The 136,663-nt window shown below is 47.4% G+C and overlaps 31 protein-coding genes across 31 annotated transcripts; 17 read left to right on the top strand and 14 right to left on the bottom strand.

Moving 5' to 3' along the window:
* Positions 1-950: 950 nt before the first annotated feature.
* MYCFIDRAFT_157934 (uncharacterized protein) lies at positions 951-2,519 on the top strand (the record flags this gene model as incomplete). The annotated part of the gene is made up of 3 exons (XM_007933505.1): positions 951-1,958; positions 2,010-2,216; positions 2,266-2,519. 3 exons carry the CDS (start codon positions 951-953, stop codon positions 2,443-2,445), a joined length of 1,395 nt encoding a protein of 464 aa, XP_007931696.1. The 3' UTR covers positions 2,446-2,519.
* A 1,461-nt stretch (positions 2,520-3,980) lies between these two features.
* MYCFIDRAFT_50625 (uncharacterized protein) lies at positions 3,981-5,689 on the top strand. Its single transcript, XM_007933111.1, has 2 exons — positions 3,981-5,233; positions 5,289-5,689. The coding sequence occupies exons 1-2, from the start codon at positions 3,988-3,990 to the stop codon at positions 5,615-5,617; spliced, it is 1,575 nt and encodes a 524-aa protein (XP_007931302.1). The 5' UTR covers positions 3,981-3,987; the 3' UTR covers positions 5,618-5,689.
* Positions 5,690-5,963: 274 nt separating this feature from the next.
* On the bottom strand, positions 5,964-10,857 carry MYCFIDRAFT_216933 (uncharacterized protein; the record flags this gene model as incomplete). The annotated part of the gene is made up of 1 exon (XM_007933504.1): positions 5,964-10,857. The coding sequence occupies one exon, from the start codon at positions 10,855-10,857 to the stop codon at positions 6,034-6,036; it is 4,824 nt and encodes a 1,607-aa protein (XP_007931695.1). The 3' UTR covers positions 5,964-6,033.
* A 239-nt stretch (positions 10,858-11,096) lies between these two features.
* On the top strand, positions 11,097-12,362 carry MYCFIDRAFT_145683 (uncharacterized protein; the record flags this gene model as incomplete). Its single annotated transcript, XM_007933503.1, has 2 exons — positions 11,097-11,144; positions 11,265-12,362. The coding sequence occupies 2 exons, from the start codon at positions 11,097-11,099 to the stop codon at positions 12,360-12,362; spliced, it is 1,146 nt and encodes a 381-aa protein (XP_007931694.1).
* Positions 12,363-12,797: 435 nt separating this feature from the next.
* MYCFIDRAFT_144983 (uncharacterized protein) lies at positions 12,798-13,685 on the top strand (the record flags this gene model as incomplete). The annotated part of the gene is made up of 1 exon (XM_007933502.1): positions 12,798-13,685. One exon carries the CDS (start codon positions 12,798-12,800, stop codon positions 13,683-13,685), a length of 888 nt encoding a protein of 295 aa, XP_007931693.1.
* Positions 13,686-13,839: 154 nt separating this feature from the next.
* MYCFIDRAFT_57446 (uncharacterized protein) lies at positions 13,840-15,509 on the bottom strand. The gene is made up of 2 exons (XM_007933128.1): positions 14,650-15,509; positions 13,840-14,589 (listed from the first exon to the last, which is right to left on the bottom strand). The coding sequence occupies exons 1-2, from the start codon at positions 15,430-15,432 to the stop codon at positions 13,930-13,932; spliced, it is 1,443 nt and encodes a 480-aa protein (XP_007931319.1). The 5' UTR covers positions 15,433-15,509; the 3' UTR covers positions 13,840-13,929.
* Positions 15,510-19,909: 4,400 nt separating this feature from the next.
* MYCFIDRAFT_212599 (uncharacterized protein) lies at positions 19,910-21,021 on the bottom strand. Its single transcript, XM_007933501.1, has one exon. It carries the CDS (start codon positions 20,941-20,943, stop codon positions 20,107-20,109), a length of 837 nt encoding a protein of 278 aa, XP_007931692.1. The 5' UTR covers positions 20,944-21,021; the 3' UTR covers positions 19,910-20,106.
* A 60-nt stretch (positions 21,022-21,081) lies between these two features.
* Positions 21,082-21,920, top strand: MYCFIDRAFT_179410 (uncharacterized protein; the record flags this gene model as incomplete). Its single annotated transcript, XM_007933500.1, has 9 exons — positions 21,082-21,110; positions 21,139-21,166; positions 21,208-21,231; positions 21,266-21,339; positions 21,379-21,444; positions 21,472-21,518; positions 21,559-21,695; positions 21,722-21,870; positions 21,896-21,920. The coding sequence occupies 9 exons, from the start codon at positions 21,082-21,084 to the stop codon at positions 21,918-21,920; spliced, it is 579 nt and encodes a 192-aa protein (XP_007931691.1).
* A 251-nt stretch (positions 21,921-22,171) lies between these two features.
* Positions 22,172-24,022, top strand: MYCFIDRAFT_200325 (uncharacterized protein; the record flags this gene model as incomplete). Its single annotated transcript, XM_007933499.1, has 9 exons — positions 22,172-22,232; positions 22,407-22,419; positions 22,868-22,927; positions 23,196-23,252; positions 23,339-23,352; positions 23,572-23,631; positions 23,710-23,737; positions 23,825-23,891; positions 23,954-24,022. 9 exons carry the CDS (start codon positions 22,172-22,174, stop codon positions 24,020-24,022), a joined length of 429 nt encoding a protein of 142 aa, XP_007931690.1.
* A 48,251-nt stretch (positions 24,023-72,273) lies between these two features.
* On the top strand, positions 72,274-72,837 carry MYCFIDRAFT_168518 (uncharacterized protein). The gene is made up of 2 exons (XM_007933498.1): positions 72,274-72,681; positions 72,736-72,837. Exon 1 carries the CDS (start codon positions 72,362-72,364, stop codon positions 72,626-72,628), a length of 267 nt encoding a protein of 88 aa, XP_007931689.1. The 5' UTR covers positions 72,274-72,361; the 3' UTR covers positions 72,629-72,681; positions 72,736-72,837.
* A 314-nt stretch (positions 72,838-73,151) lies between these two features.
* Positions 73,152-74,830, bottom strand: MYCFIDRAFT_217191 (putative ABC transporter; the record flags this gene model as incomplete). The annotated part of the gene is made up of 3 exons (XM_007933705.1): positions 73,152-73,360; positions 73,443-74,432; positions 74,506-74,830. 3 exons carry the CDS (start codon positions 74,828-74,830, stop codon positions 73,152-73,154), a joined length of 1,524 nt encoding a protein of 507 aa, XP_007931896.1.
* A 2,827-nt stretch (positions 74,831-77,657) lies between these two features.
* On the bottom strand, positions 77,658-79,529 carry MYCFIDRAFT_33434 (uncharacterized protein; the record flags this gene model as incomplete). The annotated part of the gene is made up of 2 exons (XM_007933036.1): positions 77,658-77,829; positions 77,908-79,529. 2 exons carry the CDS (start codon positions 79,527-79,529, stop codon positions 77,658-77,660), a joined length of 1,794 nt encoding a protein of 597 aa, XP_007931227.1.
* A 1,299-nt stretch (positions 79,530-80,828) lies between these two features.
* Positions 80,829-81,600, top strand: MYCFIDRAFT_79195 (uncharacterized protein; the record flags this gene model as incomplete). Its single annotated transcript, XM_007933497.1, has 2 exons — positions 80,829-81,498; positions 81,554-81,600. The coding sequence occupies 2 exons, from the start codon at positions 80,829-80,831 to the stop codon at positions 81,598-81,600; spliced, it is 717 nt and encodes a 238-aa protein (XP_007931688.1).
* A 1,432-nt stretch (positions 81,601-83,032) lies between these two features.
* On the top strand, positions 83,033-87,866 carry MYCFIDRAFT_79194 (uncharacterized protein; the record flags this gene model as incomplete). The annotated part of the gene is made up of 7 exons (XM_007933496.1): positions 83,033-83,315; positions 83,367-83,805; positions 83,858-86,170; positions 86,381-86,544; positions 86,919-86,939; positions 87,576-87,703; positions 87,849-87,866. 7 exons carry the CDS (start codon positions 83,033-83,035, stop codon positions 87,864-87,866), a joined length of 3,366 nt encoding a protein of 1,121 aa, XP_007931687.1.
* Positions 87,867-88,532: 666 nt separating this feature from the next.
* On the top strand, positions 88,533-91,965 carry MYCFIDRAFT_79193 (uncharacterized protein; the record flags this gene model as incomplete). Its single annotated transcript, XM_007933495.1, has 4 exons — positions 88,533-90,189; positions 90,239-90,908; positions 90,960-91,133; positions 91,494-91,965. The coding sequence occupies 4 exons, from the start codon at positions 88,533-88,535 to the stop codon at positions 91,963-91,965; spliced, it is 2,973 nt and encodes a 990-aa protein (XP_007931686.1).
* A 985-nt stretch (positions 91,966-92,950) lies between these two features.
* MYCFIDRAFT_33805 (uncharacterized protein) lies at positions 92,951-94,597 on the top strand (the record flags this gene model as incomplete). Its single annotated transcript, XM_007933059.1, has 2 exons — positions 92,951-93,062; positions 93,120-94,597. 2 exons carry the CDS (start codon positions 92,951-92,953, stop codon positions 94,595-94,597), a joined length of 1,590 nt encoding a protein of 529 aa, XP_007931250.1.
* Positions 94,598-95,087: 490 nt separating this feature from the next.
* Positions 95,088-95,786, bottom strand: MYCFIDRAFT_79191 (uncharacterized protein; the record flags this gene model as incomplete). The annotated part of the gene is made up of 1 exon (XM_007933494.1): positions 95,088-95,786. One exon carries the CDS (start codon positions 95,784-95,786, stop codon positions 95,088-95,090), a length of 699 nt encoding a protein of 232 aa, XP_007931685.1.
* Positions 95,787-96,247: 461 nt separating this feature from the next.
* On the bottom strand, positions 96,248-99,012 carry MYCFIDRAFT_179402 (uncharacterized protein; the record flags this gene model as incomplete). Its single annotated transcript, XM_007933493.1, has 23 exons — positions 96,248-96,276; positions 96,302-96,421; positions 96,448-96,796; positions 96,825-96,898; positions 96,933-97,009; positions 97,038-97,054; positions 97,084-97,175; positions 97,331-97,378; positions 97,422-97,432; positions 97,460-97,467; positions 97,511-97,528; positions 97,597-97,614; positions 97,638-97,738; positions 97,780-97,944; positions 97,976-98,046; positions 98,070-98,152; positions 98,182-98,237; positions 98,263-98,292; positions 98,322-98,404; positions 98,446-98,577; positions 98,615-98,736; positions 98,763-98,844; positions 98,867-99,012. 23 exons carry the CDS (start codon positions 99,010-99,012, stop codon positions 96,248-96,250), a joined length of 1,932 nt encoding a protein of 643 aa, XP_007931684.1.
* Positions 99,013-99,356: 344 nt separating this feature from the next.
* Positions 99,357-99,599, bottom strand: MYCFIDRAFT_124968 (uncharacterized protein; the record flags this gene model as incomplete). The annotated part of the gene is made up of 1 exon (XM_007933492.1): positions 99,357-99,599. A coding segment is annotated over one exon (243 nt), but the record flags the coding sequence as incomplete, so codon positions are not given.
* A 636-nt stretch (positions 99,600-100,235) lies between these two features.
* On the top strand, positions 100,236-101,918 carry MYCFIDRAFT_71872 (uncharacterized protein). Its single transcript, XM_007933163.1, has one exon. The coding sequence runs from the start codon at positions 100,251-100,253 to the stop codon at positions 101,580-101,582; it is 1,332 nt and encodes a 443-aa protein (XP_007931354.1). The 5' UTR covers positions 100,236-100,250; the 3' UTR covers positions 101,583-101,918.
* Positions 101,905-102,546, top strand: MYCFIDRAFT_179400 (uncharacterized protein; the record flags this gene model as incomplete). The annotated part of the gene is made up of 6 exons (XM_007933491.1): positions 101,905-102,028; positions 102,060-102,088; positions 102,116-102,212; positions 102,262-102,293; positions 102,346-102,380; positions 102,447-102,546. 6 exons carry the CDS (start codon positions 101,905-101,907, stop codon positions 102,544-102,546), a joined length of 417 nt encoding a protein of 138 aa, XP_007931682.1.
* A 23-nt stretch (positions 102,547-102,569) lies between these two features.
* Positions 102,570-104,065, bottom strand: MYCFIDRAFT_179399 (uncharacterized protein; the record flags this gene model as incomplete). Its single annotated transcript, XM_007933490.1, has 6 exons — positions 102,570-103,256; positions 103,305-103,373; positions 103,436-103,527; positions 103,555-103,685; positions 103,722-104,009; positions 104,061-104,065. 6 exons carry the CDS (start codon positions 104,063-104,065, stop codon positions 102,570-102,572), a joined length of 1,272 nt encoding a protein of 423 aa, XP_007931681.1.
* Positions 104,066-106,113: 2,048 nt separating this feature from the next.
* Positions 106,114-107,547, top strand: MYCFIDRAFT_145684 (uncharacterized protein; the record flags this gene model as incomplete). The annotated part of the gene is made up of 2 exons (XM_007933489.1): positions 106,114-106,456; positions 106,520-107,547. The coding sequence occupies 2 exons, from the start codon at positions 106,114-106,116 to the stop codon at positions 107,545-107,547; spliced, it is 1,371 nt and encodes a 456-aa protein (XP_007931680.1).
* Positions 107,548-109,151: 1,604 nt separating this feature from the next.
* MYCFIDRAFT_87249 (uncharacterized protein) lies at positions 109,152-110,619 on the top strand. Its single transcript, XM_007933488.1, has 2 exons — positions 109,152-110,290; positions 110,339-110,619. Exons 1-2 carry the CDS (start codon positions 109,896-109,898, stop codon positions 110,421-110,423), a joined length of 480 nt encoding a protein of 159 aa, XP_007931679.1. The 5' UTR covers positions 109,152-109,895; the 3' UTR covers positions 110,424-110,619.
* Positions 110,620-110,814: 195 nt separating this feature from the next.
* On the top strand, positions 110,815-111,575 carry MYCFIDRAFT_87248 (uncharacterized protein; the record flags this gene model as incomplete). The annotated part of the gene is made up of 3 exons (XM_007933487.1): positions 110,815-110,949; positions 111,006-111,122; positions 111,194-111,575. The coding sequence occupies exons 1-3, from the start codon at positions 110,867-110,869 to the stop codon at positions 111,573-111,575; spliced, it is 582 nt and encodes a 193-aa protein (XP_007931678.1). The 5' UTR covers positions 110,815-110,866.
* A 19-nt stretch (positions 111,576-111,594) lies between these two features.
* MYCFIDRAFT_216928 (uncharacterized protein) lies at positions 111,595-113,655 on the bottom strand (the record flags this gene model as incomplete). Its single annotated transcript, XM_007933486.1, has 1 exon — positions 111,595-113,655. One exon carries the CDS (start codon positions 113,653-113,655, stop codon positions 111,682-111,684), a length of 1,974 nt encoding a protein of 657 aa, XP_007931677.1. The 3' UTR covers positions 111,595-111,681.
* Positions 113,656-114,147: 492 nt separating this feature from the next.
* MYCFIDRAFT_200315 (uncharacterized protein) lies at positions 114,148-114,906 on the bottom strand (the record flags this gene model as incomplete). The annotated part of the gene is made up of 1 exon (XM_007933485.1): positions 114,148-114,906. One exon carries the CDS (start codon positions 114,904-114,906, stop codon positions 114,148-114,150), a length of 759 nt encoding a protein of 252 aa, XP_007931676.1.
* Positions 114,907-115,940: 1,034 nt separating this feature from the next.
* On the bottom strand, positions 115,941-117,908 carry MYCFIDRAFT_145360 (uncharacterized protein; the record flags this gene model as incomplete). The annotated part of the gene is made up of 2 exons (XM_007933484.1): positions 115,941-116,663; positions 116,763-117,908. 2 exons carry the CDS (start codon positions 117,906-117,908, stop codon positions 115,941-115,943), a joined length of 1,869 nt encoding a protein of 622 aa, XP_007931675.1.
* Positions 117,909-118,341: 433 nt separating this feature from the next.
* MYCFIDRAFT_113540 (uncharacterized protein) lies at positions 118,342-118,731 on the top strand (the record flags this gene model as incomplete). Its single annotated transcript, XM_007933483.2, has 2 exons — positions 118,342-118,553; positions 118,626-118,731. Coding segments are annotated over 2 exons (318 nt in total), but the record flags the coding sequence as incomplete, so codon positions are not given.
* A 759-nt stretch (positions 118,732-119,490) lies between these two features.
* MYCFIDRAFT_191255 (uncharacterized protein) lies at positions 119,491-121,213 on the bottom strand (the record flags this gene model as incomplete). Its single annotated transcript, XM_007933482.1, has 3 exons — positions 119,491-119,539; positions 119,792-121,092; positions 121,142-121,213. 3 exons carry the CDS (start codon positions 121,211-121,213, stop codon positions 119,491-119,493), a joined length of 1,422 nt encoding a protein of 473 aa, XP_007931673.1.
* Positions 121,214-123,076: 1,863 nt separating this feature from the next.
* Positions 123,077-124,348, bottom strand: MYCFIDRAFT_216926 (uncharacterized protein). Its single transcript, XM_007933481.1, has one exon. It carries the CDS (start codon positions 124,256-124,258, stop codon positions 123,215-123,217), a length of 1,044 nt encoding a protein of 347 aa, XP_007931672.1. The 5' UTR covers positions 124,259-124,348; the 3' UTR covers positions 123,077-123,214.
* Positions 124,349-136,663: the final 12,315 nt, after the last annotated feature.

Below are 136,663 nucleotides of genomic sequence, written 5' to 3'. Positions count from 1 at the left end.
GTACGCCCCGCACTGAGAGCCTCTACCTGCAAGAATATTAATCACTCGGGAAACCGAAAGTAATGTCAACCACTTGGTCATGTGAATCTTTGTACCTGCTATCCATGATCTGCGCTCATTACCTGCATTATTATTTGAAAACAAGCATTCTGCATCATCATGCCTCCAACAGCTGTCCATCGCCTAACTTACGAGAATTATCCCGAGAGAACGATCTCCACCGCATACCGTTTCTGCTCAACAACGACTGTCGAGTCGCATCACACTGCCAAGCCAGACCGCCTTGTGCTAGCTAGCCTCCTTTTGACCTCTCCATTCTTCCTACTCGTATGGCAAGAATGAATGAATCTACATTCACAGTGCTCGACAGCCAGGACTACTATAACGACCCACCTGCCCTCACTCTGCATCCTCTCGACGTCCTGTTGAAGCTCTTCGGGGCAATCTACGCTATGCGATAGCCATCGCTTGACGAACTCAAACAAGTCACTCTTTCGTCCAACTCGGTCGCGTTCATTATGCGCTCGAATATCTTCAAACATCGATCCAATCGCTCAACAGCTGGCGCCGGTGACTTTCAAACTCTGCGAACCAACTCCAGAGTTTCTCGACTCCACGATGCACAGGAAACACCGGCATCAGCAAGCTTGCGGTCTGCAGCCTCATTCGATCTTGGCAATCGACATGCCATTTACAACCATTCACGCTCCACAAGCACGACCTACATCGACTATCAAGACACGAACATCGACAAGCAGCTGGAGAGTGGCTCCCGTCCCCCACCGCCGGAAAGAGTCGTCTCTCTGAATCTCTTCCCAAGCACAGGATATCCAAGCTTGCAGCCAGCTCACCAAAATGCCAGCCCCGGCCAGAGCATGTCACACAAAAATGCATCTGTGCGGCAGCCGCCTGTGCCCAAGCTTATAGCGCCTCCGAAACAAGACACCCGAATGTCGCCTTGGCACGAAAGAGGGTTCATCTTCACCATCTGCCTCTCCCAGCTCTTCTCTCTGGCAGCGCTAGCGCAGTCGTTCGCACCTTTGCTCCTGATCGCCAAAGACTTTGGCGTCACCAATCCTGGACAAATGGCCTGGTTTACAGCATCTTACAGCATGACACTGGGCTCTTTCATCCTTCCAGCAGGAAGACTTGGAGACATGTATGGGCACAAGAAGATGTACCTAATCGGCTGGATCTGGTTCGCCGTCTCATCCGCAATTGCTGGTTTCTCTGGCCTCGTAGGTGGACACATCATGCTGAGTACCTGTCGTGGACTGCAAGGAATCGCTCCTGCACTGCTTGTGCCTAACGGAATTGCTCTGATTGGACGAACCTTCCCCATGGGACCTGAACGTGCTCGAGCAATCGCCCTCTTTGGCGGCTGCGGTCCAGTTGGCATGACGCTGGGAGTCGTCTTCTCCTCTCTAATAGCGGAAGTTTCGTGGTGGCCTGCATGTTTCTGGACTATGGCAATTGCTTGTGTATTCGCTTTCGGGTTGTCTTGGTCGATCATACCATCAAGTGAAGCTTGGCAAAAGCCAGCGAGTATGACCGAGTTCGACTTCTGGGGATCTCTGACAGGCGTAAGCGGCTTGATGCTGCTCAACTTCGTTCTCAATCAAGCTCCAATCGACGGCTGGGACACGGCATATATCCCAGTCACCCTGATTCTCAGTCTCGTCTTGCTCGGGATTTTCGCCTATGTGGAACTAAAAGTAGCAAAGGCGCCAATCGTACCTCTACAAGCCTTGGATCGCAAAGCGGTACTGACGATGGCTTGCATCGGGTTTGGGTGGGCATCGCATGGCATCTGGGCTTATTATCTCTACCTGTTCATTATGGTTATTCAAGGCTATCCACCTCTGAACGCCGCATCAAAGTCATGGCCGGTCGCGCCCATTGGCTTTTGTGCTGCCATTGCAGTGCCATATCTGCTGAAGAAGCTCAAAGTGCCCTGGGTAAGCTCGACACTGGTCATTGCGTAGTTCTCATACTAATCTTTTTGCCAGCTCATGACCAGTGCCATGCTGGTCTTCGTAATCAGTCCAGGTCTGCTGATCTTTGCCGACCCAGCAGACCCGTTTCCGGTCCCGATGATCATATCGATTCTCGTCGCGCCGCTGGCGATGAACTGGAGCTTTCCATCAGGCACAATCTTGATGTCCAACGCCCTACCGAAAGAGCATCAGGGCATCGGCGCGTCGTTGATTAGCACGGTATGTATTGCTGCCCTCGATTTGCCACCAAATGCTAAATGATGATTAGATGGTGAACTACTCAATAGCCACAGGCCTAGGCATTGGGGGCTCGATAGATCGATACACGAGTCACGGCTACACACCCTTGCACGGCTATCACAACGTGTGGTGGCTCGGCGTTGCTTTCGGCGCTGCAGGCGTAGTGACAAGCCTTTATTTTGTCTGGCAGTCGAGAACTCCCAAATAACTTGAGCGCGCTGCAAAATCCTTCACGCACGACGTAGAGATAGAGCTTGAAATGAGACCATGTTGACATGATGCACAGGACTTCTCTCTCAACATTCTGTGAACCTTTACTATCGTCTTCTGCGAAGAGGAAGATTCCCCCCATCCGCAGCATCCCGAACCCTTCACCTCTTACGCAGCAGAATCTCGATCGCACGCCATGCTCAAAACCATTTACCATTACTTGGACAACCATACGGCTGTCCGAGGCCGAAGATCAGTTCCGCCGTGCCCGGAGGATACCTAAGTCACCGGAAATCGTGTCAAGTGTGCGGATCGGTCTGTCCATGAGCACACACACACACAGGCGCCCACGACTTCGTTATACATATCCTTTGGAAGAGATTCAGCTGTGAGTGAAGAGCCGCCAATTCCCTGGCAAGCAAGCTTGAAATATCCATGCGTAGACTTGGTTTGAATCGCACACGGTTGCGCAGCGCACTTGTATGTGAATGGAGGGATCTGGAAAGAGGTTAGTGTTATATTGGGGTAGACGGGGGAGGTGGTTCACTCATTGTCGATGGGATGGGATCTAGTGAGGAGTTCCGACTTTATTATAGAATGCAACTGACCTGTGTTGGTGATGTCTGGCAATCGTTGGCGAGTTTGACGGCATCGGTGCGCGATATAGAACTATAATCAAAGGGAATCCAACTCCCGCAAAAGTCTCTGATCTAATTGAAGAGAATACGGTAGTTCTCACAGTAAAGCCGAACACATTCGAAGGTCTTTAAATATATAGGTTTCAAATGACATACCAACCAACCAGCACTTCGGATGATCCTTTCTTTTGACCCGCATGGCTGAGAGGCACTAGGGCTAGAAACACATCCTCGCTCCAATACACTCACACTCGCCCCACCAGAATCACTTCTTCAAGTCCAGAGAAGAATTTTGCAAGCATTGTCGTCCTCGTAAAGTCTCTATAATAGCACCTTAGGCACTCGCGCAGGAAGTGCCCGATATATCAACAAGCGACGATCTTCAAAAACCTCGTGAGGTCAAAGAACAAGAAAAAAGTCATCAGTCGTATCGTATCTACCACAGGAAAGAATCCAGAAATTCGGATACAGTACGCAACGCAGAGTCTGACGTTCACGCTTGGCTCTCCAGCTTCCCTTATCAGGCAACACAATCTATGTGTAAAGTCCATGAGATAAGGAATAATACCTTGGTCCCACAGCCACGCGGGCGACACGCTCCTAGCAGAATTTCGACTCCTGATCCGTGCAAGAGGAAGGCTCAATGTCCGGATTGATATGCAGGTCGCCTCGCATCTCCCAGGATGTGGCTTGTCTCTTGCACGATCAGCTACTATAAGCGATATCGTTATCGTGCACGCAAGCACTCTCGTAAAAATTTCTTTTATACTTGTCTTGTCAAGTCTTGTCGTAGTAATGTTGATATCAATAGGAAGGTGGCTCAGAGTTTCGTGTTTCCTCTATGCTCTCGTTCGTTCAGTTCAGTTCAGTTTCCTTCTCTCTTTTTGCCTACCATGGCAGATATGAAGTCCGAGAAGAAGTTGACGTCCATTGAACCAACTAATGGTGCTGAAGTCGAATCAGGTTTCATTGCCGCAGAAGTACTCTTGGACAAGAATGGGCACAAGCTGTGTCCTCAACCTGTAGAGGGAGACGCATTGGATCCGTTGAATTGGACATGGCTTCGGAAAAATGCTATACTCGGCATAGTCATGGCGCTGTACTTCATGTTCACCTACATCACAACGACCACTGTCCCTTCGTTTCCCGAATTGCAGACACGATACAATGCCTCTTTGGGCGAGATCAATTGGACTGTCGCGATTCCAGCTCTCGGGCTCTCGGTCGGACCTCTAATATGGTCTTCGCCCGCCGACATCATCGGAAGACGGCCGATCTTCATCATCGGCACGACCATGGCAATCGCTGCGACTATCGGCGCGGCATTGGCGGATGGGTATTCGGGATACATGGCTGCTCGGTTCTTCCAAGGTCTTGGGCTGTCTCCAGCCTCAACCGTTGGTCTCGCCATCATCAATGACCTCTTTTTCGAACACGAACGCGGTCAGAAGGTTGGGCTTTGGGTATTGGCAATTGATCTAGGTCTGCTGCTCGGTCCGCTCATAGGAGGATTTGTTGATTTAGCAGGGTCAACATGGATACAATGGGTGACTCTCATACTGCTTGGTGTCATTCTCGTAGCTGAGGTGTTGTTCCTGCCGGAGACGTTATACCCTCGCGACTTGATGTTGTCAAGACAGAGCAGCGCAAGAGCGATGTCAGAGAAAGATTCTGTTACTGAGGCTGCAGTGAAGCGAACGAAGAGCTTGGCATATGTTAATATCACACCACTGCCAGGAATGAAGCACCCCAAAGTTTGGGACACTCTGGTTCGATTTGGGAAGACGTTCAAATACGTTGTTGTTCCGATCGCAGTCATTTGCTACTCTTTCGGCTGGTACTGGTGGATCCTATCGGTCATCACAATGATTCCGGTGGCATATGCGTCCTACTCGCCGCAGACGCAGGGGCTCTTCTTCATTGGCTTGATCGTGGGCACACTATTCTCCGAGGCCTTCTGTTCCGGCAGCCTGAGCGACTGGCTGCTTGTCAAGCTCTCCAAACGTCCTGGCGCAAGCAGAAATCCGGAGATGCGAATCTGGCTTGTGTACCCAGCTGCAATTCTGTCTGCAGTGGGACTTATCATCTGGGGCATCTCCATTGATCGCAACTACCACTGGATCGTCGGCCAGGTCTCCTTCGCTTTGTGTAAGCCTTCCTGTCCATCTCATTTTATCCATTCTTTCATGCTGACTCTTCACAGTGGGTGCCGGAATCCAAATGGGCAACACCGCAGTCTGCGCTTATGTCGTCGATGCATACCCTCTGCAAAGCATGTCGGTCGTCGTCTTCTACGCAGTATCACTCAACCTCTCGGCATTCGTGGATCCATTCTTCATCGCGTACTGGGTCGATGGAGTTGGGTATACATGGACATTCGCAGGGCATGCTATTATCACTGTGTTCCTCTGCATTCCGGTGTTTGCGTTCTTGCACAAATTCGGCGGCGCAATCAGAGCGAAGAATGGCAAGCCGAGCTGGGTTAATCCAGAATTCGATCACGATATTGTTGCTGCGTTTGAGTGGGGATAGCTGTAGTGTTCCAAGAGAGAGCCAACGAGCCAGCCTGTTCCCTCCCACAATAGAACTATTACCTCAAATACCACAGCGATACAGGTGTCTCAGTCTTCACACACGTCCATTGTCGGCCGGAAACCTAAGTGGGGCTCGAACGCGAAGGCCTGAAGAGGAAAGGTTGTTTAGGATCAGGAACACGAGATCCGGTCTTTTCGTGCACATTCTCTGCAAGGATGAAGATTTATACATTCAGGGCGTGAATCTATAATGGAGTGCTGTTGAAGCGAACTTAGGAGAGGAAAGCCCTGCGCTGCGAAAACGAAGGAGGATCTGCAATAGAAACGCTGCTTCGGATGCCAAGTCGCATTGCTCACAGCATCGTCTTTGCCAGGGATGGAGAGAACGAGAGCTATTTCTAAGAGCGGAAAGCATCAAGTCGGCATCGCTCTGACTGAGCCCGTACCAAAGCCGCCGCCCTGCGCTCGAGATGGTGCGCGCGAATTTTTTGCAGAAGCGCCGCCGCTCTTGCTAGACGCAGATGTCCTCTTTCTGCCTGTCCCAGATCCAGAGCCAGAGCCTGGTGCATAGCGACCGCCACGACTGCCGCCAGAGAACTTGCGACGATATGTATTTTCGTCATTGGCTTTGTTGGCGGCTCGAATGCTGTAGTTCTTGCCTTTCCTAGAGGTCGACTTCTCCGCAGCTTGTGACTCCGCTCTCGCTTTATTCGCCGATTGTGACATTCCTGCGAGCCGATTGTTGAAGTCTTCAACATCTGGTGCCTTGTACTGAGCAACGGAAAAGTATTGACTCTCCACACCCTCTTCCTCGTCATCTACGAAGTCTTCGAATTCTTTTCCTCCCTCGTCCTCGTCTTCGCTCACGAGGTCGATGACATTCTGATGGTTGGGATCGAGCGGCTGTTCATCGTCATCGCCATCGTCTTCCAGCTCTGCTTGCGCGCCCATAATCTCCCGATAATGGTCATGATACTTCTTGACGAGTTTGCAGAAGAGCTCACCCCATCGATCGACTCGTTCTCGATCGATGTTCGGGATACGAAGCATTTGTTCTGGCGTCTCTGTCCAGCGTATTGCCATTTGTCGTAATATCGTATTGGTGAACGGTTGGCTTTTCAGGTGGAAGTTCTGGTTCATCAGAGTCTTGCACTTCTCCTCAGCTTCTTGCTCAAATTGTGCTACGAAATCCTTGTGGAGCTCAGAGAGATTGCTCATGGTGTCGTCGATCGTGATAGTCCTTCCACGCGGTTGTGGTGCGATTCTTTTACGCTGTGGTTTGATGGGCTGTGGGGCAGGTGCGTAGTACTCATCATCAGTTTCAGTCTCAGCATCTTCGCCAAAGCTGTCTTCGCTTGGATCGTCGACAACGAAGCCATCACGCTCGTAGTCATTGGCCTGCCGGCTCTGTCTGACATTTGACTGAGCAGCAGCCTTCTTGCGCTTGGACACAGCCTGCACTGGTGACGATACATTGGTCGACATTGGAAGTGCTTTCACTGTCGTATCATCGCCCCTCCTCTTCATCGGTTTCTTGACAATCTTCGTAGCGCGCGGTGAGCTTCGAATCAGCATTTTCAGTCTTGCCTTGCCCGGAGCAAAGTCATTGCATCGGCGGCCAAGGTTGACGTACGATAGGACAAATCCTCTCTTGTTCTTGTGACTCTCTTCGACGATTGCTTGTTCGTTCACCAGGCGGTAGAACAGTCGTTCTACATCGCCACGATCGAGGTCTTCGCCTTTACCGAAATGGGCAACTTTCTCGTGTTTAGCATCTCGTCCCTTCTTGGTATTGGCCCCGCGGAACATGTCGATGCAGTGCAGAATCGTGACTTTCTGATCTCGAAGCTCTCTCACGAGACTGATAGCGTCGCGAGCGTGCTGAGTATAGTCCACTTCCTCGAAAGTTGATCCTGAAGTGCAATTGTCGCATCCGCCAAGACAATCTTCAGGCTCGAAAGCTTCCCCAAAGTAGCCCAGAACCTGAACACGTCTGCAGTCGCTCTTGTTCTCGCAATACTGCACCATCTTAGACAGCATCTGATGCTGGCGGTCCTTCTGGTCCCAATTGCCTTCGCCGTCATCGATCATCTTGCGAAGCTTGCCCGCATCTCCGTAGCCATAGTATAAATAGCACGCAGATGGCTTGCCGTCTCGGCCCGCCCTGCCAGTCTCTTGGTAGTAGCCCTCCAAAGATTTAGGAATGCTGTGATGAATTACGAAGCGAACGTTGCTTTTATCGATACCCATACCGAAGGCGATCGTTGCGACAATGACATGGACATGTCCAGCCTGCCATTCTTTTTGCACATCAGCCTTCGCGATCGAGTCCATGCCTGCGTGGTAATGCTTGGCTTTGATACGATGCTCGTTCACCAAAGCGGCAGCAATATCCTCGCAGTTCTTTCTCGAGAGGCAGTAGATGATGCCAGTGTCCTTGGCATGATCCTTTTTGATCACCTCCGCCATGCTCTGAACATCCTGCTTTCCTTTCGGTTTTGGTAATACGCTATATGACAGGTTGGTGCGGTTGAAACTTGAAGTAAAGACTGCGCAACCATCCATGCTGAGATTGTGGATCGTATCGGATTTGACGATCTCCGTCGCAGTGGCAGTCAGTGCCATGACCGGGACACCAGGAAATCTTTGCCGCACCTCGCCAAGGTTCTTGTAGTCGGGTCGGAAGTCGTGACCCCATTGACTCACGCAGTGAGCTTCATCGATCACGATTCTGGCCAATTTGCGCTTGCGATGGAGTCCTTCGAATGTTCGCAGCATCTTCTCGCTCTTGCCAAGCATTTCCGGCGTCACATATAACAGCTGCACCATTCTCTCGGGCTCTCTGTCCCACAAAGCATCCATGATCAGATCTCTCTCTTCTCGACTGGTCTCGGAATTGATCAACGTTGCCTGTACACCAAGCTTGCGTAGGTGTTCGACTTGGTCTTGCATCAAGCTCAAGAGCGGTGAGATCACAATCGTTACACCTTGGGTCTTCCCTGTTGGTACGAGTGCCGGAAGCTGATAAGTCAAAGACTTGCCACCTCCAGTCGGCATAAGTACGAAAACATCTTGGCCTTCCAATGTAGCATTGATAGCTTCGAGCTGGTTCTTGCGAAATCCTTTGAGTTTGAAGACATGTCTCAACACTCGGCCGACATCTGGCGACCAGCGAAAACTCATCTTCTGTCGCTGCAGCTCATCTTCCTCGGCCTGAGACTTCTTGGCAGGAGCCTTCTTTGCTTTCATGGCGGAAGGCGGTCGCATCTGACTATTGCCAGATGTCTCTGCAAAAGGCTGGCGATACACAGGTGCCTTTGACAAGGATGTATTCTCGTATCCTTCCACGAAGTCAAGCATCTCCTCATCGTCTTCCATTCCATAATCATCGTCGTTGTCATACTGCGCAGGTGGAGTGCCCATTCGGTGGCCGAAATGGCTCGTGTCAGCATCAATCATGTCGTTATCGTCTAGGTCGTCGTCATAAACATCTTCGTGGCGGATCGTACTGCACTCAGAATGATTATTTCGAGGTGGTGGCGGCATGAAATTCTGGATCTGCGTCTGTACGACTCGACTTGAGCTTGACATAGCTGGCGCATGGTCCGAGGGCTGGCGAAGTGTTGGGACTTGTGTGGACTGAACTGCCACCTTCTGGCTCTTTGTAGCTTGAGAACGTGCTTCTCTTCGACTCAACATGGTCTTGACATCCTCGCTGCAGGATTGCAGAAGTGACACGCAGTCAACTTCAAAGCGGGTCAAACGTTCTTTGCCTTCCTTGTTAGCTGCTGTGTGGGCGCTCAAGTCCTTGCTGCGCTGCCTGACTGCGAGGCCAAGAGCTTGCTTGAGGCTTTCTTTCTCTTCGACAAGCTTGCGGTGGGTGCTACGTTTGGTCTGAAGAGAAGCCAGTGCATCACGTCGGGAGTCAAGAGCGTCCAGTTGGGTCTCAAAGCTGGTGACGTCGTCCTGACCCTCATCCAATGCCTCTGTCATCTCATTGCACACAGCATCACGAAGGATCTCAATACCCTGAAGCGCTTCTTCATATGCAAAATCTGGCAGCTCAAAAATCTGTATGAGCTGCGCTTGTGATTCTGCCATTTCCGGTGCTATGACCTGAGTCAAAACACTCGCTGGCGGCACTGGCGTCGTGACATTGCTTTGGACAGGCGTAACAGTCAGATCGGGATATCGAACGGTAGGCTGTAGCGACGATTTGGTGGCAGGAGCAGCATCGGACATCGAGATTTCCTTGGTCGGACTGCGTGTCTTGGCCGAAGGCTTCTTGCTAGGAGTTGCCTCGACATTGGACGCAGGATTCAGCTTCTTGCCTGAAAGGTTCATCTTGTGCCCAGACAAGTTGAGAAGGTCGTCATCGTCCTCAGAGTCGTCCACAAAAGTTTCCTTCTTGGCAGATCTTGGAGCAACATGATATGGAACTTCTGGCTGTCGGACAGGTGTTGCTCGCTTGAGTGGCGCCAAAGTTGAATATGGGGGAGGAGGATCACTCGGTGCAGCACCGGTCTTAGCAGGGCTGTCCAGGACGATATCATCAATTGCCGTGAACTCCTGCGAGAGACGTGGTGCTTTCCTCGGCTTATCAGCGGGACGCTTAGAAGAGCCAGACGGACTACGAATGGCAAGCTCAAACTCATCGCTGGTTCTCTTCTTGCCAGCCACATCCGGCAAACTTCTCTTCGCTGGAGGACTGCATATCGAGGCAAAGTCCTCAGTCAAATCCATTTCCTCAATGTCGTCAAAACTCTGAAGCTTCTTCTGCATTGGCGTCGGTCCAATCATCTTTCCCCGAGACGTAGAAGCACCTGCCAGCTCTGAAGCGGACCGCCAGTTCTTGGAGGGCGTTCCATCGAGATGGCCTGGCACGGACGCGGCACTGTGCTGCTTGCTGGCCGATGTAGGCGCTGTTCTCATGCGGACCATGTCGTCCGAATTTTCATTGACATGTGCCAGTGCGGCATTCACCTCTCTTGGCTGCTGTGACCGCTGCTGGTGGCTTTCACTAGGAACAACTTCAGGAGGATTTGGTCTCGCGCCTGCTGGTCGTGATCCGGAGCCTCTGGAGGACGTAATTTCCTGATCAGGCTCGCTTGCAGGCGGCGGCTCAACTGCAGATGTGAATGATATCGTCGCCGGCGGCAAGTCGAGGTTTTCGGGCGGGAGAGACGGTTTGTCGAACAACAACCACAGCAGATGCTCGTTCAGGTTGTTGCGCGTCATCTGTGGCGACCATGGTCAACAGGCGTTCCAGCAGCGCGCATTGGAGTATCGTTATTCGTGTTGGTGGTGGTGGAAGTGATGTTGCCGCGGCGGAGGCTCCGAGCGCGTTTGATGTTCTTGCCTGGAACGCGCCTGCACGTGATCAAGTCTCCACTCTTTTGTCTCCACTCAGATATCTCGCCTTCCGTTCAAATATCGAATATCGACTCACCGTAAACCACCGAGGAACAAACCACAAGATGGAGTCGGAAGATCGACCCCGAAAGATGCGAAAGCTGTCTCCAGACGTGTCGGAAGATGCAATCCAGGCAGAGCCAAATCGCAACCGAGGAAAACTTATTAGCGACGTTGTTGTTGGAGAAGTGACCAACGGAGCCAAGGCAGAGCCGGATGGCACAGATGTCCAGATGAACGGGTCAGCGGAACGCGACGACCTAGATCAAGACGGTTTGAATTCGGAACCTGCTGCTGTCGAAGGCTCTGATCAAAAGTCTCTTCCCATCCCAAGTGAAGTCATCCCGGCAGAGGCAGGAGAGGTCGATGACCGCGAGGTCCCATTGTCAAAATCCCAGCAAAAGAGGCTTCGAAAGAAAGCTGAATGGGAAGCGAAGCGCGAAGATCGCAAAGTCATTCGAAAGGAGAAAGTCCAAGCCAAGCGTGAACGCAAACGCGAAGCCAAAGAACAGGCCCTAGCAGAAGGACGACCCATTCAAGTTCCCAAGCAGCAAACCCACCAACGAGCTGTTCAGCTGCCAGTCACATTCTTGATCGACTGTGATTTTGATGACCTAATGCGAGACGGCGAGCGTATCTCGTTAGCATCACAAGTCACGAGGTGTTATTCTGACAACAGGCATGCTCCGTACCGCGCGCATCTGACGATTTGTTCTTTCACGGGAAAATTGAGGGAACGATTCGACACGGTTTTGACGCAGAACTATAAAGGCTGGAGAGGAGTCCGCACTTTCGACACCAACTTTTCTGACGTAGCCGAGAAGGCCAAGGAATGGATGAGCGCTGAGGATCAAGGCAACAAGATGGCTGGTGTCTTCGAGAAGTATGCAGACATCGATGATGAAGCGAAGCAGAGACTAAAGGACGAGGGAGAAGTTGTCTATCTGTCTTCCGAGGCTGACGAGGATCTTATGGAGCTCAAGCCATACAGCACTTATATCATCGGCGGGCTGGTTGACAAGAATCGCGAAAAGGGTATATGCTACAAACGAGCGAGAAAAGCTGGCATCAGGACTGCAAAGCTTCCCATTGGCGAATTCATGGAGATGCAGAGTCGGAAAGTCCTGGCCACGAATCACGTCAATGAGATTATGATTAAATGGTTGGAGTGCGGTGATTGGGGAGAAGCGTTTGTGAAAGTCATTCCGAAGCGGAAGGGTGGAAAGCTGAAAGGGGGTGAGAAGGATGAGGACAGTGCTGTAGCCAACGAGAATGGTGCCGAGCAAAGAGATGAGGCAGAGGATGACGGCAAGGCTGTTGCTAGTGATTGAATATAACAAGACAAGTTGTAGTATGTGTATCATGTGTATCATCTCCGTAGAGGCGAGCTCGCACAGAGGGAAGGTAAACCGAGGCTTTGTCATCCCGTCGAGTCCAGTCGGGCGAGTCTCGCACTTTCTCACCACTTTCCACTGAAAACTGTCATGTGGGGCGCAGGCGAAGGCGCTCTTCCAGGTCCGGAATAGCTCTGATTGGGGCACAATGGCAATGGCATTTGTAAGGCATGACGTCCATCTCATGACGCCTTTAGTATAACCTTACGCGGGCGATAGTAAGTAAGGCGTAGGAGGGGTAGAGTTCTATACATTGACATATATCCTCTGTGAATGAGCGCGAGGGCAATTGCGAAAATTACAAGTACTCTGTCATCAAGACTGTCGACAGCTAGGAACGTCCCACGTCTCTCACGAATCGGAAGCGCAAACATGACGACCACGACGTTCAGACACATCGACACAAATTCCTACACCGGCAAGCCATGGGGCAAAGTCGACGGCGACGGCAAGTCGTTCAAGATGGAGTGGGTCGAACGGCCTGTGCACAACATTCGAGGTCATGAGAGCGAGTTCGACACGAACAACTCGGGGTTCGCGGTATACAACTACCCAGCAAAAGAGAAGGCATTCACAGACGACGAGGCAATACGCGAAGGCTACTACAAAGAAGTCGAGAAACTGCTCCGCGAGAAGCTGCCCGGGATAAAAAAAGTCCACATTTTCGACCACACGATTCGAAGACGGGAGAAGGCGTCACCACGTCAGCCAGTGCAGCAGGTCCACGTCGATCAGACTCCCGGCGCAGCAGACGTGCGCGTCAGACGGCATTTGGGCGATGAGGCGGAAGAACTTCTGAGAGGTCGCTATCAGATCATAAATGTTTGGAGACCAATCTCGCATCCAGCATCTGACTTCCCACTCGCGGTTGTTGACTGGCGCAGTACAGAGCCTGCAGATTTCATCCCGGTCGACCTGATGTATCCAAAGCGCGCAGACAGCGTTACGGATGACGATGATCGAGGAAAGGAGATTCTTCCAGATCCGAATTCTATGGATAGTACAGCTGGGTACGAAGTCAAGGGCGAGACGCTTGGTGTGCGCGCGAACACGAATCATAAGTTCTACTATCAGAAAGATATGACCCCGGACGAGGTGATGCTGCTCAAGTGCTACGACTCGTATGGCAATGATGAGCCGATGGGTAAGAAGGGCATTGCTGTGAGGACACCACACACTGCATTCGTGGACCCCAACACGCCGAAAGATGCGCCTGGACGACAGAGTATTGAGGTCAGATGTTTGGTATTCTATGAATAGATGAGAAAAGTGAAGACTGGTTGGATATATGAGCGCGTTCGGAGCATCATAGTCCTCTTCAAATCTTCCGCTGCCCAGAATGACACGAATTCACGACCAGAGCGGACAAGATGTAGAACAGCTACAAGACCCAGCTGAGCGGAAAGTGGGAGTTGATTTTCATATCTCATTCATTTCGCGTATAATGTGGGATCATAGTTATCATCCCAAAGCTCAAGAACGCCCTTTCCCCATCTCTCGCGACTTAGATGGACACGTTAGCACAGCTGAAAGCCGGCTTGACAGCGCTCGAGTAATCTGCAATGATAGCTTTAACAGCAGCATAAAGTCCTGGACCAAGCAGGAACAGACCAACGACCATCACAAAGATGTGGATGACAGTCATGACTGATCGGCGAGCTCCACCAAAGAAGTTGCCCTTGTAAAGCTGGTAGTAAGCAACGGCAAAGAATATGAAGCCGAAGAAGGAGTCGAATGCAGCACCAAGCAGGGAGAGGAAGTCACCCATCGATGGAATGACTTCAGCGAAGACAAAGGCGACCAGCCAGACAACGATCATAACAAGAGCCCAGACACCCCAGCCGATGACGGTGTTGCTGTGTTGGTGGCGGGACTTGCCCATGATGAGCTTGTGGTAGATGAACTTGGCAGAAACATTGGCGTAGATGACACCGATGACCAGAGTTGGGACGATGACGAAGGCGAAGGATGCCTTCTTGTAGGCGGTCACGCCCAAGCTGCCGAAAGCCGGTGCGGTCGAGTACTGGCCGAGATAGTGGAAACCTATGGCTGGTGGGACGATGAAGAGGAAGGCGGAGAGACCGGCGAGGACAGCGAGGGCTTTGGGAAAGTCTTGTGGGCGCTCCATCTCGGCGATGAAGGTTGGGAAGAGAATTTGAGGGACCTGCAACGTGGAAGTCAGTGAGATGCGAACGAATTGTACGACTACAACAAAATGACTTACCCAGAGGAAGGTAATGTTGAGGACTGCATTCATGCAAGCGACCCAGGTGACAGCGTCCTGTGGGAAGGCGTATGTAAAGACTTCGCCGAGCTCTGGGTAATTGCCATTGTACCCATAGTATGGAGCATCTTCAATGCCAGCGAAGACGAGGAAGAGCAGAATAGCAATGGCCATGCATGAAGCGCTGAACATGGACATGAATGAGACATGCTTCAGCGTGCGTGGCATGCTCATAACGATACCCATAATTGTCGCGATAACGCTGAAGATGACAGTACACAAGGAGTGATCGGAGAGGGTGTTCAGGACCTTGGCGCCGGTGAGAACATGGAAGCCAATGAGCATGATATTGTTGCACAACAGCATGAAAGACGTAAACCAGTAAGCAATCTTGCTCTTTCCGAAAACATAGTAGCCGAAATCGCAGATGTCCTTGATCTGGGGGTGTTTCATGATGAACTTGTGCATTGTCAAGGATGTGATGTAGAAGAGTACACCAGCGAGAGCCATGGTGATGAGTCCTGGAACCCAGCCGAGAACGGACAGAGACCATGTCTGCGCCATGATGGCCAAGCAGACCTGGTCACCAGCGAGAAGCCAAGCGGCTTTTTGCCATGACATTGTTCGCAGAGCGATCTCATGTTTGTGGTCCTCTTCAACGAGTGCTGTGATGGAGACGTCTGCGCTGTCGCCATCGTAGGTCGTGTGGTCCAAGTCGTGCGTAGCTACGCGAGTGGTCTTCTCCTCGTCGTATTTCGCATCACCGCGGGTGGTGGTTGCCATTGTATCGAGGGTAGTGTCGACCTCGAGAGGTGTGCAACTTGTCCAGGTTGATCGAAGGAGGCCGACCGGTGCTTTCTGTCAACTCCAACTACGGATCATGGTTCCTGATAAATCTTCTACTGCAAGTGATGGTATGGGCAAGATGCGGTTGGCCTTGCATGGCGTGCTCACGATAAGCTGCGAACTAAAGGCTTTGGACCCAGGCCTGGAGTTCGGCCAGGCCGGCTTGTGCCATCCTTGCATTGATGAAGCCTTCTTCGCACGTAGTGGTGAGCCGCTAGTGAGCCTGAGGACAAAGTCTAATAGGGACGGAGCTCCATACATACCAGAGGCTCAATGGCTTCACTTGAGCCTATTGTCGCTTCCTATTCTTCCTGTATCTTCCTTACTAACCTTACTATGCCTATTATCGCGACAAACCTTACTTAGATATACTATACTTTCGCGCCTTACCTTATAATATTCTTCTTCTATCGATACCGATAGCGATAGCGATACCGATAGCGATACCGATAGTAGTAGCCGCTATAACTAGTATTCCGCGCAACCTTATTCTTAGCGTAGCTTTAGTAGCTTTAGCTTTAACTTTAGTAGCATACTTACTAGTAGGAGGAGGAGAATATTTATTATAAGTCGTAAGGCGTATCGCTATAGACTCGCTACTAACTCGCTCTAGGCTTCGACGCCCTACGACTATAAATACCTACGATTTCTAGTATTATAGCGCGTAGATATAGTAAGAGCTACTCGATTAAATAGCGATACTAGATAAGAAGAAGGCGGTACTAAACAGACTACGGAAACACAAGGCTACTAGACTTATTATAGAAACGGACTCTAGCAAGCTTATACTAGCGCTATACTACTACTGCATACGCTCTAATAACTTTAAGTATCGTATACTTAATACTAAGGGCGAGCGTATCTACGCTTATTATAAGTATAAGGGTAAGTCTAGCTATACGGCTAGTATAGAGGTTAAAGAAGACGATAGAAACAGCGAGCTAGCTACGATATAGGCGCGAGTCGAGGCTATAGAGGCAAAGAATACTATACTAGAGGCAAAGAATACTAAACTAGAGGCAAAGATTAAGGCACTAGAAGCTAGGTTTAATAAGTTAGAAGGATACTACCTCTTGTAGTTTAAATGGCTTAAGAATAAGGCTATTATTAGGTCTCGCGATGTATATACTATTTAGAAGGAGCTGTAGCTAAATACGACTCGCTAGCCGCTAGTAGAAGATGTTTAAGTTAGAGGTCGAGGTCTTAGAGATAGTAAAGAAGAAGTGCGAGTCTACTACGAGTCTACTACGAGTCTACTATTCTATCTCTTCTTCTTTAGTCGTTAACTGCGCTTTATCTTCTTAGCCTGTCCGCCGCTATTAGCCTCTCTGCCGCTATTAGCCTCTCCGCCGCTATTAGCCTATCTACCGCTATTAGCCTATCTACCGCTATTAGCCTATCCGCTACTATTAGCCTATCTATTAGTAGGTTGCTAATCGCTCGACCCTTTCGGAGTAGGCGTACCTCGCGGTATACTCGCGGTAGTATCGCTGCTTAAGTTAATAATCTCGGGCGGCTAATTCGTATCGATAACCTTCTTAGTCTATAGCTTTTCTTTCTTAATCTTAATGCTATTAACTACCTTTTGCTAACTCGCTATATTACTCGCACTAGTACTCGTAGTAATAGTACTTAACCGATGTTTCCGCTTTTGTTATTACTACTTCTCCTACTTAGTCTAGATATAGAGCTTAATCTCGTAGACTAATAATAACTTTGTTACTAGTTTATAGACCGTTAAAGCCTGTCTAAGTAATCGAAGCGCCTTACTTACTAGCTTCTCTAGTTAATTAGTTATATTATTAAAGTCTGTATAGAGGAAGTAGTTATAATAGTCCTAGGTCCGATCGATACTACTATCTAGTAGCTCGTAGGCGTTAATCCGGTCGACAATCTAGTCTATAAATATTATCTCGGCTTCGAGGAATTCTTAGTTAGACTAGGTATCCGTAATAGTAGTATATAGGTTAGGTTTACTATAGAACTATATCTCAGTTGTACTCGTAAGCTTAACTTCTATATACTAAGTATAGATTAAATAGCGGCAATAGTATACCTGTGCTTTAAGGTCTAATAAAGCTAAAGCTAAAGCTAAAGTAGGTATTAGTAGACGTTGCGAGAGGCTCCGAGATCTAGCATTTAGTATTCGAGTTATTAGCTTGTAAAACTAACTAGCAGCATTGCGTATAGCATTAGCTGCCTTAGGTATAGAGGGGAACGTATTAAAGCCTCGTACCGTACTCGCGGAGCTACTCGTAGCGGCGGCTACTAATTGCTCGCGAACAAATTGCTCGCTTAGTAGATCGGGATTAAGAAGGCCGCATTGTAAATAGTATCGGTATTTACTATATATCTTTGCATAGTCGACGCCTAATTTAGTACAATAGGTGCCCTAATTAGTAGGTATTATTAGATAAATAGAGGTAGAAATAGCAGAGGTTTAAGAAGGTTATAGATAAAATCGAACTAGAAAAAGCGACTCGCTATATACTTGCGGCCGGCTCGTAGATCGGAGATTAGTATACATTATTTGCAAACTTAATTAACCTAGCTTCCTAATTCCGAGCCGCCGCTAACTAACTACGTGCTGCTAATAGCTTATCTAACTCTATTAGTTCCGGCTCTAACCCTATAGCTATATACTCCCTAGCTAGCCCTCGAAGAAGCAAGTAGGTAGAGCGGTAAAGGCGCTCTATATTATCGCTATTCTCGCTACTACTTACTAGATACGAGAAGCTATGAATCTATAATGCTGTCTTATACTAAGAAAGCGTAGCCTCGGGCAGGTAGGCTTTAAGATCTAGGAATTAGCGAGTCTATTAGCGAGTCTATAGCGAGTCTATACTATAGAATCTAATATATACCGAATCCTTAAAGGTCTTGCTCTATATTATTAAGTGCGCCGTTAGGTACAGGAATACCTTAATAAGAATGCCCGCTAAGCTCTAGATAATAGTATAGAATATGCGGAATACCTAGCATAACGTATAGTCGATTAGCCTGCTTCCGGATACGATAGCTATTCTAGAGGTAAACAAATTCGAGGACTTTATAACGTATAATTAGTATATAGATTATAAGGAAGGCAATCCGATCCGCTAGCAGTTTAGCATCGTATAGTAACTCGCGTAGTAACTCGTAGAAATAGCCCCTCTAGCTATTTAGTATAGGTACTTGCTAACGCTACTATGCCTTAATCCGCTAGTTTATCTTACTCGTACCGTATTTAAAGCAGTCCTCGAAGGCTAGCGGTTGTTCCGGATTACTACGAGTCGTAAGGCGAGTCTTATAGTAAGTATCCGCGGCTAGAATCGTCTCTACCCTATAGTCTAATCGAATAATCTATAGTATTATACTACTATTCCGGATCGTTATAAGGTATTAAGCTAGTATAGAGACAGCTGTCCGGCTAGTAATGCCTATATAGATCTAGACAATATAACGCGAGTAAATATTAATCGCTACGTAGATCTATATCCCCTAATACTCGAATTTATAGTAAGTATCTATTAATATTGCGTAACTAGGGCCGGGTATAATAATCGCTCTATAGTACTCTCGCGCCCGCTCGCGGCGGACTCGTAACCCTTTAGGATTTAGTAAAGAAGCTATACGATATAGCCGATCTTTACTAATAATATTGTATTTAGACCTAATATAGGTATATAGGTGCTGTCGGCTAAAGGACTCTACTATAGACTTCTCGAGCTCTTCCTATAAGACCTCTACTATCTATTCTTCCGCTTCTATCTATCTATCTATTAATAATGCCTTCTTTAATCTAAGCTCTTAACGTATCTGTTAATACCTCCGCTAGCTAATCTTAAACCTATCCGCCTATAGTACTCGAACCGCCTCTTTATTAGTTAACTATAGAACGTAGAAGGTATATACGACCCGGATCTTTAGTGCCTTAATATCGTTAACTCGGTAATAGTAAGTAGAGTAGCTATAATTAATATTCTACTCTTTAAGCCTTCGTTTAAGTATATTAAGAGATATCTAATAACCGGTCTCTTATATAAGGTACTATACGATTACTTCTCGTATAGTGCCGCCGTAGACTTAAGATATTATCTAAGCCTTCTATAGCGATAAATCGATACGTAGAGGCATTCTACGAGTCGATAGCGAGTATAGTGCGAGTCGTAGAAGGTTAAACACGAAGAATTAGGTAGTAATAGCGGTAAGAAGTATAAGAAACCCCGCATTGAGCCTCTGGTATATATGGGCCTCCCTAAATGGGAGAGCTTTCTCGGTGGCTGGCTGGGCTGGGCGAGCTTGAACGGCCTAGGCCCAACCTTGGTATACAACACCTGTAGCAGATGCGTCCTGTCTTACCTGCGTTCTTCTTGCTTCTGTGCTCAGGCCATTGCATCAGCTAGCCACAAGCAGCCTCCATGCATTCATTGTCGAAGAATGTTCTTCGCATTTGCCCATGCACCAGTGGACCGGTGCGAGGCATACCCACTCAATCGGTTCTCCAAAAACGAATACACATCAAACCGCCCATCCATCGACGGACGCCTCATACCCCAATAGCGCGCTCATCAGCATCAAAATGAAGAAAAAGACTCGGCTCAAATCATAATTCCGCTACTGTCGTCATCATCAACCCAAATCCAACCGCGTCGCCGAAGACTTCGAAGCTGCCATTTCCTGCGCCATCTCCAACGCTCTCCTCTGATTATAACCATGAATATCCGCACACGCACATCCAGAATTACTAGGATCATGCGCCAAAGCCGTGAATCTCAACGTACTCAAAGCATCCCGTAACGAGCGTTCTTCGTGTTTCAAAGACTGGTTCTGAAGGAAGACGTCTTGCGCTCTTTGCTCGAGTTCTTTGGCCGAACACTTCTTTTTTCGTCTTGTCTTTGCCGCTGCGATACGATTGCGCTCGCGGTACATGCGGAGTTTTTCTGGCTCTTCTTGTTCATCTACCTCGTCTTCTCCCGCTTCACCTTGGTGAGAGGAGGGAGTTGCGCCGAGTGATTTTGCGCGGCGGGCTTGGCCCATGTTGCGTTTGAGTCGTGTTGATGCGTGGCTGGCGCTTTCTTCGGGACCTAGAGAAGGTTGTTTTGCTGAAGCTACGGTGCGTAGTCTCTTACTTGGTGGTTGCTGCACATCTGGCCGATAAGACATGCTGCTTTGCGGAAGCTTCGAGGTTATGGAGTCAGTGGAGATTGTGATGCGCTGAAGTTGTGTCGAGTTCGCCGTGTCTTGCATTGGAAGTTGCGTGTACATTGGTGGTGATAGGTCTGGCGTGCTGGCGACTGGGGTCGCGCTTGAGACTTGTCGTGGCCAGTTGAAACCCCCTGCACCACTTGAGCTCAGTGAAAGAGCTTTATTGATTTTGATCGTGTCTTCCCATGACTGGAGGCTTTCGTTGTGCAACACTGGAAGGAGGGTTGTCCGGCAGGGTATTGGCTGAACGAGTCCAGTCATATCGTCGTCAATGCTGTGTTTGCAAGAGAAACGTCAGTTTTGCTGCTCGATATTATGAACAATAGATCAACTGCTCACACTGATCTCTCGTGATGACGGACATCTGTGGTTGGATCGAGGGTCGAATTTAGTTCGTCCATGCCCTGGCCGCTTGCATGGCTCACGACGTAATACCCTATATTTGTTCAAGGCCAGAGATGAAGCAAGTTCGATCGGGTCAAGAGTGGCGTGTCTCCGAAGGGCTACCGACTGGACGAGCTGTAGAAGGTGAAAGATGACCCTGGGCCTGTGCGATTGAAAGGTCTCAGGCTTGTCGGCTCAGAGACCCAAGATCCCGATTGTGTACCACCACGGCGAGTGGAGCAAGGGCAGTGACCATCTCGCGCGGCTTGGCTTGTCGAGTTTCTCGGCAGATACTGCATAGCTGCACCGCAGGATCGATGCGGCCGCTACGTCAAGGCTCGAAGAGGTTTTCTCCGATGTTTGGGCAGGAACCGAGCCGTGACAAGCAGACGATTGAAAGGTGAGTGCACTCTCTGACACCCTGGTTCGAGATACTGCGAAGGCATGTCTGGGTTCGAGGTTAGCGTAAGGTAACACGTATGATCAGAAAAGCAGATTTTAAGCGACTGCGGGATACCATCACGCGCATGCGATTGTACCGGCCCTGCGAGGAGTCGAGGACAGGCGCTCCCCTTCGCTGGATGGATGGCCGTAAAGGCAAATCCAACCAAAGGGTACCAGAGCCGCGGGTTTGGCAGGCCGGTATTCTACCCAGCACGTCCGCACGTTATGCATAAAAGGAGAGGTTTTCTTCGGAGCGAAGCACGCCAGCAAAAATGTGTCGACGCTTGTGATCAAGCTACTTCGGGATACCTGCAAGGATGGCAGACCTGTTCACGAAGGCAGAGAGGCCTGTCGTAGCCAGTGAAACAGCGACAGACTGAGTCAGCCCAATCATCAATCGAGCAGTATAAACACACCTTTGCGCGGGGATGCGGTCTGAAATAACTGTAAGATTTCAGCAATCTCAACGCCAACTATAGGCGCTATTATCTACCGTACTATACCCGTATATTCACTATATACTATTGCAAATTAGTCTTCAGTATAGATCTACCTACCGTAGAGGTTTCTAAATCGTAGGAGTCTACTTTTGCTATAGGATCTAATAGGAACAGTTACTAAGCGGTTCGGAGTAGGTCTACCGCACCTCCGACTTTATACAATGCACGATACTGCTTCCTTGCTTCCTTTACGCTCCTACCTAAGTCCTTTATATACCGATCGTACGTTTCGATATAGTAGAGACAGCACTAGCACTAGCACTAGCACTAGCCCTAGCCCTAGCCCTAGCAGAAGAGCCGCCGTAGCGGCTACTACTAGAAGCACCGGTATATATCCCCTATATAGATCGAAGCATATTGCTATATAGCATTTAGTCTATATAATATTATATTTAGCGTTAGGTTTAGCGTTAGCTAACTTAGAGGTTCAGAATTCAGCTTTAGCGTTAGGTTTAGAATTTAGCTAAGAATCTAGCGAAAACCTTTATTTCATTCTACTACGACTATATCTAATATAGGCACCTCTACACTATTTATTTATTCTATTGTTTGCTAAGCCTTTATATATAAACAGGCGGCGGCGGCACTTTAGTATAGTAGCTAATATATTACAGTTGCGAGAGCTGTTGCGTTTCTATACGAAATACCCCTATATACGATTACCTACTAAGTCCCTTCCTACCCCTTTAACTACTAAGTCTTAAGCCTTTAAAGCTAAGACTAATAAGCGTGATTTACTTAATTAAGCGTTTAAATGGATGCATTTCGAAACTAGTAGACATAAAACAAAGGATAATATTATTAAAGAAATTTATAGAGCGACTATATTTAAAGATAACAAATTGCTATATACTTAGGCTCGGAGCAAAGCTCTTAATATACGAGTTACGAAGTCGGAGACTATTAAAAATTGTCGTGTAAGTTAATCCCTAATTACCTATTTAGCCCGCTATTTAGCCCGCCTGTTTACATCTTTTTCTTTTTGCTTAACTTACGAGTTAAGCTGCACTTTTGGATTAGTCCTAAACTTAATAGTTCCGAAGCCTACTAATCTTTAGTATAATCTCGAATCTTCTAGTTCTAAACCCTCTCTTGTTTCGAGAATTTATAGATATAGCTAACATATATATAGAAATACGTCTAAAAGCTAATAGACGAGGACGCGTCCCTTATAGGACTAAATAGTAAAGAGACGCTCGAATTTTTCGACGAGCGCTTTAGCGAAGACGAGTTCTTCGTTATGTGAGTTAATTATAATGCTAAAGCCTTTTTTCCTATTTTTTTTGATATAATATAATATGCTTTCCTAATAAACGATGCTAATCTAGATATATAGCTTTAAGTATATAAAAGGTCGCCTAGATATTAACTAGTCCGGCCCTTAGGGCTAAGCCTTCTGCAAGTGTATGTTATTTAATATAGCATAGCTACAATGCCGAGTCTATAACTCTCGAAGCCTTATTTATTATAAGCTTTATAAATCGATACCTCCGAAGCTTTACAAATCGATACCTCCGAAGCTCCGTATAAAGAATCTAGCTAATATACTAATCTTCTTTAGGGTGGTATCGCGCTCTGTGCTCGGAGGTAGCTGCGGCCACTCGAGCCGACAAGAAGCTTAGTAAGCTCCTAATACTAACTGTTGTATATAGATAGAGCTAATAGTATATAGGCTAGCAATGCGCTAATGCGAATAGAGCCCTCGTAGAGGCATACGACAGCTACCCGTAAGACCTAGCATTTAGCATCTAGTACCTTACATCTAGTATCTAGTAGCTAATTGGTATATACAGCATTAACGAAGATTTCGATAGGGTAGTGCGCTCCGACTTCGCGGTAGTTATACCGAGGAAGACTAGCGCTAGCGACAAGGGTCGCAAGGTATATATCTATAGGGTAGCTTTCTAGTTACATAGATTCTAGATATGCTAACTATATAATAGAGAAAGAACCTCGCTAGCGCTAAGCGCGCTAAGAAGAAGCTAATAGTCCTTCCGCCTCTAAAGGCATAGGCCCTTTGTTATTTTTTTATATTTCTATATCTCTATATATTTTTTTTAGATCTTAGTAGAGCGATGGCGCTAGCGGGCTTGCTATCTTTTTTAGGCTTCGCTCTGTATTTATTTTAGCTTATAATACCTAAATAAACTATCATTAATATACTAACTACTGCTCCTCTAGGTCTACTATATTGTATATATAGCATTAACAGGTCTATCGATATCGATATTTAGCAGCGCGAAGTCTAGCCGTTCCGATATCTTAGTAAGCAAGTAAGTAAGAATAGGCAAAGAGCACAATCGTATCTACAAGACTTAGACAAAAAGACAAACATAGCTTAGACAAACCTCTATTTACGCGTCTGTTTTGTCTCTACGCGTACTAGGCTTAGCGCGTCAAAGCGCGTATGTGCCTTCTATAGCAAATATATACACCTCTACTAACCTCTACTAACCTCTACCTACCTCTATCTAAGTAAACTCGCCCTCGCGACCTTTAAGCTTGCTCGAGACATATTAATCTAGCAAGCTATACGTTTTACCTTCTTACCGCTAGGCGTCCTAGGTATTCAGCCTAACCTATAAGCGACAGTATAGCTAATAGTACCCTCGACTAGCAGCGCTGCTATAATTTCCGCATCCGCCGGAGGTACAATAGTAGCTAGCCTTAGAGTATATACTCCGACTAGAACGAAGCGCGCTCGAGAAGATAATAAAGGCGCTAAGGATAAAGATTAAGATAAAGATAACACTGCTACTGCTATAGACTCGAGCGTAATACTAGGCATAGACGACATTATCCTAAGCATTAAAAGCGCCGATAAGGAATTAGTCTAAATAGAAGCTGCTAATCCTATAGTACGTATAACTACTAATATGCTTAGCCTATAGCTCGCATTAGTACAAGCAGTTAAAGATCCTAACTAGCCTACTGTCGAGGAAGTTGTTAAAGCAGCGCAGTATTAGGTTTAGGTTTAACTAGACGAGGAGCCTCTTCGGGTATAGGAAGCTACTGCTTTGCCTAGCTAAGAGTATATAGAAGCCGACGAAGAACAAGCGCCTCTAGCTTAGCAAAAGGGTAGCCTTATATTGCTACTACCTATACTAACTACAATTGACTAGTCTTAGCTCCTTAACTAGAAGAAAGGCTACAAGACTAGCGTTATTAATAACCTCGAGATAGCCTTCGGTCTATAGCTTTAGGATGTTAGCATTTTACGGTCTAACTATGCTTTACTATATAAGATCTTTACGACTCTCGTACTAGGCAGCAAATTATCCGACCTTCTAAAGTCAATTAACACGATTAAGCTACATCTTAAATCAGTTCTACCGCTACTACCTTTACGCTATTAGGACATCCTTCTATAGAAGCAGAAGACACTACCTACTATACCTAGAGCTTACGACATTAAGACGTCCGAAGCGCTTTACTTCTTTAACCCTTAAGAGCTGTTTGTCCGCATTCTTAGCTCGAGTACGAAGAACCTATATAATAGTCTTGCCGAGCTTATCGAGGTGCTATACGAGCTATACTAATCCCGGGCATAGGCTAGCTCTATTCGCACGACGTCTAGAACCTTCGCTCGATATTCTAGTAGTATATCTTCGCCTCTAGTTTATAGCGAAGGGCCTACGCGTAGCATTGCAGAGCTATACGAGCCTAAGAAGAAGAAAGCAGCTCGAGGTAAGAAGATCGCTCGGACTATAAACGCTAATAATAAGACGCCGCCTATGCCTACGCCTCCTATCGATTAGTATTAGTTTATTAGTGTGCCTAGCGGACTAGTATTTCTATTAGACTTTGTCCGATTTTTATACTACGACGCCTCCTATAACTATAGGAATACCTAGTCTTATACTAGGCGGGTCGTTTCGGTATAGATTAATAACCGTAAGCCTACTAAGCGTAACCCTCGAGGAGATTATAACGGACCTAAAGGCTCTATAGTTGTCTAGGTAGTACCGCTAATTGCTTATAATGCCTTGCTAGCGTATATACGATAAAGCCTCGCTAGAGACTATCTTAGTAATAAGCTTTTCTAGGTCGAAGGCTACTTCTATATCCTCCTCGAATCTAACTTGCGACTATTCGATCTTAGTCTTATCGCTGTACACTATCTGTACGAGAGCAAGATCGAGTATACGACCCTACTATAGGACAAATTCGACTTTATAGTCCGCCGTATTGTCGGTTACAATAGAAGCGTTCGGCTAGTCTATAAGACCTATCTAATTCGTAGAGAATTAGAGATTATAACCTATAGTCGGCGGAAACTCCTAAAGTTCGACTTATCTAACCTAAAGGTTATCTTAGCGCTATTCTTAATGTTTATTAATAGCTTTAGTCTCTATCGGAATATGCACCGCTTACTAATAGGCTAGTATATTATTATAGCTAGTCTTACGATGCAAGAGCGCAACCGAATATCTAACATTGTGCTATTTACGCTTAGTCCTTATAGTAGCAATACTAAGGACGTTATCGGTACTATCGCCCTACGATTAAAGAGCCTCGATATTAGATAAGAGCTTAAATTGCTAGGTAGCAACGCGCTCGTCTACGCCTTTCCTTTGTATTACATTAGAGATATGCCTTAGTAGCAAGAGAATTCAGGTATGCTCGGTCCTAGAGCTAATGTCTCCTATCGCTACTGCTATACGTATACTAACGATCGAGGCAACCTAGACTTAGACGTTTCAGACCTTCGTTTTTACTACGAGAACGAGCGTATTAGGCAGTACATGTCCTATATAGTAACAACAACACGAACGACTTATAGTCGCTAATATAGTATACTTAGCGAAGCTCTAGCACTCTAGTAGCTATCCCTAGCCCTCGATATTATCCTTATACGACTATTAGATCCGACCCATTTAGAGTATAAGGGCATAACTAGAATGTTCTATAGTGTTCTCCTCGCCGAGATTCTTACTAATAGCGCTTAGATTAAGTACGGCAAGATAATCTATACGTTTCCTATACCTCTAGGCTAGAACCGCCTACAATCGCTACTTTACTACCTGGCTTAATATAGTCTATCTAAGCACGCACGTTAGTCTATAATAGCGCCGATACTAGGTCGTATATAGCTTAATAATAGCTATATTTAACTATCGTTCCGAGAGGCCGTACGGGAGTTGGCTTCGCAGTAGGGCACTATAATAAATCAAATTGCTAATAGCCTTGCCTAGTAGCTACAACTCGAAGCTAATAACGTTCTAACATTAGCTATTATTGTTCGTTTCCTCGCTGCTCTAGCGCGCTCGAACGTATATCTTATGTCTAAGAAGATTACCGCCTAGTAACACATCGACTATATAACTAAAATAATTGCTATATAGCGAATCTTCTAGGAACTTATAGAATGCGCTACTATTTCCAATATTAAGAACCTATATATACGACAACGTAGCCGGGGCTACAGTATCCCTATTGCTAGCACTAATCTTAGCTAGACGCCTAGTCTAGACTAATAGCCGAAGGAGACTAAGGGCGCGGCTAAATATCGTAGTATAGCAAAGCGACCAAATGTCTATATTAGATAGCACTACGCAGAGACTATCGCTGAGTATACTATAGCAGGCAACCTGAATGTACTCGCTAGCGAAGCTAAACATAAGACGATAAAGCAACAGATCTACCTTACTAACTAGCATAAGCCCGAGAAGGACCTTCTTAAGCGGCAAGGTCTTAAAATAACTATACGACTACTGCTCTAAGGTGCCTATAAGCATAAAGAGCCGGAGCTATTATCTTAGATCTACGACATCTTCGACAAGAATCTATAGCTCTTCGATAGTGTGCTGCCGCGGTCTAAGCAAGGGACTAATAATCGCTCGGTCCTTAACGGTACGGATACGATTCTTAGTAATTATAGAAACGTCGCTACTAGGGATCGCTTGTTGCAGTATTACTATAAGGACTTCTTACTTCTTCCTATCCGCAACGATAGTATAAAGAAGCTATTCAAAGACGCACTAATTAGCGCCTACTAGTATAACTACAATCGGACGAACTGCATACTAGACAATAACGATGCTATATACTAGTACAAGCGCTTTGCCTTCGATGACAAGCTTAGCTAGCGCCGGATTGTCCTTCGCCGCGGAGATTTTGTTCGATACCGCGGCAGTAGTAATAATCTTAGACGCATCGATTAGATCTTTATATACCGTACGGCTCGTAGCATCTTACTCTTTACGCTTATTACTATCGCTTAGATAGACCGCAAGGACCCGATACTGTAGCTATCTGTATACAAGCTAAGTAGTAAGTAGGTTACAGTTAGTATTAACAGCATCGATAGCAGCAAGATTTGGATAGTACTAGTAACTAGACAGGGCCTTTAGATAACTAAGGGCAAGGCTGCTATTAATATAAGAAGCAGTAACTGTGCCCTCTTCGTCGATTAGGACCTATAGTTCCTCTAAAGGTAGAGTATTACAGCATTATCAACTAGCGCTATACTAACCGTATCTAGGCATGCTTGCGTCTATATTGTCATTTAGCTTGATTAGGTATGCTTAGCTCCGCCTTAACAGCAGAAGATTGAATACTAAACAATAAACAGGCTAAGCCGACGCGCGGCGCGAGACTTACACGCTCCTTATAGTATACAATCTCTAGCAATACAGAATGCCCTTTACTAACTAGAAACTAGACCCTTTATACGGTTCTTTATACGCCTTTTCCTTTTTAGTAAGTCCGAAGCTAACATCTACTTTAATAATCGCTAACTTTAAGTATAGACCTCCTTTATATCAATCGAGCTATTCTACGACTAAAGCCTTCTACTGCGACTGAAGCCTTCTACTACGACTGAAGCTATTCTACGACTAAGCCTTCTACTGCGACTAAAGCCTTCTACTACGACTGAAGCCATTCTACGACTAAGCCTTCTACTACGACCGAAGTCTTCTACTACGACCGAAGCTATTCTACGACTAAGCCTTCTACTGCGACCGAAGTCTTCTACTGCGACCGAAGCCATTCTACGACTAAGCCTTCTGCTACGACCTTAAGCTAGATAGATAGATAGATAAATAGATAGATAGATAGATAGATAGATAGATAGATAGCTAGGCTAGAGTAGATAGATAGCTATATGTAATACTACAATCGAATGAATTAAACTACTCGTATAAAGCACCGTGCTATAAAGACCTGCTTCTGCTATAAAGACCTGCTTCTACTGTAAAGACCTGCTTCTGCTATAAAGACCTGCTTCTACTACAAAGACCTACTTCTACTACAGACCTGCCTCTACTATATAGACCTGCCTACCGTAGAGATTTCTAAACCGTAGAGACCTACTTCTACCGTAGGAGCTAATCAATAGTAAGCCTTAGCAAGCAGCATACCTGCTATAATAGTATCTTTCTACATACAATACTACCTTAGAAAACCGGAGAAATACTGTTATTTTAGTATACTGTTGAAATATAGGTACTGCAAATGTACTGTAATTCTACGGTATAGAGTAAGCACATACCCCGCTAAGGCAGTAGTAGACACCTGTAGCGGAGTTAGGATTCTATTTCTGCCGGGCCGATTGATTGCCGCTACATTTATTTCATTAAAGTAGTCTTGCCTAGATTACTCCCATTTTTTCCCTTTTAGATACGCTTACTGTATTAGGACAATTAAGCGCTCCCTAGTAAAGAAGATCCCCTTAGTTAACTCGTTGCTAGTCGGCGTTCGTCGGGTAAATAGGGATTAACCCCTATAGTATCTATATAGTTAGTATATAGAAGCCGCTCTATAGGTAAATAGATAAGGCTTAATTAGACTCGCTTATAATAGCGCTTTGCCTCTTCTAGTCGCCGCCGCTCTTAGAGACTAAATTCTAACTCTTAAAGGTTTAAACCGTAAAGTTTAACCTACTAAGTTAGTAGCTATAATAGACGGCTTAAACCGCTTTTAAGCTACTATTATCGATAGTATAGAAGCTAATAAAGAAGATAATAACTAAGAGTAGCTATAATAGGTTAAGGAGGCTTATAGTAACCCTATTAAGTACGATAAGTACGTCTATTCGTAGATAGAAGGTCTATTCTATAAGATAGCGATAGCGATAGCAATAGTAATAGCGGTACCTCGAGGGTTAGATAAAGAGCTATATAATACTAGAAATAAGGACGACCTAATTAAGACTATTAGTATAGACAACCGAGCCGGTAGCCTCTACTATCTAGCAGAAGACGACCTAAAGAAAGACCTATTTAAGCTATTAGAGGTAACTAAGCGCTAGCGGAAGGTTAACTTGCCTATCTACCTATAAGAGGACCTCTCGAAGGTAGACGACGTATAGTACGAGTTCTTTAACCTCCTATAGACTAATAAGGTTATAGACAGGCTAGTTAAGTATACTAATAAGTATATAGAGACCTAAGAAGAGTTTAGACTAGATAAGGCTAGAAACCCCCGAATTAGCCGTAATAGGGAGCCTAAGATTGTTATATCTAGATACTCTTAGAAACTAGTAGGGCGTAAAGATATATTAATCTTTATAGCCCTTATTATCTATATATTAGCGATCTAAATAGCTAATAAGTCGGATTACTAAAGGGACGATAAATACTAGCCTATATATCTAATTGCCGATTATATAAGTAAGTAGCACTTCCGATAGATTAAGGCCGCTCTATAGTATAGAAGTCCTATTCTAAGAGGCTCCGGACTGCCTACGTAGTCGTAGATATTGCCGTTAGCGGACCTATTACGAGAGAGGTTTAAGAGCGTTATTCTTCCTAGAAGCAATATATCTATCGACGAGTCTATAATCCGGTTTATAGGCCGATCTAGTTATATAATAATAATGCGAGGAAAGCTAATACCTATCGGATACTATATCCTATGCTTATATAAGGACGGGTACCTATATTCCTTCCTATTCTTAAGCCCTCGAAAGTAGTATTCTTAGGAGATCGAAACGGACGAATTTGTAATAAGGATCCTCGAGCGGCTAGTTATCGTTTAAGAGTAGCTTACTAGCGCTAAGGTAATTAAGCGAGCGAAGGAGAGTAATAAGCGGCGCCGAGACAGGCTTAATAGCCTTACTAAGGGTAGTAGTTATAATAGAATAAGTAGTGTCTACGAGGTTAATAAAATAAAAGTCGACTTTTATATATCTACCTCGAGAGGCGCTAACTACTCGGAAGCTACGGAAAGCTCGGAAAGCGCCGTAAGCGAGCCTAGTAGTATATAACCGACTAACTACGCCTATAGACTTAATCTTAGCGCGAAGCTAAGCCCGCTAAGAATCGCTATTCTCCGATTGTTACTATAACTTCCTTTCTAAATATACTACTTCTATATATTTATAGACAACCTATTTAATAATATAGTCCTATTTGCTATATTAAAGCATCTCGGCATTAGAGCGACTAGTATAGTTATTACGGTTTAGATAGTAGTGCGGCCGATCCTACTCCGGATACTATCGATCCTACCGCAGATTAGGACGATTAATATATATAGTTTCCTAGGCTAGCAACTAACTAATAATAAATTATCTTTGTATACTAGAATTGTGTCCGTCTCCGCTCTATAGAGCGTATCCTAACAACTTAGTAGCTTCGCTGAGATTACGACCTAATTAGCTTCTATACTAATTAACTCCTCTACTAGAACCGAGCTATTAGTCCTAATTACGACAAGAACCGAGACAATTAGCTAAGGATTCCCCCGATCTAGCGCCGACCGCGACGATTCGACTCGCTACGTTACGACCGATATTTACTCGATTTATACTATTCCGTACTAGTCGGCGGCTACCTACTATAGTGCCTCGCCGACACTAATATACTATATATCCGAATCGCCTAACCGCGGATTCGGTAGGTAGCCGCGCTTTAGCGGCTAGTAGCTATTTCCCCGTATCCCTAGGAAGGCACCTTTCGAGGAACAACGGAAGGATTAGCCCTAACTAGTTAATAAACTACCTTTTGCTACTAATCCGGACAGCCTCCGTAACGATACTCTACTATATAACGCTTTACGTTAATCCTACGCTTCGTTTCGCTTCTAACCCGGATAGAAGCACAAATCTATTAAACTAGCGGTCCGACCGCTACCCTAGTACCGTAATCTTAGATTACTAGATACTAAGTCTTATATCCTACGCATTTGTACCTTTATCGGCTACTACGTCTAGTATAGCGAGAATTTTATAGTCTAACTTAGAGCAAAGCACGGCCGTATAGACCTGCTTGCCTCCTACGTCCTATAATACTACCCGCGACTAGGAAATCTACTACCGTCTTAGGCTAAGATCGACGAGCTATACCTATATACCCTCGACGGGATCGACTTCCCTAGCTAGTAGGTAGTCGATAAAAGCACCTTAATACAATTAGTTAAGAAGCTAAAAGCAGCTTTTCCGAACACTCGCGATTCGTACTATTATAAGCAGTTTTTCCCTAAGGTATACTCGCCCGCGGACATTAAACGAGCACGAGTAGGAGAGCAACGCCTATAGCCCGATCCGGCTACTTATCGCTCGCCTTCTTCGCGGGCACTAGAGTTTTCGCCGATTACTTAGTAGGCGGCGTCGTTGCTACTACTCTCTCCGAGTAGGCATCGACCGCCTAGAGCTACTACCTATTCGAAATAACTACGCGCGCGACGTCCTAATAATTATATAGATAGTATATTGCCCTCTATATTTCTACGTAGACCGTTACTAATAAGGATCTCTAGCGATAAATCCTCGCCGTAGGAATCCTCGCTATACTCTCTACTAGATAATAGACGAGGCCTAATAGACTACAATTATAAGGACGCGCTACGAGGCCGCGGGCTAACGAAGGGAAATCTAGGTAATAGCGAGCCTCGTAGCCGGCACTAGCGTCCGCTATCTATAGGGTCTACGATAGAGCTAGATTATAGCGAGATCCGTAAACAACTAGACTAGTAGCGCCTATATGCCTTATAGAAGTCGGTACTACGTCGAGGCATTATCTTAGATAATCGCCTCGCCTAATTTCTTATAGAATAATGCCTTTCTCCTTAACCGGATTAGACCGGTTCTTAGGCGGGCCCCGAAGACTACGATAATAGTCGCGACGATCGTTTGCGTATCGTAGGTAGCGATCGTTCCTACGCTAGCTAGGATAGACCCCGTAGTAGTTCGGTTTCCGAACTACTAAACGTATATGGTTTGGTTTCTTAGCGGCGAACCAGCTCCCTAGTTCCGGTTTGGTTTTTTCGAACTATATAGATTCCTGGTTTGAACCAGAGACTGTATTGGTTTTACTACAAGGACACTCTTATTCGACTGCCGGCTACGATTGCCGGCTATAATAGTAACTCTGTTACATTTACTACGCTCTTTTGCCGTTGCTAGGGCGTAGTTGCCGTTGCTAGGGCGTAGTTTTGCTACAAGGACACTCTTATTCGACTGCCGGCTACGATTGCCGGCTATAATAGTTACTAGGTTGTATTTACTACGCTTTATTACCGTTGCTAGGGCGTAGTTGCCGTTGCTAGGGCGTAGTTGCCGTTGCTAGGGCGTAGTTGCTGTTGCCGGGGCGTAGTTGCCGTAGTTGCGAAAGCTTACCTATATAACGTTACGTAGGCGGCAACAATTAGGGCTTCGCGATATTCTTATACTTTCAACTTCTTCCTCTATACCTACACCGATAACAACTACTATACGCTACGCCCCCGCCCCTTTCCCTTACAATAGTAAGAGAGAAGCGCGCCGCGCGCTAAATAGAAGATGGAACTAAAGACCGCGAGTTTGTTTTACCTAAGCGTCTAACCAAAAAGCGTAAGACTAAAGAGGAGTACTCTACGAAGAAGAATTCCGTACGAGACCGCGAGAGAAAGGACAAGATAGATAAGGATAAAAGAGCTAAGGATAAGAGAAGAAAGGCGCGGAATGAGGCATTCTATCGATAGCTAGCGCCTATAGAAAAAAGTAAAGGTTAGAATAAGAAGACAACCTAAGAGAAGGCTAAGAGGAGGAAAGAATTGCGGCCAGTTTTCGAGCGTAAAGTTCTAGCAGCGTAAGTTAATCTAGCTAGCGGCCGTAGCTAGTAGCTATAGCCGGCAGCCGTAGCCGGCAGCTATAGCCGGTATATTTTTCTTTAACACGTTAACTAATAGCATTCAGACCTATAGTCGCTACCTCTATCGATACGACCGATAGTAACGGAGATGTTTAGATAGCCGAGAACAACAATGCTAGAGTTTAGGATACCGCGATAGAGCTTAATACTACGAATAAAGGAACTAAAAAAAGCGAGGAGATACTATACGTCGATCTAGTAACAGGTGCAGTCTTAGGGCCTAACGCTATAGACGATAAGCGCTAGGAGTGGATCGAGCATAGTTAAAGAGACGAGATACTAGTAAAGGGCTAAGGCATAAGTCCTATCAATCTAGAAAATTATAGTTAAAGCTACTATAAAAAGCTAGTAAGGATTGGAATCGAGACTAGTCGTCTTTATATCCTCGATATAGAGTAGAAGTTTCTTTATCAGTATTGGAGCGAAGCCTTTACGTCTATAAAGGCAAAGTAGCTTGCGATTAATGCGATCGGGGCTAGGTATCTAGGGACGGCAGAAGTATTACTACAGGAGGAAGGGGTACAGGTAATTATTCTATACTCGGTATATATAGCCGGCGTTCGTAGCCGGCAGATACTAACAGTTAAACAGAAAGCGTTTCTCGAAGGCAGAGTGCTACTGCTATATAAAATCTTTACTAAGGCAGAGAGGGCTTGTATCCGGAATCTAAGCTGCTAGTAGGATGGGTTAGCGTTGGAATTCTCTAAATCTCTATATAAGCCTCCGAAGGATTACCTATTTCAGCGATACGGCTTTATCTCGACTACTCCGTAGGTATCTAAAGAAGCTCGAGCGCTCTTTAAGGTCTTTACTAAGAAGCGGAAGGAGTTCGAGGATTAGGATTAGTTGATAGAGCTATTAGTTAGTCTTAGGTTTCGTAGTTAGACTCGGCCTAAGCATTTGCTTATCGAGTGTCTTATACCGAAAGAGGATAGATTAAGACTAAAAACGAGCTTAGATTCGTTAGGTATAGTAGCTCGGTTCCGTTAGTAGGAGAGAGCCGCCGTATAGAAGGCAAAATTCAGGTAGTTAGGGTAGCTAGGAAAGAAATTCTAGTAGTTGGGCTAGCTAGGGTGGCTAGGAAAAAAAATCTAGTAGTTAGGTGGCTAGGAAACAAAAAAAAAAGGTAGCTAGCTATTTACTACCTAGCTGTTCCTAACGATACGATGCTATAAAAGAAAGGGTGTTTCTCTATAGCTACTAGTACACATCTACTACTCCTAAGTCCTTACCTTACCGTACGAAACCTTAAAACATGCCGACCGACATTGTCTATATACTAGGCGCTATACTAGGAAGGGTAATAACGAGACGACAGTCGAAACAGTCTAGTATACGAGCGAGATTGCGACAACGTCGAGAGGAGGTCGTATACTTACCTTCGAGCCTATCGAGTCCTAGACGACGATTAGGGCTAGATTCATCCTCTCCGAATCCTAGTAGTAGGAATTCATTATAGGGTACTACTACCTAGTCCTTACCTTTACGGAGTCTAAGTAGAAGGTTGTTCGGAGATATAAGAACATCGAGTATTAACCCGGAAATCTTCGAAAAGGCTAGCTAGGCGTATCTTTAGAAACCCGAGTATATAGAGCAGTTCAATCAATAGGTCTATAAGATATAGTTCCCTTTATACTTACGTTCGAAGGAGTGTAAACTCCGGAAGTACTCGATACGATAGGGGAGTAAGGAGCGAACGGATACATTCTAGAAGTTCTTTACAAAGGGGGCATTATACCGTTATACGACTTCTCGACTTAAAGGTTAACTAGTAATTGTCTGCAACTTCTACGGTTCAATCTTAAAACACCCGAAACTAGGGGATAGGAACTTATCGCCTACGAACTATCTCTATTCTAAACGGTGTCGGGAATCTTAAGGAGAGAGGAGAGTTGATGTAGATATAGCGTTCTAGAAAGAGGTATATCTTCTAAAATGCCGGCTACAGCTACCGGCTATAGCTACCGGCTATAGATTCCGGCTACCTAAATCAACCGTAGAGATCTAGCTAATTATTATAGGCTACGCTTAAGGAAGCTCTAGGATTAAAGGCTACCGATTTCTCCCCCGAAGACTTTAAGCAACTAGCAAACGAAATACTAGCTACAAACGGTCTTCCGGAAGACTTCTACGAAAGGGAGTCTATATAGAAGACATACCTATATCTTACAAACTACCCTCCCCCATTTCTCGGCGCGACAACCTAGCGTATTATGTTCGAAAAGAATAAAGAGGCTACGTTAGACGATATTCGGGAGATCCTCCGTAATACTCGCCGAGTAGCTATTACTATCGATAGCTAGTTAAGCCGGACTATAAGAGCCTCCTTCCTCTCGATTATGCTATACTTTATCAATTCGGATTGGAAACTCTAGGAACTTATAATCGGATTCCCTAAAATTCTAGGTTCCTATACTAGTAAGGACATAGCGAAGCTTATCTATACGGCAATAGATAGGGTCAGCGTAACAACGAAACTAATCTCGATTACTGCGGACAACGCTAGTAATAATCGAACATTGTATAAGGCGTTGTATATACAATTCACTCGTATATGTCTTTAAAATCACTAATTGTATCGATAGGGTCGAGTACGTAGAGGAGATTACAAGGTCTACAATCTAGCTTAATCTTCCGAATATTAAGCTCGCTACGATTCCGGATACGCACGATAATACGCACGATAATAACGATAAAGAGGAGCCTATTAATAGCCCTAGCCCTATTAAATCGGAGCCGACGTCGTTGCTAGTTATATCCCTATAGAAGTTTCCCTACCTCGCTTATATAGTTTAAATCGCGATCCGAGCCCTCTTTAAGACGCTTAAAATTGCACTATTAAACGACGACTAATAGAAGATCCTAGATAAGGATAAAGCAAAGTCGAAAGTCGAGAAACTTATTGCAGTAATAAGACGGGATAAGGTAGAGAGCCTCGCTCTCGTTTTGTATAAGGTATAACTTTTGTCCGTAGCCGGCACCTATAGCTAGCAACCTAGTATAGTTCTAACTCTTTTTCTCTAGCTTCGTCGTCTAGCAATATATACGAACTCGAGCTTACAGAGATATAACCGATTCGAGGCTATTTAAAAGAACCTAATCGAGCGCCCTAAAACCGATGCCTAGAATATCGCATAGAATAAGCGATAGCAAAAGCGGCCTCCTTAGCGCCTACTCCGTTTTACCTAAGACGTTAAGACCCGGTTCGATTCGACTTTCTATATAGTTACGAAGGGATGTACTTTACGTACCGCTCTCGAGATCTATTAGAGTTCCGAGGGTATTAAGTAGCTCGGCCTTACCGCCGCCGAATAGCGCTAAGTAGAGTATCTCGTCGATATTAGTAAGCATTACGCGAAGGTTACTACTACGATTAGAAGAACCCGAGGACCGACGATCCACCTTATCTTTACGTACTATAACTGGCTCTTTAACGAGCTCGAAGAAACCGTAGCTAAGCTAGCTAAGAAGAGCGTTTTCTAGAAAGTAGCTATAACGAAAGCTATAGACACCTCCTATGCTAAGTTGTATAAATATTACAGTACTACCTTTAACTCGTTCGGGGATATCTATAGCGTTACGTACTTGCTTAACCCGGTAGAAAAGGATATATACTAGCAGAGGCCGGAATAGAAGGCGGACGAGGTATAGCCGAAGCATTACTAGACTATTCTAGAAAAGATGTTCTACGAGCGTCGGAAAGAAACTAGTCTAAATGCAGCTCCTACAAAGAAAAAGAAGGTTTAGAAGGCTCCGACATTATACCTATTTCGTAGGTAGGAAGTAGAGGCAGAAGAGGAAGCAACTACTAAAGTAAATAAGGAAGAGTTCGATCTCTATCGGCGCGCGAGTAAGTATAAACCCGTAGGCTCGGAAAGAGGGCTAATAATCTCTAGATCTTACCGGTCTTCTAAACGAATTCGGAGACGATATTCTCGCTATATAGTAGCGGTTAGAGCCTAAGTTTCTAACGATAGCGTCGGTCGCTCGGGACGTCCTCGCTATCCCGAGCGCAGGTATAGGCTATAAGAGGTCTTTTAGTATCGCTCGTTACTAGGGCCGCTTTAATCGAACATACTCGCCTACTACCTTCGAATCTATTATAGTATTCCGATACTATCTCCTCTACTAGAATCGCTAAGGTAGGTTACTAAAGATTATACTAAAGGAGTTGATCGAGGAATTGGAAAACCTTAAGATCGAAGAAACCTAGGAGCGCGAAGAGAATACGAAATTTAGTCTAAGCGAAACCCTAATTAGCGATAACGAAGAGGAGGAGGGCGGAGGTAGAAAGCGATACCGGGTCGAGAAGCGGAAACGTATATAGGCTTAGAGCAGCTTTAAGGAGACGAAGCGTTTACGTATAAGGTAATATAGCCGGCGTATATAGCCGGTATATATCCGAAATGTATTTCGAATTCCTAGGACCTAAACAGACTAGTTGCTATAGCAACCGACCCCGCTTATCTACGGACTATTTCTAATTCTCTGTTCGCTCTTCCTCTCCTTCTTCCCTTTCCCTATATTCTTAAAGACAAACATGCCTTAAGGATTCGGCTCTTCGGGCCTTCCTAAGCCGGCTGCCTCCCCTTCCTTAAGCTACTATTTTTTATTCGAATCTGACGATAACCTAATAAGGCGGTTTAATAGAAGACTATTTGTTCTAGAAGGCAAGAAGCATTAATGTCTCCCTACGATTATATGCTTATTAATTTTCTAGGTCCTACCGATATACCCTCGTCGCCTAAACGCGTAGATGAATATCTTTAGAGGCTAAAGGGTAAGGGTAAAGCAAGCTAAGTATAGGGAGACCGTAGCGAGAACGAGATATCGGAAGAGTAAGGCTCTCCGCAGTATATACGAAGGAAGGGGGTTCCTCGGAAAACAGTACCGAAAAACAAGAAGGCTATAGGTAGATAGGAGAAGGCTAAAAAGAGTAGGCGGACGAAGACTATCGCGAAGAAAAGTTATCTTTCTATTAAAAGAAAGGGAATAAGGCAGGACTCGACGACAAAGAAGCGGCGCTTTAAACTAGGTACTATTGCCCTTCGCTAGATCCGGCTTTTCTAAAACAAAAGAGGGACCGAGCTTTTAATCCCTAAGACTCCCTTCTAGCGACTCGTCCGAGAAATTATATTAGATTTTCGGTCTAGTATACGATTTACGGCTAAGGCGATTAGTGCTCTTTAGGAAGCTACGGAGGCATTTCTCGTAACCGAGCTTGAGCTTTTAAACCTCCTTGCTATCTATGCGAAGCGGGTTACTCTTCAAAATAAAGATATATAGCTTCTAGCTAAAATTCGGCGTCGGTTTATAGCGGATTAGTTGGAAATTGTATTTAGTCGTTAGATTAACCTAGGAGGAGGCCCATTTTCGTATCCTTTTACCGGCTATAGGTGCCGGCTACATTTCTAATTTTATCTCCGCGCCGTCCCTAAATCTAAGGTACGAAGTAGAAACCTAGCGCTCTATATTCACCCGGCTCTTACAGAGACGAGCTACATTTAGATTAGTTTCTTCGTATATCGCGACCTAGCGGGTAGTAAGCGAAAGGGCGATAGAACGTTTATAATACGTCTCTATTTAGACCCAAAATATAAAGGTCCTAAGGAGCCCTAGCATCCTAACTACAAGGAGATTCTTTAGCATTAGCACTTTGATCCTCTATACTACGAGGCAGATAGCAAGCCTACGAGAGAGAAACTTCAACGAGAAATTCTCTATAATACGTAGCGCTATTGTATAGCTATAGATGCGCACTAAGTCCGGCAACTCGAAGAAGAATTAAGACAGCGTATTAGCGACCGAGGAGGAGATCGATAGTATACTAGTAGAGTCGAGGTCTTATAAGCGAAGCACAAGATAATATAGGCTCTTAGTCGTATAGAGTAACGTACTATATAAATAACTAGGCGTGCTACTCTTATTCACTTACGACCTATATCCTAGGATACTCTTCTCGTACTTTTTATACTCTTTTCTAATACCTTACCTATAAGCGCTCCGCGATAACCGAGTAAATATAAGCTGTAGGGTTTCCGCTCGGTACCTTAGCCTCCGAGATAGGGCGGAGTTGAATTTAGAGCGATAGCCGGCACTCGTAGCCGGCACTCGTAGCCGGCATATAGAGACGGTAGTAGGCCTTTTCCTGCTAAATAACTAGCTTGTTTAGTATAGCCTACCTGATATTTCTTATATTTACTAGCAATAGGCCTAGGTTACTTATAAGATTACTATAGCTAGTAAAGGCATTACTAAAGAATATCTATACTATAGTAGGATACTATTATTACGCCGGCTATTTATTAAAAGGAGGCTTTCGCCTATTACTATGCCGGCTATATATGCCGGCTATATTTCAAAGTCTGCCGTACCTGCCTTTTTTAGCCGTGCCTACCTTTTTTAGCCGTGCCTGCCTTCTTTCCTTACTCTAACGTTACTATAATATAGGCTTGCGCGAAGCTTACTCTATTGCCTAGCGATACCGCGACACTACCGCTATATTCAACCTTCGTATCGATACCTATACCTCTACGCTCTATATCTACTACCTCCGCAATACCCTCGCTCCGCGCGCGCCTTCGTATACCTTCGTAACGTACTTTTTTCCTCAATTCGACGACTTTTATAATAGCGAGTCCACTTAACTAAGTTACGACGCCTCGCAAGAAGGGACCTGCTACTTCTACGGGTCGCAATAAGATCGGAAATAGTGGAACGAGTATAGTATATTAACGTAAGATAGCTGCTACTGCTGCCGCTAGCTCCGGTGCTAGAAAGGGCGTCGCGAGTAAGGCTCCGCGTAAGACAACGGCGGGCAAGGCTCCGCGTAAGACAACGGCGGGTAAGGCTCTACGCAAGACGACAACTAGCGCTTCTACTGCTAGTAGCAATCGTACGAAGCGTCGATAGCGCCTAAGAAGTAAGTCCTATTTATAGCCGGCAGCGTAGCCGGTAGCGTAGCCGGTAGCGTAGCCGGCATTCTTACTGTCTTTTTACTAATCCTTCTTTAGCCGTAGCCCTCCGTAAGATTCGGTAGTATTAGAAGAGTTCTTAGCTCCTAATCCGCAAAACTCCTTTCTAACGACTTATTCGCGAAATTGCCTAGGATTATAGAACGGACCTTCGCTTCTAAGCCTCCGCGATAGGCGCCCTTTAAGAGGCTACAGAAGCCTACCTGGTTTATATCTTCGAATATATGTTTCTCTTCTACCTCTTTTCGGACTATACTAATACTATTTTAGCGGTCAACCTTATAGCTATCTACGCGAAGCGTATAACGATTATAGACAAGGATTTCAAAGCACTCGATCAGATTCTGAAAGGCTAGAATGTCTATATTCGAGACGGTGCTAAGTAGGATAGATGTTCTAGTAGAAAGGATATTCGTAGTGTTATCTGCAAGCTTTTCTGTATACGAAATGAGCCGCTGTTATACGGCGCTATATACCGCGCTCTGAATACTCTCTAAGCATATATACATAGTATAGTATGCTTTATTAGCCGTACGGAATAGAAGTCTCCTAAAATCCCGTTAGTACTAAGGAGTAAAAAGGCCGGCTACGCTGCCGGCCACGCTGCCGGCTACGCTACTAGCTACGCTGCTAGGTTTTTTAAAGAACTAAAAGAAGATAGACATTCCGGTTGATTTGTATTAGTTTAGATTTTTATAAAAAGAAAATAGGGAAAAATAAGGAAGGTTGAAGAGCCTAATAGTTATAGTTATAGGTACTATCCCTGTTTTCTAGAGCATATTATACACCTGCCTTCGCAACTCTACCTAATACTCCCTCTAAATATCCTTATACTCTACCTACTAAAAATTCAACTAGGTACCTGGACCTGCAGCTACCTCTATATCTTTTACTATCTTCTATAGGTTGAAGGCCTCTTCTATAGCAGCCTCTACCTCCTTATGCAACACGAAGTCACTACCTGCCCTACCCTTTATATCTCCTAAATAACTAAGAGTTCTAAGGAACGAACCAGCATTCGGCCTTAGTATAGCGAGTAACTAGTAGAACGTTCTATAGAGCTACCTTATAGCTCTTTTATATACTATACCGATACCGAGGGAGGAGCTATCCTAGTACTTAATGTTGTCGAATAGTTCGGTAGGAAAGTATATAAACTTCTCAAGGAGGAGGACTTCTAGGGAAATCGATAAGTTCTGCCTAGATCTAGATAAAGACATTCTACTAAGCAGTTAGGGAATTGAACCGTAAACGAAAGGATGAAATTCATACCTAAGGAGTGTAGTTTCCGAACTGAACTATAATGCCTTGTGTGTATGTATATATGCTTTTAATTGGTTAGTGCCCTTAGCTGATTGTCTATAGATTTGAGGTTATATAAGTACCTTTATACAACTACGTAGCCTAAGTAGGATTCGAAAATTCTATAAGTACTAAGGACTAAAAATGCCGGCTACGCTGCCGGCTACACTGCTAAGTCTTACAAAGGGCTTGCTTAAAGCTACGTATACATTCGTACACTTCTTAAAAACCGATAAATTATATGGTTCGAACCAGCTACTTATATAGTTGCTTAGCAAACCAACCCAAACCAAACCAGAGTTTCGGCTTGGCAAACCAAACTAAACCAACCCGAACCACTACGGGGTCTAAGCTAGGACGATCTAGGGTAGGAAGACTACGACGGCTATTATAGCTACGAGTTCTAAGAGTAAGTCGAGGACTATCTTAGCCGGCGTTAGAGATCGCGACTTAAGAGAGCCGGTTTAGTTTCCGAGAGCAGCTACCGCGACTCGCTATAGGATCTAAATAACTCGCCCGACGGCTAACCGGCTAGCTACGGCCCGCAGTTAGGTCTAGACGGTAATTAAGGCTATAATTACGCTATATATAGCAGAGGGAATGCTAGCGGAGATCCTCGCTACTACTAGCAACCGGGACGCGATAGGAATACTAGCTAGATAGGCAAATTTGCTCCTAATAATCTATACAATTACTAGCAAACGTACGCCTAGGGCTAGGCCGCTCGTAAGCCTAAACGCAACGGAAATACTAGCTAGGCGGGCTAATTTATTCCCGATCTACGTAGTTACTAGCAACCGTATACCTAGGGCTAGGCTGCTCGGGAGCCTAAACGTAATAGAAACGCTACCTAGACGGGCTAATTCGCTCCTAATCTGCTATATTACTAGCAAACGTACGCCTAGGGCTAGGCTGCTCCTAGCTAGATACGACAATTCGCTCCCGATAACCCTCGCTGCTATTAACAAGCGCCGCCCTAGGGCTACGCTACCTATACTAGAGGGAATATAGGCTAGTTACGCTAATTTCGTCTAGATAATTCTCGCTATTACTAATAAGCTTACTAGCAAGCTTATACCCTAGGCCCTTATACGTAAAATAGTAGCTCGTACGACGCTAACTAATACGATAGCTATACGGAGTATAGCGAGCTAAATCCCGGTTATTAGCGTAAGAACCGGAAGGGAAAGCATTACGCTCGCGGTTCCCCTTTGCTATCTAATAGCTCGTCGAGCGACGATAATAGCTACTATAGCGGAAAATATAGCGCGCATCGCCGGGCTCGCTATTATCGCTATTATAGAGATCGTTCCTCGTCTAAATTAGACTCCGAAGAACCGGCCGACTATCGGTACCGTCCTAGGTTCGATCTAGCTCGTCTAGGATTCTTCGACCCGACGCTAAGTATAATAGAACATAGCGACGGCGATTACGCCTTAGTAGGCAATAAAATAACCTACCGATCGGTATACGCCTTTATCTCGGCGGCTAAGGACTATATATATATCGTAGAATTAGAGGAGGTTCGCCTTAATATTTCCCTTTATTTCCGCGGAATTATATAGACCTAGTACTAGGCGTAGATTTCTAGTTAAGATCGCCGCTATCTTCGTAAGAGGTATAGTATTAAGCGTTAGCAAGAGAAGCTTAGCAAGCGCTAGAAGGTTTCGGCGGTAAAGGCGATAAAGCTACTTAACTAGTAGTCGTATAGGTAGAAGGACGTTAGAGTAGGGAAGTCGATTACAAACTATATTATTACGACGATAAGGTTAGTAGGCGACGCTAGCTTCGGTAAAGAACTATAGATCCTATAGGCCTATCGCCGTTTAGAGCCGCGTTTCTAGAAGGCTTTATTCGAACTAGACAAGAATACGACGACGGACGAATTCGTTACAGCCTACGAGAAGAAGTTCTATATATAGGAGTAGATAGCTACCGGAGGTAAGAATCGTCGCTAGCCTAACTATTAGAGAGTCGGTCGCGATAATCTACTAAGGAGAGCCGACGGTGCTCGGAATTAGAAGGATAATCCTAGCCGAACCGGATCGTTAGGCGAGTATCGCGCCCGTTTTAATACTAACAAATAGTAGAATCGTCCTAATAACTACTATTAGAATAATTAGCAACCTAATGTAAGCGGAAGCGAGCTATAGAAGAAGTTCTTCCCTTAGAGGGATCTAAAGCGCCTCGATAGGGCCGCTAATACAAAGCTGCGCTAGAATAATCGTTAATAAGCGCACTTTAGTAGCGAGGAAGCCCCGGAGCAGATTCCTTCTAAACGGGCCTATTATAGGGCCGAGGACGCTAACCTAGAACAGTTATAGGACCGGTCGTAGGACGCGGACGACGCCTAATCCGTTAAGTAAGGTTACTTCGGCGACCTAGGCGAAGATATATATTATTCGGACCTATATTAGTCCGAGTATAGTACCTACTTTAGCAGTATCGGCACTCCTCTCTCGCTCGCGGCGGAAGTCCCTTAAGAAATTAAGGTCCCCTCTAGTATTCGTCTATATCTTTCGTCCGCCTATACCTATAAGATATATAGTTATAAATTCGCATCGAGAAATCTCTTATACTATTACGTTCGTGCCGGCTACTCGAAGAAATTAGCGCCGCCGCCGCCTATATAGCAAAGATTGCTAGACAACCCTATAGTTTACCGATCTGTAGCGCTACCGTTAGTATAGCGCGGCTACGCCTTTTGTAACTTTTAGTATATAACGTTTCCCTATCGATTTTCGCCCTAGGGCGCTATAAAGTAGATTTGTTTAGATACCGGCTATACTATAACTCTCGCCGATAAAGCATTCGTGCTTTAGTAGCGCCCCGATATCTAGATTCTCTATCTTTATAAGCCGCTTAAAATTAGGGATATCGTAGGAGCTTAGGCTATATCCGAGTATATTTAGTTAGATTTTTATATACTATCGTAGCGTACGGACGGCACGGTAGCGCTCGCTTATATAGTCCGCGAGGTTTACCTAGTTCCGAGTCTAAAGGCTAAGGTCCTATAGGGAATAGACACGGTCGCTATTAAAGGCATAAAGATTAACGTACTAGCGAGGAAGGTTACGGTAGCTAATTAGGGCAACGCTACCTTTAAGGTTAGCGTAAAGCAGAAAAAGGGTAAACTAGTCTTAAATCGCCCTATCCGCGTAGCAAACGATGTCCTACTTCTACCGCGTTCGGTAACTATAGTCCTAGTTAATTTTGCCGGCGATCTACTACGATAACGCGACTTCTTACTAGAAGCAGGATTAGTACTGCAACCGTATAGATCTGCCTAGGGATTGTCTACTAGATCGCCGCCGTTAGTATCGGTATATAACTAGTTAGTAGACTCGTCCTTCTCGTACGCGCAAGTCCGTAATAATTCTACCTCTAAAGCACTTCTAAAGGCCGGCTAGCGAATTAGTACGCTACTAGATTCTACCTTCGAAGGCGCTTTTTACGTTAACGCTAAGGATTATAAGCTAGCCGCGTTAAATCCGAACGCGCTAATAATAATAGCTAAGCTTAAGTAGAAGTACGAGTTAGGTATAACTATCTACGGTACGCCCGATCGGGCGGACGCGATTGCCGTAGTAGTTAAGAAATACCCTAAGCTCTTTACGGATCGACGTACGATTATTAACATCCCCGAGTCTAAATATATACCGATTCCTACGACCCTAGACTACCTTAACAAGCTTCCTTCGCTAAAGGTAATTAATTTAGGAAAGCGAGATCGAGAAGTAGTCGACAAGATATACGAAGATCTCTATAACTAGGGCAAGATAGAGTTTACGACTAAACCGACGCCCTTTAGATTCCCCGTCTTTGTAGTTTAGAAGCGCGTGCCCGACGGGAAGGGCGGCAACGTTAACAAACCTAGAGCGGTAGTAGACATTCGCGCTCTAAACCGTATGTCTATACTAGATAGTTACTAGATTCCGCTCTAGGCCGACCTATTTAGCCTCCTAGTAGGATATAACTATATTAGTACTATAGACTGCCTAACATTCTTCTACTAATAGGGAGTACGTAAGGAAGATCGCTATAAACTAGCGATTAATACCTACCGTAGATAGGAGCAGTTTAACGTAGCTATTATAGGCTACTCGAACAGTATATAGTTCGTTTAGCGGAAGCTAGATCGCATCCTACGCGACTATCGGGGTTTCGCTCGAGTATATATCGATAATATCGTAGTATTCTCGCAGACGCTAGAGGAGCACCTACGCTATTTAGAGAAGGTTTTTTGCCTACTAGACGCTGTCTCTATTAGCATTAGTCCGAAGAAGACGTTTCTCGGTTTCCTATCGGCGATATTGCTAGGCTAATACGTTAGTAGGCTAGGTCTCGCGACGAGCGATAAGAAAATCGCCGCGATTACCTCGCTCTAGTTCCTAGAGTCTGTCTAGAAATTAGAATACTACCTTAGCTTAACTAACTAGCTCCGTTAGTATATACCCTATTACGCGCAGATAGCCGCCCCTTTATAGGCCGAGAAGACTAGATTGCTTAAGGGAGCCCTACTAATAGGCAATAGAAAACGGCGGCTCGTCGCGACGACTCTATTAGGGAAAAATCTAGAGCATCGCCTAGAATTAGTTAAGGCATTTAATTACCTCTAATCTATGTTTAGATCGCCTAAGTTTCTCTATTATTTCGACTACTCTAGACGACTTTACGCTAATATAGACTCCTCGAGGGAGTTCGGGTATAGCGTAGTAGTCTACTACGTTAAGGGCGATCTAGAGTCGCTCTTCGACGAATACGGCAAGGCGCAACTGTTCCCTCGCTACCGTATCTAGCCGATTCTATTTCTTAGCCGAGGATTAAGTAACGCGGAGAAGAGGTACTAGCTAACTAAGCTAGAGTACTCCGGGATTGTCTAGATAGTAAGAAAAATCGGCTATTTAATACACGCTTTAGCGTACCCTACTACGATCTTTACGGATTACTACGCCGTAGTAGGCCTTACTAACTCGGTCTCGCTAACTACGACTACTAATACGGGTAAACAAAACCTTAAGCTAGTGCGGGCATCCCTATACCTATCTTAGTTTCGTATTAGTATAGTATATCGCCTAGGCTGTATCTACCTAGTTCCGGACGCTCTTAGTCGCCTTCTCGGCGACCTCGAATCCCCTAAGAAAGATCCGGAGGCGGAGAATTTAGATCCCTTTGCGTACTATAGGCACGGCGGTTCGTCTAGTCTAGGGGCGTTCTATACAATTCTAGTAGAAATAGATCCGGTATTTAAGCGTAAGCTTTCGCTAGCATACGAGCACGACGACTACTAGTTAATAGTATAGCGCCTAGTACGCTACGCGCAAGCGCGTAACGCGCTCGAGCGCTTATATCTCGATAGAGTAGATATCCCTACTATTACGAAAGACCTAGTTCTATATAACAAAGGCAAGGATCTGTTCGCTAGGGACGAGTTTAGCAACCCCTTAGAGATTAAGTTCTTCGAGCGCGACGACCTGCTCTACTATCGCGAATCTACGGCAGGTCGCGAGCGTTTATATATCCCTTAGTCTATAGTTAAGGACGTGTTTACGCAAGCGTACGACGACAGGCACTATTAAGGCTTCTATCGCTACTACGACTAGCTCTAAGCGTCCTTCTATATCTAGGGTATAAGTAGGAAACTCCGCAAGTATATTAACTATTGCTAGTAGTGCCTTTTAATCTAAACGTAGCGTTATACGCTATATAGCGAATTGCAACCTATCCCGCTAACTAGAGGCGTTTTCTATACCGCTACGGTAGATCTAGTAACGGCGCTACTAGTTAGCCCTAGTAGCATAGATGCTATCCTTACATCTACGTACAAATTCTCTAAAAAAGTAGCAATAGTCGTAGGTCGTAAGGATTAGGAGGCAGCGCGGTAGGGCGTAGCGTATATCGACTACCTCTGCCTTATAGATATAAGCTTCCCTATAGTAATAATCGCCGATCGAGACCCGCGTTAGCTCTTAGGCTTTATAAAGGGTGTCTTCGACCGATTGCGCTCTAAGCTACTAACTTCTATAGTATACTACCCCTAAACCGATAGGTAATCGGAAAGAACGAATTAGATAGTTAAAACCGCACTTCGATACTAGCTCTCTAAGCACCTAGGCGAAGATTAGACGCAGTATATCGCTTCTCTCTAGGCTACGTTAAACAATTCCCGTAGCGCTATAACCGGATAGTCGCCTAACGAAATCGTAATAGAGAAGCGTACGAACCTAGACTCGATTACGTACTTAGATAATTATCCTAACGAATTAGCGGCGGCCCGAGGTAGGATCTAGAAGGAAGCCTAGGATACGATAGCGTAGGGAGCGATAAAGATAAAAGAACAATATAACGCTAAGCACAAGCTATTAATGCTGCGTCTAGGCGACAAAGTTATACTTAAGCTCTCCGTTAGGCTCGGTTATTCGGGCTATAAGGTTCTAGGGCAATTACGGAAGTTCGGCTATCGTCGCGAAGGTCTATTTAAGGTGCTCGAGCGTATCGGTCGGCTCGTATACCGTCTCGAGCTGCCGCCGATTATAAAAATCTATCTAGTAATCTCTATCGCGTATCTTAAGAAGGCCCCGTCGGAGCTAGACCCCTTCGGACGAAAGGCTAATTACGAACTACTACCGGTAGCTATAGAAGAAGTACTTAGCGATTATAACGAAGGAGATTCTTACGAGATAGAGAGGGTGCTCGATAGACGTATAATCGTTCGCCGTAGCAAGCCGATCCGCTAGTTTCTAGTTAAGTAGCTCGGCTATAGCGACGCCTATAACGTTTAGTACGATATCGATAATCTAGAAGCTACGCGAGAATTAGTCGAAGCGTTCGAGTAAGCGTACCCCGAAGACGAGCAACCCCCTTAGAAAAGTATTAGAAGAGTAGTTAAGAAAATACGCTATCGTTAGCCTTTTTTAGACGAAACGTAGCCGCGTCGGTCCGAGCGCTAGCGCGGTAATACGGCTCCTACGGAGTCGTAACGCGCTTATACCGGTAGACAACCTATTCCTACCGCGCTATCTTAGACCCTAACTATTATCGTAGACGGCAACCGGCCCGAGTTGCCGATAGTCGCTATTCTATCTATACTATTAGTATTAATTTTAATATCCTAACCCGGATTCTCGATTAGAATATATTCCTTGCCTTTTTATAGTAGAACGTCGACATTCGGTTTCGCTCGGCGAGCGCGACATTAGAGGCGCCTACTATAGAGCTAGTTCTAGGAGAACCGTTATAGCAAGTATAAGAAAAGCAAGTTCTCGTAGTAGGCGTTTCCTTTAGAGAAGACGCACAGTTTACGGTAGACGATATTAAAGCATATATTACGAAAATTGCCGGCCTACCGACTTAGACGATTAGCGTTAGAATAAGCCTAATATATACCGACGGCCTTTTAAAGGATATAGGAAACGGATTGTTTGTAATTACCGAGACCGGAGGGGAAGGCTATCGTTGCTACGAAGTAGGCCGAGATCCTCCCTATTACTTACGCTAGAAGAAGGAAATATCCTAGGAAACCGCCGAAGCCCGTAGGCAGATCTTAGCCTATCTCTTATTAGGCGACCTATAGCTCGTTACTCTCTACTCGGCGGTAGCTAAGGCCTTTGCTTAGCCGACCTACTCCGTTTTCCTAGCTACCGAGGCACTTATTATAGACAGCTACGTCTTTCTCTATAATAGCGCATACTATTATATTACTAATAGAGGCGCAGAATACTATAGCTAGATGCTCGCCGACCGCGAGGCTAAGCGCCGCGTCGCCCCTAGCGATAGCCTATTTATTACCAGCTATATCCTAGAGATTATAGAAGACCCTAAGGATAGCGAACTCGACGCCGGTTAGGAAGATATTAGTTAGGATGCTAGGGAGAATAGGGCCGATAGTAACGAGCGGAGCGGCGATCGGGAAAATGCTAGAGAAAAGGGCAGCGGAAACGACGCTAATAAGGGCGAGCCGGGTAGTAATTAGGAGGAGAATAAAGCGTAGCGGGATAGTACTAACTTAGAGGACAATTAAGGTAAGAATAAAGCGGACCGGATAGAAATAAAGGACTACTTCGTAGCCTATCCTAACGAGCCCGGATTAAATAATACTAGCCTAACGATTAGACAATTTAATATAGCCTAGCGTCGCTAGTTCGCTAACGCGAGACTAATCCTCCCTAATTTAGCCCTTAAGCTACTACGCGATGCGAGTTTTACCTACTTGCGCGCCTACGCGCTAGCAGTTATCGTAGTAGCTAACCCGACTTACTCCTTTGCGAAAGCGAGTTAGAGAAGCGCTATCGAATCGCTTACGACTAGGCGCAATTAGAGTGCGACGTTAGCGGCCTATCTATTCGACGGCGCTTAGTAGGACCCTCCGCTACTTCGCGGCTATTAGATCTTTTAAAAGATCGACGCTATCTAGCGCGATAACCTAGCTTAGTCGTAGAACCTATGCCTCGATACGTAGGACTTCGTACCTAAGAGCGCTAATACTACGGATACGATCGAGGGAGAGTACGTCTAGCGCTATCGACCTAACTACGCGTACCTACGAGACTATGCCGAGGGCGATGCCTATTATTTACGTTGCGATTAGTACAACCCTACCGCTAATATAGGGCTAGACGTACTAGAAGCTCTAAGGGATAGACACGAAAGCGTATATAAAACGCTTAACGAGGCTCTTAAGGAAGCACGCGCTCGGTTAGTAGGCCTAGAACATTCGATAGATAACGGACTATAGGTAGAGCGTACGTCGACGTTACGAGTATTACCGGCGATCTTATTATCGTTAGGACAATTAACTTTACCTCCGCGGTCTCCGTAGCTGCCGCCGAAGTTGCTAGGATAATCGACTTTAGCGTAACAATAATCGACTTTACCGCCGCTATCTCTATAGTTCCTAGCCGCACTACCGAAATTGTTATTACCTATACCGTAGCTACGATCTTAAGCGCTATTCTCGTACTCGTAGGCCCTACCGACATCTCGATTACGCGCTTAGCCGGCGTCTACGCGTTCTCGCCTACGACTCGCGTCCCTAGAGGCGCTACCGCTAGTGCTCTAACTATTACGATCGAGACTACTAACTAACGATATAATTGCTAAGCGAATTATTTATTTCGCCCTACCTTCGCCCGGTCGTCGGCCTTAATTATACTAATTCTAGCGCGACGCCGAATTTACTTAGCACTAGCGCACTATCGACGAGTTAAGAACGCGCGGCTTCGTCGGATAGTCGGAAACGCTAGAGGCCGCTTGCATCCGCTAGCTAAAAGAAGCGGAGGAGTGCGACTCCTTAGTAGCTAGAATCCGGTTTATAGGCATTAAGGGCAATAAGGAGTTTTATAGTAACTATTACTACGATAGAGCGTAATACATCTTTTAAGCTTTATTTAAACGGGACGTAAACGGTGCCTTACTAGAGCTGTTTCGCCTAAATAAGCCTTACGATTAGTAGGTAGAATATATTTAGGCGCGCTTAAAGCTCTACCTGCTCTATCTAAAGTTATTATATTACGACAACCCGATATAGATCCCTACCGAACTGTATTACTATACCGCGTAACTAGTATACGACGTAGACGCTACCCTTTAGGAACGCGAATACAATAAGCTAGTTACGACCTTCCGCATTCTAGATAGCGGCCTAGAACTCGACTACTCTATTTTCCGTACGCTAGAGTTAATCGAGAAGTGTAACTATCCGGATAACGAGTACGATCTTCCTAATTATACCGATCCTATAGCGGAACGCACCCTTATTCGGTTATATACGCGTAGAGCCCTTAATACCGACGGCCGTCTACTCGATTTTCTAACGTTAGATACGAAATTTAGAGGAATTTTCCTGCGATTAGTAACGTTTTAGTCCGCGTACTTGCGCTACGGACTAGACGCCGTCGACGATTAGCCTCTAACCGACTACCGCTTCTTCGCGTAACTACCGCCTCTACGATATTGCGCGATCGGTCTCGCTATCCGTTAATTTATGCGAAATGTATAGCATCTACTAGCGCTCCCGCTTATTATAGCCTATAACTAGGTCGAAGAGACACTTCTATTCGACTATATTGTCGCTATTATAGGCAATAGACGCCCTGCCCTATATATCTATACTATCGACGGTTTAGATATTATCTATCGTACCCGAGGCGTCGACCGCGAGGTTAGTATAAGAATTGCCTAAGAAAAGGGTAGTAAGGCCGATCTTACTAACGCTCTAGTCTACTAATTCCTATTCGACCCTATTATAGGTCGACTCTCTATACTTCGCTTCCCTCTAGAAAACGCGCAAATTAGCGACCGATACGTCTATATACTAATGTGTATAAAGGTCGCTAGTCTTATTAGCGCCGAATAGCTATAGCGACACTAGTTAACGACGTTTAACGCTTAAGGTCTCCTATTGCCGTAGCGTCGCTAGTTAGGCGAACCGGCGGTTACTTAGGACGTTAAGGATTACTATTAGCGCTATGTCTACGTATACGGCGTCTATTCCCTATAGAAAGAGGGCTATACCGCCGACCTAGTCGACCCTAATAAGATATACGACGATACGGTAATATACAAATCGTACGGATATCCTTAGGTTCTAGTAGGATATCGCGAGTATATAAGCTACGTCGAGGCTAAACTTAAGAAGATCCCTATACTTACTCTCGATAAGAAGATCGCCGTCGATTAGGACGCGATCGTATAGCTATCCTTTAGAGATAAGGACTATATAAGTAACCTATTTAAGGCCTATATAGATAAGATTATAGCGAACCTACCCGCTAGCTTTAGAGTGCCCTTAGGAATCTTAAAGAACTAGCCTAAGAAGAAGATAAATAAGCAACCGGTACCTAACGCCTTCGTACCGGTAGCTACGAGAGATAATATAGTTAATTCGCTCGCGGATCGTAACGAGAGCGCTCGTTAGTATAACGTCGACGAGACGTAGGACCCGGTATCTTCCTACCTTATTCCTAACGATAACTATAAGCTAGATAAGGGTAATACTACGAACGCCGTTACTTTCGGCAAGATTCTGCTTTAGGCCGCTCTACCTCTATCGCGGAGCTAAAATAACGGGTCGCGAGGCGGCTGCGTTAATAAATAGCTAGAGGCCGATAAGCTAAGTCGTATACGACTACGCGTAGACAGTAACTATAGTATGCCGCTACTACCGCCGCCGTCGCGTAAGGAGAGTAATAATACCGAAAATACCGCTATATTTGCTAGCGCGATCGAGTAGGTAGACCTTAAATTGCCGCTACTTCCGACCCTGCCTCCCTACGCTCTAAGCGGCGCTAGAGGCCGCCTATAACTAGTAGTTAATTAGACGATGCTTACTAACCGCTCTCTTAACTAGAACGCACTTCTCGTATATCGACAGGCTAAGCATTACGACTACCTTATAGCGCAGATAAAGGACAGTAGAGATATAATACTAGTAACAGCCGCTTAGAACCGTATAGTAGCATAGGTCGCGCTTTAGACCGGTAAGCAAAACATAGCGCTCCTCGCGGACGATTTTCTCCGCGATACTGCTAGTAACCTACCTACCGTCGCCTTAGTTCTAGCCGATTCGCTAGCAATTCTCGGTAGTAGCATTAGTAATACTACCGAAGAGGAGATTAACGGCCTATAGGAGGTAACCGATCGATACCTAAGCAAATACACTTTAGACCTAGACGCCCGCTATAGCGACGGCTTAATCGATTTTAGTAAGCTTACGGAGAAGATAATGCCTAACGCGGCGCTAGACACTACCTACGAGACGGCGGCGCATATAGCTAAGGTTATAGGCCTATATAATAGTATCGCTAAGGAGATAGATCTGCACGTCCTCCGTAAGAAGGCTACTATTGTACCGACCGTTACTCGGCTAGAGCCCTCTATAGAGACCCTAGAGTCGAAGCGTAAGCGCAAGCGCGATACCCTTAACGCCTAGGCCGACGACGGGTCGCTATCTACCCCTAAGCGTAGTAGAAAGCATCTATTAGCATAAGTATTAGTATACGACTAATAGGATATAGTATAGAAGTTACCTATTAGTATAAGCATTAGTATACGATTAATAGGATATAGTGCAAATAGTATAAGCATTAGTATTAGTAGATACAGTACTAAGAAGCATTAGGCGGCGCATTATATACGAGGGCGTATAAGTCTTTCCTTTTAGGGGGGAGGTTGTTACGGTTTAGATAGTAGTGCGGCCGATCCTACTCCGGATACTATCGATCCTACCGCAGATTAGGACGATTAATATATATAGTTTCCTAGGCTAGCAACTAACTAACAATAAATTATCTTTGCATACTAGAATCGTGTCCGTCTCCGCTCTATAGAGCGTATCCTAACAATAGTAAGGTCTAGCTCCTTATCGTAGCCTTAGAGAGGCGCTAAATTCGAGAAACTAGATTAGCTTCTAAAAAAGGGAGGGCGGAAGAAATCGACCTTTCTACTACTAAACCGTAAGACGACTCGTTTCCTATTCGATATACTGCTATATAAGGTAATTTATAGTATAGCAGCGGTTATCTAGTAGGACAGAAATCTCGTTTAGTTCCTTACAAATACTATCGATCTACGAAGCCGAGAAACACGCCTCCGAGTACGCCTACGAGCTAGTAATAACGCCTTTATCGATAACTACGTACGACCTTACTAGAAAGAAGAACGAGAACCGAAGTTATTACTAAGCATCGCAGCTCGCTATAATAATTATATAAGTAGCGTAGATATCTATAATTAGCTCCGGTTCTATTATTCCTCTTAGTATAAGTTAAGGAAGGGTTAGTATCTATTATTCTACTTCCTACTTAATACCGCTATTATTAACGTATATATACTTCTTTGTAGCGATAAGAAGGATAAGGACTTTAATAACTAACGCAAGTTTAGAGTTAAACTAGCGTAGCAAATAGTATAGAAGGCATAAAGTAAGAAAAATACTCGCCTTGCTATAGAGGCGATAGCAAAGGCTAATCGTACGCTAACGCCTCCGCCGCCTAGGCAATAAGGCTAGTTTGTCGCAGATTATACCTATAATGCTAGCAGAGCTCGATAGAAGCGCTATTAGATTAGAAAGGGCGATAGCCTTCCTGCTACTAAAGAAGCTCGCCGCCTCGCTCGTAGAGGCAACGCTATATACTCCTAGAAGCCTGTTCTTAAGCGCTAGCGTTGCTATCTCTATAAGTACGTAAGGACCGCTTAGGGCTTCAAATACTAGCCTCTTAATAAGAAGGATAAACACTATTTAATATACGCCTACTTATATTGTAGTCCTATTGCCTTATATAAGGCATATAACTTAATATAGTATAACTAGCCTAATCTATATATCTTCTTTAAGAGCCTAAAGCCAGAGGGCTCTTTAGCTTCCGCTAGCGATTAACAACACTCGCTATTGCCGACAAGTTAGCTTTATAGCCGGCATTTAAAGTATACTACGTCTTTATAAGTAAGGCAATCGTCTTACTTAGCTATTTAACCTTATACTAGAGTACCTATAAGAACCTAAGCAAGTGAAGTCTCCTATTATGCCTTAGTAAGCCTATGTAACAATTATGTAATATTATTACGTATACTACGGTACTGTCTCGCTAGCGTAAAGCCTACTTAGCGTATACGCGGAAAAGCTCGGTCGCTCGTACGGATATACTCGGTTACTAGCTCGGTATATATACTATCCGTACGTAGCCTAGTTAATAGTAAACACTCTGCCCTATTCTAAAAAAGGTACGGTCTAGTTCTACCCTCTACTACGGCGATTAGCAGAGGGTGTTCTACACGTTACTATATACCTATTTTCTTATAGTTCTAAACCGTCTACCCTTCGTAGCGGCCTACAGAACCCCGAAAGATAAACGTAAGCGATCCGAATGCGCCGAGTACGGGAAATGCATAGAATAATGCCCTAGGAGCGCCGATAGCATTAGAAAACAACGCGGCGATATAATAAGACAAAGCCGAATATTAGGCGCGCCGAGAAGCGACCCGCCTACGGCTCGAACGATTTCTAGCTAAGCAAGAAGTGCTTAGGCTAGAAGTATAGGCTTAAGAAGCTAAGCGAGAGAATGCGCGCCTTCGTACCCTTAGGGACGTAGGCAATACGCTAGCTCCGAGTAGCGGTACTACCGGCGAGGGTCCTTCGAGGACTCTATCCCTAGATAAGGACGAGGACGAGGAAGAATTAGCTAACGAGTCGATTTAGAGGCCTAAATCTTAGAGAGCTAAATCTATCTCGTATCGACTACCTCTTTCCGGAAGTGCGCTAAGCGTAGCTACTATATCTAGTATAAGCTACGTAGTCGCTAGTCTTACGGCTATTAAGCCTCGCCTAAAAGAACCTAAGCCCTTTAAAGGCGATACAATTAAGGAGTCGAGGCGATTCCTTAGAGAACTTTCTATTACCTTTATACTATCTGGAGCTACCTATTATACGGACGAAAGCAAGGTGCTTTATAGTATTATATACCTCGTGGCGATACGTAGGAGCGATAGTATAATAAAAACAGCCTTAAGGACCTATAGAATTATACCTACTAGGACTTTAAAACCTTCTATCGGGACTATATCGGGGACCCTATAAACCGTATACTAGACGTAATCCTCGAGTATAAGGCGGCCCGTTAGCGTAAGGGACAGTTAGTCTAAAGCTTTACCCTTAAGCTCGTAGTACTCGAAGATTAACTTAGCGACTATAGCGAGGAGTATAGGATCCGCTATCTCCTCGTTAAACTCTAGCTAGCGATTCGTAGCGCGATTATTAAATACTATACGGTACTAACGACGCGTTACGAACTCGTAGAGCTTGCGACGCGCATCGAGACCCCTAATAAGCCGTCTAGCAAACGTAAGGATCGTAACTACGATAAAACTAGAGGTAGTAAAGGCAAGAAGCGTCGATCTAATAGTTAGGCCCGTAAGTAGTAGTTAAATCGCGACCGTAGCGTAGGCGGGAAGTATACGAAAGGCGATAACTCGTAAGGCGGGTATAATATTAGCAAGGTCGAATATTATAGCTATCGCTAGAAAGGCTATTATAAGAACGCGTACCCGAACCGCTATCTCTAGAAAGACGATAACCCTACGGTACGTAAGGTAGCCGCTAACGCTAAAGAGAAGAAGAACGACTCGAAGGCTAAGGGAAAAGATAAGGCACCTCCTAAGAGCTAGGGATAGGTGCGGAATCTTAACTAAGTAGCTTAGTAGTAGTAGTACCTACGGGACGCGTACGCGGAGTAATCGTTACGTAAGAAGGGGAAGTGTCCGTCGAATGCTTATTAGATAATGCTACTAATATTAATATAGTATCTTAAGAATTCGTTCTATAATACTAGCCTTAGCGGATTGTTAATGCCGTACTACCTAGTGCCGATAGTTTCTAGGGCGACCGAGGATACTACTACAGAGCGTATTATTTACGCTTACGGATCGCCGACTCTATAGGCTAAGAACGCATTACTACCGGAGTGTTCTACGCTTTTAAGATACCCCTCCCTAATATTATTCTTAGTAGGCCTTAGAGGCGCGATTAAAAGGTAATCGTCGATAGCTCGACAGATACCTAGACCTATAGGAACGAAGCTATAGCGCGTTCGATATACATACGGGAACTATAGGAATTCTAGAAGGATATGCGTAACGCCCTATACATATATACGATTAGCGTTCGCTAGCTCCGCGACATCGCTAAGGGTTCCTCCTTACTAGAAGAATTTAAAGACTTTAAAGACGTCTTTATAATAACGCTCGAAGCGAGACGTAAGCTCCCCGAAGACGTAGAGTATACAATTAACCTAATCCTCGGAACGAAGCCGCTATATAAACCTCTCTACTATTCTTTAGGAAGAGAGCTTAGCGACCTTCGTAATTACCTAAGCTTAGCCTTAGAGAATAATTAGATTTAGCTTAGTATAAGCGAGGCAAGTACGCTAATCCTATTCGTACTAAAGAAGGATAGCAGTCTAAGACTCTACGTCGATTATAGGGGGCTAAACGAGATTACTATTAAAAATCGTTACCCCCTACCCCTTATTAGCGAAATGCTTAATAGGCTTAAGGACGCCGAATAGTATACGTCCTTAGACCTATAGGATACGTATTATCGTATCTATATTAAGCGAGGCGACGAGTAGAAGACTACGTTCTATACGCGGTATAGGCACTTCGAGTACAAGGTAATACCTTTTAGGCTTACTAATGCTCCTACTACGTTTTAAGGATATATTAATAGGGCGTTAGCTAGCCTAGTTAATATTTGCTATATCGTCTACCTTAACGATATTCTTATCTATAGCAAAACGCGAGAGGACTACGTACGAGACGTATACGCTATCCTTACGCGGCTCCGGAAGTTCGCCTTATATACGAATAGAAAGAAATGTTCCTTCTAGAAGAAAGAAGTCGAATTCCTCGGGTTTATCGTTAATACCGAAGGCGTATCGATAGATTAGTATAGGGTAAACGCTATTACCGAGTAGCCTCGCCTATTAACGCTAAAGGAGGTTTAATCCTTCCTTAGTGTAAGAAGGGTCTATTAGCAGGTAGATAGGGTGGTAGTAGGTATAGGTAGTATTCGATAAGGAGCTAGGAGGAGAGGGAGGAAGGCAGGCAAGTTAGCCTATTACTAAGCGCCAAGCCCTGCCTAAGGCACTAAGACCCTAGCTTCACTTAGCCTAGTTATATGCTAATTACGTATAGCCTCTTTAGCCCTAATACACGCTTCCCTTCTAAAGGCCGCGCCCTCGTAGCCTGCCTATGTTTTACGACCTCTATTGCCGCTAACTTAGCAAGTCTAATAAGCTACTTAGCCCGCGCTAAATTAAACACTTAACTACCTAATTATATAACTATATTAAACCTCACCTCTTAAACAATATAATATATAACTCCAACTGCGCTATCTCTATATATAATAAACTATAAAGTAATATATATCTATAAGAATTGAAGGCCTTCGACTAATTACAATACGAGCGCGTCTTCCCTACTATAATAGGTAGACGTACGAGGTATTATAGCACTACCTCCGTTCTAAGTAATGTCGTATCGAGTTCTTTGCGTCTACTCTTAAAAGACCTAGCAATGTCCGCTTCCGAGGGTTGTCCGCTTCCGAGGGTTTGTTCTTATTATTACGAGGGCTATTATTTACTGTCGTAGTTTTACTAGCCCTAATTAGTTAGGTTTAGCAGCCTTTAAGTGTCAACTAATTATATCTTTTCAAAAAACTCAGTTCTTCTAGTTTCTATAGGTAAAGGCTATTATAAGTGTAGTAGTAGAGGTTCGCTTCGCTTAAAGAGTTAGATAGATCGAGGAGTAACCTATTGTCCGCAAGATCGACCCCGGCTAGCTTAGCTCTATAGTTTTGCCCTTAGTTAGTTAGTCTATTAGTCGCTTAATCTTTTAAGCGGCTTAAAGTTTTAATTAAAGTTTTAATCAAAGTTTTAATTAAAGGTACCTTAGGCTCGTAGTATAAGTAAGGTTATATCCGCAGGTGCAGTAATAGTAGCAAGTAATATTAATAATAGCGGCGCTAGTCGTCTTAGCGCCAACTTTACCTTCTTCTAATTTCCTTCTTTAACTAATAATAACTCGGCAACACCGTTACTAATATAGCGGTATCCTTCCTTTCTTAAATAGCAATACACTCCGCAATACCGTTACTAATATAGCCACGCTAGCCATCTTCTAACACACCGTTATTCGTACGCGCGCGCGCATTCTCGTCGATTACCTAGGCCTCGAGGCCTCGGTAGAATAAAGGAACAAGAGGTAGAGTCTTTAAAAGAGCAGTAACTAATTGACGCGTCGTAGCGCGCTTATTAACACTCGGTGCGCGTTCACTATAGTAGTGTAGTCTTATTGTCTCTTGTTGCTAACAATTGCTTGCCTCTAATTAGTTAGCTAATAGCACCCCGGGGGTAGTATTAATCCTAGGCCTTAATAGTAACATTATAAGCTTTTAGCCTTCTTCTTGTTCTTTACGCTAGTCTAATACTTATCTAACAACTCGGTTATGTCCTTAAAGGAACCTTTAGCTTCCTATAAGTCCTATTTAGGTAAATAGCCTTACTATCTTAATAGGTACTCCTTCTTGCCTTTCCTAGTCTAGTGCTATAGGATACGTTCTATAGACTATAGCTCTTCCCTATCCGCTAGTATGTCTTCGTATTTAGTAGGTGCTTCATCCCCCTCGCGTAGGTAATATAGCTTAAGGAGGGATATATAGAAGGTGTTATAGATAGTATAATAGGGAGGAAGCTATAACTAATAGGCCTATACGGAGGAGCCCTTAACTTCTCGAATGCGGAATAGGCTAATGTATCTTAGTGCGAGCTTAGGCCTTGTTTTGCCGTTAGGTAATAGGTGCTTGCGGATGCGGAGGTTCTTAGTGCTTAGTATAACTATGTCGCCTTGTTTAAAGGTTATCGGCGTATAGTGCTTATCGTAGTAGGTCTTTTAGTACTCTTAGGCCTTTGTTAACTTCTCGGCTATCTTAGTATAGATTTCTCGCATCTTCTAAACCCTCTTAATAGCCGCTAGTGTTTCGGGTACTTAACGCGCTTCCCTTTCCTTACGCTCGGCCTCGAGCGAGGTAAATAGGTCTTATAGTAAGGCAGCGTTCTAGCCTATTATAGCAAAATAAGGGGAGACCTTAGTAGATAAGTAGACACTGTTATTATATACGAATTCAGCTAGTTGTAGGAGGTTAACCTAGTCCTTAGGGTTCTTATTAATGTAACTGCGTAGGTACTACTATAGGGTAGCATTCTGCCTCTCTGTTTAACCGTTAGTCTATAGATAGAAGGCTATTAATAGCCGATGCTTTAGTCTTAGCTACAAGCAAATCTCGCTCTAATAGTAAGATATTAGTATCGATCTACGATCGGATACAATCCCCTTAGGGGTTCCCTAATAGGTATAGAAGATATTAGTCTATAGCGCCTTTGCTATATTAATAGCAGTCTAATCCTTACAAGCAGGAATGTAGCGAGCACCCTTAGTAAATCGGTCTATAACGACTAGTATAGCGTTAAAGACATCTTTGCTTCCTCTTCGCTTAGTAGGGGGAAGACCTATAATAAAGTCTATTATAAGCTCTATAAAAGGCTTCTTTAGAATAGGGAGTAAAGACAACTCGCCGAATAGTAAGTGCTTTAGTACTTTGATTCGCTAGCATACTGCACAGGTCTACACATACTCCTTTATATACCGCTTACTATTTAGCTAGTAGTATGTGCGCGATAGTAACTCGTACGACCTCTCTATACTATAGTAACTAGCGAGCTTACTATTATAGTGCCTCTTCAAAAGCTCTTGTCTAATCGATTGTTTAGCAGGGACATAGTATCTGCCCTTAAACTTTAAGTAACCCTTGTCGTCGATCGACTAATTATTATTACTCTTACTAGATCGAGTCGCTCGCCTATTTACAAGCTTATTAATGCGCTCGATAGCAAAGGCGTCCCTCTGCTAAGTACGTAACAGCTTATCTATAAACGATTAACTATCCCCATTTGCAAGGTTATTTAATAGCACCCTTGCTATTAAACGAGGTACGCATTATATGCATCTAATAGCACTAGCAGCCGGAACTACTGCAACCTCTTCTATAGTGCTGTCGCTATAGATAGTAATATCTTCAATCGAGTTATTATAGCTCGAGCGATCTACGTCCTTCTTAACGTGCACTAGAAGAACGACAACTCTACTATAGTATTTATTACCGCCGCGGGGTCCGGAAGTCCGCTTATCCTACGCTTGCTTATTAACAATACGGGCTATAGCAATCTTATACTATAGGGTTAGAAACAATGAATTAATGTACTAAGTCTCGCTGTCGTAATTAGGTCGCCTCGATAGGCTATTAGCAGGGTTACTTACGCCTAGCCGATATAACATATTAAAATTAAACCTAGCGAGGTAGACGGCCTATCTAGCCTATCGACCTATAACCCTAGTAACCTTAGTAATGCTACGGAGGTTGTTATAGTCTATATAGACCTAAATAGTATGCTATGCACTATCGAGATAGTGCCTCTAATGCTTAAAGGCCTCGATAATAGCTAGGAGCTCTTGCTCGTAGGTCTCGTAGCGACGCTCTACATCGATTATCTTTCGTAAAAAGAAGGCAATTAGGTGCTAGTAATAGTCCTTATCTAATTGCTATAACATAATAGCCGATATAGCGAACTGTAAAGCGTTAGTCTTAATACGGATCTGCTTACTTAGTACAAAATAGTGCAGTAAGGGGACTTTAGTAAACCGCTTCTTTAGACCGTTAAAAGCGGCTTATACTCTGTTAGTCTATTTGAACTCTCTAGTTAGGTTAGCCTTAGTTTTAGTGAGCTTAGTTAGAGGCATTACATACCGTAAATAGCCCTTAATAAAGCGGCGGTAGAAATTAGCGAAGCCGAGGAACGATTAAAGTTCCTTAATAGACGTAGGAACAGGCTATTTAGTAATAGTTTTAATCCGATTAGGATTAGCCTTAACACCCTTAGTTAATACGAGGAAGCTAAGGAATAATACCTCTTTAGCAGCAAAGGTGCATTTAGAAGGCTTATAATACAATCTATAGGCTCGTAGGCAGTCGAGGACCTTGCGAACTGCGGCCTAGTGTTCTGCAATATTAGGTAAATATATATAAACTAGGATGTTATCTAGGTAAACTATACAGAGATAGTCTAATAGGCCTAAAAGGGCTCGATTAATATAGGACTAGAATGTTATAGGGGCATTAGCTAGGCTAAATAGTATAACTAAGTATTCGAAATAGCTATAGCGAGTATAGAAGGCTATTTTCTATTCGTCGCCCTTACGAATACAGATACGATAGTACGCATCCTTAATGTCTAGTATAGTATAGTAGTAAGCCTTAGAAAGGCGATCGAGGGTCTTATTAATAAGGGGGAGTAGATAGCGGTCTTTAATAGTAATAGCGTTAAGCCTACGATAGTCGACATATAGGCGTAGGCTACTATCCTTCTTTAGTACGAACAGGATAGGTACACTAGTAGGGCTATTACTGTACCGAATGCGACTATTAGCTAGGTTTTCCTCTAGGTACTTACGCAATACAGCAAGCTCTCGCTTACTAAGGTTATAGAGGGGGCTAAAAGGAACCTCCTTGCCCTCTATAATATTAATCTTATAATCCGTCTCCTTAAACATAGGCAATATCGATACTAGGTAGTATTTAAACACATTAATATATGTCTCTCGGATAGGCTCTAGTATACGAGCAAGCTAATTAGGATTATTAGGGGGCACAGGTTCATCGTTATTACTACCGAGTAGGTCGGCAGTCGGATTAGCTAAGGCAGGTGTTAGGTTGCTAATAAATAGGACCCTAATATCGTTAGGGCACTCGCTAACATTAATGTATTTAATGTCCTCTTTCCTAGCGATTCTAAATCGCTACTTCTAGAGGCCTAGGTCTATAGCTATAGCGTAGTACTTAAGAATAGGGTTACTAATAACAATATCGGATAGGAGGCTGTCTATATCTACTGCGTAGGTAGTAAAGTCTAGTAGGCGCTTATTTCCGAGGTCGTCCTTTAGAGCTATAGGAACATAGTAGGCCCTATAGGTTAAGTGCCGAGCGTTATTAAACTAAGCAAGGGTTAGCAGGTCAGTTTTCGGCAGTTGTCGAAGGTCTAATTACTTAGCTAGGCGATAGCTAATAAGGGCGCTAACTAAATTTCCTAGATCTAGCATAACCTTAGTTTAATAGGTAGTACCCTTCGTATCCTATATAAGGCAGGAGCGTATTATAGCTAGCATAATGTCGATAGTCTTACGCCGTATAAGGCTAATAGTTAGTACGGCGCTTACTCTTTTTTCGACTAATTAAAAGAGCCGACTAGGGTAGCATTAGCGGCTAAAAGGTGTTTCCTATACTTAGCGGAAGTACGGTTAATTCGGGCCTAGTCCTTAGGTTTGTCGCATTAGTCTAGTAGATAGCTAGTGCTATTACAATTGAAGCACTTTAATCCGGTCGGGAGATTGTTGCTATAGCTGTTATTGCTACTATTGTTAGTCGAGCGGTTAGCATTATAGGGATACGAGCCCCTTCTACGGCCCCTATCGCGGCCTCCTCTATATAGCCGGCGGCTACGGCCTCTTCTACGATCGTTACTGTTCCTATTATTAGCATTGTTGTCCTAGTAGGAACCTTAGTTTCCTCCGCGGCTACGGTTGCTACGGTTACTAGCAGGTCGGATCCTTAATTCTAGCCGTTACTAAAGCTAAATAGCTCGTTCGGCTATTTCTACTTCGACTATAAATTAGATACGTATTAGATTAGCTTGTTCGAATACACGGCGACGGTCCAATTCGAGGATAAGCTCCTATCTAAGTTTTAGGCGTATCTCGGAGATCTATATAGAATTAGTCTTAGGCGGAAGGTCGTCTTTAAGGGTTTTTAAATAGGCTTTAAATAAGCGAGCCGATTAATCGGTCATCTATTTAGCTCGAAGATATAGGTCCTAAGCGTGATATTGCCTTAGTATAGGGTTTCTAAGGGTGTCTAGTATAATGGTTTTATAGGTTTGCTACTAAATAGTAGTCTAGTTATTAAGGGAGTCGAAATAATTATCCTATATACGCTTTAGGTCGCTATTAATGTACTACATAGCGTGTACGACTAAGGAATAGTCGTCTAGTAGCGCTCTTAGTGCGTTGCGCTAGTTAAGTTTATAGTTACGAATATAGTCGTTATACTGCTTCCGACTAGAGCTATTAAATACGGTATAGTCCTTAAGTTTAGCATCCTTCTTTTAGATAGGTAGTAAAGAAGGTCCTACTATTGGCTTAGTAGTAGTTATTAGAGACTCCTAGAGGCGGCGAATCTCGAGAAGATTATCCTTTAGCTATTGTTCTTAACGCAAGGCAGTAAGCCTGTTTTAGGTAGCTTCTTAAAGTCTCGCTACTAGTTAGGGACTAAAGGCTAGCTAGCTATATCGACGGTAAACAATATTGTTAAGAATGTCGTCGACAGGCAATTCTAGGTCGTTACCTAGAATTGTAGGTTCTTCTTTAGCAGGTCCTATAGTAGGCTCTTTAGTAGGAGGCACTTTAGTAGGTGCTCTAGTAGGTACTTTAGTAGGCACTATACTACTAGCATTGTCGTTGCTAGCGCTACTAGCGGCAGTACGGTTATTGTTTCGTAACGAGCCGGCTATTATAATAAGGGGTAACACTAATAATATATTGTTAGCCCCTAAGGTGCGGATATAGCGGAATTAGTAGATATTAGTCTAGTACGATTAACTTAGTATAATAGGCCGTATAGAAGGCCTTGCTTAATAATTGGTATAGTTGCTTCGATAGAATAGTACGTATAGGTCCCGTTCTTTAGGCGTAATATAGTTAGATTAGTCTTGTTCGTAGCTATACCGCTAAAAGCTTAAAATAAGGACTATCTAGCTACTACCCTTAAAGGGTGGATCGAATACTATATAAGAAGGGTCTATTAGTAGGTAGATAGGGTAGTAGTAGGTATAGGTAGTATTCGATAAGGAGCTAGGAGGAGAGGGAGGAAGGCAGGTAAGTTAGCCTATTACTAAGCGCTAAGCCCTGCCTAAGACACTAAGACCCTAGCTTTACTTAGCCTAGTTATATACTAATTACGTATAGCCTCTTTAGCCCTAATACTTAGATTCTATAACTTCTATTAGAGGTTTATTCTAAATTACTCCCGAATCGTTATACCGCTAACCGCCCTATTAAAAGGAGCTATAAATAGCCGAAAGCTAGGGTAGATCCTATAGGGCAAAAGCGAGAAGTAAGCGTTCCGCTAGCTAAAGGCTGCCTTTAGCTCGGCCTCGATATTGCGACACTATAATCCTACAAAGCCCCTACGTATCGAAACCAATGCCTCTACGTTTGCCTTAGTAGCCGAAAGCTAGGGTAGGTCCCGTAGGGCGAAAGCGAGGAGTAAGCGTTCCGCTAGCTAAAGGCTACCTTTAGCTTAGCCTCGATATTGCGATACTATAATCCTACGAAGCCCCTACGTATCGAAACCGATGCCTCTACGTTTGCCTTAGTAGGAATTATATTATAATAGAGCGAAGATAGGAATTAGTACCCTATTGCCTTCTAGTTACGAAAAATAGTCCTAGCCGAGACGAATTATAAGACCTATAACTAGGAGCTCCTAGCGGTTATCGAGTCCTTTAAGTATTAGCGCCTATACCTCGACGGCGCTTAGTATACGACCCGCGTAGTTATCGATTACGCTAATCTTAAAGGCTTTATAAAGATAAAGTAGCTTATCGGAAGGTAGGTAAGATAGGCAACCTTCCTTATATCTTTTAACTTTACTATTAAATATCGGGCTAGTAAGCGAAACCTAGCCGATACGCCTTTACGACGTAGCGACTACGAGAGCGAGTCGTAGGCGGTAAACAACCTTCTCCCTATATTATAGTCGAAACTAGCTCTATAGTTAAATCTGCCCGAGGATATCGAGCTAATTATAAAACGCATCTCTATTATATATATAGGGATGCGAGACGCTAGTATAGCGCTAGCGGAACGCAAGAGTTTTATTAGTAGTCCTATAAGAGTAGCGGCTACTATCGTTAGGAATAACGGGCCCTACTACGAGACACCTAATATAATCCTTAGTTTCGTACGTACTCTATAATAGCTAGAGCAAGCGAGAGGAGGAGGCTTATACGAGACAAGCTTACCGTCGGGTAGCTTAGCCTCGTTAAGTAGTTCTAACCTCCCGCCTAGCTATTCTCGTCGTAGTAACTTTATTTACTATAGCGATGCGCTATATATCTCTAAGGACTACGCCTTACGTACGCAACTAATATGTATATACTACGACGACCTTTTAGCTAGACACTTTAGTATAGCTAAGACTATAGACCTAATACGCCGAAAGTACTTCTAGCTAAAGATAGCCGAGGACATTACGGCCTATATTCGTACTTATAGAATTTGTTAATAGTCGAAGGCAAAGCGCTATCGCCTATATAGCGAGCTCGCTACGCTGCCTATACTAACCCGACTATAGCAAGAATTAACGATAGACTTTATTACTAATCTCCCGCCGAGCAAGCTCGGTGCCTATATATATACTACGATCCTCGTAATAGTCGACCGCTATACGAAAATAAGCCTTTTTATCCTAACGACGAAGAAGTATATAGTAGTAGAACTCGCGGATATCCTTTAAAAGGAGGTAATTAGGCGTTTTAGAGTGCTATCGGGCATTATTAGCGATTGTAGATCGCTTTTTACTAGCTAGTTTTAGAGCGACTTCTGCTTCGAAGCGTATATAAAGCGCAGGCTTAGTATAGCCTTCTATCCTTAGACTAATAGGCAAACCGAACGCGCGAACTAGACCCTTAAGTAATACCTACGATGCTATTGCTCTAAGAATTAGGATAAGTAGGCTAAACTATTGCCTTAGGCGGAGTTTGCCTATAATAATAGCGTTTATTCTACGTTACGTATAAGCCCCTTTAAGATACTCTACGGCTTCAACCCTAATTTAATGCTAAGCGTAAATAAGCTGCTAGCTCGGGACGAGCTAACTAAGGGAAGGGCACTAGTAGCTATTAACGCTACGGAGCGACTACGACAAGTATATAAAACGCTTACGAAACGCTAGTAGAAAGCAGTAGAATACTAGGCTAAGCAATACAATGCATACTATACTACTAAGATACATAGTATAGGTAACTTAGTCTTACTATCGATAAAGAACATTAGCTTAGATGTCCTAAAGAAGAAACTTAGCCTAAAGTATATAGGGCCTTTCCGTATTATTAACGTAGTTAGAGCGTAGGCGTACCGCCTAGCACTGCCGTTAAGCACGAAGATCTATAATGTTTTCTATGTTTCCCTTCTCGAGCCTTAGTATAGGCGCGATAGCGAGGAGTATAAGATAAGCATACCCGTCGCTAAAGGTAATAAGTAGTAGGTAGAAACAATCGTAGTAAAGAAGATAAAGAAGCGGAAGGCGTACTACCTTACTAAGCAGCGAAGTTAGCCTAAAGAATACAACACTTAGGAGCTAGCTATTTATATTAAAGATTCTATAGCGTTAGACGAGTTCGAAGCTTAAGCGAAGCGTAAGCGCAGGCAGTAATTAAAACCAAAGAAAATAAAACTTAAGAAAAATAGTAGACACGTGCTCGTTTCGCTACTAAAAAAAGGCCTATTAGCCTAGTATATATAAAGAAGGCGCCGTATAGGCGCGCCGACGGCGGGCCGCCTACTCTACTTATCCTTAGACTCCTCCTCTTCGTCCTCGGCCTTAATACCTATAGCGATATCGATAGTAGCGATAGCGTTAGCGCCGACGCGCTAAGCGAGGTTCTAGTATAGTTAGTATATAAAGCGTAGGTAAGACGAGGCTATAGGAAAAAACTATACCTAACGACCGATCTTTACTAAGCTAGCTAAGTTAGTGCTAATGTTTTCGAGGGCACTAAGGAGGTTAACGTCCGTAAGGGACCCGCTAGCGGCCCCCTTGCGAGCTAGGGCTTTGCCGCCTAGGGTTACTTTATTCTTATTAATATAGAAGGTATCGAGCGTAGATAGGATAACTAATATCGAGGTTAGTATACGAAGCGTAAGTAGAGCGTATAAGAAACCTACGTACGACTATAGCGTCTAAGTTAGCCTCGTCCACGTGTCACCCCTCGTTAGACTCCTCGACGGAGTCGTAGCCGTCTAGATCGTAAAGGTCGCGCATAGCGTATATAGCGCGAATGCGCGCTAGTAGCGCTACGAGCGCGTATACTATAATAGGAGTATAGGTATAATAGCTGCTATAGCAGCGATTATAGTTACGCTTAGTAGTAGGGTCTATATTGCCGCCTATATAGAGCTTAGATAGGTCGTCTAAAGCGAGTTAGTTGCAAAGCGCGTATACGTAGCAAAGGGCGAGAAAACGTACCGTTAGCTATTATATGCCTAAAGTAACGAGTATAGCCCTCTAAGACTTTTAGTAGGCGCTAGGCAGGCGTAGTAGGTATCGAGGGCGGTACGCCTATAGCGCGCTTACCTAAGGTACGCGAAGGGGTAGACATACTAGTAATGTTTTTTTAGATAGATATTTAAAAAAGAAAAATCTTTAAGTAATACTAGAAGGGCGTAAGGGTAGAGTAGGCGGGGCGTAGGCGTATAGTATTCGGAGCGCTTAGAAAAAGAAGAAGTTTTTAAGCGGGCTTCGAATGCTTTAAATACTCGCCTCGCTTTCGGATAGCTTGCGTTCTCGCGTAGCTACCGCGTTCTTAGAAATTTAGGCAACCTCTAGTTAGTACTAGAAGTAGCCGCGCTTTAAATCTATAAATAAACAAGCAACTACGAGGTAAATTATAACGTGCCTAGCAACTATAGCCTAGCGACAAGTACGTATAAGACGCGCAAGTATAGCGTAGAGTATAAGAAATAGTATAATTTACTATATTACCCTATAGCTAGGATAGCTATACTAGGGAAAGGAGATAATTATAAGAACCTAAGTAAGTAAAGTCTCCTATTATGCCTTAGCAAGCCTATATAACAATTATATAATATTATTACGTATACTGCGGTGCTGTCTCGCTAGCGTAAAGCCTACTTAGCGTATACGCGGAAAAGCTCGGTCGCTCGTACGGATATACTCGGTTACTAGCTTAGTATATATACTATTTGTACGTAGCCTAGTTAATAGTAAACACTCTGCCCTATTCTAAAAAAGGTACGGTTTAGTTCTACTTTCTACTACGGCGATTAGTAGAGGGTGTTCTATACGTTGCTATATACCTATTTTCTTATAGTACTTTAAACTCCGCCCTTTTAATAACTATTACCTTACTTCGAGAGCCTTCTTTAGTAGTAGCTACTACTAGCGACTCCTTAACCTCCTTCTTCTATAGAAGGTTTACGTCTACTCTTAAGTCCCTTACTACCTTTACGAGGCGGTTAACCTTTACTATAAGTAGACTAATATTAAACTACTTCTTAAGTAGACTCGGCGGTTTAATTAGTACTAGAAGTATCTTTTTACTAAGCTTATAGCGACTTAGTCGACGGCGTATATAAGATAGCCGAAACTTAGTTAGTAGCTAATTAGTTATTAGAAGGTCTTAATCTATAGTCTATATAGTCTATATATCTATCTTAATAGTATACTTAGCGCTTCTATTATATACCTTCTTCTATACCTTCTATACCTTTACTTAGTAGAGTTTAGACTATAGAACCTTTACTAGCGACGACTCGTAAGAGTGTCGGCTTCTTAACCTTAAGCTCTACTACGGCTAAATCCGAGCTCTAATTGGACACGATCGCTATTCGAGGGGCGATACAGTTTTATATAGGGCTACACCGGATTTAGCATAGAAAGTGGAACCTAACAAGGGGATTGCTAGGGTAGGTGTTCGACGGACTTAACCACGGAGGCGGTTAAGGGGATAGAGCGGGAACCGTCTTACGCAACGAGGTCGTCCTCGCGGGGCAGAAAAGAATGGAAGAACGGATCGTCGATCGCCGTCGCTCGACGTACCATCTTGTCCCTCTCCTGAAGGAAACCTACCGGACTACAGCATGATTGAAAGCAATGCATACATCGCCTTGTTGTTGGAAGTGGCGGTCGGTCACATTGGATCACAGGGCCAAAGGTGACTCGAATGGCAAGAGCAGGGAAACAAGTGTCAATCATGAGGCTTGGGCTGCGATACATGCAAAACCTATATACACACGAATAGACTGCGGGTATGTTATGCCCTTGCTGCCAGTGATTGAGCGTCATCTGCTCGTGGATGTGGTGGCGTTACTATATGTCTGCACTGATTATTGTGTCGGGCATCTGATCGAAAGGCTGATGGACCATGAAGGAGTGCACACCTAAGTAAAGAATAATGGCGGTGGTCATAGAGCAGAATTCTCATTAGTGTTGGCATGCAACTGCCGCTTCCAATCAAACTGCAGTAATAAGAATCCGAATCTGGCTACCTTGTAATTGATCTAGTCTGAGTGTTGCGCAGGGCCACCAAATGGGTAAGAAACAACGAACGGTTCAGGCATTATACCAAGCTGTAGGTGGACGTGGGTGAGGGCGAAGGGAAGGCTCGATTCGTTTGGCGGAAGATTGCATGGATCGGGAAGTGGGCGGGATCTCATCGTGGACTCTGGAGACAGCACTCGCATGCTCCCTCTCCCTCTCCCTCTCCCTCTCCCTCTCCCTCTCCAGTCTCGCAGTGAAAATTGTACAACATGCTCTACAACGCAAATGTTCCCTCTGTGCCAGATTCGGCAGTCTAGATGCGACGGCTGCACGTTCCAGTACCCACACATGGTATCTCCCTGCTTCGAATCGATCGCGATGTCTTCATCAACGTTGCAGCTCAGATCAGAGCTTCCGTGCTACACCTCAGGGACAAGTGTAAGAGATGGCACGTGAGAAGGCGAAAGGCGACAGACCGGAGCCCAGTGAGCGCATGAGTGCTCGCGCCCTCGCGCCATCGCGCCTGCAGAAGATGGTAGAGATAGCTGGCAGTAATTATTATTGCCTCATCAGATTGGAAGCCACAGTGCCATATCGAGGCAATGGCAGAGTCTTGGAGGCGGCGCCCCTTCCCAATGTCCCAGCTCTCCTTCCGTTCTAGGCCTATTGGCTCCGTTCTCGTGCGCACCATGGAACGTAACCAGAAATGATATCATGTTTCCGCAAAACTTGGCCAGCAGACCGCAGACCAATGACGCATCTGCAAAAAAGCCGCGAACAAAGCTGGCCTTCTGACCAAATGTGAGGCGTCAGTGAAGTGTGGCGCCTGCTCCACCGGAGGCACGTGCATGCCTGTGACGCTGGCATGACGTGCGTGCATGCCTTCTGCGACGCAAACAGCTACCGGCTGCCCAAGCAACTGTTATAAGAAGTCTTCACACCTCTTCTTCTACCTCAGTCACCGACAAAGACACACACCCCAAGACACTCAAGCAACCTCACACCAACCCAAACCACACCAACCCAACCTCACACCAAACCAACCCAACCACCAACATGTCTGCACCAAACGCTGACAAGCCAAACGAGGGCATCGTCGGCCAGCTCGGCAACTCCATCCAGAACGCCGCCAACTACGTCTCTGAGACTGTCCAGGGCAAGTCCAAGGAGGCCAGCAAGGAGGCCAACAAGGAGCAGGCCAAGGGCAACACACCAAACAACACCATCGGCGACCGCATCTCTGGTGCCGCCGGTGCCGTTGGCGACAAGCTCGACCAGACCAAGCATGAGACTTCTGCTAAGGCAAACAAGGAGTCCATCTAAGGGCGTGCAATTGAGTACACCTGAGCATGGAACCTGAGCATGGAATGACATGAGTATGTCCATTCTTGCCACAAAGCCTGCTGTACCAGATCTAACATCCATCCCAGCCTTTGTCACGATGGGATTATGAGTTTTACGGCAGACTTCTTTCCGTCCTAGGAGACGACGAGTTGTTAAATACCCCAGAATCAAATTGCTTCCTGTGAATTATTCAGCTGTGCCAATCTGTTCCATTCTTCTCATGCTCGTGTTCGCCCATTTGACCACGTTTGCTCGCCATCACCTTCACCAAGTCATACTGATCGATGTTGCCCCTCCACTCCCATTACCCCTCCACCCCCACCACCCTGCCGATCATCACATGCTCTCCTGCGTCACAATGATCTCCACGAAGGATCCAATGTGGGTACAGCAGGTCACTAGTGCCTGATCGCGGGTTGTAACGGAGGGATGGTGCCACATCAATTGGACCACAACTCTCCAACGCAGTAACCACATCGTCGATGTTTTGCAACCCACCCGCCTACCAGCGCGAGAAGCCAACTACTGACCATAGACGTGGAAGAGCTGGACAGAAAACATCATGAAGACGACGATCATCTATCGCTCGCGCCGGGAAGCCTACGCCCTGTCCCTCGGAAGTATTTTTGAGAGCATGCCAGATGCATAAGCCTAATCTTGCCGAGTCGCCATGCAGTAACGCTCGGGAACGTACTCGCAACAAGGCAAAAACTGCACGTGTAGCAGCAGCTACATGTATATTCTATAGCCGAAGCCCATGGTCCAGCCCTTTCCACTTCCCCCCGACTCAGACAAATCTCAAAGTCCGCATCTTTCACCGCCTCAACACGGTGTGCGATCGTAATTCTTGTTATCCCCTGCCATTCCCGCTTCAAGATCTCCTGGACTCGACTCCCACTCTCCGCGTCCAGCGACGCAGTAGCCTCATCCATCAAGTCCACAGTGAGAGGACGATGCGCGAATTTGGTGTAGGCAAAAAAGGCGAGGACTGGCAGAAGCGAGCTGGACAAAACGTTGATGAATCGGTTCGTTGCTTGTAGGAGTGCGAATTTCAGCCGCGCGAAAAGTTCTTTGCTTCGCGCTGATTGTACTTGTTCTAGCCAGTGGTTTTGCCAGTTGTACCAACGCAAATGTCGAATGCTTTCTAGAAATGGAGATGATTGCTGGAGTTGTTCGTCGGTAGCCAATTTCCTCTGGCGCTCGTACTGAACTAAAGTCCTTATCAGTAGGGCGCTCCCGACCTGGGAGACGACGAGGGATAGGATGCCTAGGTAGCAAGCTGGCCCAAGAAGCTGCCAGACCAAGGCTGCGGCAATAACAATGCCGATGGGCGCCTTGAGGAGTTGATCAAACTCCCAGAAGCGTTGCGAGATTGCATACGCGTCTCCTCTGAAAGGATTCAGGATCTTTCCGGGAGTTGTAACCCGGTGAGGCTTGCGATCTTCTGCCAGCAAGTGACGTCCGAAAATTCTGCCAAACCTGCTCCACTCCGTCGGAATAGACACCCTCTGCGGTTGACCGGACAAGTTGGCGACTGGTTGTCGCGCAGTAGAACCAATTGTACTCTTCCTGGACAGCGCTTTTCCAAAAATCATCATGGTACACACACATCGACTTCTCTCATAGCATCTCCAGCCATACCATGCATGAATGATTTCCATTTGCGTATTCGCGAACTGCACACCTAATGTGATCGGTGCGTAGGTCAAGATCACACCTTTGCGAGATGGAGAAGTGTCCATTGATCGAAGAATTTCCTTGAGGAGCAATGGCAGCATGGCCTCTATAAACATGTCGTCAGTGTATCGTACATTCGCCATTTGTATGCTTGCTTATACAAGACCGTCACGACTTACCGCAAGCTAATTCAAACATTGCGAGCATGCCTATAACGACTAAATCGACGGCATTGGATTGACAGAGGCGGCTCAAGACGGAACCCCTGAATTCTTTGAACTTTTCGCATACTCGCGAGCACTCGAGACCCAATACAGGCTGCTGCCACACATACGATTCATCCAGACGGCCACATCTCCCAAGAGAAATGATGGGATTCATCCAAGATACAGTGAGAAATTGGATCATGGTCAGGTTCTCCTCCGGACCGCGCAGAGATTTGCCGGGGTCTGTTCCTAGTGATGATGATTCCTTGTCAAGCAGTGGGGACGGAGGGTAAGGCATAAGAAGCATACCAAGGAGAGACATCCCGCTTGCTACACCTGAAATTCCATGGCAATACCGAACAGTGTCGCTCGTCAGTGTGGGCGTTACGCAGAATGCCACGTGGATAAACAACGCAGTTATGTAGGATAGGAGAAGGTTCGTTGGGCATGTACGCGGTCGTTTCGCAGCAAGAATGAGCACGAGGAGAATCTAAGAACAGCATCAGCGCGAATTCCACAGAAGATCGTAGGTGAGCTCCGGACATACCCAGGACACGAGAGTGGGGAGTGTTGTAAGACCAGGTTGAAGGGTCAAAGAAGCTACCTGAGTTGTTGTTCCAACAATCGACAGAATGCCAAGCAGAATGGCCCAGAAGCAGTGAGGTTGAGAAGGATGTTGTCGAGGTCTTTCGCAATCTATCAGTGCATGCTCGCGTGCTGAATCTCTGGACCAAGTCGGAGTGCCATGGCGAAGGAGTTTCTCTAGAATCATATAACTGGCGAGAATTCCAACCAGCGCGGCGTGGATGTATGGTAATAGGCCTAAGGCACATTTGGAAAGTACTGCATGATCTGGGTCCTATGACAAGAGTTAGCGCTTGCTAACATGCTGCCTAACCCAATAAGAACGGCACGAGGCGCTGATATAAGCTCTGAGAGATGCCGAATTTGAGAAGCTAGAAAAATGTTCATTTTGAGTCCAGAAGCAGAGTGGAAGTGATGGTGGCAAATGCCTTGTACGATACATGCAACCGCTTGGGGCGCATGACCGGGCTACTCACCTGCTTTCATTTCATTTGCCACGACCCTTGCCCCGACAGCATCCCTACAGGTGCCGTTTTAGTGCATGAGCGGCGCATCTATACTCAGTTGTACAATTTCACCCACCGCTGTCCCGCACCAAGCCAAACAGTAACCCGATCCTTGATGAGGCGGTCCGCGATCTTGCGTTTGGTTCACTGCGCAACCGAACCGCTGCTGCTATACAAAATGACGCCCATCACTGCCCGTTCTTGTGGTATGTGATGAGGCTAAATGTATATTGTGCTTGCTGTAAGTGGCCGATCCAGACAAGTGATTGGCAAACGTTGTGACATCTCCTCAACGAGGGTCGTTAAGCGCGCCAGTAGACATCTATCCGCAAAGCACCCGCCAAAAAGCTGGCTGTAAAACTTGCTCCAGTCGGGACCTGCAGCACTGCCTGGCGGCTCGTCTTCTGGGCCAGCAAAGTCATGAGCAGAGACAGGTTAACCGCTTGGCCTTGTACTACCGTGCGTTGGCAGAGAGTTGGCATTCCTGAGCGTCATGGTGCAAGGCCCAGATGTATTCGACGTCTGGCGTGCGATGGAATCCACATCAGACGCGCTCGTTTGCCGAACTGAATGATGTGCATTGATCGTTGCTTGATGCTGCGCCTGCTGCATTTGTGGATGGTGCATAAGACTCGGGCGCGCCCTCGTTGATGATGTAGCCCAGCGTCAGTCGATCATTCTTGCCGTCTCGAGATCCAGTAGAGCATTGCACCATTCTAGAGCCCGATGACGATTCGGAATCAGCTCTGGAGTGGGTGCTGGGTCCAGTAACCGAACCTTCGGAGACTGGAGACGTGACGCTGCTAGGGGAGCCGGTCGAAGTGTTCGACATCAAGGCCTGCGCGCTGCTGCGGAGCTGTCGCAGGCTTTCGATAGATTGAACCTCGGACGGCGTCGCGGGTGACGCGATCGAAGGAATACTTGTTCCCGAGCGAATGCGCTGCAAGGTGATGAGTGCTTGCTGCTCGGTCCCTGATCGAAGAAGGTTCAAGATCGATAAAAGGTTGCCGTGTTGCTCTTCGCGTTCTTGCCAGACCCTGCGCAGTGCTTCGTTGCGACTCTCTTCTGGTTCTGTGCTGTAGACGCAAGGTTGTCGTCTGTGCTCGCAGCGCCCGCAAGCCGGTCTTACACCGTCGCACTACGAACTGGTCAGTGAACCATTCACATGCTAATCGTGTCGCATTGGCCGTCCTGCCTTTGTCTTTCGAAGCCTACACTCCTCACAAGCAGCTCTCACTGTCACTCTCTTCTGGCGTGCTTCATTGCCTGATGGCATTCCGAGGCTCAATTCTGTTAGTCATATGACTTTGTTCGGGAGAGCTGCCACTTCGAATGATTCCGTGCTTCCAGTGAATTTATATTTGACATAATAGCGCCCTCGTCTTCGTCTGTCAGTCTTCGTCCCTTGGTATTTCGGCGCCATTCCCGGAGTAGGCCGAAAAAGCTGGGCCCGCCTGCTTGTATCCGACTGGCGGACGTCCAGCCGGGCACAGAATCAAGATGCAGATGATAATGACGATGCATATGTGATGATGAAGTGCTCGAGAAGGGCCCGTTTTTCTAGAGCCGCCACGGATGGAGCCGCCGGCCGTGTGCATATGTAGAAGGGATCGGCAGCGGGCGCCAAGCCGAACCTTTTGGACCCTTGAAGGTGATGTGGTAGTGATGCTGCTCGTCTCCGAATGCAGCCATCTGCATATTTGCTGTGGATTCGATACTGTGGTCGGCCAGCGGTGTTCTGCAAACATCTTTGCAGATCTCATGCCTCGGAAATCCTCGCCTGGCCGTGGAGGAGCATGTAGACTTGCATGTGGCCACTGGCCAGGCTCTTCGTCCTTGTCTACGGCAACATTCGCCCCGACATGCGGTATCCTTCTTTCTGCAAGTACATGGCTGGTCTGGGCAGACAAGGGAGGCCGAGTGGTGCTCGGTAGCAGCGAGCAGGAGAGTCATCAACACCAAAAAAAGAATGTGAGAAGACTTGATGTGACGTCTTCGTGCTTCTTCTACGTTGCCGCGACAGGACTGCTCCCATTAATCGTCTGGGAACTCGTCCTTGATGTTTGACACGAAGATGTTGTGCTCGGCATCCCATCTTTTGAAATAGCGACCGGCCAGCCTCAGTAGCTCTTCGCTCGGCTTTTCGCCCACTTTGCACACTTCGATGTTCTCCTCCGCAACGTAGCGGGTGCTCTTGTCGTTGGCCCTAATGGTATAGTCAGCAGGGTATACGCATAAGACCGTGTAGTAGGCCTTGCGAGGAGGCGACTTTGGCGAGCCGTACACTGCATTGTAGAAAGGCTGCTCTCTGCCTCGCGGTAGATCATCGACTCGCATCTGCTCGATCCATCTTTGTTCCGCTGTGCAGCGCATGTTCCACCCAATGATAACGCCCTCATACCCGTACCTCTTGTGTCTGAAGTGGTGCCCAATTTTGTACGCGACATTCTCCGTACTCTTATCTCGTGGCGATGGAGCTTTCTTGTTTTGGTCTGCTTTACGCGCTGTCGTGATTAGGTGTAGAAGAATAGTGTGTTCGCGCTCTCCCTCAAACATGGAAGGAATGTGCTTCTCCACCAAGTTGATGTCTTCCGGATAGTGCTTTTGGAAGTGCTCGATGAGGTACGGCAGACATTGCCGTCGTCTGTGAAGGTCAGAGGCAGCGTTGGAACTACCGAGCACAAGCATGGACCAAAGCATGCTGTACCATGCGGCTTCGATGTCTGGACCTCGGTTACGAGACGATGTATTACGTTGGCGCTCTCGAGCCTCTTGTACGGAGGTCATGATGTTGCGCCCGGTGCGAAGCGCCATCTCAATAGTCGAACTGGCGCCTAAATGATGCATGTGTTGTGTGCTTGGCACACCCATCTGCAAGAGTCGCAGGCGCAGTTGATCCTGGGATACTTCTTCATCCGTTCGCCATGGGTCCATGTGCATCAGCTCTGGCTCAGCATCTTGGACGAAGAGCTTGTGCTTTCCATCAAGGGTGAGATTCTGTGGAGCTTCGATGACTGCATGAACATGCTGCGGATAATTGGAAGGTCTGGCATTGACCTCGAGCCGGCGCGCGACAGCGCAGTAGATGGCCACGGATTGCAAAGGCAGGGATGTGTGAGGCTCTTCGAAAAGAGCCCAAGACAGAAAGTTGTTTCGCAATGCGTGATAGTCTTCTTGGTTCGTATTGCCTACCAGATTTTCGGATCTTAAGTATCTTGCAATGCATAGTGCCTTCATTCGAATGGAGAGGTCGTCGAACTCGGGATCCGCGTCGCGGATGCATTGCGCCAGGCGATCCAGTTCGCGATCAATATCGCTTAGATCGCCTTTTTTATCGCTGAGCACGAACAGGTCGTAGGAGCCCAATACTTCTTCTAATTGCACCATCTGCCTATCATGTAGCCTTTGCCACTTTTCTAGAGCTGTAGTACGATGGATCTGCCCAAGTACGGCATCCGCGAAGTACCGTCTGCAGAGTACGTCTTCGGCATCGTCTGAAGTCTGATCACGCTGAGCCATCATAAGGTCTTTGATATCGTATCCATGTTGGGCTATTGTCTCCATTCGTTCATAGCGAAACTGCTGCGTGGTGAGCAGTTCGTTGAAGGTTTGTACGACTTCATGATCGATTTTCGACCTCTCGTAGTACAGCTGTTGCCATTTCGTCTGCGCTGGTGGCGCATCTAGCCTTTCTGCTAGTCCATGATGGCTCTCCCAATATTTCCACCGCTCTATGCAATGTCTTCTCCATACAAGTGGTTCATAGGTGATCTTGTTGCTCCGCTTGGATACTTTGCCGAAGGCTACGGTCTCGTCGGGTGGTAGATATGCGACAATGAGCTGAAGGAGCTCATCCGGCAAGCTGAATATTGGCGGTACCGTCGTAAGCGCTGAGTTGGTCGCCATGGCGGAGGTGGGCGTGAATCATGTCGCGATGTGATGATTTGGACGTGTCAATCGCAGAGGTCAGCACGGTCATGACGCCACCATTCGACTTTCGCCGCGTGCCGACATCCGCCGAGCCGATTCAGCTTCTCCGAACGACAACAACACTGAAGCAGACTGCTCGACCCTTTTCGTGTTTGACAAGACTACCATAGCAATCACGCCCTGATGCGAACGGATATTCGAGAGACTGCTACATGAAGACAAAGTTCTCCTACGCGCGGACGACTTCAAATCGCGTCTGCTATATATCGGGACGAGCTCTCCACGCGCCTGGAGAATGCTTGGCAGGCAAAACGTGTCTAGCCATAGTAATACCACCCCTGCCAGCTCATTCCTGCAATCCCAATCTAGAAGTCTTGCCCAATCACCAAATGAGAGCAGCCCAACCAGATATATCTGACGGTCTTCATCTGGCGATTTTGGAAGGTCCTGCTTCTAGCCTCGATTCGAGATGCTTCGCCATAACGGCATCTTGAAGACCACTAGCCTGATCCTAAACTATGCTGCTGAGAGCCTACATAGTAATGGAATGTGGTACATGAAGCACAATGAGCTCTACAGCTTTGCGATCAACCTGGTAAAGTATCGAAGATATCGCGCTTTGCTTCTCTAACCCTCTTGCATCATTCGACCGCAGCACGGCTCTCGAGCTCGTCTTTACAAGTCAACCGCTATACTACCAGCACGTTGTTGCAGTGTGGCCCTCTTGTGTATACTCCACTTTCTTCTACTCTTGTTGTGACTGACATCGGGACGCCTTGGGCAGGAGCAGCAGGTTGAGCAATTGAGGTTTATGATCGAACGTCAGTCGGAAGGGAGATGACGTTACTACCTGACGTTTGAAGTGTATGCTGTGTTTCAGAAATTGTAGGAGGATTCGTGTCTTCGTTCCCAGGATACACAAGACCACAAATGGTCACGCTGCTTGGGACCATTCAACTTACCGCTCGGCGTGTTCGACCAAGGAAGCAACGAATACTGGATAAGTCTTGCCTAAAAATTTCTGATTCACATCAAATGAATTCACTTCGTTCATTTCCCCTGCGCTCACACTCAAAACCGGCTTTCACGAGATGTGGTTTCGCGTGCCATGTGAATCTTGGCGGCCGCGCGTCACTCCGCACTCAGCGACGCGACTTGAAGTGAACTGGCATCATAACATGACCATCCGCGCGACTTCATTCTCAGCATCTGCACAATATACAGACCGATTCCCGCCAACTCGACACCGCAATTGCCCCAGAGACTCAAGCCAAGATGCACACGACGCCTCGAGACGCAGCGCAAGACCCATGCTGGTTCCTCGACAGCCTGCCCGCCGAACTACGTAACGAAATCTACGAGCTCGTCTTCAACCCAAATCTCCAAAAGTCTCGCATCAATTTGTTTAAAGCAAACCCACCAGAAAAGTCGCTGCTCCTGTCCTGCAAGCAGATTTACAGTGAGGCCAAAGTCATGCATCGGGACGCACACCGGAAATACTGGAAGAAAAACGACTTCTTCATTGACTCTGTCGGAGCTGCCGCGTACAATGTGGAGCTTACACATATCCACGCCAGAGACGTCGACCAGATCACGAAGCTCCACGTCATCCAGGACGAAGCGGGCTACGTCGGCGAAGCTGAAGTCAGAACTATCAGCTACACTCTTGATGGCCAGCATTGGAATGTAAGACATCACGATGGCACTGGAGGTACGTATAAATTCTGCGTCTCGATTATTCTGCCAGCATACCCGCGTGGTCTCCGCTTCGATTATTACCACGATCAGTCGGAACGTGTGCCATCGGCCCCAACCGCGCCTCTACATCTACATCTGATGTGTCTCTTCGCGAAGACCAAGAAGTGTCAATATGCGTTCGTGGAGGATAAGTTGCCTGTCTGGGGACGATTGAGTAAGGAATTTGTGCCTCCTGAGCGGCCACAGAGTGAGTGTAGCGACTGCTATTTTGCTTGTATTCGATGCTGATTCTTCTTCTACAGTGCCACCGACGCCTGAATTCATCCGAAGAGCATTGAAGATCGAATGAGTGGCGCCTAGGCCGAGTATGTGAAGTTGCATCTGAGATGGGAGCGAAATGAGGATGCCTTGATGGGAGCTTGGAATTGGATGGTCAAAACCTCGTCCGCGTAATTCTGCTACTAGCTCATCTGAGTATGCCGCTTCGTAGATGCGTAGCCTGAGCTCGGGCGGCAAGCCGAGAAAGGAAGCTTGTGGTGTGCAACCGGCTCCGGCGTGCATTTTCCGGATCCGTAGGAAAGGTGACCGTAGCTGGTCCTTCGCTGTGAAGCAGTGGTGTAGGACGTGAGGTGTTGCTGAGTGGCAGAAAAGCCTGCATCGATGATTGGTACAGGGGCAGCCGGCGCCAGCTCATGTCGCAGGAGGCGGGGAACTGACGGTTAGCTTCCAGATTGAGCAATGAAGTCATGCATGGTACCTTCCTTGTGTATTTTCACTGTGAAGAAGTGTTTGAATCAATGAACGGAATTGAAAAAAAGCCTGCTTCCGCTCGTGTCTTGGGAGATTCAAAGGGAACATAATTGCGATCAATAACTGGTGGAGTGCCACTAGTACGGGTATGATTCCTACTATCTTTCAACGCTGCCGAGCTGCTACTTGGTCCTCGGAGGAAAGACAGTTTCTGCAGGCTATTAGCGTGGGCGTGGCACAGCGAACGACCGACAGGAGACCAGATCATGTCGTCACTCGAATAATGGCGGGGTTTATGTCTCCTGGTTGGCAAGTAGTCGGTGGACGCTAGCTTAGGGACACGGAGACGGGACATTCGCCGTGATGTGAGAGTATTGTCGGGATATGTGGAACTCTTCTGCCAAGAACGGTCAAGTGAAGATTGCAGCGGAAGGTCGCGTTCGCGCGTGCCAGTTCGATTCCGATCTCGTGGCCGGCTTATGTGACCACACTTGGAACAGGCTTACAATCAACTCTTTCATGGCAGAAGCCCAATCAAGCATGTTTGGAGAGGTTCAATAGTGCAGGCGGAGGAGACGAGGGGGGCTGCCCAGCCACTGCAATCCTGCATCCGACACGTATGGCGTTCTTCAGCCCGAGTAAAGGTATTTCCGAATGAGGTGGATCGTGGAGAAATCCATTGCCGGCTGGAAGAGGTATTCATATAATCCCTTTCGAATCCGCGTACGGGACATTCCATGAAGGAAGAGGTTCGAGGTGATGTCTGCAGCTGCGCGACTTAGGCTGGCAGGAGCATGATGAACGAGCAACGCTCATTGGCTGTTCAGCCCGTCACTCCAGGCAACGGCAGAATCCCTGCACATCAACACGCGCGCCTTCCCGACTTTCATCAGACTGCACTTTCCATCTGCAAGACAAACGGCCGAGCCGCAGAATTGAAGCTCACCTGAAACGTCGCCGCCGATGCTCCCGAAGTGAGCTTTTGCTCGCGCATACCCGCTTTTCGCATTCAAGACACTTCCGTCGCCAACATGACTTCGACACGGACATCGCTCGCAACGCCGTGTCCTGCGCCGACTGGCCTCAACCCGTCGCACCGCAGGATATCGTCACTGGAGCTTTTCACGGACGATACGACAGCCAACATCGACTACACACGAGCTCTCGACCAGCCGCTCACCGGCATCAAGCCTAGGAGGCGATCCATGATGGGCGTTGGCAGAGCAAAGAAGGCAGCACCTGTCACGGTGTTCGAAGACGTGCAGGAAGATGAGGAACTGGTGCTTGGTGACAACCGCCAGAAAGCAGTTCAAGGTAAGACACTTTTGGGCAAACCAGCTCAGAAAATGGCTATGGCGGGTGGAGCGTTCAGAGCCGCGGGCGGACGGAGAGAGAGCATGATGGGTGGTGATTTGGATGTTAGGATGATGGGTGGAGAGACGAATACTGACAGCAGTCTGGCCGGAATGCGGGCAGAGAGAAGCATCACATATGCTGCTGAGAAAGAGGGCAGTGCGACTGTTGGCATTGCCAGGAAGCCGCGCCGTGCCACCATCTACATCCCAGAGGACACTACTGTTATGACGATTCACCCTGGTGTCGATAACACCAGTCGCCTGGACGACACTTTCCACGTACCAGCTGCCAAGTCTTCATGCCAGCCGACGATGTCACAAATTCAGAAACCTGAGAGGCAGCTGCCGGCACGCCGACCCAGACAGTCTCTTGCTGCAGCCCCTAAGCGTCTTCCGCTGCGGGAGTCTATTTCAACTCAGAACATGCCCGGCTGGGATGTAGCAGGCTGGTGAGTCTCCCGCTTCCTTGACTGAACCCTGCGCCCTTACTAACAACCACAGCAATACCGGCAAGGAGAACGTACCACCAGGTGCTGTTGACCAAATTCAGAAGAAAATGAAGAATCTAGGCCTGGCAGAGAAGCAGCCACCTGCGCGCCGACCTCGACCAAGTCTCATGGAATCGATTGCTGAATCTCGTCGTCGAGCCTCGTTGATGCCACGGCCGTATGCCCGGCCTGAGGTTGATCAACTGCAGGAGCCTATACTCAAGACAAACGTCTCGTTCAACTTCAATCGCAATCGCCCCGCTGGAGTGCCACGGCGCACTGTCACTACTGAGGCAAGCTATGTGGTTCCTACGAAGAAGTCTAGTCCTTCGCACTCGGCCGCCATTCGTTCCGTAAAATTCAAGGTGCCGACGCCACCGAAGCCTCAACCAGTCAATGTTGCCGAGGAGAAGCAGCAAATTCGCAACTTTATTGCCACGAAGCGCAGCGAGCAACACGCTGCAAAGGTAAAAGACTACCCAGTTCTGTCCGGAGACCTCTCTCAGCCAGAGTTGTATGAGAATGAGTGGCTCGCATATCAAGAGATTGCACTCACGGAGGTCGCAAACGAGATTTTCGCCAAGTCTACGCCAATTTCCCAGCACTCCCTTCGTGGAAATGCGTTACGGGAGAAGCTCATCGAGATCTACAACCAGCCGGAGATTGCGCTCCTGCATCGTCGCGTACAAGCATCATTAGAGTACGGTGCGCTTTCGCCGCCGCAGGATTCGTTCTCGACTCGGAACCCAAGCCTTGATATTGGCTTGCGCAAGCGTCTAATCGGTCTCTGGCTTGACACCTATGACGAGAACGCACTTCGCACTGCAGCCGAGGTCGTCGCTGGCAGACAGATCCCAACATCGACTGGCATGCTGGAATGCTCTCTCGACTCTCATGCTGACAGACGGGCTCTCAATTCGTTTCTGGAGCTCTTCTTCGTCTGTATTGGTGATGTTGCATACCTGTCTGGGCCCAACACCAATGGAGATGGTGATGCCATCCGCTGGCGAAAGCTGATGAGCCGCGGTCTTATGCTCATTTTGCTGCTTGACGAGGCAAAGACGTCAGGATTCCTCGAGGGATGTCTCTTCAAGCCCGGCTCTACGAAGATGTCATCCGCCGGAGTTCTGAACTCCTTTGCTGCATTGCTCCTCCCATCTGTCGGAGATATCGGCCGCTCTCTCAAGCATATGGGTTACGAAGTCACTCAAGTACAAGATCCTCTGGACGGAGTGGTGTATCGCATTGAGAATCTTGCTGTCGATCTCCGCGATGGTATTCAACTGACCCGGCTTGTTGAGGTCCTGCTCTGTTCCCGAGAATCTCGAGACCGCAATCGCAAGGGTCTGGACGACACTCTTGCTGTTCGCATGCCAGACGAGACAATCCTCCTGACTTCTCTCGATACTCACACGACTAACACGCCGTCATCGCGCGTTCTCTCGAAGTACCTCAAAGTGCCATGTCTTGGTGCTGCGGAGAAGAAGTACAATATTCAGGTAGCTCTCAGCGCTTTGGAGAGCCACAGCATCGAAGGCATAAACGTTGTCGGCGATATCACCGCAAAGGATATCCTCGATGGCCATCGAGAGAAGACTCTGAGCTTGATGTGGCAGCTGGTCAGTGTCTTCGGCCTCGAGCATCTCGTTGACTGGCGCGAGTTGTATAACGACGTTGGCCGATGCACCGGTCACGCACAGACCATTAGGCAGCCCAACGAAGTTCTGGCCGCTGCTGATGGCCACAATCTGCTTCAAGAATGGGCTTCGGGCTATGCTGTGAGAGCAGGTCTAGCCCCGATTCGCAACCTCACAACGGCATTCACTGATGGCAAGGTCTACACTGTTATCCTGAGTGCCTTTGCTGCTTGCATGTCCGAGGACAAGAAGCATTTCGCAGAGTTGGGAACCTCGAAGACCAGAGAGAACATCCGCGATCAGCTTTCTACTCTAGGCTTCAGCAAGGCCTTTAGCAACCAGATCGTTAGCTCCATCGGCACGTTCCCGAGTCGCGAGACCACTATCTCGAACCTCGCCCTCTTGGCATCGAGACTCCTGCCATTATCCTGCCGCTACCACGCCGCAATCAAAATCCAGCGAACTCTTCGCAAGAAACTTGAGCGCAACGAAATCTTCCGTCGCATCAAGTTCCTTCGCCTCGCTGTGAAGGCCGAGGAGGAACAGAGACTGCTAAATGCAGTCCTCTTTGTCCAGCGCAACTGGCGGAAGAAGCAAAATTCGCGTGTCGAGTCCTTCCAGTCTCTCGCTCGAGGCTGGCTTTCTCGTAATCACGGCGGATCTGGTGCTCGCCGAATCATGGGAGGATGGTAATTGTTGGAGGACTACGAATTGCATGATAGAAATGATGATATGAGAGGCTTGGCATGCCTGTACAGTGCCTTTGCAGAGGAGCATGGATGTATGAGACAGACTTGCAAATATGATGATTTTGAAAATTGCCCCTTTTCCTTTCCTAGTTTCTCGTGTGTGTGGTGCTGATGATGACAGAGTCGGACGATGCTGGGATGGGATTCTAGGGAGTTCGGGCTGGATGCGGAGATGAGTTTTGGGTCGATTTTTATCATTTCGGTAGCTTTCAGCTCTCGGGTTTCAGTATTGCACGAAGCTCATGGCATCACAGATAAATCCTGCTATGCGTGCGAGAGGATAGAGATGGATGCATGTGAGGGGAGGGATTCAGGTAAGTTCTTGACTAATTTTCTCGCATTCAACTCTGAGATGGGCCGTCTTCAAAGCCGATGGCATCGCAGGTGGACATTTCTGTGAGTGGGATCTCGCGGAGCTTGTTTTAGGTCAGGAGATGAAGGTTCGGAAGTTTTCACACCATTTTTTCTTCCCTTTGGCTCTCTGGATTGGGCAGTTGACGAAGCTGATGGCGTCGTAGAAAACATCTTTCATTCCATCGAGCTCTTGTGAGATGATAGCGGGTGAGGGACGGACTTCAGGGATGTTGGCGATCACTTGAATACTCCTTTCTCTGCTTTGACGCGGAGATCCAAGCTCATGGCGTCGTAGATGAAATATTTCATGCATCGAGCTCTTGTGAGATAACAGCGGGTGAGGTGTGGAGTTCAGGTATGTTGGCCAAAGACATCAGAACTCAGCCAGGACGCCATGAGCTTGGATATACGCGTCGAAGCAGAGGAGATGAATTTGGCTGTGGAATCACGTTCTCGATTACTTAGGCTTGTTGTGCTCCAGGTTTTGAGAGTATGCCGAACCGTTGAATATCACAGCTGGAGGGTCTCGTATGGAAGTCTCCTGGTGGAGATGTTGGAGTTGTAGGTGAAGAAGCGTGGAGATGACTTTAGCAAAGTGCGCTCGGCTTTCCACCACTGAACGAAGGCAATGGTGTTGCAGAAAAGTCGTTGCCGTACCTCAAAGGCTGAAGAGCTCAGAGCAGGTGAGGAATGTCTCCGTGATCACTCTCACACGCGCTCCCAGATACCAGGTAGCGTGCAGCCACATGTAACAAGCTACTGTTGCTGCCGACCAGATTCGTCGGGAGCTATGCCAGAGGTGATGAGGAGTCGTTTCCACTAGTGAGGTAGAACTATGTGCTCCGCGTTCGAGCAGTGTACTGAGCTTACCGGATGGCAGCTGGCGACTTTCGCGCGTGCGAGCTTTTGGAGGGACATGTCAGGTGAGAGGATGCCTCGTATCACGCCAACAGGATGCACTCTGTGCTCGCTGTAAATGTCGATCTCACAGCGTTGCATCTGGCTGTGGGTGAGGAAAAGCTGTCAGAGCCGAATGTCGAGGAGGCGCCGACGACTCACTTCATGACCGCTCTGCTCCAAGCCAGCAGATCAGGCTACTTGCTTCGCATCTGGATCGTGGTATGCGTAGTATCGAAGAGGAGAATGCAGGTGATGATTCGATGTCTCGGTGGCTATTAGAAGTGGGAGGCTTCCCGGGTGAGCTACTTCTATCCCAGATCGAACGGTCATCGCTCTACCGGTGTGCAGCTCACTGTGCTCTTAGGATCCGAACGATGCGTAGAAGACATGGCGAGAAGCGGCTCAGAGCGATGCCACTTCTCTGCCTCGCCATACCCGCTGAGGGCCCAATGTCCCGAACGTTTTCCGGAATTTCATTCAACACTGCTCTGACTTGCTCTGGCCTACTAACGTAGCCATCAGATCGATGCACAAAATGAAGGCGGCGAGAGCTCTGCGCCCTCACTTCTGTCACCATCACTTGCAAGCCGCAATGAAGTTGCGCGGTGACCTTCATAAGTCAAGTCTTCCTCTGGACTCTCGTGTATACAACAACAACGACATCCAACGCCATCGACACTTCCATGCATACTTCCTTGGTTCTGCCAATTACTACCATCTGCATTCGCGCCATATACCCTTGCACTGGCCTCTGATCCGGGCGAGATATCTTGTCTATCTTCTACTTCACCACCTACGCCACAAGACCATTATTTCTATCCTGTCATATCTTGCGAACCATTCGACGATCCGGCTCACCACCATGACTTGATCGCGCTGGCCAAATTCACGACAAAGCTCCGCCCATACGTGACAGCGTCCGAGACCTCTTGAGGCAGTCGAATACTCTCAAGCTACCTCTCGCCGCATTCTTCGGTTCTGAATTTTAATACCAGCAGTCGATGCACCCAAAGCCAAAAGGCCGACCGTATTGATGGTTCATTCCACGATGTCTTCTCATATGGATGAGGATCAAGATGATATGCAGATCAGCAGAGTCTCCGACGTAAACGATGCAGAATGGCGCCAGACGCGCAACGATCTTGCAGACTCGTTTCGTAACGAGCTAGAAAGATTGTGCAACCTTGTGGACTGTATTGAGATGGCTCGCGCCTCCAAGTACTGGATTCTGGACACGGTTCTTGAGCTTAAGATTGATCCTCGGCGTGGGTTAGACTTCATTTTGCGTCTTGGAGACAGAGTAGCCAATTCGTCCAGAATCCACGGATTTTGGCTCGAGGATGGAGGCAGCACAGTCTTCATTCGCATGGGAGAGGATTTCTGGCAAAGCACAAGATGCGACATGTTCCAGGGTAGTCGGGCTATAAGCGCGGCAAATAATGATCCTGTCGACTCTCCGAGACGAATCCAGACAGTGAGAGTGTTCTGCGGCAAGAGCATAAGGGAATTGGAGTGGCGCTTCACCAAAGAGCACGAAATCATGGCACACTTCCTCCGAATCAGTCTGAGACTCAATCACAGAGACATCACCATAGTAATGAGGTCGCTAGCTGGTATCGGAGCGAAGTGGGAGTCATTTGGATGCCGCAAAATCGAGAAAAAGCTCGATGACGAGGTCCGCTCCTTCCCTGGAGGGAAGGCGATCATGGTCCGCGCTGCATTCGATGCATTGAGGCGAGCTGTGGCGGAAGGATTCCTCTACAAGCTCCCGAAAGCGTTTGCAGACTCTCGAAAGCTAGTAGAGCTGGGAGACGACCACAAAGTTTCTGCGGCGAACATGTCATTCCAGGGAATCTGGACTGTCCTTGGCTCGTTCGAGAGCCGCAAGGCCAAAAACTTCCTCCGCAAGACTCAACCTTCATTTTTCAAGCAATGGGATGGGGACGTCCACTGCGGTCCGCAGATACATGTCTTGGACAAGCTCATTCAAGACCGGCGACACTGCTTCCTCGTACAGTTCCCGGGAGAGGGTGAGCCCGACAGTCGAACCGTGATGCTCGCCATGGACCAACTCCGAGACTCTCTTGGGGCCAAGCGCGATTCCGATGATGTCGTCACTCTTCCTTTCCGAATGGATAAGAGATCGAGCACATGGTTCCGGGTTGATGGAGACGAAGACGTGGATTTTCGTCTCAAGGTCCTCTCTGATAAACTCCGCAGAGCAATCGACGCCGCAATTGTTCCCGGTGCTATCAAGAGCACTCAGCCAATCCCTGATCTGGCGGTTGCGGGACGAGCGCCAGCGACCATCATTATCTGGGCCAGACAGAGCGGAGAAGAGACGCTGAAGGCAGGTTCGATGTCTCGGCAACTTACAACGCTCCTCCATGCCGTCTATCCGTGGGTGATACCCGGCGACCACTTGGATGTTTTCGCTGAGACATGTTCAACCAACAAACATCCCCTCGATGATCGGAACATGTGGAGAGGTCTCTTGCGGGACAAGCCATTATACATCCTCACAACGAATCCCGACAGGCTGACACGGCGCGCAGAAGAAGTCGATCGCATTTGTGCAGAGCTCAAATCTCTAGGAGGAGGCTGGTACGTCCTCGGCGATTCGCTTGGTTCTGAACATTGGACCTCTACCTGGTACAAGTTAGAAGGGGCTACAGTGGATGTGGTCAAGGCCAGACTCCAGCTAGGTAAGTTGTTCAGTGCCATGTGCGATTGTATTTCTATTAACCATGGCAGGTCGGAATATTGCAAAAGAGGCAGGTTTCCATGGGCGACAGTACCAAGCAACCATCAGGCTGTGCGACTTCCTTGACAGAAACGATATTGCCGGACAAAGGCCGAAGCAAGCTCTAGATCTTGCCAACGTCCTAAACCTCGTGAAGGAAGCACATGGCTATCGCCGTGTCCTGCTGGTATCCCACATATCTCCTTCGTGGGCCGACAAGTCGGAGGTCAGCGTCGATCCGTCGATTACCAGGCAAATCAAAGCACTGAGAACCCTAACCTCCGGTATGAGCAACAGATGTTCCTCATTCAGGTGCCAAAAGGAGTCCAAGCACAAAAGAACATTCATCGATCAGCTTATGCGACGAATCAAAGGTCTGCATGGTCGTACCCTGGTCATGACTGTCAGTGTAGATCGAGTCTGTTCCGACATGTCGGCGTACAAGAGACTGAAGGATGCACTCGAATATGGTGGGAATGGTCTCCTTTCCTTTACTTGGGACCATGAGACCTTACTCGATGTCTCAGAAGCTCTGCAGTTGGGAGCTCCCTGGAATGGGAGGCCCGAGGTCGCGGCATGGGAAGAGAGTCTTAAATCGCAAGAGCGAGCACCCCGAGTTTCGACGAACCTTCCCATGATTCAACCTATCCTCTGGATCGGGGGCAATCGCCAGCAGGCCAGGTATTTCATCACATCAAATTCGTTGTTGAAAGGCTGCTGACTCTGCTCTAGCTCTCCTGCTTCCTTGGCTGGCGAGCGCCATGTCCAACAGGCGCAGAACTTCATTCAAGCTTTCAGCATGACAAAGTTCCAGGGCTACGCTCACACCGAAAATGAGCTGCTGAGGGAAAATGGCAAGTATACCACCAAAAAGGATGAGCAGAAGTGGAAGAAATATGTCGTGAGGTAAGCAATCTATGTCACCTCCATCGAATAGTTCTGACACGTTTGTCAGCGTTACAGGCCTTCCAGAAGCATCGGTACGAATCAGGGCTATCAATGGTGGCAAGCAATCATACCTTTGCCGCTGCAGAAGCAGGAGACATGATGTACCAGACGGCCAATACAAACACGATGTCAATTGCCAGTGCCGCTGCACATTTTGCGACAAGCAACGTGCTTGTCCCTGTGCAAGAAAGATAGAGGAGGAAATCAAGTGCGACTGCCCCCTGATGTGCAATTGCCACTGCAGCTGCTGCCATCTACCCTCCGCACATAAGAGAAAGGCGGAAGCTGAAGATGCAGCCACGCCGGAGGAATCCGAAGGCGAGGGCGAACATGGGGCAATGACGGTGTCAACGGTAATGGGGGAGACGACCAGGCCAGAGATGATAGCGGAAACGATGAGGCCGGTGATATGCCAGAGCAAAAGAACTCTCGGACGTGCTTGGGTCAAGGATGCGACACCGAGCTTCCTCTGAAGGGCTCGAGAACATGCCGAGCTTGCATTGAGGAGAGGAATAGGAGTCGCGAATGCTGGAATCCATCATGCCAAAACAACGCTCCACATCCAGGACCGAAAGCTTGTGCTACATGCCAAGGACAAGGCCCCGGATCGAAGTGGTATGATGACACTCCTGGTCTGTTCAGGAGATGCGACATCCGAGGCTGCAATGAATTGGCTCCGGTCGGCGAGAGGCACGGTCTATACTGCAGCGACAGGTGCAGGATACTTGGGAAGGTGCAGAAGTTGCGGGAGCAGGCAGCGAATGCACCGGACGCAGCGGGGAATAGGTAATGGCGCTGAAGAGGGCGAAGACGTCTCAGCAGGCGCGGGCGAAGACAAAAGCGATGTTGTTGGCGGGCAATAGCGGGCCTTCGTCCAAGGCGCCAATGTCTCAAGAAGATCCGAAGGTACACCTAGCCTTATCATTCTCCCTACTCTTGCAGACCAAATCCTTCAAAGATCATTGGAGCGTAGCTTAATAGAGCCACTGTCCATCAAGCAGAGAAAATACATTTCACTCCAATTCCTCCGCCTCTTTACACCTGCAGTAAGGTTGCTGACTGCTCGCCTATTTCTGTTCTGCGTCTGCATCGTCATCTAGCCTTGGGTAGACGTTGCCTGGCTTTCTCGAGGTATCCAGCGGAACGAACTGGTGCTGAGTGAGGAGTCTTTCGGCTGCATAGCTTCATGTGGCCTGCCTCTATGTGATGTGAGGACATATCAACGGACAATCGTTCACAGATACTGTCTCACAAGCATAAGCCCACTCTGCTGGGACTGAGACCGCTCGACGCGCATGCTGGATGCTTGTTGCTGCATTTCGTGTAGCGTACTCGTTCGCGAGTAGTTGTTGTCCCAACCCGGGAGTCCGTGGAAAGCGTAGCCAGCGCCGAGGTCTTCCACACGTCCTTGCTCTTCTCGGCTGGTCAATGTACAGAGGCGAGAATGAAGGCCATGGCGAGCAGTATAGGTGCCGTTGGCAGAATCTTCTAAGGCCAGTGGGGAGATCCGAGAGAGGCCCTTGAACAGTCCACTAATCAAATCCCGTCGCTAAATATTGATGTGACTGAGCAAATCGATAGAATACAGAGGCTTGGCGTTGTCATGGAAGTCGCCCGCTGTCGCAGCGCGCTTTCTCTCCCGCGTGAGTAGAACTACAACATCGAATGCAATGGCGACTGGGACGATGCAGTCCAGTCGCTCGACATGAATGAACAAATACCATTTCCTTCGCACCGCATTCGCTCGCTCATGTAAGAGTAATTGGAGGAGAAAGATGGCGACCTCGCACACGCCAACAGCGCTCAAGCGTTGGAGCTGTCAGGACAAGCAGCTGCCGCCAGTGAACCACGTCAAGAATATCCACGTCTACGACTTTGACAACACTCGTGTGTAGAAGCATATCCATCTTATGTCGTAGCTATGCTGATAGGGATGTCCTGTAGTCTTCAAATCCCCACTCCCCAACAAGGCAATATGGAACACATCGACATTCGGCTCGCTACAAGCAGAAGAATTCCTGTATCAAGGCGGATGGTGGCACAATCCCAACATCCTGGCGGCAACAGGCGAAGGTCTGGAGAAAGAGGAGGCCCGAGCATGGGAAGGCAGCTGGAATGAGCAGATCGCCGAGCTGGTGCGGCTTTCCGCAGAAGAGCCTACCACGCTTAACGTACTTCTCACTGGCAGGAAAGAGAGCGCGTTTGGCGAGCTGATCGGAAAGATGATTGCATCCAAAGGTCTCGACTTTGATATGGTCTGCTTGAAGCCCGCGGTGGGTCCGACAGGAGAATACTTCAACAGCACTATGCACTTCAAGCAGGCGCTGCTACGGGACATCGTCTTCACATATACCGAAGCCGAGGAGCTGCGCATATATGAAGATCGCGTGAAGCACACCAAAGGCTTCCGCGACTTTTTCTTTGATCTCAACAAGCATTTGATGGACGCTGGCGAGAACTCACCGCGAAAGCCCTTCACAGCCGAAGTCATTCAGGTGCCAGAGCAGGAGAGCTTCATGGATCCGGTCACTGAAGTCAGCGAGGTGCAGAAGATGATCAATATCAACAATCAGGCTATCATCGACGGTACAGCACCTGCCAATACAACACCATACAAGATCAAGCGCACCGTCTTCTACACTGGCTACCTCATCTCGCCCGAAGACATTGAGCGCTTGAAGACTCTTATCAAGCTGCCGCCAAACTGTCCTGAGCATGAAGTCAAGTATCTCGCCAATAACATCCTCATCGTCCCGCGACCCGCGCCCAAGAGCATACTCGATAAGGTCGGTGGCATTGGAGCAAAGGTCACTTGGAAGGTTACGGGCGTCGCATGTCTTGAACAGAGAGTCTGGGCAGCTCGTGTTGCCTGTGTCACACCTGGTGTCAAGACGTACACGGAGAACACTACTCCCTGCGTCGTTCTCGGGACGCGACGGCAAGCAAAGCCGATTGAAGCTAGTCGGATACAGCAGTGGCAGCCTGTCACTGAAGATCAAGCCTTCGAGTTCGAGACGACTGTTGGCGAGAAAGTCCTTCTCAGGGTGGAAGAAGAGTACCGAAACGAAGATGAATATGAGGCGTCATTCCCAACGGCCAAGAACGCGCGGAAGCATCCTCGCGAAGAAGACTTTACTCCGCGGCAGAACGGCAATAAGGGCCCCCGACCTCAGCAGAGAGGCTACCACAGTGGCGCGAACAGCTCAGCCTACCAAAATAAGCGAGGCGACTTTGGCTCTCAACGTGGCGGCAATGCAGCTCGCGGTGGCCAAGGACGTGGCGGCCAGCAATGCCAACGCCGACGCGGCAACGACCATGGCGGACGTGGTGGTGGTGGCGCACGAGGTCGTGGCCGCGGCAGCTACAGAAGCCTGGACGACAACGTCGGACAGGGCTACGGAAGCGGTGGGATGCAATACTAGCAGCATTGATATTTTGCCCTTCCCTTATCCCTGTTTCGATGATATCGTTGTACAAAGTTTGCTGACAGCGTCTTTTTGCGAAGTTAGAATTCTTACACGGCGCGAGTTGGAAGAAGAAGTATACGAATTTGGACCGCGAGCGCGACGGTCATCTGGTCGCGATGACCGCGAGGGCTATGGCGGCGCAGTACTGATGGAAAGCATGATGGAGATGTAACTGGCTGAGGGTTCCGCAATTACCGATGGCGTTTAATGGCATGCGAGAGCTTGATGGAAAGCGAAAGCGACAGAGCTTGCTGGTATGGCGGTGGCATATTTGCATGATTAGCGAGGAGTTTGGCGCGTGCATGCATTGAGATTATTCATGTACAGAGAGTATCTGAGCAGCTTGTGGAATTCTCCTCGTCATGGCGGACCTTTTTCGCAAGAGACTCGCGCCAAGACCTGCAGCCTGATGCGTTCTATGAATTCTTCGTACAACAGCTGATCTTCACAGACTTGTACCACGCATAAAGTCTGTCAAATCTGCCATTTCCTGTTCTCCTTCTGCGGCACGAACCCCAATTGACTGCTCACCAAGAACAGCCCCGGCGGACATGGCTCCAGTGACGAGCAACGGTTCATTCACATCCTCCGCAGCCTGAGCAGGCCAGACGGCTGCTCCCATCGCACCAGAAGCATTATCAAAATACTTCCGCCTTCTCATAGCAACAAGCTCGCGCCGACTCATCGGCACATTCACCCGCCCACCCACCAGTCCACCTGCTCTCCCCTCCATCCTCCTCGTCCTCACCTGCAATTTCCTCTCCACCCTCTTCCGCACCTCCTTCTCAAACTTCTCCCTCTCTTCCTCCACATCCGCAGCAAGCTGCTCCCTCGCTGCGAGTCGTTCCGCCGAAGTCGAAGATCTGAGTAACTTAAACGCTTCCTGTTCTCCCATCTCCTCCACACGTTTTCGTGCGCGCTTGAAGTTTGTCATCGCGCATATTTCGGCCAGGAAGCGGAGGCGGTGGGCTGTGGTGTGTTTTTCTGAAGTATCATTGGGGTGTGCGAGGGGGTTTTGTTCTTGTTCGGGAGATGGAGAGTTGGTGTAAGGCTGAAGGTTGGTGGTGTCAGGCTGTAGATTTGAGGGGGTGACGTCTGACACTTCGTCGTCTTGGATTTGTTGGTCTGATTGGGAGAGCGACATTTCAGGGGCGTTTGTGGAGTTTGTTGGATTTTTTTTGACAAGGTGCTTGCTGTTGTTCGCTGTTAGTCCTCAAAGATCGTGTGGGAGGATAAAAGGTGGCGGAAGTCGTCTTTTCTTGCAAAAATGGGAGATTGTGTCCTCACGGAAAGCTTTTGGTTCTACCCAATAGCCTGTGCTCTTTCATGCTTACCAAGGCTGAGATGGTAAGCTTGTTTGTGGCGAAATACACGCAGCCTTGTATATAGTGTTGGCTTGGCAAGCTAGTATTCAGGAACACAGGACAGCTCGATGACAGGACAGTTCGATGACAGGACGGTTCGATGCAGAACATCATCGCGACAAGCAGTTCAATGTAGAGATTTGGCGTATACCACGCTATGCTGAACAGGCGTCAAGAGAGAAATGCCCAAACCTCACCATCCCAAAAGCAACATGATCATCCCTATATTGCCCGTTACCAGTCAACTTGAACTCAAATGGGACATCAAGACTCAACCCGTTCTTCACCACCTCACCTCCCTCAGGAAAGAGTCCGGCCTTAATAACGTCATTCCTCTGCGAGATCTGCTTAAGCCTCTGCGCAGGATAACCCGAACAGTTCGGAATATTGTAGTTCAGAACTTGACAGCCTCCTGCTTTCAAACTGTGCATGAGTTGGTACCCTGATCACGGAACATGCCAAAGTCGACGCGATACTGAATACTGGAGCACGCCGTGACTGTACAAATAGTTGAGGATTCTGTGGACTGGCTGCCCTGGTCTTCTGGTGTGCTGAGATAGAATTCGTCTTCGCGGTTGTTGTCGCCTGAGTTGAAACCATAAGTGGGCTGGCCATTGAGAGCCTCAGCCCACGGGTTCGAAACCTGCTTCACAGACGGGGCATGGCTTGAAGCATGCTCCTTCGACGCAGGCGGGTTTGTTGGAGTCGTCGCGAAGGGAGAGACATGGGTTTCCGCATTGGTTGAACTCTGACTGTTCTTCCACTCAAGTCTTGCCTTTATTTTTTTCTGCTAGGGTCGCAGGTGCGCCTACATGCACCACCACCGCAGTTGGAGGCTTCGTTGCTGATGAGGATGTTGGCGCAGTAACCGTTCTGGGCGTTGCAGGTGGTGCTGTTGGCAAGGAGGTCCATCCTAGTGCGAGTACTGCCGTAGTATCCTACATCAAGGATCACATCTAGAGTGAAGTGTTGTTTTTCCGGATGCGAGTACATACATATAGCACTTACAATCGCTGCCTTTCGATCGCTACATAATATAAGCTGACCTCTAACAACATCGGAAAACAGCAAGAACACCATGCGGTCTATACTCACCTTCGCTGCTACTATCACTCTCGCATCAACCGCTTCGGCAACGTTGTATGGAAAAATTGTGTGGTTGCGATGATCTTTCGTCTTGCAAGGGAAAAAACGCTTAGGCATGTATAAAACCTAATGTAGGCCTATCCTATATCGATTAGACTGCATCTAGCGTATGTTATTAGGATTGCGAATATTACTTATGGGTTTCCGGATGCTGTTAGCCTATGATGTTAAGGATCACAGCGAGGGTGAAGCGTTGTTTTCCGGATGCCAACTACTACAAATGGTGCTTCCAATCGCTGTCTTTCGATCGTTAGTACTTATTACTACACCCCAATCACCTCTACAGTTAACAAAACAGCAAGAACACTGTGCGGTCTACACTTACCTTCGCGGCTACTATTATCGCCCTCGCATCAACCGCTTCGGCAGCAGACATCTACAGGCAATGTCCTTGCTCTACTCTTTGAGATTGCAAGCGAGATAACGGTATAGGCTGTCTTGAACATGATTCAGGTAGCCAAACTATTACTGCCTGTGTCAAGAACATCCCAGCTGGTAAATGTAAAGGCATCTGCGCAACTTACAACCTCGCACATACCTACGAATGGGCCGAGTGAGTAGTGTGTTTGCGAATTGTCGACCAGTTCTTAATACAAGATATAGCGGGGAGAGCGGTTGCGTTTGCACCAATGCCAATGCTGCTGGATGCTAGTCCTCTCAACAAGTGCCAGTCCGAGGGCAGTTTGTTGACCAGACCAAGAGCTGTCACCAGGCTTGCCGTGGCTCTGGATATGCCTACCAGGAAGCACAAGTGAGTCCAGTGAAGTTCTTGTGGAAAGAGCTTGAAACTGACTGATCGATACAATAGCTCGGAGGAAAAGACTTGCGTTTGCAGCTACCAGCTCAACGCGGTAGCTAGACGAGGCGTGGCGGGAGATATCGGCATCAATAGCGCTTGCAAAGCGAGACTGCCATACCATTCTTTGAGATACCTCTGGTGTAGCGCAGCAAATTTGCCGAAGCGCTGTCGCACCTGAATTTGATTGTCAATCTTCTTATGCTCATCATGAAAGGAAAGAAGTCGCTGACCGAAGGTCGTCTACCCGCTGAATGCCAGTCACCTTGAATCGTCTTGCCGCCTTGGACTTAGGCGTAGATGATGTTACCAACCTTTGAAGCAGTGGTGAAGAGCTGGCAGAACTCGCGTTGTTACCTTGCAAGTCTTTGACTGCCATTGCTGATGTTGGTATTCTCGTTGTCGCCGCGGAGCGACTTCGTTGGCGTGGAGTGGAATCGTCGCAGAAGATTGCAGCTGGCGGCATCAACAAATTGGTAGTTGCGATTGAAGAACACGAACGTCCAAGTGTTTCGTTGGCAGCTTGCTGTTTGGTGTCGACGTGCGAAAGTAACGCAGTCAACCGGCTCATCGGTACCGCCATGAGACACTGGATGCGATCTACTTGAAGCCACCGATAGCCCAAGTTGCTATCCAATTGGAGGACGTGGTCTAGAGGTAGGATACAGCGTACCTTTGAAGGTCTCCATCTCGCCAGGATGATGAAGGGCCTCAGAAAACGTCGCTGGAATGCATGGTTCGCCTCCCATTGTTTCCAATACTCTTTTTGACAATCTGTGGCTGGAGTTCTGGATTCAAATCAGACATGTTCAACCGCAGCTTTGAACTGCGTCATGTAAGAGCTTCCCCATAGGAGGCGGAAGTCATAGCTGCTCATCGTCGCCGCCGTGAAACACCTTTGGCTTGCCATAGCTGCACGTCTGATCGTTTTCGCATTCCAAGGAGCGAACGAACCAGGGGATGTGGTCCAAAATGAAGATACGATCGCGGATGATCCGAAAACCTGCGCCAGCAGGGATTGAAGGAATGTTCGCTCTCGAGATGCGTGGTTCGAGTCCGGCCATTTCCACGATCTCCTTTTCCTGCTATGTGCTTCGCAGGTCAACACCCAGACCGTACAGCTTTTGTACCATCACCAAGGAAGGATATGTGTTCGAAGCCTCGAATCGAAGGTTCAGGCCGTCGTCTTCCGGATCTTGTTCGCTACTAGGAGCGCATCTTCTGGCGCATCAAGTGCTCTTGGAGATGGTGCAAAAAAGAGATTTAGGATTTGGGATCAGTTGTGTTCATAGCATGATGCGCATTCAACATGCTGTATTGGCACATCAGCATTTTCCGCTGCACATAGTATACATACCACTCCCTGGATCAGCCGGTGATGAAGCAAGATCCCTCTTGCTCAAAATTTCCTCTCCCTCAGAAACCGTTCCACTTGTGGCTTCCAATGCCCTCTCACAATAATGTGCCCAGTCACCGAATTCACCGCTGCTTTATCAGCCGGAAGCTCCAACGCCTTGCATAGCTCCTCCTTCATTTTCAACCGGTCCCCGTCAATGTTCTTTATTCTTGTCTGCTTCAGATTTCCACCCCTTTTCCTCAACAAGTAAACTGGTAGCGAGTTGAAATTTGATCTTGATACGTAATAAGGCAGGTTTGGCGCGCATTGGCTGTCAGCAAGCGGCTCGACAGCGTCTGGTATGAGCTTTGGCATTTCTGGCTGGTGGTGTGATGGCCTCCGCGTTGGGTAATGTCGTTCTTTGGTGGGATGCGCTGTTCTTCGGGACGCCTTGGACACTTTCGGTCTTGGTTTCGAACGCATCCATGGTGGTGGGTATGCCTCTGGCGCTTTTCGTGAAGCGATCAAGTTTGGATCTCGACGGCATTAGTACGAATCCCACGCTAGCTGTCATGCGTAGTATACCTTCTTGTGGTTGTGATGCTGCCGCTGCTTCTCTGCATTGCGTGCTCGCGGAAAAGCGCATGAACTGGCGCACGGTGGATAGTCGCGGCAGACTCAATGGCCGTAGAAATGGCATAAAGGAAGTGGATGACGCCATTGCCGTGGCCTTTTCTTGTGAATGCGCTGCAGGTGAATGCCCTGCTCTGCTTCTGCGCAGGAGAAGTGAAGGCCTCCTCGGTCGGCGACTCGGCGCAGGGCATCCAGAAACGCCGACATTCCCGATGTTCAAATCTTGGCGCTTCTCAATTTTGGCAAGGCGACGACCAAGTGCCCCACCCCACGACAGCGACATCAACAGCACTTTCTGCCACTACCACCACGATAATACCGGACATCGCAGATATGGCGGAGGCCAACGGCGATGTCGACTTCACCAAGGAGTACAGCCTCCTTCCCCAACTCATCGCCAACCTCGACCGACACCTCGTCTTCCCACTGCTCAATTTCCTCGAGGAGGAAACGCCAGAGGATGAGGATACCACCGACATCACCAAGCTCAAGTATGCGCTGCTCAAAGAGACCAACATGTGCGATTACGTGGGCGACCTCGAAGCACAGCTGAAGGGCCTCCCTGAGCGCCCAGCATCATACACAAAGAAGCGGGAAGAAGTGCTAGCACGGAGGGCGATATTCGAGGAGGAAACCGAGAAGATCTCAAATCTGCTCACAGACCCCGACGTCATCAACAATCTACGAAGCGACAAGCAGAGCAACATGAACTATCTTAAGGAGAACCATGGCGTGACTCAGCAGATGGTTGACCAGCTCTACGACTTCGGCCAATTCCAGTTTACTTGCGGCGAGTACGAGCCTGCTGCAGACTCGCTGTACCAGTTCCGCATTCTGTCCACTGATAACGACAAGGTGAATGCGGCGACATGGGGAAAGCTGGCATGTGACATCCTGAGCACCAACTGGGAAGCCGCGATGGAGGAGGTCATGAAGATCAAGGAGAGCATCGACACGCGCCTCTTCAACAATGCACTAGCACAGCTCGAGCACCGAACGTGGCTGATCCACTGGTCGCTGTTTCCATTCTTCAACCACGACCCAGCCCGTGAGGCTTTGACCGAATTATTTTTCTCCCCAGCCTACATCAACACAATCCAGACGTCGTGCCCTTGGATTCTGCGCTATCTATCAGCAGCAGTTGTCACGAACCGCAACCGCCCGGGAAGTAAAGGCAACTTCCTATACGGCAACTACCAGAAGCAGCTCAAGGACCTCATCCGAATCGTGAGGCAAGAGCAATACGAGTACAACGATCCAGTCACAAGCTTTGTCAAGGCACTCTTCATTGACTTCGACTTTGAGGAAGCGCAAAAGAGACTGAATCAGGCCAATCAAATCCTCCGCGCTGACTTCTTCCTGCTTGCAACCGCTGACGCCTTCCTGGACGCCGCACGACACCTAATCTCGGAATCATACTGCAAAATTCACCAGAGAATCGACATCAAGGACCTCTCGACTCGCCTTGGTCTCTCGCATGACGAGGGTGAGAAATGGATCGTTAACCTCATCCGTGACACCCGCGTTGATGCCAAGATCGACTACAAGGCTGGCACTGTCATCATGAACCACCCACCAGTCAGCGTATACCAGCAGGTGATCGAGAGGACAAAGGGCGGGTTCTTCAGAACTCAGGTTCTGGCTGCTGCTGTTGCCTCTAAGTAGGACAAGAATGTCTAGCCCGCGGCAGGGTGCACGGCAGCACATGATGCATGGAAGCGATGGAAAAGCGCAGGTGTTTGCGGTGATGCATACTAGAGCATTGGCGTTCTGGGCGTAAAAACGTTGCACAAAGAGGAGCAACAAGGTTGTACGTTTCGGCCATGTGCGATGGACGAAGACGACTAAGATCTCAGGTCGTGCAACTGTATTCTAGGCACGGAGGCTCAGGTCGCACGACTCAATTCTTTGATGAGCTAGCACGAGAATTCGATGGCATCATGAAGGATACTCTATGATCACGTCGAACACGACTGAGAAATGACAAATGGAATGTACGTGGCCCCCAAGAGCTCTCTTTGTATGTCAAGGTTCTCAACTGTGTTACGATGATGGATCGATGCCTAATGTACCCCGCGCTGGTGACAGAGTAGTTGGGAGCAAAGACCATGGTAGGATTTCGCGAATGTGTGGTTTGCTGAGGAGAGCTGCACCAAAAGACTTCATCTGATGTGTTCCGGGACTTGTTAGCATCTGAGTTTGACCGCGAGACCGTCCAGTGTGTATGGAGTCTTGAGTTGTGGACCTCAATATGTTCTCGTAAAGTTCAATCGAACATAAACTTATCTATCCGCTGTGCGAAGAGACAAAGGGGGCTCGATTTCGGCCATGATACTGTAATAAGGCCAACATTCAGCCTTATGCTGCTCTAATCACGTGTCCTTATTCTACTAGATGTATAGTAAGTACATGAAAATGAGATGGAAAGAAGGAAGAAGTAAGTAAATGCGCAGAAAATGTTAGGTTAGCTCGCTTACGTATCGGGAAAGTTAGTACTCCACCTCTCTCTCACTGTACGAAAATTTGAAGGAATAATGCCATGACGATAGACGATGCCACGAGAGAATCCTTATCCCAGGATATCTTGCAGTCGCGGTCCTTGGCTATTCCCCGACGAGATGAAATCTAGCATGGCCCGCATGCTAGTTTACCTTAGGGAATGTAGTCGCCATCATTCGGATCGTCGTCGTGTGGATCTTCGTCTTCTGGCCACAGCTCATCTTCATCATCGTCTATGACGATGACTTCGTGCTGGGCGGCAGGAGGGGGCGGTGGTGCGGGAGCAACTATTACAGCTGGTGCAGGAGCAGGCTCTGGTGCGGGAGCGACTATTGCAGCTGGAGCTGGGACCGGTGCCGGTGCTTGGGCGGGAAGAGGAGCAATTGGGACGTTATGGTCTTGCCAGAGCTTCGCCCGACACATAGGACATGTATCGTGCGTCTGGGCCCAGCCGCCTATGCATTCCCAGCAGAAAGTGTGATTGCATGCGGTGCTTGTCGCCTGCTTTGTGTCTTCCATGCACACCGGGCACTCATCATGATAGTGAGGGTCGATGTTCAGGGTGATTAGCGTGAGGAAAACCTCCTTGGGGGGAAGGTCAGCGGCCATACTGTTAGTTGGGTCGGTGTGAGTGCTGGGATGTTGCGTTGCTTGAAGATTTGGTTGTAACAAAGGTCGACTGATGACTTGGATGTAATCAATCGATGTAACTGAATGTGTTTCTATGCTGTGTAGGAAGAAGATCCGAAACTCGAACGCGAAGGTGCAAGGATTTATATCTTCAGCGGTGTGCACTCTCGATAGGCAGATTGAGAGAATGGATTGTATCCCATAACAATGCTTTCCCAGCCATTACACGAAGGCATTGTCGATTTCGACGTTGTCCACGCATCCTGCGTTCAGAAGGACTAGCTTTGCTCCATTACAGCGAGATGCAGCTGCAAGTATCGAATGTCCCTATGGGTGAGCGTCGCCATTCATGCGTCCAGGAGTTCGGTGTTGTCTCGATTGTCCTCCACCACATCGTCACCCTCGCCCGAACGATTTTCCTCGTCTTCACGGGCGTCTTCATCCTCAGCGCTCTCGTTGAAGTCGTCATAATGCTCATCAGCTCCTTCATCCTCGCCATTTATTTAACATTCTCCGCTCCAGTCCAAGGCGAAGGCATGGATTTCGTTCACAAAGGCAAATAAGACGCGTTCGTCATCGGTCCAATCTTCATCATCCTCGTCTTGCTCCTGCTCCTGAACACGCTGATATTGCTCGCGTCTGCACAGTGGACATGTGTTCTTCGAAGTCATGCACTTTTCCAGACATGACGAGCAAAAGACATATCCACAAAAAGTTCTAGTAGCTTGTTGAAATGGATCGTAGCCCAACAAGCAGTGCCCGCGGCGTGACAAGCGATGTGTGACCGTGCATCTGGTCAACAACAGTATACACGCAACGGCATACAAAAGCGCGGCTATCCAAAAGTCATGTTGCGAGTCTCGCGGAGCTTGAGCCGTTGCAGCTTCCGTTCTGTCGTCCAGCACTAGGTATGAGCGAATGCTTGACTCAGGTCCGGCATGCCCGACAGCAGCACACCACTTCCTGTATATGCCGACACGGCACCTTATTATCTGTTCCGTCGAGCGTCGTCACTCCATGCTGCAGTAGAATAGACAAGATGGTTCTGCCCCTTGCCGGCCTAGTCTTGTTTCCCCGGATGTCACGCTCGTGGAGTGAATAGAGAGAAGCCGAGACGGGCTACGTGACTGCAGGATGCTGGAAGGGGAGGCAGACGACGTACTCCGAAGCAGCGGTGGACTGGGCAAGAATGTCAAGCTCCACCGCGTCTTCCTTGTACTATAACGATCGGGGAAGCCCAGGACTTGGTCGGAACTTGGCGGAAGCGCCAACGTCGGAGGCCGAGTGGCTTGGTGAAGAATGGGCCGGGAGATGTGCAGGGTGGTGAAAGCTTGCGGTGCTTCTGACGACGTGACGTCCTGCATCCCCGTGCAAGAAGAAGCCACGGGGGTGTGCAGTGCAGTGCACAGAGACGTCGAGATTGCGACAGCCCAGACTTCTTCATTCACTCGGTGTCAAGTGAGAGGCGTCGTATCGCGATACACACGTGCTTTCACCTCCAACTCAATCAATCACATCATTCATCGCTGCAAGGACCTGACATGGGAATGCAGACGACGGGACCCTCCCTCCCTCCCTCCCCCGCCCCGCCCCGCCCCGCCCCTCTCCCTTGATGTTCCTCCAGCGCGGAGCAGGAAGCTTGGCCTGGGCCTTGGCCCGCGGTGATCGTTAAAGCAGTAGTGCAATAGTCATCAATTACTAAACTTCCGACACCTCTGGGCCTCTCCCCCTTTGACGCTGAGTCGGCGGAGCTGGAAGGCTTGGCTTGGCCTGGCCTTGGCCCGCTCGCCTGGGCGTTCCAGCGGAACTTTGTTCGGGCGTCAGAGATCCTCAACGCTTGATCTTACCTCTCCGTCGCTGCTGGGCGTGCGATGCTCTCGTCCCCCATGGACATCCTGTCGCCAGACGGCCTACCGTTCTCCAAGACATGGGTCGTTGACGGTTGATCCCGCATCCCTCCCATCCCTCGCCTTCTTTCTGGAACCAAAAGCAGCCAAAATGCCAACAGTGAACTGCAAGAGGTCCGGCAGTTGGCCTCCCTTGGCAACTTGCAGCCTGGAACTGAAGCACCACCACACAGAACCATCACCACCCTGTGCGAGGAACACAACACCAATCGCCCGGAATCCGAAGCTTGTTCGCACAAGACGCAACTACGTCCAAGCCCTTGGCGAATGACATATCGGACACTCAACGCACCACTTCGTTGCTCTCTGCTTGGCTGGTGGCTGGTCATCATTCATGACACTGAACGGGACAATAATGACCAAATCGCACGGCTGCTGTTTGCTTCCGACAACGTCTCACTTCGCCTCTTGGCGATCCACTGCGTGCGCACGCAGGCAGGCAGATGCTAGTACAGGGCTCGACTGATGCGGCCTGCGACGGAATTTGGGTTCGGTGGGCTTCCATTCTCTCTGTCTTGGGGTTAGTGTAACCGCTGTTATCTGGGTGTTGTACGGTGCGCACTCCTCCATAGTGGGTCCCTCTTCGTGGAAAGTTCATGGTGCACAAAGTCGATCGAGCATGGCATGGCGCTGGCGGCGCGGAATCCCCATCTGGGATCTATATAAGCCTTCAGCCATCGGTAAGTTTGTTTGATCCATCGCTTCACCTTCTTCCTCCCACCTTTTCGACCACCCCTCATAGAAGCTATTTGCCTATCATGACAGGTAGCAACAACGCCCCTAAGGGTAAAAAGAGCGAATCATCTCTCTTTGACTCTCGCTCCACATCAGACAAGTCCGATTCGATGGACCAAACGCAATCAAAAAGCCAGGTCCGCGATGCCCTTGAGCTGGCACTTCAACCGGAGCGGACAGTCTCTGTCGACTCACGGTTGGATGACGAGAAGAAGGACGACTCCCCCTCACGTTCATTGAGCTGCTTTTCAACAAATCGCAGACCCATTGAAATCGAAACGCCCAATGGACCAGTACGAAGAGACGTCCCTGACGCCCCTGGAGATAGCTCAGTTGTCAACCACGAAGAGGTGTACGAACAACAAAACAAAGGTTGGCCTCGAGATTGGAGGGCATATGTCTGCTTGTTCGGCGGCTTCTTACTCATGTTCAACTCGTGGGGCTTGGTCAACAGCTACGGAACGTTCTCTTCATACTACATGCAGAGTCTTCTACCCGGACGAGATCTCCTACTACTGAGCATGATAGGTTCAACGCAATCTTTCGTCGTGCTCGCGCTCTCCGCCCCGGTCGGACGCTTCCTAGATGCCGGCCACATTCGGTACTTGCTCATTACTGGCACCATCTTCGTTTCCATCGGCTTCTTTACACTTTCTGTCGTCAACGGAGATGGAGGATACGATCATGGAAATTATGGTCTCATTTGGCTGACACAAGGACTCATCTCTGGACTGGGCATGGCCTGCTTCTTCGTCAGCTCTTCCCAAGGTATGCTCCTCGTTCACATTTCGAGGGAGAGCATGAGATGAGGGTGTGCTAATTTGTTATCAGTCGTGTCCACTTGGTTCATAGCCAAGAAAGGTACCGCCATCGGCATTGTGGCATCTGGTGCCAGTATCTCCGGTCTTCTTTATCCCATGATGACTAGATTCCTCCTCCACGATGTGGGCTTCAACAACGCTGTTAGAGGTGTGGCCGGCGTCATTTGCGGAACTTGCATAATCGCCATTTTCGCCGCACGTCCAAATCCCGCCCACGAATTCGACAACACCAAGAGCTTTCGCAGGGTGGATACTTTCATTGACAGTAGTGCGTTCCGCAACGGCCCGTTTGTATGGCTCTGTGCAGCCATCTCTTTCCTCTTCTTCGGGTTCTATGCTGTGTTCTTCAGCCTCGAAGAGTGGGCCGTCTCTGAAGGATTTGGATACCGGAGAGCGAACGTAGTCGGAGTCAACGCAGGCTTACCACACAAGAACCCGGATGACGCTCTAGAGACCTTCTGGCTGCTAGCTATGATGAACGCAACCTCAACTCTCGGACGCATTGGATCGGCCTATCTCTGCGATCATTTTGGCGCTCTAAATGTACACGCTGTCGTCACCTTCGTCGCCTCAGTGCTGATACTGACACTGTGGACGACGGCAAGCACCCTCAAATCGGCGATCGCATTTGTGATCCTCTTTGGAGCGTTCTCTGGAGCAGTCATTGGGCTTCCACCAGCATCCGTGGCCGACATTCTTGGAAAATTCAACAAGCAAAACCAAAAGAAGCTCGGTCAGTGGACTGGCATGATGTATTCGTGCTCTGCGGTTTTCGCCTTGACAGGACCGGTCATTGCTGGCCATCTAGTCACTGAATACTCGACGTTCCTGAGCGTCCAGTGCTGGAGCGGAGTCTGCCTGTTTTTGAGCGCATCCTGCATGGCCATGGGTGTCTTGAACCTACAAGCCGGGAGGAGGGGATGGCCATCGATATGGCATTTTTTCGACAAAAGAGCGAAGGCTTCGACTCAGCAGAGCCGTGCTTCTTCCATGGTGTCTACGTACGAAAATCCTGTCAAGGAGGAGGTACATGTATGATTGCAACAACAGCGTGGAGTCTTTGGGATCGGAGTGATGGCGCAGTGTGGAATAGAGATAGACATTGGGAGGATACCACAAGCTGCACCACACTTGGTGCTGGCGTACTTTTGATGACTTGACGACAACGGATATGGCGTTTGGGAGAGAACGTTCGATCGGCATCCCGCTACGATCGCGATGTCTATGTAGAGATAGTTGGGCCTGCCAAATGCAAATTTCTGAGGCGACCACAGCTTTGCTCTCATATTCTATCGCTCTCCTCGAATCGTAGAATAAGTAAGCGACTCATCATCGACAAGTTTTGCTTCGCCCGGGCGGGTGAGCATCCAACGGCGATAGTAATTCTTCGCAGGTTCCATGCTACGCGTGTCGGCCCCTGATGCTCTTCCAGGTTGCAACGTGCTCTTCGCGTGTTCCTTGCAATAATGTGACCAGACGTGACAACTTGGTTCGAAATCACCAGGCCCGAAAAGACCCGACTCTTGGCATAATAGAATACTGCTGATCACTCTGCTTGGTATGGCATGCCAAGAGTACTCTCTGACACCGCTTGCCACCTAGCTGTCAACTTAATTGAACAGCCCCAGTCCTTGGGATGGATGATGGTTCAGCAAATTCCCGAAAATGCAGCAGATCCGGCAGCGGAGGCGGAAGGCCACCCGACTGTGCATTAGTAGGTTACAGGGGAAGTCCTCAGATCTGCTATCAGCACTGAACCAAGATAGCGGTGTATCGACAAAGGAGAAAAGGCTTGTGACGCTTGGCAGGAGCTGCTTACTGTACCTCCTGCATCTGCAGCATCTCATCCCCCACGCTTCAGCATGATGAAATCGACGCGGTGTAGCTCGCCACGGCGGAGTACGCGCGTCGCGACGTCAGTGTCTCGAGTGCCACGAGAAGCGCTTCTTTGCCAGCATCCAAAGGGACGCAAGATAGGGAACAGTGATTTTTGGAGTTTGTCCAGTCTCCAAAAACATCCACACACATCCGTCGCCCTTGAAGCATCACATCTACCGCCGTTCAGACGCTTGGCGACTGTATAGTTAGAGTGGCATTTTGGTGTAGAAAATTCTTCAGTTCCAGCCAAGCCTTGCTGCCTGGGGGCCTGGACGGAGATCACCTCTTCTTCTCCGTACCAAGAGTGGATTGAGCTGCCAAGATGCTCGAACAGGGCTTTCAGTATTGGCATACTGCCTCATCGTGGATAGCTTCTTCGTGTCCTTTCATTTCGAATACGCGACCTGGCCATTGACACCATTGGGATCACGATACGTTCTTTTCCGCGAACAAGCATGCCCATCCCAGCAGACCTTCGGACAAGAGAAGGATCAGCCGTGCCAATACATCTTGCAATGATGTCAGCCTGCTGCTCTTATCTGATAGCAGTTACCGCTGGGCAGGTCTTGCATAGACGGAGACGTTGTCATTTCGTGTTCGAGAGCATTTTATTGAGAAATACCTCTGCCCAGGTCATGTCTCTGAACGACTCAAGTAGCCCAGGGCCCAAAGTGTGTCATTGAGGCCTCCTATACTGTCCGTCGGGCTCCATTGATAACATATGGAAGTCATGACTCCATAGCTTTGCACAATGCGCCTATCGTGAGACTCTTCGAGACATTGACAATTCTCACATGCTCTACTGGGCCTTCTCGAACGATCGGCCAATGCTTTATCTAGGGAGTGCAGCAAACACATTGGCGCTTACATCAGACATTTCACATTCCGCCCGACGCTGCGACTTTCATCAAGCTTGAAAGTGCAGAAGAAGCTTACATCATGAGACAAGATCAGCCTGATCCACCACCAAAGCTCGACATAGAAGCGGTCATTAGCCCTCAGCTAGAGAAACATGCAGACGAGTTGATGAGAGCCGAGATACCTGTGAGTCTTCCATTTATTGCGGCATTAAAGGAACCGGAAGACGGCAGCAAGCATCAAATATTCCTCAATTGGCTTCGTCACAACAGCGATCCCTACAACGGGATTGTAAACACTGACATCGCGACCAGCCTGCAGCACAAGAAATTTGATAAATGAGATGGACGTAAGAATCTGAGCCGGCCAAATAGCCGTCTCTCAGTTGTATACTTCCAAATACATATATGCTACGTTACAAGCCTATATTTATACTTCGCCGCCTTCACTTAACACGTGAAAGACTGAAAGTTGCTTCCGCCTGCACTATTTAAGGGTTCTACTTGACCTGGTCAAACCATGTTAATCGCTTCGAGGTCCTACACACCGTACACCCCAACCACGTCAAATTATCATGGCTTTGGACAAGACCAAAAAGAGTCTCGGCGAGCTGATCGCACCGCTCGCACAAGAGCTGCACGACATGATCTATGATTACACCTTTGCCGCGCCAGAAGATCCAGTCACCATCACCAAGAAGTATCAGCTACCCTCAATCGCGCAAGTCTCTCGCGCCACTCGCAAGAAGTACCTCGAGGATTACTACAAGAACACATTCTTCGGCACAGCTTCCAACATCGACAAGTGGATTGCGTCGCTCTCCGATGAGCATCGCGCCAAGCTCACGGATGTGCGCGCCTCGCACGATCCAGATGCTGACGAGGAAGAAGAGAAAGAAGCCGGCAAACGTCTCCTGGAGAAGGACTGCATCACTTGGATCTCATCTGTCTGCTGGTCCATTGATTGGCGTGCTCTTCCACGCATGCTCGAGTGAGTCGACATCACACCAGAAGCAGATCCCGCACCACAAAATTCCGAAGCTGAAGTAAGTCGTCGATCTATGATTCACAAGCCAGAGCTGACCATGCTGTAGGTCAAGAGTCCAGACGGAGTCGCGGACAGTGACTGCAAGATCTTCGCAGAGCAGAATGCTGGCTGAGGTAGTCCAGTCGTGTTGATTACATGCTGAAGATTATAGACTCCAGCTGAGGCGCTAGACGGATGGAAGTTTGCATGCATGGCGATGGAAAGGGATAAGGGAAGCGATCGTGAGTAGTGAGGTAGGCGAAAAGTTTCTGCCTGAATTTCCAGGCCACAACTTCTCCATACGCACTCCATGCGAGGTTGCTTTCTGCAGAAATGAGACGACACACGAAATTTTCATATTTCACGAATTTTATTGTTTTGTAATTTCTTTGCTGCCGCGTGTGTGCACATGTGGAGTCGTTGTTCACTTACTTACCAGGCAGCAGTCTTTCGCTCCTGCCTAATTCGGTGCCTGGCGTTGCCTACCTTAAGCACGACTCATAAAAGTCATCAAGAAACACGTATTTGACAATCACCCCATCAAGCAAACATTCATCCCAGATTACAATCGCAACTTCAGACCGCCAGCTTGAGAATGGCTGCCAATCAATTCAAAACCGTCGAGCTCTTCGGCGGCGCCATCATCGCCGACATCCCTGCGACATTCGAAGACGTATCGTAAGACTGAAAAGCGTGATCAGCCCGTGAAACTCATGTCCTAATCAGTCTCACAGCCAAATTCGCCAAGTACCCGACAACCAAGAAGTCTACCTCGACAAAGAAGGGTTCTCAAGCATAGTATTCGACATCCTAGAGCGAGTGGAGAAGAACAATGATATTGAAGCATTAAAGTAAAGTTCCTATTCCTTTCCCCACGCCATCTCGCATATCCGCATGCTGACTGACTGACTGACTGACTCAGATACCATCTGTCTGACATCGTAGACGAAGATGCAGGCCAGACAACACTCCATAGCACGGGTTCCGCCTTTTTGTCTAAAATGCCGACTACAACAGCCATGACTCTCCTCGCTACATCACCTCCTGGAGAAAAGCAGCGCGGGAGACCAAATGAGCCCGATTTTGTGGGAGTTCTGTTGATAGTTGTGAGACTCCAGCAGCAGAAGACGGACATTGTCATTGCGATTAATGTTCCGCATTTGCCCGGAAGTTACGTCAAGGAGGATGTAGATCCTGCTGCTGGCAAGTATGGGAATCTGCTCGAGGCTGGAAAATTGGTCAAGGAAAAGGTTTTGGAGAGTTTTGAGATCAAAGACTGGGGGTTGTTTGTCCAGGAGGCTTGAGCGAGCGACGCCCGCCCACCATACGAGAGGTCTATATCTCCCGCTATCGACCAGCTTGCAAGGAGCGCCGTGGCATATTCAGCTACAGCAAGAATCATTCGAGTCATCAATCCAAGTCGATGACCTCTTGCTCATCTAAGCGAACACTCCCGAGCTTCTTCGCCACATCATCAATATCAACAGCACCAGTAGCCTTCGCTGCTTTCTCATCGCGATACTGCTTTCCAAGCGCTTCCATAACCTGCTTATGACTTGATCCAGGCATGCTCTTCTTCAGATTCGCGAAATGCTCCTTCACATAAGCAGCATATCCAGTGACTGGAGTAGCCTTGGGCGGTATGCCGGACATGCCATTGATTGGAGTCGCCTTGCCAGAGTTCTGACTACCCGCCTTCGCTCCTCCTCGAGGGACTGGTTTGATCTGCAAAAGGTTGGCTCGACACTGGCCACATCTATGTCGCTTCGGATCAATGCTCTTCGAATGGCGCTTGAACTCCATACCGCATTCCTCATCTTCGCAACGCCAAATATACTTATATTCAATCTCATAGCTGTGCTTGGTCGTCACATTGATACCCCGATCCGCGAACGCTCTCGAGCATTTGGCGCCCCATTGCTTGAAGCTCGCACCATGAGGCTGGTCTTTGACTCCAGAGATCATGAAATTGCAGAGGTGACAGAACTCATGCGCAATCACGTTGATGAGCTTGGTCTCGGCTTCTTCGGAGTAGGTCAGAACTTTCTCAGCGAGTTCGATTGAGGCAAAGTGCTTATGAACCGCAATCAGTTTTGTGGGGTCCTCTTTCGAGTGCGATCTTGTCGTCTCGCGGCGCCAATTTGCCCGCCCGGCTGTCGAGTTGAGCGTCTTGGACCATACGAGTTGTACGCCCCCTGTACTATCACTCAGGTCTGACACCTTGCCGCCTGTGATTGTCTGATCTAGCTCAGCGAGGAAACTTGAGGCCAGACTATGCTTTCGGATGTCCCAATCTTTTCGAGCTTGCACTTCAGCCTTTGTGCGCTTCGATGGGCTTTGGGGTAGCTTGCAAGGTGAAACTTTGGGAAACGATCCATCTCTATCGAGGGCGGGTGGCTGCGTTGAAAAGAGCTTGCGGGGCGACTTCAGCGGCTTCTGAGGCGAGTACTGGTCGTTCCAATCATTCACCGCTTCCGCTGTCCAGAACGCATCAAGACTCGGTCGCAGTGGTGGTGTTGGAACTCGTGGTGCTCTTTTGGATGGAGACTGCAGCTTTGATGGCGATTTGAGCTTCCCCGGAGATTCTGTTGCGGGCGGAGGAGTCGTAGGCCGCTCCAATATCTTCTTAGAAGACTGCGGGTACTTGTACCCTGGGGAAGAGGGGTGATCCAGGGCGCTCTGGTTTTCCTTGTCAGAGGAATGGACTATTCTCGAAGGCTTTCGTGTGAAGTCGATGCTCAGCGGCTTGAAAGGAGGTGGGACTTCATCATCGAAAATTTGAAGCGCTGCCACATCGCGCGAGATATCACATTGATCTTCCCTCTTCCGCACAGCTGGAAAGAATGTGCTCGGACTTGGAAGATCCTCGTCTGAAGCAGGAGCGTCTCCATCGGACCCACACCATATGCTCTCCTCAAAATCAATATCCTCGGTCTGAGACTGCTGCTCCGCATTGTCATCGTCCACCTCTTGGTCGGAGGGTATGCTGGAGGGAATCTCCGGCGTAAGGGCTCGTCTGGATTTCTGCTTAGGCAATACTATCTTCTCAGACGTGGTTGTCGAGGGTCTTAACGGTCCACGTTTTCGAGATCGCGCAGGCGTGTCATCTTGGATGGTCAAGGTGTGACGATGTTCCAGAGACTTCAGAGGAGCCAGCCGGATCTGAGACTTGGACTTTGGCGCATCTCTTGTCTTCTCCTTCTCGCTGCCATTGGATTCTGTGTCTGCTGCTGCAACATCAGAGTCCTCAAGCTTGGCACGTCTCAATGTCGTGGTTCGTATGTTCCGGGCTGGCCTGCTCGTGTCTGTCGGCCAAGACGGTACTGGGCTCTGCGAGGGCCTGTGTTCCTCTTCGCTGTCCTCCAATATTCTGCGCCTAGCCATAATACTATGCCGATGGTCGTGTCGCTAAGTTCGCGTTTGCGAATGGACTGATCAAAACAAACTTCCTTTTCTGGCGTTGCTACGACGTTCGGCTCGCTCCGGCCAAGTCTTGGCAGTACTTTCACCGAGCAGCAACTTCATCTTGGCCTGATGAGCAATACATTCTTCACCCTCTGACAATCATCGCGAATTTGTTATCCTAAGCGCTCAATAATTGGATTGCTTGTGCAAGACAGCGAGGGGAGCAGAAACTTAGTGCCCAATCGAAGCCACTGCCCGACTACATTCGCCTTCATCAGATCAGAATTCTCCGTTGACTGCAGCTGTGTCACTGTCCGACCAGACTCGCACTCTCAATCTACTACCTCGAAACTTCAAGGGACACCGTTGTATCGAGAGACACGAGACAGCCGAGGCGTGACGGCATCACAAAAAGCAGATTAACTCCTTAAGTATATCATACTTCATACACAACGGATGATATCCAGCCTGTCACATCATCCAGTGATCTCTGGGCGCCCAGTCTCCCCTGACCGGCTTTGGCAGCCTGCCATCATCAATCCGATACCTCAAACCTCCTCCAACCTGACTTCTCAAGATTGTATCCCACTTCCCATGCAGCAACGAATAAGCAGCCTCGATTTGATCTCTGTGACTACCTTTCATGCATCTCTTGACCTCCTTCGCCTTGAGCTTTCTCTCGCCCAAAAGATATGCAGCCATGAAGACGCCGGCACCGAGAAGCGCTGGATCCTGATGCCGCCCATCGAAGTTGCTGCGATCAACAGCGTCGAGAATTTGTGTGGCAAGCGTGCAAACGTCTTGAGAAAGTTCCAGTCGTGCGCAAAGCCAAGGACACGCCGTTGAGGGGAGGGGTGGCTCAATTGCTACCAGCTTTCTGCACAGATCTTGCCGTTGCAAAGGATCGACATCGTTGAAGCTGACCACGTTGCCAGCGACGGTGCTCTGGTTTGTGGTTGTCGAAGCTGGATTTCGGATCCAAGACAGGTATCTCGCAGGGTCTTGGCTCTGGTCTTCTTCGCAACGAAGACATGAGCCTTTACGCACAGTGCTCCTCTCCGCATCCCTGATCGTCGCGGCATCTTGATTCAGCCTGTCGATATGGTAGTCCTCGTGGTCATAATGGGTGGGTACGCATATCTTGTACGAGATGAGCTCTTCGTATGGTTCGTCTGGCGAAGCACATTTTGGTGAGGCGCAATAATAAGTGATGATCTCAGTGCGACACATTGTAGAAAATGGCCGCAGTCTGCAAATGAGGGAAAGCTCGCTATCAGTAGAGTGTCATGTCCAAATTCGCCAGATCGATCGCACCAGGTTTGCCTCCCAGATTGCATGGCATAGTGCACGTTGCAAACACTGCCGTCACGCTTGACTGACATATGCAGGCAAACGAAGAATCGGCCTCAATCATCTCACTCGTGGAAATAGAACCCAATTCCTCGCCTCTCACGTCGGTGAATACTGGATGGCAAAGAGCCAAGCCGCTCTTGTGCGCCATCGGAGAAGTCGTTCGTCAAGGTTACGGTGAACCTTACAGCATGGACCGGCTTGAGGAGCTCGAGTATTGCAACTACTACGTCGTCACTGACACTGTAGTCACCGGTCCCAGGATAAAGTGGCCAGAGCGCTAGAGTGATGTCGAGATCTTGCAGATAGTCGAAGGAAGCCAAGACTTGACAGGCAGTACGCCATTGGACGAAAGGACATCGTCAGTCCGCACTGCAGTCTCAGTAAAATCTCGAGAGACATACATGGTATTGCTCTCGATGAGCCCACTGAAAGAACCAAGGACAAATGGTGATCTGAGACGGATGATACTCCCCGATTGCCTTTAAAGGGTTGTATGTGTTGGCCAAAGTCTTATAGTCGCAGTCCTCACGATTGTCCATCACGTTGTTCGTGACTATGGGCGATTAGAATTAGCGGGAAGAATTGATCCCGAAACACCAACATTACAGACCTTTATCGATCCACTTTACCATGTCAGTGTCTCACATTTTCACATAATTGAGGACATACACATATCTTTCCTCTGCTGTTCTTCTCATATCGATCCTTGAGCAATAGTTAGTCTTCTAGACACAAGCACCACAGAGCGCTGACCCACCTCATCGCAGTAAAATGCGTGGCTCCGTTTGTGGCTTGAAGAATGTCACATACTGGGGAAGGAAGAGCTAGGCGGCATTCATGAGTTTTCGCTATCGACGGGCAAATAATTCTTCTCATAACTGTAGACGCCAGACACGAATTTTAAGTTTTACTCAACCGGGAAATCCGCCTCTGGCCATCTTCTTCGCCCGCTGTTGTCGGCGGTTATGATTCGCCCTGCTGCTCTTGCTCGCCTCCTTCCTGCGCTGAGCTTGAGCTGTGTTCGGATCACTTGACGGGCCAGCAACATTCCCGCCGCCGCGCCCTCCACCACCTCTTCCACGCCCACGACCTCGACCACGGAAGCCACCTCTACCACCTTGTGCAGCATCAGAGTCTTCGGTCTCGGTGTTGCCAGGGCTCTCACGGTATGATGTGCGTGCCAGCTCTGGCTGTTGTCCCGCAAAGCTGTTACCAGCTTGTGCTTCCAATCGTTTCAAGCGTTTCGGATCACGCTGTAGCATGACTGCCCAACCTTCGATCTGCTCATCTGACATGCCTGTTTCTGATTTCAGTGCAGCTCGTGCTTGGCTCCTGCGTACATCAAAGGTCCGGCCAAAAATCTCCGGCGCCGACTTGTATGCAGTGAACAGTGCCATATCGTTCTCTTCCTGAGTCACCTTGGCAGCAGGACCTGGCTCCCCATCTGGGTTTGCGGAGTCAATGGTGCCGCCTACGTCTTCTCCATCGTATGTGTCATCGCGTTCATCGTCATCGCTGTCAAATGCGGCCAGCGCAGACAATATTGCGGCTTTGTTCGGCTGGTCCGAGCTGGCAGTACTCTTGCTTCGCTTGCCGATGTGTAAACGACTGGTGTCGAAGTCAAGCCGGTCAAGCTCGTCATCATCGAATACATTGCGTCTCTCGGGAATGAAGGATTCAGAAGCCAGCGATGGCGTTGATTTTGGAGCGAGATTGTCTATCTCGGCCTGCACACTGGTGTCGAAGATAGGCGCTTGCTCGGTCCGATCGAGTGAGGCCAGATGTGGAGGCAGAGAATCGTCCAGTAGATGTGCTGTCACCTGTTCGACATCGTCGTTGTACTCACCAAGAAGCTTCAGCACAAAGGCGGAGCCCAAGTCTGGAAACAGATCCTGGACTTGAGTGACCAGACTCAGTTGATGCACGTGAAGTTCAGACTTGGAGACAGGTTGTTTGCCCTTCGCTCTGCTTCGACTGCGGTGATTGCGCTTCTTTGCGCGGGCGATACTGGGCGTGCGACACGTTTCAAGAGTATCAAGCAGCTTGACCAATCTTTCCGGGGCTTTGTTCCCCAGGGAGTGGCGAGTCTTCGCCAAAAGCGAAGTGTTGGTAACGACATCTGCAATTACCGATTGATCTGGCGGCGACCTTTGGCCTTGGGACTTCAAGGTGTAGAGATGATCGTACAGAATCGAGTTGTTGGGCGAGTCAGACTTGACCCAGGAAACTAGTCCCAGATATACCACTGTCGATATAGCTTTCTTCTGGTGGTCTGCTACAGTACGACTGTATGCTGCTACCAAAGAATCCAGGAAGTCGGATCCAGTAAGGAAAAAAGCTCCGATGTCGGGTGATAGATAGATCACAGGAGCCAGTCTTGTGAGAAGCGGTATAGCAGGATCTACGTTTTTCGAATCAAGAGCCTGAGTGATGGCGTCTTTCTGTTTCTGCAAGTTCGGTATCAAAAGTTCGGACTTCTTCTTCCATACCCTCGAAAGCAGCTGAGACGCAGCTACGCTTTTCATGTGAGCATGACAAAAGCTCGAGAGGAAGCCCCAGTCAAGTGAAGAGACAGGTATCGGTGCATCACCGCTGAGTATGCGTGCAATCAGTTTGAAACAAGCTTTCCTGAGAGAGAGAGCTTTTGGAGTGCCGAGCGTGTGATCCTCGGGCTGAACTCTGTCAAGCTCATGATAGAATGAAGCCAAGAAGGCAGGTAATGAGCCTTTTTCGCTCGACTGAAGGCGGAATTGATCGCGAGAGAGGCTCAGCAGGGCGTCGGACAGTGTAAGCCATGCATCCAGGCAAGCTTCCCATTCTTCTGGGCCAAGGCTCAATCGAACAGTCGCTGGCGGTATTGGAGCAAATGGCAACGACATCGCTAGTGTCAGTGTTGTGTGTGCGACTGCCACGCATATGCACCAAGACCTTGCACTCGTATTATCGAAAGAAAATTGAATGGCTCACAATGACGAGGTGCAGTCGAATTGTAGAGACATCGTCCTTCCGTTTGTGTCTAACTTTCGGAGTCCGGCAAGCGGCTGCACTTCGGCTGTCCCGCAAAGCCCACATCCATTTCGAACGTCGCGAATTCTGGAGACACTTTCTTTGCTCTCTATCGATCATCACTTTGCCGCGTGTCTACACCGAGGTAAGTCATACCCAGACTCACAGTATAGATCCCCGCGATTCTAACAATACCACAGTCGTGGTCGAACTCCGCCCCTACCAAAACCTACATCCTCACGCAAAAAACCCCCAAAAACCACCGCCAACATGTCTTTCCAGGACGCAAAGAAGACCTCCCAGCTCGACCAGCCAAAGATCCACAAGATCCGAATCACCCTCACTTCCCGCAAGGTCCAGGCCCTCGAGAAGGTCTGCACCGAGCTGATCGAGCGTGCCAAGAGCAAGGAGTTGCGCGTCAAGGGCCCAGTTCGCATGCCAACCAAGAACCTCAAGATCTCTACCCGCAAGACTCCTTGTGGTGAGGGTTCTAAGACTTGGGACATGTACGAGATGCGGTGAGTATAAATATTTCAACCTGGAAAGAGGGAGCGGCGTCTTGGGATACGGGACTGATGATCTTGTTATAGCATCCACAAGCGTCTGATCGACTTGAACGCCCCAACCGAGGTCGTCAAGCAGATCATCATCAACATCGAGGCTGGTGTTGAGGTCGAGGTTACCATTGCTGCATAAGCTGGTTGAAAGAGGTGCAGGATTGAGGAGGCATACAAAAGCTCAGGCCAGGCCACCACCTCATGCCGTAGCGAGAAAATTCAAGATCAGCAAAGTCTATGCTGGCGATGCTCGAAAAACCTCACTCCTCGCCCTCCGGTTTGCGACGTCTCTCTGCATACTTGCGATCCTACGTCGTGCTCGCCAAAGTTCCCCATTTCCATTCTGCTTCCAATCTCAGTCTTGCCTTCCTTCCTCTCCCTTGATTTAGCTACCTGCTCCCGAGAAAGGCTCTCATCATCATTGGGGTAAAAGTACGGGCATTCCTTTGAGCACATGAATCACCGCATGTCCGATCTACCCAAACTTTCGCCAGGACATGGCCGTGTGAAGAGAGGGATAATGAGTTATCGGATCTGCACGCTGTGCAACCATCAAGCATTGCACAAGGTCACGCTCCAGGCTCACGCTGAAGGCGGATCAATTTCGATGATCGCATCAAGGTAGTTGGCTGACCGGTCGCGCAGACACTTTAACCGTCCGCAGCACTCTGGCACTCACTGAGATGGTACAAGCTCATATCAGGAAGAGCCTTCGGTGCGGCTCGCCATCTTCATCAAGACACAGCTTTATATTTGAGACGCAAGGCGCTTCCCAGAAAACGCTCAAACGATGCCATGTCGCCCATTATCTACAACTCGACCCAAGCTCCATCTATCTATCATTCATCAAATTCGTAAGCCTTGCGTGCTCCAAATTCCCATGTATAGCGCATGCCACCTAGCGTGCCCTTAAAACACCCATAATACTCTTCTTCATCCTCCGAATCCTACTCCCACTATTCTTCACCACCCCCAAGCTCTTCTCCTCCACGCTCCTCTCATCAACACTAACCGAGTCCTCTCTCACACCCGACGAAGGAGGTAAACGCCCACCTTTCACGAACTTCCCCTCTCTCGAGACCGCTCGATCTTCCACCCCAGAAGACACCTTAAACACAGCAGCAGTAACATCTCTCCCCCGGTTCTTAGACGACTCCGATCCAACTCCAACTTCCGTAATCTGTCCCCCACCCTCATACACCCGATCAACATAAGTCCCCCTCAAAAACCCCACAAACCTCTCCAAATCGGCCTCATTCGACATAGCCCCCAAACTCACCCTCACAACCCCGAGAGCCTTCCCCTTAAACTCCGCCTCGGGCTCCGAACACTTATGACCCCAAAGCCTCGCCTCCTTCAACTCGCTCGGCGAAAATTTCAAAAACGTCGCAAATCCCCCCGGATTGCAGAGACTTCCACTCCGCACATAAATATCTTGCTCATTAGCTTCTTTCTCCACTTCCATATAACTGACAAGCCCCCCGGAAAATTTCTGGATATTGAACGCTATAGTCGCGCCTTGAAGACGTGCGTCTCCGAAGATTGACGTTGGGTCTTTATAGATTCTCACGACGGACACGCCGTTGGAGTGGTGGAGGGAGGTGAGGGAATCGTAGAGGAGGTTTATGAGGTGGGATGTGTGGCTTGATATGAAAGTCATTGGGGCAGGGCCGTAGAGGTTTTCGTGGATTTCGATTGCGATCTCTAGGGCGAAGATGGAGGTGAAGGGCAAGGTTCCGTCTTCTAATCTGCTGTGGAGGTTATCTTTGCGGTCGACCCAGGCGTCGTTGACGGCTATTACCATGTCGACGGTGCCGCCGCCGAAGAATCTTCGACGTTTGAGGATTTCGACGACGGGGGAGGATTTGCGGACGAGGAGGGCGCCGAGATTCGGCATGCCGAAGATCTTGTAGAAGGATACGGCGATGAGATCTGGGGCTCTGGTAGCATCTGAAAGGTCGATTTGAGCTGTCGATGCCAGCGCCGCTGCGTCGAGGAGAGTGTATACTTCAGCTTTGACGCGGTTGCGAATGCGGACTGGCCAGTCTAAAGGAAATCTTCGTCCGGTCATGTTTGATTGTCCTGGATATGCAAACAAGCCGACTTCGTGTGCCGCTGCTGCGCCCAGGCCGCGAGATTCGATCCAGAGATCGACCTCTCGATCGTTACGAAAGCATCTATGATTTTCTGTTCCTTCGCGGACGCCGACAATAGACGTATGAGAGTCTTTGTGGTATCCATACCACCAACTTCTGCCATCTGGATCAGATGAATAATCACGAAAGCAGTCATGTACAAGCTTGATAGCACCAGTCGCGTTAGGCGTGAAGATCAAGTCGAAATCGTCTGGATCAGCGTTGAAGAACTCCAGCGCTTTCCGGCGAGTACGCTCAACACGAGCGTCTGCATCTCTTGAAGGTTTGTGCTCCGAGTGAGGATTGCCATATAAAGTGTCAGTCATGCTAGCGGCATATGCGTTGATGAGACTCTTTGCCCATGGCTGAGACCAACGTCAGCACGATGCCCACATATCGATTTGTGTTACGTACCGTAGTTCCTGCATGATCCAGATATGTTTTCCCGAGCATCTGCGGATATTCAAGCACACGGAGAAGATCCATGCTGTCCTCAATTGGACTCCTGGGATCGCGCTCATCTATCAAACGTTCGGTTGGCGTACCAATAAAGGCAGTAGAGTTCCGGTGATCGTTCGCCATGGCGCCTTGCAAACCCTGAGATCTGAAATGTGATGGCGCAATGAGAAAGCACAGGGTCGGTGCGGATTATGTAGCGAAGTTTAAGGTACTGTATGCCTGTCAGGAATGTAAGCTCGCCTACCTTTGTGCTTGAATATTATTGAGGCCGCGCTGACCTTTAGCGATCTATCCTTGGAGACAGGCTGTTGACAGCGGTGTATTTCAATGTGGCGGTCTCGTGGCCCATGTCCTCGTTGCGACAACATGTGCGAGTCATCCATATTCACACCCGCGAGGCTTAGTGAAGGCGTCGTCGAAGCCTGGCCACACGGCTGATACCCGGAGCGACATTCAAGGGCACAGCAAGCGCTCGTGCACAACTGAGGGAGCTACGGATTAATCTTCCTGGTCGTGTAGGGCTGCCGATCAGGTCTGGAAGCTATAAGCCGCGCATGTAACAATCTTTGACCTGCGAAGGAGCTTATAGGTGAGCAGTACAGAGACGTGTAGGGTCGTGCGTCTCGATATAGCACAGTGCGTTACTCCACGCGAGAGCATGCCGCCAGTTGGTGCTCGAGCTGACTCGAGATTTTCCTTTGGTGGGCAAGAAGCGTAGTGCGGACAAAGGCAGAAAGACGCCACAATGCAACATCGTCCCGCATTTCAAGTTTCCAGCATACAGACACGCTTACCGCTGCCGAAATCACCACGACCGGGAGTATAACCTACACAATCAATTCCGGCAGGATCCACCTCTGGATATCGGACTGAGGGTATCGTTCGTAGTGAGAGCACAGGTCCGCGCGAGCTCTGTACTGTGCCGCGTATCCAAGACGTCCGCCTGTTGGATCTGCTGCCACGGTTTGCATTATGCTGGCTGCTGAACATCTGAAGAGAGGCTCCATGGTGTGCGAATGCTGGAGCCGTTTGCTGAGTGCGTATGTTTCAGTCACTACATGTAGACGCGTATGAAGCTGCCAAGGTTGCCACCCTGTTTCCTGCTTAGCGGAAGACGCTCTGGATAGCTGTTATAGCTTGCTGCGGTCACGGCTGGATCGAAATGGTTGCAAGATAGGCAGTGGAACGGAGATGTTTCTCTTTTGTGTATGGACTTTCAGTGCTCGCGCCTGCTGGTTCGGACTACGGGCGGAAATTCTTCATCTGCGAGTCCTCGCCAATGCATTTCACATGTAGTGAGAAAGCGATACGCGGTGTCGAGGTCGAGGAGGACTTGAACAGCAAGGATCTTGAGCACGTGATCAGCGGGTTTTCGAGACAGCAATACAATTGATTAGGGCAACGACTTGCGACCAGATCCGGGACTGAAGAATGCAGACGGGTTCTGCAATGCCAATGCCACCACCATGTCGACCTTCATCTCGCATGCTGCGCCCTCGCCTATCGTGTATACCGTCACGCGTGGAAGATGGTGTAGAAGGCGAGGCCGCACGATCTCGAATGCATGTCAGCCCGCAGCCTTACCAAACTTTCTGCATTGCGCTGGGGTTCAGCCACAAAATCGTCGTCCAAGAATCAAGGCTATGCCCACCATCATTATCGTCACCACGCCCGCAGCCTTACTTGGATCTCTCAGCTCCTTTGCTAGCCTCAGACTAAGCTCGCTGGCGACGATCGCGTACCAATCTCGAGGACACCTTCTTGCTCCGTTCGAACATTCAGCCGGTCTGCTCACCGACCTTCTTCATTCCAATTGCAGCCCATATTCCTGCCCAAGTCAGTAATCGACTCCGCCTATTCAGCATGGCAGTGCTATGACTGAATTCGCTTGTTATTCAATATTGATCGCATTGAAAGGATCCGGGTATCGTATTATCAATAACGCCAGCCTTATCTCCAACGCCTTCGCCATGCCACACTTTTCTCTATCCTCTGACCACCGAAAGGCAGAGTGCTGTCGAGATGGTATCATGATCCCACATACCACACTTCCACACCCATGACATCGAACTTTGACCCCTCTTCACTAAGCGCCTCGTTCCCATATGTTGGACACATTTCGCTCACGCCATTGCCCAGGCCTTGACCAAGCCATAACCCGTAGTGTCCATCACCACCACCCACGCTCAAGTAGTCGTGTGCACAGTAGATCATGAAGTCGTTCTCTCCCGTGTACGGGAACGCCTTGAAACGTATGCGCTCTGGAGTAGCCGCGCCGTTCGCGTGCCCATTGGTACTTGGCACATCCAGTGATGCCAACGAAGTTGCGGAAGGACTCCTGGTCACTCCGATCGTGGTCATACGGTAAGCGTGGGTGGTGTCTGCGCTTGGTGGTGGTGGTAAGTCCAAAAGGTCTGGTAGCCCTGGCAAAACGAACGCTCGCCACAGAAAACATTCTCCGTTCCCGAAGTAATGTGACTGAGGCTTGGGAGCATCAGAGAGGTATGCACCGAAGACACCGCCTGCCGCATCCTTTACCACCACCACGAACCCACCGCGCTTGCCCCGATACTGATCGCAGAGGCCATAGAGTGTTGACAGTGTGCTACCATTCTGTTCCAAAGAGTAGGCGAGCTTCCAATGGTCCACGAGCTGGAGTCGTGGAGGTATCAACAGTCTAATCTCCTCGGCGACAGCTTTCCTAAGCAGTTTCGCCTTGCTTGCTGTGCCAGTTTTGTATCCCGTGAGCGTCAGAGGTGTAAGTGGAGGAGGCTGGAATGGCGAGCGTTTTCGCATAGGTGCCTGTGGCGGGTGGTAGACACCCAGTGTGGGATCGGTCATTGAGCCGTTGTAGTTAGCGCTGAGAGCCTTGGCTAAAGGTGTAGGAGCTTCGTCCTCGGACAGTCGGCGTATGAGGGCGGAGGTGGTATATCGCACAGGTTCGGTGAAGTAGGACAGGGTCGACAGCAGTCCATAGGTGGCGGAATGTGATCGTTGAGGCTGCTGGAGAGGAGGTCGAGGTCGAGGAGCATCATGGTGAGGTTCATCGTGCCGATCAGTGCTGGTCGCCATGTGGTCTGTTCTCACAGTTGAAAGAAAAATTGGGTCGTGTGCATGGTTTGCTTGCAACGCTTGACTCAGTCGTTTCAGTGTGTTCAGTCGAGCAAACACTCATCGTCGCAAGCAAAGATGCCAAGTGCTACCTTGCTCCCTTGCTACGGAGGCCCGTAGATACCAAGAAGCCAAACCAGGGTAGGCTGTTCTCACCGCCTCCACCACCTAATTCTTTATGTTTAACCTTAAGGACTCGCACTATACTCGCTATTGACTCGTATAATGGCTCTACGTGTTAATTTAGAGCTATAGAGGGCCTAGTTAATCTCTTAAGTCGAGAGGGGCACTACGAAGGAAGCAATCCTATAATACCTTCTATAGGAGACCGGTTATTAGATATCTATGCGTACGCTTATACGAAGGCTCTAGGAGTAGAATATCTAGTATAACCGTTATACTAACTAGCGAGTTAACGATATCGAGCAACTTAAGATTCGAGTCGCCTATACCTTCTACGTTCTACGGTTAACTAATAAAGAGGCGGTTAAAATACTATAAGCGGATAGATTTAATATTAGCTAGCGGAGATATTAACGGATACGTTAAGAGCTTAGATTAAAGAAGTTAATAGACCGGTATTTATAAGTACGGGCAGAAGAGGAGATAGCGGAGGTTTTACGAGAAGAGCTTAATAAGTCTCTAGTAGAGTCTTTTAGCCGAAGGCACCTATATACCTATATTAGGTCTAAATACAATATCGTTAGCAGAGACAGGCTGTATCGTATAGCTTGCTTACTAAATCCTAAAGGCCTACGAGTCCGCCGCGAGCGGGCACGAGAGCACTATAGTATAGTTCGGACACTAGGCCCTAGATACGCAATATTAATAGATACTCGCTATAAATTCGAGTATTAGGGCATACAGATATATACAGCTATTAATATCTACTCGCGTTACATTGTCTAGATTTATATAGGCATTACTAGCCGGATAGCTGTCTCTATACTCGCTTAGTACGTTACAACTATTAAGAATAGTAGTATAATACTATAGATTATCCGATTAGACCGTAGAGCGGAGACGATTCTAGCCGCGGACGCTTACTATAGGACTCGCCTTACGACTCGTACTAAGGCGGAATCGGAGGAACCGCTACCTACCTTCTAGGATTGCTTTAAATACGGTACTAGCAAGATAAACTAGCGGATTAAGTTATAGTAGCGGCAGCAAGCACCCGCTATAGATAGCTAGAGGGGCTATTTCTACGAGTTACTACGCGAGTTACTATACGATACTAATTTGTTATCCGACCGGATTGCCTTCCTTACGATCTATATACTAATTATGCGTAATAAAGTCCTCGAGTTTGTTTACCTCTAGAATAGCTATCGTATTTAGAAGCAGGCTAGGCGACTATATATTGTATTAGGCATTCCGTATATTCTATACTATTATCTAGAGCTTAGCGGGCATTCTTATTAAGGTATTCCTATACTAGACGGCGTACTTAATAATATCGAGCAAGACCTTTAAGAATTCGGTATATATTAGTTCTAGACTCGCTATAGACTCGCCGCAGACTCGCTAATATACTTGCTCCTAGATCTTAAAGCCTACCTACCCGAGGTTACGCTTACTTAGTGTTAGGTAGCATTGTAGGCTTATAACTTCTCGTATCTAGTTAGTAGCAGCGAGAATAATAGCGATAGAGAGCGCGTTTACCGCTCTATATACTTACTTCTTCGACGGCTAGTTACAGAGTATATAGCTATAGGGGAAGAGCCGGAACTAGTAGAATTAGACAAGCTATTAGTAGCTCGTAATTAGACGTTAGCAACGGCTCGGCACTAAGAGGCGCTTGCAAACCCCGATACTAGATTAATTGAGTTTGAAAATAATGTAGTTTAATCGGCAATCTACGAGCCGGCCGCGAGTATATAGCGAGTCGATTATTCTAGTTCTATTTCGTCCTTTCCCTAGCTAGTTCTATCTCTATTCTATACCTATTTCTACCTCTATTCTATACCTATTTCTATACTAACAATATAACAATATCTGCTAAATAGGGTACCTTTTGCTCTGTCTTAGGCGTTAAGTATATAGTAATGTTTCAATTATACGCATACTGTTTATAATGCGGCCTTAAGAACCCTAATCTACTAACTAAGCGATTTGTACGCGAGCTATTAGTAGCAGCTGCTACGGTAGCTACGAGTATAGTTACGAGTATAGCACGAGGCTATAATGCGTTCCCCTCTCTACCTAAGTCGGCTAACGCTATACGCAACGCTGCTATTTAGCAGTATAAGCTAACTTAACGACTAAACGCTAGGTCTCGGAGCCTCTCGTAGCGTCTAGTAATACCTACTTCTTCTTCTTTAGAAAAAACAGAGCTAATAAAGCTATTCCGGTGCCGCTATATTATCTATCTTTAGCGAGTCGAAGTTAAGATTATAGCCTCTATAGAGACGTAGATATACTATAAATCGGAGGTATATTCTACTACGACTAATTCCGTATCTAAAGAAGTATACAAAGCCGCTAATATAAGCTTTCTCGACTAGATTTTAAATAAACGGATTAATATAAGAAGGGTTATATTAGCAGGTAGATAGGGTAGTAGTGAATTAGTATAGTATTCGATAAGGATCTAGGAGGAGAGGGAGGAAGGTAGGAGAGTTAGCCTAACGCTAAGCGCTAAGCCCTACCTAAGGTATTAAGACCCTAGCTTTACTCGGCCTAGTTATATACCAATTACGTATAGCCTCTTTAGCCCTAATATACGCTTCCCTTCTAAAGGCCGCGCCTTTATAGCCGGTCTTATTCCAATCTCTATCGCTACTAACTTAGCAGGTCTAATAAGCTGCTTAATCCGCGCTAAATTAAATACGCAACTACCGATTATGTAACTATATCAAACCTTACCTCTAAATAATATAATATGCAACTCTAACTACGCTATCTCTATATATAATAAACTATAAAGTGATATGTATCTATAAGAATTAGAGGCCTTCGACTAATTATAATACGAGCGCGTCTTCCCTACTATAATAGGTAGACGTACGAGGTATTATAGCCCTGCCTCCGTTCTAAGTAATATTATACCGAGTTCTTTGCGTCTACTCTTAAAAGACCTAGTAATATCCGCTTCCGAGGGTTTGTCTGTTCCGAGGGTTGTTTTTATTATTACGAGGGCTATTATTTACTATCGTAGTTTTACTAGCCCTAATTAGTTAGGTTTAGCAGCCTTTAAGTGTTAACTAATTATATCTTTTTAAAAACTTAGTTCTTCTAGTTTCTATAGATAAAGGCTATTATAAGTGTAGTAGTAGAGGTTCGCCTCGCTTAAAGAGTTAGATAGATCGAGGAGTAACCTATTGTCCGCAAGATCGACCCCAGCTAGCTTAGCTCTATAGTTTTGCCCTTAGTTAGTCTATTAGTCGCTTAATCTTTTAGGCGGCTTAAAGTTTTAATCAAAGTTTTAATTAAAGGTGCCTTAGGCTCGTAGTATAGGTAAGGTTGTATCCGCAGGTATAGTAGCAATAGCAAGTAATGTTAATAATAGCGGCGCTAGTCGTCTTAGCGCTAACTTTACCTTGCTTTCGATTTCCTTCGTCGACTAATAACACACTCCGTAATACCGTTACTAATATAGCCGCGCCGGCCGTATCGCCCCCTAGCGCAAGCGTAACGCCGTCGTTACTACTATTATTACTAACACTATTTACCTACGCGCGCGCGCCGCCTCTATCGACCGCCTAGGCCTTAGATCTTAATAGAATAAAGGAACAAGAGGGGGACTTAAATACTAGGAGAAGGGCCTTATAGGGCGCATTAGTAAAGAGGTAGAGCCCTTAAAAGAGCATACGATTAATTAATTAACGCGTCGTAGCGCGCCTAGTATAGTCTTATTGTCCTTTATTACTAACAATTGCTTGTCTCTAATTAGTTAGCTAATAGCACCCCGGGGGTAGTATTATTCCTAGGCGACATTATAGGCCCTTAGCCTTCTTCTTGTTCTTTATACTAGTCTAATACTTATCTAACAACTTAGTTATATCCTTAAAGGAACCTTTAGCTTCCTATAAGTCCTATTTAGGTAAATAGCCTTGCTATCTTAATAGGTACTCCTTCTTGCCTTGCCTAGTCTAGTACTTTAGAATACGTTCTATAGACTACAGCTCTTTACTATTAGCTAAGACTTCTTCTAACTTAGCAGGCGCTTTATCGCCTTCGCGCTAGTAGTATAGTTTAAGGAGGGATACGTAGAAGGTATTATAGATAGTATAATAAGGTAGAAGCTATAACTAATAGGCCTATACGGAGGAGCCCTTAACTTCTCGAATGCGGAATAGGCTAATGTATCTTAGTGCGAGCTTAGGCCTTGTTTTGCTATTAGGTGATAGGTGTTTACGGATACAGAGGTTCTTCGTACTTAGCATAACTATATCGCCTTGCTTAAAGGTTATTAGCGTATAGTATTTGTTATAGTAGGCCTTCTAATAGGCCTAGGCCTTTGCTAGTTTGTTAGCTATCTTAGCGTGAATTTCTCGCATCTTTTAAACCCTCTTAATAGCTACTAATGTCTCTAGTACTTAACGCGCTTCCCTTTCCTTACGCTCGGCCTCGAGCGATAGTAGGTCTTATAGTATAGTAGCATTCTGGCCTATTATAGCTATATATAGTAACACCTTAGTCGATAAGTAGACACTGTTGTTATATACGAATTCAGCTAGTTATAGGAGGTTAATCTAGTCCTCGGGGTTCTTATTAATATAACTGCGTAGGTACTACTATAGGGTAGCATTCTGCCTCTCTATTTAACCGTTAGTCTATAGATAGAAGGCTATTAATAGCCGATGCTTTAGTCTTAGCTACAAGCAAATCTCGCTCTAATAGTAAGATATTAGTATCGATCTACGATCGGACACGATCCCCTTAGGGGTTCCCTAATAGGTATAGAAGATGTTAGTCTACAGCGCCTCTGCTATATTAATAGTAGTCTAATCCTTGCGCGCTAGGATGTATCGAGCGCCTTTAGTAAATCGATCTACTATAATAAGGATAGCATTATATATATCCTTGCTACCCCTACGCTTAGTAGGAGGAAGGCCTATAATAAAGTCTATTATTAGCTTAGCAAATAGTTTCTTTAGAATAGGGAGCGAAGACAACTCGCCGAACGGCAAGTGCTTCGGTGCTTTAACTCGCTAGTATACTATATAGGTCTGCATATACTCCTTTATATACCGCTTACTATTTAGCTAGTAGTATATACGCGATAGTAACTCGTACGACCTCTCTATACTATAGTAACTAGCGAGCTTACTATTATAGTGCCTCTTTAAAAGCTCTTATCTAATCGATTATTTAGCGGGGACATAGTATCTGCCCTTGAACTTTAAGTAACCTTTGTCGTCGATCGACTAATTATTGTTACTCTTACTAGATCGAGTCGCTTGTCTACTTACAAGCTTATTAATACGCTCGATAGCAAAGGCGTCCCTCTACTAAGCACGTAATAGCTTATCTATAAACGATTAACTATCCCTATTTGTAAGGTTATTTAATAGCACCCTCGCTATTAAACGAGGTACGTATTATATACATCTAATAGCACTAGTAGCCGGAACTACTACAACCTCTTCTATAGTACTATCGCTATATAGGCTATTACTATAGATAGCAATGTCTTTAATCGAGTTATTATAGCTCGAGCGATCTACGTCCTTTCTAACGCATACTAGAAGAACGACAACTCCGCTATAGTATTTGTTGCCGCTACGGGGTCCGGAAGTCCGCTTATCCTACGCTTGCTTATTAACAATACGGGCTATAGCAATCTTATACTATAGGGTTAGAAATAAAGAATTAATATATTAGGTCTCGCTATCTGTAAGAAAATGGGTATGTAGCAACGTATAGAACACCCTCTACTAATCTTAGTAGTAGATAGTAGAACTAAACCGTGCCTTTTTTAGAATAGGGTAGAGCGACTACTATTAACTAGGCCTAGCACGGATAGCATATCTGCCGTACCGGCTACCGAGTATATCCGTACGAGTAATCGAGCATTACGCGCATGCGCTAAGCAAGCTTATCGCTAGCGCGGCTGCATCGTACTGCACGTAATGACATTATATGATTGTTATATAGGCTTGCTAAGGTAGGATAGGAGACTTTACTTACTTAGGTTCTTATAATTATCTCCTTCCCCCGGTATAGCTGTCCTAGCTATAGGGCAATATAGTAAATTATACCATTTCTTATACTCTACGCTGTATATGCGCACCTTATACGCATCTGTTGCTAGGCTATAGTTGCTAGGCGCGTTACGATTTGCCTCGTAGTTGCTTGTTTGTTTATAGATTTAAAGCGCGGCTACTTCTAGCACTAACTAGAGGTTGCCTAAATTTCTAAGAACGCGGTAGCTACGCGAGAACGCAAGCTATCCGAAAGCGAGGCGAGTATTTAAAGCATTCGAAGCCCGCTTAAAAACTTCTTCTTTTTCTAAGCGCTCCGAACACTACCCGCCTGCCCCCTGCCTACTCCCCCCTTGCGCCCCCCTAGTATTACTTAAAGATTTTTCTTTTTTAAACATCTATCTAAAAAAACATTATTAGTATAGCTACTCCTTCGCGTACCTCTAGTAAGCGCGCCGTAGGCGCACCGCCCTCGACACCTACTACGCCTGCCTAGCGCCTACTAAAAGTCCTAGAGGGCTGCACTCGTTACTTTAGGTATATAACGGCTAACGGTACGTTTTCTCGCCCCTTGCTACGCGTATACGCTTCGCAACTGACTCGCTTTAGATAACCTATCTAAGCTCTGCGTAGGCGGCAATATAGACCCTACTACTAAGCGTAACTACGATCGCTGCCGCAGCAGCTACTATACCTATACGCCTATTACGGCACGCGCGCTAGTGTCGCTGCTAGCCCGTATCCGCGCCGCGCGCTCTACGCGCGACCTTTACGATCTAGACGGCTACGACTCCCTAGAGGAGTCTAACGAGGCCTTAGAGGCACTCTAGGCTAACCTAGACGCCGTAGTCGCACGTAGGTTTCTTATACGCTCCGCTTACGCTTCGTATACTAACCTCGACATTAGTTATCCTATCTATGCTCGATGCCTTCTATATTAACAAGAACAAGGTAACCCTAGGCGGCAAAGCCCTAGCCCGTAAGAGGGCCGCTAGCGGGTCCCTTGCGGATGTTAACCTATTAGGTGCCCTTAAGAACATCGGTACTAACTTAGCTAGTTTGGTAGAGATTGGTCGTTAGGTATAGTTTTTCCTATAGCCTCGTTTTACTTGCGCTTCGTATGCTAACCGTACTAGAACCTCGCTTAGCGCGTCGGCGCTAACGCCGTCGCCGCTATCGATGCCGCTATAGGCATCGAGTAGGAGGAGTCTAAGGAGGATTCTAAGGATAAGTAGAGTAGGCGGCTCGCCGTCGGCGCGCCTACGCGGCGCCTTCTTTATGCATGCTAGGCTAATAGGCCTTTTTTAGTAGCGAAACGAGTACGTGTCTACTATTTTTTCTTAAGTTTTATTTTCTTTTGTTTTGATTACTACCTACGCTTGCGCTTCGCTTGAGCTTCGAACTCGTCTAACGCTACAGAATCTTTAATATAAACAGCTAGCTCCTAAGTGTTGTATTCTTTAGGCCAACCTCGCTACTTAATAAGGTAGTACGCCTTCCGCTTCTTTATCTTCTTTACTACGATTGTTTCTACCTACTACTCGTTACCTTTAGCGATAGGTATGCTTATCTTATACTCCTCACCGTCGCGCCTATACTAAGGCTCGAGGAGGGAAACATAGAAAACATTGTAGATCTTCGTGCTTAACGGTAGTGCTAGGCGGTACGCCTGCGCTCTAACTGCGTTAATAATGCGGAAAGGCCCTATATACTTCGGGCTAAGTTTCTTCTTTAGGACATCTAAGCTAATGTTCTTTGTCGACAGTAAGACTAGGTTACCTACACTATATATCTTAGTAGTATAGTGTACATTGTATTGCTTAGCCTAGTATTCTGCTGCTTTCTACTAGCGTTCCGCAAGCGTTTTATATGCTTATCGCAGTCGCTCCGCAGCGTCGATAGCTGCTAGTGCCCTTCCCTTAGTTAGCTCGTCCCGAGCTAGTAGCTTATTTACGCTCGGTATTAAATTAGGGTTGAAGCCGTAGAGCATCTTAAAGGGGCTTATGCGTAACGTAGGATAAACGCTGTTGTTGTAGGCAAACTCCGCCTAAGGCAATAATTTAGCCTAATTATCCTAGTTTTCGGAGTAATAATATCGTAGGTATTGCTCGAGGGTCTAGTTCGCGCGTTCGGTTTGCCTATTAGTCTAAGGATAGAAGGCTGTGCTAAGCCTGCGCTTTATATGCGCTTCGAAGCAGAAGTCGCTCTAAAACTAGCTAGTAAAAAGCGATCTACGATCGCTAATAATGCCTAATAGCACTCTAAAACGCCTAATTACCTCCCTTTAAAGGATATCCGCGAGTTCTACTGCTATACACTTCTTCGTCGTTAGGATAAAGAGGCTTATCTTCGTATAGCGGTCGACTATTACGAGGATCGTAGTATATACGTAGGTACCGAGCTTACTCGGCGGGAGATCGGTAATGAAGTCTATCGTTAACTCTTGCTAAGGTCGGGTCGGTATAGGCAGAGCAGCGAGCTCGCTATATAGGCGATAGCGCTTCGCCTTCGACTATTAACAAATTCTATAGGTGCGGACATAGGCCGTAATGTCCTCGGCTATCTTCGGCTAGAAGTACTTTCGGCGTATTAGGTCTATAGTCTTAGCTATACTAAAGTATCTAGCTAAAGGGTCGTCGTAGTGCATGCGTATTAGCTGCGCACGCAATACGTAGTCCTTAGGGATATATAGCGCATCGCCGTAGTAAATGAGGTTACTACGACGAGAATAGCTAGGCGGGAGGTTAGAACCACTTAACGAGGCTAAGCTACCCGACGGTAAGCTTGTCTCGTACAAGCCTCCTCCTCTCGCTTGCTCTAGCTATTGCAAAGTACGTACGAAACTAAGGATTATATTAGGCGTCTCGTAGTAGGGCCTATCATTCCTAACGATAGTAGCCGCTACTCTTGCGGGACTGCTAATAAAACCCTTGCGTTCCGCTAGCGCTATACTAGCGTCTCGCATCCCTATATATATAATAGAGATGCGTTTTACAATCGGCTCGATATTCTCGGGTAGATTTAACTATAGAGCTAGTTTCGACTATAATATAGGAAGAAGGTTGTTTACCGCCTGCGACTCGCTCTCGTAGTCGCTACGTCGTAAAGGCGCATCGGCTAGGTTTCGCTTACTAGCCCGATATTCAATAGTGAAGTTAAAAGGTATAAGGAAGGTTGCCTATCTTACCTACCTTCCGACGAGCTGCTTTATCTTTATAAAGCCCTTAAGATTAGCGTAGTCGACAACTACGCGGGTCGTATACTAGGCGCTGTCGAGGTACGGGCGCTAATGCTTAAAGGACTCGATAACCGCTAGGAGCTCCTAGTTATAGGTCTTATAATTCGTCTCGGCTAGGACTATTTTTCGTAACTAGAAGGCAATAGGGTGCCAATTCCTATCCTCGCTCTATTGTAACATAATTCCTACTAAGGCAAACGTAGAGGCATCGGTCTCGATGCGTAGGGGCTTCGTAGGATTATAGTGTCGCAATATCGAGGCCGAGCTAAAGGCAGCCTTTAGCTAGCAGAACGCTTGCTCCTCGCTTTCGCCCTACGGGACCTGCCCTAGCTTCCGGCTATTTACGGCGCCTTTTAATAGGGCGGTTAGCGGTGTAACGATTCGGGAGTAATTTAGAATAAACCTCCGATAGAAGTTATAGAATCCGAGGAAGGATTGAACCTCCTTTAGCGTTAATAGGCGAGGCTACTCGGTAATAGCGTTTACCCTACGCTAATCTATCGATACGCCTTCGGTACTAACGATAAACCTAAGGAATTCGACTTCTTTCTTCTAGAAGGAATATTTCTTTCTATTCGTATATAAGGCGAACTTCCGGAGCCGCGTAAGGATAGCGCGTACGTCTCGCACGTAGTCCTCTCGCGTTTTGCTATAGATAAGAATGTCGTTAAGGTAGACGACACAGCAAATGTTAACTAGGCTAGCTAACGCCCTATTAATGTATCCTTAAAACGTAGCAGGAGCATTAGTAAGCCTAAAAGGCATTACCTTATACTCGAAGTGCCCGTACCGCGTACGGAACGTAGTCTTCTACTCGTCGCCTCGCTTAATACGGATGCGGTAATATATATCCTAAAGGTCTAAGGACGTATACCATTTAGCGTCCTTAAGCCTATTAAGCGTTTCGCTAATAAGGGGCAGGGGGTAACGATTTTTAATAGTAATCTCGTTTAGCCCCCTATAATCGACGTAGAGTCTTAGACTACTATCCTTCTTTAGTACGAACAGGATCGGCGTACCCGCCTCGCTTATACTAAGCTGGATCTAATCGTTGTCTAAGGCTAAGCTTAGGTAATTACGAAGGTCGCTAAGCTCTCTTCTTAAAGAATAGTAGAGAGGTTTATATAGCGGCTTCGTTCCGGGGATTAGGTTAATCGCATGCTCTACGTCTTCGGGGAGCTTGCGTCTCGCTTCGGGCGTTATTATAAAGACGTCTTCGAAGTCTTTGAATTCTTCTAGTAAGGAGGAACCTTTAGCGATATCGCGGAGCTAGCGAACGCTAATCGTATACACGTATAAGGCGTTACGCATATCCTTCTAGAATTCCTATAGTTCCCGTACGCGTATCGAACGCGCTACGGCTTCGTTCCTATAGGTCTAGGCATCCGTCGAGCTATCGACGATTACCTTTTGATCGCGCCTCTAAGGCCTGCTAAGAATAATATTAGGGAGGGGCATTTCGAAAGCATAGAACACTCCGGTAGTAATGCGTTCTTAGCCTATAGAGTCGGCGATCCGCAAGCGCAGATAATGCGCTCCGTAGTAGTATCCTCGGTCGCCCTAGAAACTGTCGGCACTAGGTAGTACGGCGTTAACAATCCGCTAAGGCTAGTATCGTAGAACGAATTCTTAAGATACTATATTAATGTTAGTAGCATTATCTAACAAGCATTCGACGGACACTTCCCCTTCTTACGTAACGATTGCTCCGCGTACGCGTCCCGTAGGTACTACTACTACTAAGCCACTTAGTTAAGATTCCGTACCTATCCCTAGCTCTTAGGAGGTGCCTTGTCTTTTCCCTTAGCCTTCGAGTCGTTCTTCTTTTCTTTAGCGTTAGCGGCTACCTTGCGTACCGTAGGGTTGTCGTCTTTCTAGAGATAGCGGTTCGGGCACGCGTTCTTATAATAGCCTTTCTAGCGACAGCTATAATATTCGACCTTGCTAATATTATACCCGCCTTACGAGTTATCGCCCTTCGTATGCTTCCCGCCTACGCTACGGTCGCGATTTAACTGCTGCTTGCGGGCCTAACTATTAGATCGACGCTTCTTGCCTTTACTGCCTCCGGTTTTATCGTAGTTACGATCCTTGCGTTTGCTAGACGGCTTATTAGGGGTCTCGATGCGCGTCGCAAGCTCTACAAGTTCGTAACGCGTCGTTAGTACCGCATAGTATTTAATGATCGCGCTGCGAATCGCCGGCTAGAGTTTAACGAGGAGATAGCGGATCCTATACTCCTCGCTATAGTCGCTAAGTTAATCTTCGAGTACTGCGAGCTTAAGGGCAAAGCTTTAGACTAACTATCCCTTACGCTAACGGGCCGCCTTATACTCGAGGGTTACGTCTAGTATACGGTTTATAGGGTCCCCGACGCAGTCCCGATAGAAGGTTTTAAAGTCCTAGTAGGTGTAATTTTGCAGGTCCTTAAGGCTGTTTTTATTGTGCTATCGCTCCTACGCATCGCCTGCGAGGTATATAACACTATAAAGCACCTTGCTTTCGTCCGTATAATAGGTAGCTCCGGATAGCGCAAAGGTAATAGAAAGTTCTCTAAGGAATCGCCTCGACTCCTTAATCGTATCGCCTTTAAAGGGCTTAGGTTCCTTTAGGCGAGGCTTAATAGCCGTAAGACTAGCGACTGCGTAGCTTATACTAGGTATAGGGGCTACGCTTAGCGCACTTCCGGAAAGAGGTAGTCGATACGAGACAGATTCAGCTCTCTAAGATTTAGGCCTCTAAATCGACTCGTTAGCTAATTCTTCCTCGTCCTTATCGTCTTCGTCGCCTAGGGGTAGGGTTATTATAGGACCCTCGCCGGCGGTACCGCTGCTCGGAGCTAGCGCATCGCCTGCGTCCCTAAGGGCACGAAGACGCGTATTCTCTCGCTTAGCTTCTTGAGCCTGTACTTCTAGCCTAAGCACTTCTTGCTTAGCTAGAAATCGTTCGAGCCGTAGGCGGGTCGCTTCTCGGCGCGCC

This window comes from Pseudocercospora fijiensis, assembly GCF_000340215.1.
Source record: "Pseudocercospora fijiensis CIRAD86 unplaced genomic scaffold MYCFIscaffold_10, whole genome shotgun sequence".
NCBI lineage: Eukaryota > Fungi > Ascomycota > Dothideomycetes > Mycosphaerellales > Mycosphaerellaceae > Pseudocercospora > Pseudocercospora fijiensis.
The sequence above is the reverse complement of the archived record's forward strand: the minus strand, read 5'-3'. Positions and strand labels throughout refer to the sequence as shown.

Excerpts from the sequence above, each read along its gene's own strand:
- MYCFIDRAFT_50625 (XM_007933111.1), top strand. The coding sequence starts at position 3,988 with ATGAAGTCCGAGAAGAAGTTGACGTCCATTGAACCAACTAATGGTGCT. Across the intron at positions 5,234-5,288 it reads CCAGGTCTCCTTCGCTTTGT|TGGGTGCCGGAATCCAAATG; the intron begins GTAAGCCTTCCT and ends GACTCTTCACAG.
- MYCFIDRAFT_216926 (XM_007933481.1), bottom strand. The coding sequence starts at position 124,258 with ATGGCGACCAGCACTGATCGGCACGATGAACCTCACCATGATGCTCCT.
- MYCFIDRAFT_212599 (XM_007933501.1), bottom strand. The coding sequence starts at position 20,943 with ATGACTGGACTCGTTCAGCCAATACCCTGCCGGACAACCCTCCTTCCA.
- MYCFIDRAFT_71872 (XM_007933163.1), top strand. The coding sequence starts at position 100,251 with ATGGCGGAGGCCAACGGCGATGTCGACTTCACCAAGGAGTACAGCCTC.
- MYCFIDRAFT_168518 (XM_007933498.1), top strand. The coding sequence starts at position 72,362 with ATGTCTGCACCAAACGCTGACAAGCCAAACGAGGGCATCGTCGGCCAG.
- MYCFIDRAFT_57446 (XM_007933128.1), bottom strand. The coding sequence starts at position 15,432 with ATGGCAACCACCACCCGCGGTGATGCGAAATACGACGAGGAGAAGACC. Across the intron at positions 14,590-14,649 it reads TCAACATTACCTTCCTCTGG|GTCCCTCAAATTCTCTTCCC; the intron begins GTAAGTCATTTT and ends TCCACGTTGCAG.
- MYCFIDRAFT_87249 (XM_007933488.1), top strand. The coding sequence starts at position 109,896 with ATGATTACACCTTTGCCGCGCCAGAAGATCCAGTCACCATCACCAAGA. Across the intron at positions 110,291-110,338 it reads CACAAAATTCCGAAGCTGAA|GTCAAGAGTCCAGACGGAGT; the intron begins GTAAGTCGTCGA and ends ACCATGCTGTAG.